A 144,179-nucleotide genomic window follows, 5' to 3' on the forward strand; every position below is an offset into this window, starting at 1 on the left:
GCTGCAACAGTGAGTCTAAAGGTAAAGCTAGGAAAAATACAGAATAACTTGGGGAGAAGAAGAGTTAGATATTTATCGTTTGTCAGGTAACTTTTGCGAACGATGTAGGGCGGGGGTGTATAGAGGTGGGAGTCATTCATTCTAGTTTTTGCTAGGAGTTTTTGCCCTTTTGAAATATGTGAGGTGGTGCTGGCATCTTCTTGCTCTGCTGGATGCTGCTTTGCCACCAGAGTTGATCTGTAATATGTGCTCCCTGGCTTACACATAGCAAATAGGCAGATACAGGAAAGGTACACAAAAACAAAGACATGCACACGTGTGCACACACAAACACGCACATGCATACGCACACACACAGGTTTTGCAGTGGATGCAACCATTACAAGCCTTGTAGGACGTACTTTGCAATTCCTGTTTCTTTTCCTCGGCTAGGTGCACAATTCTTCACCTATCACACACACAAATGCACTTGAGTGAATGAGTGTTTTCACATGCATAAAAATCACTTCATGTCTTATGTCCAGCCAAGCACACACACACTGGCACATGCAGACAGAAAGACACATGCAGACGGGCTCAGTGCTCGCTCTGCTGGCTGCAGAGCCTTGCTCTCCATCACTCCTCACATCCGGCTGTGTTCCAGGACACTGCTCCCCTAATGGAGCCACAGAGGTGGGGGTTAAGATCCCTCTCTCCCCACGTTAACCAACTGGATGGAGAGTTTAACCCCTCACCCACACACGGAGTGACACCCACACATGCACGCACACACACACACACGCACGCACACACGCCCATGCAGTGACACACACACATGCACGTGCACCCACACACACGTAGTGACACACACGCGCACACACCCACACACACACGTACACGCACACACTCACCACACACTCCCACACAGTGACACACGTGCACACACACATACACACACACACACACACACACACACACACACACACACACACATGGCTAGCAAGTCCTGAATGGCATTTAAAGTCCAGGAGTGGTTAGAGAACCTTCCCTGTCTCCTGAGTGTTGAGGTTTGAGCTGATTGGTGCTCATACAGTATCTGCTGCAGTGTTGAGGTTCCTACAGATTGGGCTACATAGCTGCTGCAGTGTTGAGGTAATTTGGTTGGCTGTTTTTACCACTGTGTTGAAACAGGCCATAAGGCACTGAGTCACGGTTTAAAGAACATCAGTCCAAGGGATGACTGCAGAACAGCAGCACAACCTACCCTTCATCCCTGTCCTTTCAACACATTACACCTCTGCACAAACTGCACATTCAAACACTCTGTGCTCAGACACCTCTATGCTGCCAGTTAGAGCAGTAATCGTGTTATGGCTTTGGGGATACTGTATCGCCAGTGTGGGTGAGGTCCTCTCTGGGGTTACCATGCAGAAGAGTCATGGTAAGACAGCGGGGTCCTCGGATACAGGGAATCTGGAATGGGTCACCGCAGGGGGCGGGGCTGCGGGAAGGGACGAATAATAGACGGGGAGTGTTGTGACATGGGGCGCCGGGACGGCATGAATAAAGCAGGAGAACTGGTGAGATGAAGATGAATCATCGGCGCACGCCTTCCCCCCCTCCTGATAAGACAGTCAGGGTTTTCGGTGCCGCACAGACGGGAAAGGGGTTCGGAACAGGGCTGGCACAAGCCCCTTCCCCCCTGATACCAACCCCCCATTCTGCAGACCTTCTTGCTCCCTTTCCAATCTGTCCATAATATAATTATTCTTCATATTCATTCCCTCACTTCCTCTCTCTCTCTCTGTCTTTTGCTTGCTCTCTCTCTTCTCTCTCTGGTTTTCTGTTTGTTCTCTGTGTGAGATGCAGAAGTCTCCCAGGAGAGTGAGGGAGTGCATGTACTGTAGTTGGGGGTAGGTGAAACTGTTCAGTTCACTGCCTCTTCATCTCTCTCTCTCATCATTTTCATTAATGTTGCAGCAGAAAGTATGAATCTAGTCACATTTGTTGCAGAAAACTATAGGGTTGAAACAAGACAGATAACCGCACCCAACATGGAGCATCATCTCCAAGCTCATCCCTGTTTTTCCAGCACACTCTGGAACATTTTGATCATGTTTACCCCTCTGGGCCTCGTTTCCTGTGTGAGTGTGTGCGTGTGTGTATGAGTGTGCATGTATGTGTGTGTTTGTGTGTGTGTCTATTGGCCCTAAATAAAAATAAGCACGTTATAACAAGCTCCACCACAGTGAGACAATGCACAGCAACCACCTTGACATCTGAGAACAGTATAACGAGTGCACACAATTCACTGCCCATTAAATCTGCGCCATAGTCCATGGAAGGGCCTCAGCACTTCAAACGCAGAGGGTGGTTACTGTTACAGGGATGGATGCTATCCACTTCAAACAGTGAAATGCACACCCATGCTGGTCTTTAGACTCACCAACTGAATGGCAGCCATCGTCAGAAGAACACATGGTTTTATGCTTGTAATGAGACGGCTCACACACAGCTTAACCACAATCATTTAGAGCAGTGCTACTCAACTCCTCATTCTGCAGGCCGCAGTGTCTGCAGGTATTTGCTCCGACTGTGCACTACACCACCTGATTTCACTAATTATTTTACCTGCTTGGTTTAGATAATAAGATAATTAGTGAATCGGGTGGTGTACCGCATGGTAGAAGCAAATGCCTGCAGTCACTGCGGCCCGCAGGATGTGGAGTTGAGTAGTGCTGGTTTAGCGCTGCCAAAATGTAACCTCTCAGTTGCATACTGATAATATTTCTGGTGCATTAAACTGAATCTAATTAGAGTTTTCATTGATTAAAACACTGTCAAAATTAGACAAAAGGACATTGTCTTCGCACTTTTGCGAATTTTGGAAAATCAGCAGAAATGAAAGGACTAGAACAAGATCAAACAGTTCACACACAAAGCCAGTGGGTTACTGAAGAAAATGTATAATTTGGAAAAATATTGAATGTAATAATGCAATCTCGATTACAGATGATTTGACACTTGGTGAACTTGAAAATTAAAACATTTAAAAATAAGGCAACAATTATCAGTAATATAGGTCACGACTCCAAAGAAAGAATTCTTTTTTTATTTTTTATTCTTTGCATTTCAACATCCAAACGACCTTCATTACTAATGCATTTCTTATCTTTAATAAGACTTTATTACATGTGTTTCCGTAGTAGGGCTTCACCTCTAGTCCTGCTAATTTGTTATGAAGTTGGTTCTTCTTTATGCTTTTCCTTTGCCTGCCCTCTCCTGTGCCCTGAACTGAAAGGCTCCTCTCTGTGCCCATCCCCTGGTACTGCAGGATGTCACTGGCGAACAGTGCTGTGTTCCGACATTTGGCCCAGAAAAATATATCTGCTGTCTGCTTTTTGTGGCCAAGTAAATGTGAAGCCGCTATAGGTCGTGGTTCAGAAGTCACCTGGATTTACTCATGTTACACTCTGCAGTCTCTCTCCAGAAATATCCATGTAAATGTTGTGATCATTTTTCTGTCATTGTTTCTCTGAAACTGTCACTGTTATAGCTCAATTGTTTTATAGATGATGGGTGACTCAAGTGGGAATGCTTTGCTCTTAAGTTAAGCTCTTAGGTTACAGGAATTGTTAGCTTTCGGCTATATTCAATTAAGAATATCTCTGTTCACAAGCTTTGTTTTTTTCCCACTTTTTTCCAGGATTCTCTCATGTCTGCTTTTTCCAGTAGTCAGGGAATAACCTTCCAGATTTTTGGTTTTCTGAGTCCCTCTGCAATACATACACTCTGAATTGCTTTTTGCGATGAATGGTTACTCTGTGTAACTCTGTGGTTTCCCCAAACTCTTTAGCCCCAGCCCAGCCCAGCCCAGAGGCCCGTTGGGACCATGATGCTCAGCAGTTCGGTGGAGGTGCCCAGCCCAGGGGGCATGAGCGCGGCGGCCGCGCGGAACGTGGTGCGCAGCTCCAGCATCAGCGGGGCCATGTACAGCCTGGAGAAGAGTCCCGGGGGCGCCCCCGACGCTGCTGGCCTGGTGGGAAACAAGAAGCGCCGCTCCAGCCTGGGAGCCAAGATGGTGGCCATCGTGGGGCTGTCCCAGTGGAGCAAGAGCACCCTCCAGCTCAACCAGCAAGGTCAGAGGCCACTTCTTTCCCTCTCTCTTTCTCCCTTCTTGTGTTTCACCAGCCCCTTTGTTCTTTTTCCACCTCTCTCTCTCCCTGCCTCCCTCCATCGCAAGCTCTTTTTTCTTCGCTAGACTCCTTAACCCGGCAGGTCAGGGTGTGAGGGCTCTTAGCACGTTTGTTTAGCTCTTTTCCTCCCTCTCCCTTGCCTCTCTCTCTCCACTTACACCTGTTTTTCTCACCCCTTTCTCTGTACTTTCACATGCTCTTCTCCTCTAAGTGTGCAAGCGGTCAGGTCAGTATGACATGTACCTCTGTCACTCATACTCATGTTTTTCTCTCTCTCCTGCTTATCTGTCCTATCCCCATCACCCTCACATCTTGTGCTGCTTTCAATTAACCGGGGACGATTGGAGAGGATGGCTGCTGCTCTCTCTCATTCATCTCCCTCCATCACCCTATCCTCCTCTTTGTGCAGCTGCTGTTACCAGGTCACTCCGACTCCGTCGTGATCCCTATCTCTGACCTCTCTAAATGACTGCCTGCCACGCTCTCTTCCCTCCTCTCCCTCTGTCTCTTCTCTTCCACCTGCTGTCGCTCTCTCTCGTCACTTTCCTATCCTTTCTACTGATGAAGAGCTTTCTGAAGGATGCTGCAGAGCGATGGTGGTGTGGTCAGAACTGGGTTTGTGGTGTAGGGCTGTGTTCCCAGCGTCCCTGAATCCAGAATGTCCTTAAGCACAGCACTTACTTACTCTCCCACAAAATCAGCATCTCTAATGTGCAGAGTGCAAAACATGAGCTAGTTAAGTCACCATGGATAAGGGTGTGTGCTAAACCAAGGAATACTCCTGTGGAAATGTAGATATTCTGGTTTTATACTGGGGTAGCTGTGTCCCATCTGGCTTTGCAGCCTGATATGAAGCCCATCGATTTTGTTGTTTAGCTAATTGTCAGATAAGGATAATGATGGCTGTGGCTTGCAGTCCTTCACACAGGCCTCTGGTGGGCTGATTCTCTATCTCTGGCTACCAGACATCCGGACACTAAGTGGCATTGGAGCAAGGTAGCATCTGTCTTAGAAGTGCAGCTGAACATGATCATGCTGGTTTGGACTCAACTGTATCATTGTCTGGGGGATGCTATTTACACCTGATACTAGAACTGTGTGGTTATGGCTCTTTTTCGATGATTATGTATGTGTCAATATATGTCAGTTTTGCGGTAGTTCTGGAGGCCAAGGTAACACAAATAGGGTGATTTTGTGGCAATACAATGTTACCGCAGGAGACTGGAAGTTTGAGAAGTTTGCGAGTGAAAATGAGCTTCCCCCATCCTTCAGACACTAGACACAGCCCTGCTAAAATGGCCTGATTCAGTCATCTCCACTTGCCATCCCTTCTCTTACAAATAGCTTGACCTTTTCAGAGAGACGCTGCTGTCCTTCTTCATGACCAGGGATGACTGGGGGCCCAGGCGTGCCAAACCATGGCCCTGTTTAAGGGTGTGTGTGTATTTGTGTGTGTGTGTGTGTGTGTGTGTGTGTGTGTGGGTACGCAAAGAATCATTGAGCAGATTTAGTCATCCTGATTCACTCCCTGTTTTCCCCTCCCCCTATCCACCCCAGCTCCACACACCCGTCAAAGGCAATGTTATATTTTCCAGGTGCTCCTATTCCAGAGCCACTCCATTATTTAATTTTATTGCTATTTAGTTTTGTCTATTGCACAGATTCATCATGAATGGAGCAATGCCAGTACACCGCACTGACTTGCACTCCAGTGGCAGTTAAACTCTCAGCCCATATCCCTCTGTTGATCACCTGTTCTCTCTTTGTCATGGTTAAGTCCTTTAAACACCGCAAACTGAAAACAGCCGTTGACAGCAAACTGCGAACTTCGCTTTGTGAAAGCTGTTGACAAAGGATTTAAAGAGTGAGAGGAAGAGGGCAAAAGACAGAGAGTGAGAGCAGGATAGAGGAATGGAGAGGATGAGAGTGAGAGCAGCATCGAGGAAAGGAGAGGATGAGAGGGTGAAGGAGCAGCTTAGAGGAAAGAACAAGATGGGAGGGTGAAGGAGCAGCTTAGAGGGAAGGGCAGGATGAGAGGGTAAAAGAGCAGCATCGATGGAAAGGGGAGGATGAGAGGGTGAAAGAGAGCAGACGCTTGCCTCACCCCAGTGTCTCTGCCAGCAGTGACATCATGGCCATATGGAGGAGTCGTGTGGCCTCCGCGTGTAGCGGCTTACCGCAGTGGGGCAGGAGCCGCCCCCCCCTTTGGCCGGGGTCTCTGGCATTGACTTTGGGCTCTGCGGAGAGGGCGGGGTCAGCGCGCTACAGGCCGCTGTGCCTGCCTCGTGGGCGCCCGCCACCCCGCCACCCCGCCCGCCTCCCCTGCCACTCTGTTTAGCACACAGAGCCGCCAATATTTTCATTCAAGGCTTTCCCTGTGTAGAGTCGGTAACAAGGGAGGGGGCAGAAAACTAGCCGGCAGGAATGGCTAAATTTAGATGCCCTGACTCAAGGGAGGGACGTGGAGAGGCTGCCAATCAAAGCTGAGCACTGGATAATGGCAGTATGTGTGCTTTATGACTGGCCACCTGCTCACAAACATAATCAGTCAACAGAGTATTCGGCAGAATTACAGTAACAAAAACTAAAAACCCAGCAGAATCACAGTAATTCTACCTTTGCCTCGGTAATTAGAGCATTACTCACATGGAGAGTGAGTGTGCAATTCAGGGCAAGTGTACCTGATATTATCTGAAAGCCATGGAGGCCGCAGAAGTGGCATTTAAATGGGACTTCCATATGGTTTGCAGGTGTACACGGTCTCCACCGGTCAATGTGAATAACAGGACAGAGATAGGCAAGGTCCAAACTAAGGACCTGTGGATTGATTCATGATTGAGAGCTGACAATTTTCTGATCAGGCACTTTTCACTCTGTGTTCCCTGTGTCAAGTAAGCGTACATGAATTTGCCACTGTGGTGTCATAACATCAGGAAAATGTTATTGTGGTGCAAAGTAAAAAGGGTGGGTTCATTCAAGTTGTCTTTAGAAAAAAAGAAGCTATCTTTCTGCCTTATCACCACTCGTTTCTGTTTTTGTTTTTTATTTTCTCTTGCTTTATCACACTTTTCTGAAGGAAGAGATGTGTTCTTCACTGTAAATGGGAATGGGCTACAAGGCCCTCCTGGGCTCCATCTTGGATCATTAGGCTGGGACACGTTTTTCATCCGGCTGAAATGAAGCAGCGTCACGTGTAAAAACAGTGTGGAGCATTCGTTAAAAAGGCACCAGTGGTGCATTTACACATCACTTACACATCACGCAACAGGATTTGCGCCAATTGGGTTTACTTAAATATTTTATTGTAAAAAAGGAAGGTCTACTGCTGTTTTAGTAACCCCTTCATTAGCAACCCAAAAGCTACTGCTTTATTTTCAGCAGTAGCTTTCATTTTGCTGTGGGTAAAGTAAGCCACTAGTAAATTAAAGATGATGCTATTTCACGAGTAGCTCCATGTGTTGTAATTGGTCCTGAAATTGAACTTAAATTGAACTGTCCAAGCTGAATAACTTTTATGGTGACAGAATCTGTTGGCACTACAGTGAGGAAATATATAACTTGGGTATGCTGTTGGAACCTCTTATACAGCATTTCCAAATGTGGTAGAAATTACTTTTTTTCTCTGCAAGAAATGCAAGACTGTAAAATTCAGCGCAAACTTCAGCTAATTTCTCCCATTCTTCTTCTTCTTTTTTATATATTTTATCACAGACGAATTCCCAGTCTGAAAAGATAAATTGAGAGGGTCTTGCCATGGCTTGATGAAAACCTTACTGTTGGTCTTGCCAATTGCCCCATGTCTTTCAGTGTGAGCATAATCTGTGTTTTCTTACAGTTGCTTTAAAGAGAACTTGGGTTCTCCATTGACTCCATAGACCTTATGGACCTGCAATTATTGGAAAACATCTATGTTGTTACATTACTCAGTGAGCATTATGCTGTAGGGCCCATCATCCCCAGGCTAATGATGAACATTTTTTCAAGTGTGTTGCTCAGAGGATCAACATTTCGCTCAACTGAAAACAATGCATGTGTGTACAATGTGTTTCTGCATATATGTGTGTGTGTGTATGCGTGTGTACATAACAGCTTGAGAGTGAGTAATATCATAAAGCATAATCTCTTATGCTTTCTATGATTAGAACAGAACCGTCATGAGTAACAAAAACAACCAATTCCATTTTTAGGCAGCTTTCAATTTTTTCATAACAGGCCTGGAGGTTTGCGCTAGTGAATCATCCTTCTATGTGTGTGTATGTGTGTGTGTGTGAATCCTGTCCAATGGCTTTATGTGCAGGTGATTAGGTGGATGTATTCGCTTGTGTCTGCGCACATGTGTGTGGGAGTGTGTGCACTGGATCATTGTCTCTGTGCCACCGAAGAGGTGACTCAGATTCAAAGTGATCCTTTTTTTACATATGAAGCTTCCAGTGAGTCAGCTATCAACCTTCCCAGATGATTTTGTGCTTTTTACAGCATAGGGAGGGAAGATCAAGGTCAGTCATTATTCTTCAGAAACAGTGAAGGTATTATATTTAGTGCTGAGCTCAGCTGGTCATTTAGTTTGAATAGTAACCGTGGTTAGAAGAGGCCTTCCGTGGTAGTGGTAGAACGCTGCACTCCAGTACAATGTAGTACACTGCGGTGGCTGTCTGGTTTGGAAAGATGAAAATTTAAGGCATGGTAATTAATTAATTTCAGATTCTCGGTTCATGCAAGTAGGATTTTAATAATATCTAGTCTTAGAACAGGACCAATATTGCACACTGCAAAATGGTTTGTATTTAATAAATTCTATTAGAGTGCATTTTGCCCTGACTACATTTTTATCCTTTGTGGTGGATGCTCAACACTAATTGTGTTTATATTATTAGTTGCTGCTGGTTTTCAAAACAGTAAGAACTGCTTTGATGTCGAATCCATCCATGTGGTGCAGGGTGGTTGCATTTCTTTTAAATGTACAGGATCGGATAAACAAACATAACCACAGAGAGCTATCTTTGTCCACTTTGATGCACATTTGATGTTAGATGTGTGAAGAAATGGCATTTTGAAAGTTATGAATATTTAATATGGTGTTAGATAACCAAGTGAGATTGACTCCAGAAAAGATTTTTGTATATAATGGGTTCATTTGGAATTTGTCTATAAATGTCTCAGATTTGCTGAATCTTTCGCTGACTGACTGTCTTTCACATTTTATTGAGGAGGTACAAAACTGGTTGCTCTTTTATTCCTTTACTAATTTAGAATGGCCATCTTTGTTTGCATTATGGCACAAGAGGTCTATTTTACTCTAGGCCACACTAAGGCGTTAATAGAGTCAGCCACAGTAAGGATTTAAGATGCCGTTTGGACAGTCAGTTGTTTTCCTTTTCTCTGGGACTTTAAAAGCTGATGAAGCCAAACTGAAGGAGTCATTTGCTGGCCATTGACCCGGTCGGTGCACTTCCTCACATAAAGACAGCAGCCGGCTTCCGAGGCTCTGCGTCACCGTGGCGACGTGGCTTTGTTGTCTCTGACAGCCCTGTGCCGAAATGCGCAGACAGCGAAGCGTGACGCAACACAAGGCTCTGCAGTGTCTGCAGGTACATTCTCGTATGCCAGATTCTCTGCTCTCCATCAGGACAGGGGTATATTTAGCCTGAGGGGACTGAGGGGTGAGTGAACATAACGCATAATTCCAGCTCCACCGGGATATGGTGTTCCGCAGTGTATGATGCGGATCGTTGTGTGTGTGTGTGCGGTGTTCCTGAGAACCAGGCAGTATGGCAGAAAGAAACATGCCTTAAGGTTGATACACACATACATACACACACACACGTTCACACTAGTTTGTGTGTGTGTGTCTCAAATTCAGCCTGATTTTCTCTGCATAATAGTTTGTAAGTGTATCCAAACCATTGCAGTACAAGAACACACATAAAACCCTCCCTTCCTGCACAGTATCGCCCCTCCCATTCCTAATTTTTCTTTTATAAATGAGAGGGTCAGGAGAGGAATATCTGATTGGTTCAGAGAATTCACTTTGGCGCAAAAGTGTTGCAGTGCCTAAATATAGTCCAGGGGACAACAACAAGATGAAGAAATGAACCAAAACAGAATGAATCACCGACATGAAATGTTCTTGTCTTCAAAGCGTGGAAAATCAAGGAGCATCAAATTCACGGATGGATACAATGCGCCAAGATCTCTGCCGCTCTTATGATGCACATATGATGCGTTGGCGCTTGGATAAACTCTTATCCCTTTCAAGAGAGTTCAAGAGAACTCAGTCAGGGAGAAGAACGGTTCTGGAAATATTTTCTATTAAAATCTATTCAGAATCCTCTACCGAAGATACTGAACCAGAATGCACAAGCAGCTGTTTGTTATACTTTCTCCGTCCTAGGACACAATGGCGAAGTTGTAAAGATGCCTTAAATTTGTGTGCAGCATTTCCTCATATTACTAATACATTTTAGCCAATTGACAAAAAAAAAAAGATTTTAACTAGCTAATTATACAGACAGCATATTTGCCAATTGGCTACTATTGTAAAGTATTTGAATCCTTTTGATAAATACCACAAGATATGATTAATAGCTATACCTTTCTGCTGCTATTGTTTATTTGAAAAAGACGGTCTAAAAACATCATACAGTAAAATATGCCCTAATGTTTCCACCGCAAAATTGTTTATCAAGATAAATAAATTTTAAATTTGGACCAATGATCTGTATTTAAAATGTCTGCCTACTTTTATTTAAAGTTGTGTAGCTCCACTGCTGTGCAAATGCAGCTGAAGCACAGGGATGAGTGGGGAAGCTCTGCCTCTCTGATGTTCCAGCATATCAGTCTCTACATTAAATGAATAAGTAGATGAGGTCACCATGCAGGATTTGCAAACTGCATCTGATGAACTGTGGAAATCTTGCACTGATTGAACTGTCACATTAAGAGGTTCTCTTTTGAGTTGAAAAGGTCACCCAGCTAGACGTTTTACCTCTAACAGATCAATGTTATTGGCTGTTCACCCTTGTTTAACTTGTTTAAATTGCCTGTTTTGTCTATTTTTTACAATGTTTACCAAATGTCTATGTGAGAGGACTGCATGGGACCATTCTTTCAATCCAAACACGTTTTCTACTGCTTAAGCTATTATTATGAGCTAATATGCATTGACTTGAATTGTTTGCCCTGTGAATAGTGATAATGACATGACATTTGATTGAGTGGTTGTTGCATGGAATAGCTACCTTTACTAGCTTAGTTTTAGCAGGTGGTAAGCAGATGTAGATCTGATGTATCCTCTAATACCTTGTCTTCAAAGATGACTCCTCTGAAAATAACATACCAATGGCGACAATTTCCAACTGACTTTTCATTGCTTCACCATGAAGCTTGTAAGCGAAATCTGTTTTCTGCATAACTTAACATAAAACGACTAAATTAACTGAAATACAATTCCATGGTGTATCTCCCTTGCCTTCTGAGACATTCTGTTTGATGAAAGCGTATTGATTTCGGTTCAAACGGTCAAAGGGGCTGCCACGCATACACAATACGGCTAATGGCTGCCACGACAGCATACGGCATAGAAATGACGCAGAATATTCCCCTCTCCCCTATCATAGACAAAGCAGAGCTGTTAGCTAATCTGCAAGCTCCTATTGAAGAGAAAAGAGCTGGACTGTATCACAGAGATGCTTTAAAGCTGCGGAAAATTGCACCGTGTCACATTGCTAGCATGACTAAACCGCTGTTCTCCTCCCCTTCATCAACTTTATGTCAGCGGAGGGCTTGTGGGAATTGTGTACACACGTAGCTGAGCAGGCGTAGGAGTCCGAGCCAAACGGAGGTGGTGAGCTTTGTTTCTGAGCAGCTACACGCTACCGAAACCCTGACCCCAGCAATATCCTCGCAAGCTGGATAGGTCATTCAGTCTCATTCTGATGAAAGATGCACCTGCGCCAGCCCTACTAACAATGACATGGCTTGGCTCTTTCCGTCTGGTTCATCCTCTTGCTGGATAGGTCATTTTGATGAAAGACTATCTGCCTGTATGGTTCATCTGCTTGTGTTCCGTCTCCCTCCCTCCTTCTCTCCCTGTGTTCCTCCGTCATTTGCTCCTGACTCGTACCATAAAAACATGTCCTGCAGCTGCTCATCTATATTAATAGGTGATTCATATATAGCATGTAATTACTGACATGCGTTAAATGCAAGCTTGTTTCATGCCAGGGGAGCTTCATTGATTTCCGCATGATGAGTGAAGATCTCTCTGTGGACCTGGACTAATGTGATTAGTTTGGGCATTAAAACCCCCCTGCATGTCAGGAACACACATGCCAAAGGAGTGATGGCTTCATCGTCCTGCGCATTTGTGTGTGTGTGTGTGTGTGCATGTGTGTGTTTGTGGCAGATCCGTAAAGCAGTTCTACAGATGTGATGCATCCAGTTGTCTGTTTATAGTGAGTGACTCTGACTAGTTTAATCAGACCTTAAACAGCACAGCATTCTCAGAAAAGCATCTCCGCAGAGTACAGCCATTATACTAATATCCCCAATGAGCTTAATGTAAGAATGGATGGAATAGTCACATGCTATCAATGACTCACTGATTTGAACCAATTACAGTGTTTTTCCATGAAGAGCCTTTGGTCTAGGGGGGCCAGTGATTCACGGCACACTGTAGCTCCACCCCTAGGGTGTGCGTGTAGGTGGTTTAATGACACTATTATGACCATAAAGGGCTGTCATGACAGCACAGCAACTCCTCAGGACTGCACAGTCTTGATGCATTGGGTCATCTGCTCCCCTGCAATTGATTCCATGCACACTGCTCCTTGGCAGTTATGTCCCCACACTGCTGTCCTGATGACTGGTCCACACTGCTGCTCTGACCACTGCTCTGCACTGCTTCCCTGTGCTGCCTAGCTAAGTCAGTTCTGCAGGACCAGCGATCTCTCTCTCTCTCTCTCTCTCTCTCTCTCTGCAGTGCTGAGGGGGGAGGGCAGTGGGAGTGGCACACGGGCGCTGTTCGTTCTGCAGCAGAGCGGCACACAGTAAGCCTGGAGAACACAAACACACGCAGGCTGGCATATGTGCCCTGCGCCTGCCGTGGATACCGCCAAAACCAGCACCGGCACAGTCATTCTCGCAGAACAAACCGGGATTTTTACAGCTTATTTTTAATCTGCCGCTTCTGCTGAGCATTTTTTTTACAGTTTTATTTTTATTCGTGCCTTCTAAGTTTAAAAGATGAACAGCTCCAATACCAAGGAACCGCATTTCCTCAGGTTAACTGACAAATTCTACACGCGCCTCCATGCTACCATGTTATTACAGTACATGAATGAAGCTCAAAAAAGATTTTTGTCAAAATGATACCCGTGGAGATTCCTGTTTTACTTAGAAACCACTGAGAGCTATGGCAACCTACTGTACATTCTGTGAAATATCATAATATTTAGAGAGTAGAGAGTGCAGCCATGTGTAATAGGCTGTTTTTATACCCTACATGACTAATATCAGACTGACAATGAAAGCTGGCCAGTAGGGGAAACTGGGAACCAGTAAACCATTACCTTTACCCATCCATAAACATCCATCCATCCATCCATTATCTGAACCCGCTTATCCTGAACAGGGTCGCAGGGGGCTGGAGCCTATCCCAGCATACATTGGGCGAAAGGCAGGAATACACCCTGGACAGGTCGCCAGTCCATCGCAGGGCACACACACCATTCACTCACACACTCATACCTATGGGCAATTTAGACTCTCCAATCAGCCTAACCTGCATGTCTTTGGACTGTGGGAGGAAACCGGAGTACCCGGAGGAAACCCACGCAGACACGGGGAGAACATGCAAACTCCACACAGAGAGGCCCCGGCCGACGGGGATTCGAACCCAGGACCTCCTTGCTGTGAGGCGCATCCATAAACAAACACTTAAAAACACACGTGTACCTTCAGATGTAAACTCACTGAGCACTTTATTAGGTATTTATTGGACTTATTTTTTTGACTTATTGCTCTTCTGCTGCTGTAGCCCATCCAGTTAGAGGTTTGACGCATTGTGTGTTTAGATATTCTCTTCTGCATACCACTGTTGTAATGTGTGGTTATTTGTATTACTGTCACCTTCCTGCCAGCTTTGACCAGTCTGGCCCTTCTCCTCTGATCTCTCTCACTAACAAGGCATTTTTGCCTGCAGAGCTGCTGATCATTGGATGTTTCACATCATTCTCTGCAAACTAGAGACTGTCGTGCATAAAAATCCCAGGAGATACTGAGATACTCAGACTACCCTGTCTGGCAGCAACAATCATTCCACTGTCAAAGTCACTTAAATCACATTTCTCCCCCATTCTGACATTTGATCTGAAAAACAGCTGAAGCTTTTGACTATAGTTGCTGCCACATAATTGGCTGATGTAATATTTGCATTAACAACCTGGTGTACAGGTCTTCCTAATAAAGTGCCCACTGAGTGCACATTCATAGGTCCCTAGATAGACCCCCTCGCTCAATCTCAGCGACGTTACGCAACACCTGCGTAACACGTACGGGCCTCGTGACAATTGTGGCGGTATTAATGAATTATGTGTTCCTCGAGAGGCTTACGTATTTCCATAGCACTCAGTCTTTTAAAAAGAGTGCAGGGCGACCATGATGTTTAGCTAATCTGTTTAGATTCTACAGCCCAGCCCTTGAGTTCAGGGCGATGTTCCCCCGATGTTTTGCACCTGACAATTTAGGGGATTAATGTGCCGAGAGGTTCTCTCTGCTCTTAAAACTCTAATTGGGCGCCTCTGGCAGAGGTAGAAGACGGGCACTTGACCCTCCAGAGGTCTGGCGCCTGGAGCAGAGCTGTTTTTTGGGAGGGGGATGGCGTCCATGCCTGGTTTGGGCTAGCCTGGCCCAGCTTCAGTGCGACGCATTAGAATCGGCGTGTAAACACAGGAATTAGGATGAGGCCCGGGTGGTGATTATCTGATCCCCGCACACTCAAAGACAGCACTCAGGGAGGGAAGGGGGCAGGGTCTGCCAAGCCAAGGCTGACAGGGCCACTCTACATGGTGCTGGATGGAGCCCAGGCTAGCAGCACGCGATGCTCTCACAGCACAGAGTGCTGTGTCCAGTCTGGCCGTACAGGGGCCCATTTTGTGTGGCTTGTCCTTGTACCGCCTTTATCTTTGAAGATGAAAGGGTTTGTGGTGTAAATCAGATGGATGAACGACAGGAAGCTTGGCCCCCCCTGCCCCCTCCAAACACACACACACACATTTGCACACACACACACACACACACACACACACACACCACCACTACAAAGAGCAACAACAACAGCACTGACTCAATCTCAGAAATGGTAAGGGTCTGTTTCCCTCTGTCCAATTTCTCGCTGCCCATAAGGAAGGCTAAAGGGAGGCATCTTTCAGTTGCACCTATTTACAAATTTGGAAGGGCCTGAACTGCTGAGCGATATGAATTGCTGCCACAAGCGCCTGCTTAGTTACTGTTGCTATGCTTGGTAGAATGTTGCGCTGCAGACACAGCCAATAAGCAGGCTTGAAGAGACCTCTAGATTCTTTGCATTTGAAAACTGCACTTAATATCATACCAAATAAGGGGGGGGATTTAATTTATTTTTCTTTGTATTTCAACTGCCTCATTAAAAAAAATCAAAAGCCCAGCATTTCAATTCACAGAACGATTTTAGAGCGATTAAGTACATTACTTCATATGAGTATGTTTTTCTTTTTATTAGACCTGGATTAATATCAGAAGCTTTGCGATTGCCTTTGTTTTATTGTAAAATTATTACAAATTTTCGATTTTTCATGTCCTGGAATTCAGTTCACGTGTACCAAATCCTGGATAAGCACCACTCCATGATGACATTCTGCAATTGTAAGGATACAAATAATAGATATAAAATAGATGTATTTTCACATAATCCTGAATACACATAAATGGCAAAATTGTAGCAACAGAGGTTATGGTGAGGGTTAGGGTTGAGCTGTAACGTTTACAATATTAATTGAGGATAGAGACACAAAAACGTTTTCTATGCACCCGTTCCAGCGACTCAGTTTTGGTTGGGAAATTTGAACGTACTGTTAACTTCAACCGCTAGGGGCGGATGTTCAGATTTCGGAACACAGAGGCCGATTTCAGTGGTCAGAACATTTGGTCACCTGTCGTCGAATTAGTGTGCGACATTGATACATGCACTGTTACACATTGTAGACTCTCTGTAAATATTTCATAAACTGTATACTAATTACTTCTAAGAATGTCAACATTCTTATATGGATGTGGGTGTTTCTTTTAACATTGTTACATAACACACCATAACTGACACACACACGCATGCGCACAGAGGTGCATACTGTATACACTAAATAATTTGTGCAAGCTCATTTTATTTTAGGGCCACGTTGCGCTTCCAGGGAGACTCCACAGGCGTCTGTTTCATTTTTAAACCCCCACCATCCCCTGGGAACCGTATTACTCACTGCAAAGTCAGGGGGGGGAAATTTTAATTAACACCAAGCAATGAGAGAGAGAGAGAGAGAGAGAGAGAGAGAGGAGAGAGAGGAGAGAGAGAGAGAGAGAGAGAGAGAGAGAGAGAGAGAGAGAGAGAGAGAGAGAGAGAGAGAGAGAGAGAGAGAGAGAGAGAGAGAGAGAGAGAGAGAGAGAGAGAGAGAGAGAGAGAGAGAGAGAGAGAGAATATATTTATAGCAATACACTGTGCATAAGTGCTCATAGCCTCCCTGTTATATAATTGTATTATTTTAGGTGCTGCATTAGCATGGTCAATGTGCCTCTTCAGCTAAACTACCTCTTCAATGCAGAGGGTATGAGTGGAATATTTAGCAGACACTACTATATGCCAACGGAGGCTGATTTCGGCCTGATCTGCAAATATGCTCTTCATTAATACACATAAATTGCTGGTGCTGTAATTTGAGATTAATGTGGGTCGGTTCAAAAGGCTTTCTCACCAGTCTGATTAAATGATCAATCATGTCCTTTCTATAGTCTGTGGCATCCAGTGTGTAGATTTCTAAAGACTTTGCTTCATTAAAAACTGCCTGAATTAGGCACAAGCTAAAACTATTGGAGGTCACAGCGATATTCCACAACATCTGTTCTACGAATGTAGCTGTTTGTGCTGATAAACTTATCATTGCAAAAAGGGGACCTTGGATTCTACTTCTTCTTATCGTTATCATTTATTTTTGTTATTTATTTTTATATTCAGCTTTGACTGGGGGAGCATTTATACAGATATGAAGATCAGTGGCATCCAGACAGAACTCCTCTCACCAGATTGCAATAGTACATTAAACCTGTATGGACAGTGCATTTAAACTGCTCTCACATCATTACCTCCTATCAAGTGTATCTCTCGCCTTCCCTGGTAACAGATACCAGACAGTCAAACCAGGCTTCACAATCTGATGACGCGCTGACGATAGGCTTCAAACGGCCAGTGTGCAAACTGACAGGAGAGAGGGGGGGAAATGAATAGATAAAACTGAAGGAGAGAGAGAGAGAGAGAGAGAGAGAGGGAGAGAGAGAGGGAGAGAGAGAGAAAGAGAGAAAGATAGAGAGAGAGAGAGATGGGGAAAGGAATGCTCCGGGAGCCCGTCGGTGGGGGATCTTGGTGCAATGCAGACAGCATTGCCATGGAAACGGGTGTGGAGTAAGCTCTTGGTGGAGCCGGAGGATTATAGAGGAAGTGTGGGGAAGGGACTACTGCAGAGATCCACAGTCCAACTACCCTTTTCCCCCACAAACCCCCCACAAACCCCCACCTGCATCCATACGAGGCTGTCCTTGGAGAATGGGGAATGGGTGTGGGTGGGGCTGGTGTTTGGGGGGGGCTCCTTTTCAGGCCTCAGACTGAAGAACGCATGTGTTAGCGTCTTTATCTGTGGCCAACACTGCTGCAAAAGAATAATGGTGTATTCAATACAATCACAGTGTTCTGTGCAATACACAGTGTTATGTTCTGGTTACACTTTGCAATAAGGTACATGAATTGAAGTACAAATGCATTAAATGAAGCATGAAATCATCTTGGTTAATTTATTTGTTGACTAGTTAACTGAAAATGTATGCATTGCACAAACAAATGATGTACAAATGCATAAACAAAGCTATACAGACTTCTCAGTGGTTAGTTAATTACATTACTTAATGCCAATTCATGTAACCTTATTGTAAAATGTTAGTAATATAGTAGAGAATGTGCATGTCATCTGTGTGTAAACCTAATTTATGCAGTATAGGATGTTGAATATAGTGCAGAGGCTATGTGGCCATCTCTGTGCAATGTGTGGGGTGTTCACACAGCGACAGTGTGGCATTTTGGATTATCAACTGGGTAACACTGTGTGCAGAAGTGGTGGGTTTTTGTGGTCAGAGTGTCAGGTCACAGATCTTTGACTGTGGTCAAAACTCACGGTATTGCGTGGAACATTTATCTGCAAATTGGCAGGCCGGTGGAGAAATGACTATGTAAATTAGTGGTAGTCATTCCAATATATTTATAAATGTAAAATTTCAAACAATGTCCTTACCATTTCTGTCTGAATAAGATCAATAGTTTATGTGATCTGTAAACTGTTCTGGTTCTGGTTATGTCGTTATAGGCAGAGTTACATTCAATCAGAGGCTGCTCTGATTTAGTTACTGTAGAAGGATATTTAAACACCCAAACTATTTACAAATATACACTCAGTGACAGACGTTGTTGTTCAGACCAAACATCAGAATGGGGAAGAAATGTGATTTAAGTGATTTCGACTGTGGAATGATTGTTGGTGGCAGATGGGGCAGTTTGAGTATTTCAGATTTCACTGCTGGTTCTTAGGATTTTCACATACAAATATCTTTAGGTTTTACAAAGAATGGGGTGAAATACAAAAAAGGTGAGAGGCAAAAATGCCTTCTTAATAAGACAGGTCCGACAATGAGAATGGCCAGGTTCAAGGTTACAGGAAGGTGACATGGAAAGAAGGTATGCAGAAGAGCGTCTCTGAACACACAGCATGACAAACCTTGAAGTGGATGAGCTACAGCAGAATAACATTTAAAAAAAAAGTATATATTTGTTCAATAAATATTTTTTTGAAAAAAGACTGAAAAAGACTGCAAATCACACTTTATTTCACTGGTTACTGCATGGGATATTATTGGCATGACATTAACATTGGCAATGATACATCAAATAGTAATGAAGATGAATTCAGCAATAGCTATGCCAATGTTTTTACCTGTGTGAAACACAATTAATAGGCAACATATTGTAGCTGTCACAGTCGTATATGAGATGAATTAGTGCACTGTTTGGAAATCGGATAGATTGGGATTTTGAAATTACCAAAATGAATAAATCCTCATTTGCCAATATAAAGAAAATCAGTCATATACACAGGGGTAGGTCTAGCAGTTATAGCTGTGTGTGTATAGATATTGTTAATGGAGACAACTGCACTGATCTTAAAGTTGCCACTCTGTCAGGCTGTCAATTTCCATTAGAAATTGATGTTAACATTCAAGTGAGGGTGCCATATAGGCCACTTATGTGGGAGGTGGACAGGCAGTTATGCCAGAGTTTACTGTATTCTGTAAACTGAACAAAAAAGCACAAGGTAGGCCTATTTTCAGTCTGAAAACTAAAGAAATAAAGCATAGAGTCTTCTGGTTCACCAAGACAGACATTAGCGTGACAAACGAGACAGTGAAAAATAGGTCTTCTGTCTTCCCCAGAGAATAGATGTGGCTGAGTCATTTACCTGTTCTCTTAAACTTCCACCCAGACCCCAAAAGCACAGTCTTTTCAGTAGAGGATAGTTCATCCTGTTCACTGAACCCACAATGTCAGCTGGTCCACAAGGGTAAACTTTCCCAGAGTTCTCTACAAAGAGGACCTTAATTGCTGTTTAAAGAAGGCAGACATGTGGCAGCATAAAAATGCAGAACAGACCAGTAAATATACTGTAACACACATATAAAACCGTATGCTATGTGAGCTTGGCTTTTAGTTTTTTAGTGTGAACTTTTCAGTTCAATGATGGTTTACAGGAAATTATCTGTAACTGTGGACACCTTTTCAAAAGGTTTTTTTTTAATCTGCAATCATTTATGTGTAATTATCCTTCAGTATAGTTTTGATGTTTTCAATTGTTTGACTCATGGGTCATAATTTCATGGCATTATTCCCATTTATTTCAGTACTGACATGCAAGTAAACACCAAATGTAACTTGTAGCTAGAGCTGTAATAAGTGCAGAAATGTAAATGTATGTGTACTGGAGCAATCAATTTGATAATGTAGAGTTTATAGAGGAATGGTATTACTTCTTCTGCACAATTCACAATTACCCAGTAATTACTGAAGCATCAAATATAAACAAGCAAATCTATGGAAACTGACTTTTTTATTTCATATTTTTTCAGTTTTTATTTGACAAAGCACAAAATACTATGTTTGCTATAGCGATTATGAGCCACAGTTAGACCTCAGTTGCTAACTTGTTCAAGCCAAACTAGCATTAACTATTCTACTACAAACATCACGTCTAAACTGCAGACAATATGAGATACTAAATACAATACTTATTTCTTGAATTGGAAACTTAGTTGCACATGATGTACCAGTATAACTAGGTTCACCAATTAATTTGCCTGCAACTAGGTTGTGAATGTAAAAATATAGTGGGGGATAATGGACTGCAATTTTACATAATGGGGTCATTTTAACTTTAAATTGTTTTACAGCATGATATAGGGGAAGAATACAATTGGAATTACTGTGCAGTGCTAATACTGTATGCTATCTGAAAGAGTCTTGAATGTAGACTAAGCTTTGCTGACAAAGTTTCCCATTTGTAATTACCACAGGGTAATGTATTATTGGGCTACCTTATGTCAATTTTATGGATTTTTATTTAAAATTCAATTAAGCACATGTCTCCCATAGCTAGATGTAAGTGAAACCGGAAACTCAATTCTGGGCACAACACAGAGGTTTAATAGTATGGCTGAAGGGGACTCTTGAATTAATGTTGGGTTCTCTTATAGATAGATCATTTATTTGTATTTTTTTCATACTTGCTGCAAATGTGTCCTGTGGCCAGGATTGTGATGCCTACATAACTAAATAGGAAAACAGTCAATTATAGGAATAATACATGGCTCTGTGCATATTAGATATATAATATACTGACACAAACATACTGTATGTGGGTTTAGCTGTCTGAAGTTTCCTGAGATTAGGTACAGTAATGCTTCAGTTTGCAGATTGCTGAAAATGCTTAAGATTTGGGGTTGCATGTGTGTGTGTGTGTGCTTGTGGGGGCATGTGTATGAGAGTATTTGAGTGTTTGAGTGTCTATGCTCAGATAAAACTGATGGGTTTTAGACAGGAGAGAGAAGACAGTACAGAGGAACCTGTGGCTCTGCCCCCCCCCCCCCCCCACATGCCCCCCCCCCGCGCCCCTGCCTCTGCCTCCTCCCCAACCATGGAGATATTCCTGACTGCAGGCTTAAAAATAGCATCTCGGAGCGCCCTCGCTTGCTCTTGTCTATTGTGCTCATGTCTTCCTATCCTTCTTCCTCCCTCTCTCCCTCCCTCCCTCCCTGTCTCTCGCTCCCTTGCTCTTCAGCTGTAATTCTCATCGTCATGGCAATCCACCAGGCTGTGTAACAGCTCTCTGTGAAATGAGGATTCTAATCAATCCTTGACTCCTGGCAGCTTCAAGAATTCTGGTGATAACAGAGGGCAAACAATACCACAAATACCCCTCAGAGGCTGCAGAACAACATTTATTCTTCTGTTATAATCCAAAAACTTTTTAAATTAAAAACATCTCTCTCTCTCTCTCTCTCTCTCTCTCTCTCTCTCTCTCTCTCTCTCAAACACATAATCAGACACATCAGGCCTTTTCTCTGGAGATTTCATTGTCTAAGTAAGAGCATGATCTTACCTTACACATGTTAAGTAAGAGCATGATCTTACCTTACATCTTGAAAAACAAATTCTTCTAATACACTCAGGTGAACTTTAAATGGCCACTTCATGTTCTTATATATGATATATACTCAATTATATCTTTTCATTTGGAAGTTTTATCTTAAAATAATGTATTTATCCTGGAATAAGAATGTTTCAGGTTCTACATAGGTGGTTGTCTCTCAGCTGACTTTTGTTAATATTTTCTTCAGGTTTTTGTCGTACCCTTTAATTATCACTCCTTTTCTTGACACTTGAGCTTAAATATGTCATCCCCAAAATAAAATAGTTACTATTGTTGAACCATTTTGACTACAGGCATAATCCTGGTCTCTTCTGAAAGGTAATCATTTGGGGTTTGTTTTCCAAGAGACAGAAGCTCAAACATAGTGAAAGTGTGTGAAAAAGGTTTTCTCTCTGAAAAGATTCTCCTTTTTTGACTGGATACTGATTATTGTAGCTGTGGCTGGTGCGCTTAGAAACAGAATGGAGCCAAGTCACAACTCTGGACAAATCCCCTTTCAAATTTGAAGACAATATTACCAAATATGAGCATTGTTTTTTCTAATCTATGTATAGGAAATTTGGAGACTCCAAAAAGACACATGGAAACTAAATGATATTATGTGTCTTATGAGGTGTAAAATTCTGCATTTTGCTTACTAACCTATGCAACACTTTTTATCCTGAATTTGTACTTTTGCAACTGGGGGCGACATTGGCTCAAGCAGTAAGAGCAGTCGTCTGGCGGTCAGAGGATTGCCGGTTCGATCTCACCCTGGGTGTGTCCCTGAGCAAGACACCTAACCCTTAAATGCTCCTGACAAGCTGGTTGGTGCCATGCATGGCAGCCAATCTCCATTGGTGTGTGAGTGAGTGTATGAATGGGTGAAAGCGTTGCAGCTATCCTCTGACAGCAACAGGTCAAATTGATCATAAAAAATAAGTACTATAATCACAATAATACCATCTTGTACGCTAATACATTTAGCTCTATTGATTGAAGTTTTTGTCAAATAGCCAACCCCCAACAAGTCAAGCACATTCCATAATTTGACATGCTATTTATGATTCAAAAGCAGGCTGGCTCCTTATTTATAAGCATACTGTATAACAATAAAATATTTTGAGAATGTATTTAGATGCTCACCTAAATGGTAAATGGTTGGCATTTATATAGCGCCTTTATCCAAAGCGCTGTACAATTGATGCTTCTCATTCACCCATTCATACACACACTCACACACCAATGGCGATTGGCTGCCATGCAAGGCACCGACCAGCTCGTCAGGAGCACTAACAATTGCCACTTAAGGGGGTTTAATCCTCTTCATATTTAAAATAATTGTATGTTTATCATGCCTTACAACTCCTAAATTTATGAACTGCATCTATGGGGAACAGTTTATGGTATCTGTAAACCACCCACGAGCTAGACACCCCAAAAATATCTTCTTCTGATTACCCCAGCCTTGTTCAGTGATAATGGCATCTCGACTGTATTTTTAGACAGAGGTAATCTAAGCTGTCTGCTCGTTGTTGTTTCTGTCTGAGATTTCTCGCCCCTGGACCCTGGACCAAATGATGCGTTTCCTAGTCCTGTGGAGTTTCCCATAAAAAAGTGATTATTGTCATGCAGAAGACAATGTTTACGGCGCAGACAAAATGGCTTATTCCAGAAAATTGCAACCAGTACTCTCATCTAGTCAGCAAACAGAATCGTTTGGGAAAAAAAGGATGTTTTAAATAAATTATTCATTTTCATTGGAAGATAGTGGCTTTCAGTTATACCTGTACTTGTACCACTGTGAAGTGTCTTTGTGACAGTATCTCTGTAAAAAGCAGTATGCAAATATAGTTGAATTGAATTGAATATCTGCTACTTGATAACTACAGTCCTCGAGAAAGCAAGGGTTAATCCTTTTTTGGATGTCACACAGAGGACCTTTTCCTCTGTTGTTTGAAGTGGCATCTGTGGCACAGTGAGATACACCTTTGGTTAGTACAAAAGGATTTGGTTAGTACAAAAGGACCACTTGGGGTCCCTCAAATCAATGGCTTCAGTCGAACCACAAGTCGGTCAGGCAGTGACTGTCGTGTCACCAGTGCTAAGCCACTAATTCCACACGTGCGGTGAACTGGGGCTTGCAAATTTTCAAAACTGTGCAACTTACCATGAGAAAATTTTGAGACTGCTTGGCTGTTCCACTTGACCTCCCCCGGCTGTTCCACTTCACGTCCCCCGCTCTTCGGGGGAAGGAGCAGCTGGAGCAGGTGGACCTGCACTGAGGTGTACTGTCACGTGTGGAGCCGAAGCTCCGCATGCGACAGACAAGGTGACATTTTACTACACCGTGCGCCCTCCCGCTGACCGACCGCCCCCACCCCCCCATCAACCCCAGAGTTTGGGACGCTTTAATATTTTATCAAAGAGTCCCAGAGGACCCGCAGTTATGGTATTTATATTGGTGCCTCCTAGCGGAGGGCCCCACCCCGGCGGAGATCTGAGGGTCTGGGAGCAGCCTTACCCTCTCCTAGACTCCCTGCCGCAACCCCCCGCTCCAACTGCGCAGAGAGATCCTGCTGTCACTGCAACAACAGCGGGTAGGAGGGAAGAAACTGGATTGCTGCAGTGTGCAAAATACAGAGGAAGGGAGGGAGGAAGGGAGGGAGAACGGTGGGAAGAGCTTAAGACCTCCATACCTCATGTGCCGAATCAATGCGTTTGTGCTCAATGGAGTGGCGGTCACTTTATTAATGCGAGCGCACAGCCGCGGTCTTGCCCCGGACCTTCTGCCTCTGCCACGTAGCACATGAAGCACTCTGCCAGCGTTGTGGTAGAAAGCCCGTTAACCTGCAACAGTGCCCACCACCCACCGCACAACTGCTCCTGGTTCGAACTGACTGCAGCTCAAACCCTGCGTGAAAGAAACCCACGACCTCCTGGAGCCGGAATGGCACCTTCACCGTATCCCATAATGCCTCCCTCTGTGAGCTGCCAGGGATGCAGCTCAGGGCAGTAATTTGAAGTGTCTCTCTGTGTTAAAGCACAGCCTACATCACCTTCAGCTTCTTTTGGCAGATGTGTGAACAGCTCTTCCTGGAGTTAGCGGAACGCCATTTCCCTGTTTGTCAGCAGAGCTGCTTTCTCTTGCCCCTCCCCACTGCTGTGGTCAGCAGCCAGGCCACGGTCTCTGTCTGACTGCCCAGTTTCACAGCATCCACACTTCCACAAAGCGCTCTGCAGCATGCACATGACAAAACAATTATTATTTATTTATTTACATTTTGAAAACAAGGTACATACACTCAGTGAGCACTTTATTAGGTATTTATTAGACTTATTATTTTGATTTATGAAGTCTTCTGCTGCTATAGCCTATCCACTTAGAGGTTTGACTTGTTGAGTGTTCAGAGATGCTCTGCATACCACTGTGTGGTTATTTATGCTACTGTCACCTTCCTGTCAGCTTTGACCAGTCTGGCCATTCTCCTCGGACCTCTCTCATTAACAAGGTGCTTCTGCCCGCAGAACTGCTCATTGGAGTTTGATGCGAAAAACAAAGAATAACTTTGTTTTTGCACCATTCTCTGCAAACTCTAGAGACTGTTGTGCATGAAAAGCCCAGGAGATCAGCAGTTTCTGAGTTACTCAAACCACCTTGTCTGGCACCAACAACCATTGCACAGTCAAAGTCACAGAGATCAAATTTTTTCCCCATTCTGATGGTTGAAGTGAGCATTAACTAAAGCTCTTGACTCCTATCTGCACGATTTTATGCATTGCATTGCTGCCACACGATAGGCTGATTAGAGAATTGCATGAATAAGTAGGTGTACTGAGTGCTCGGTTAGTGTATGATAGTCTGTATGAAAAAATACACCACTTATTATATTTAGAACAACAGAAAATACCAGTTTTATACCTAAATGTACATTAGTCTAGCTAGTTAACTGCCAATTTCTGTTGTGTACACAACTTCCTGTGTATGCCACACCCACTACTAGGTTTCTATCCAAATACAAATATAGATGCAGAGAGTTTTGTTTGCTGAACAGATTCAGACACAGATGTTTTTGCTTGCTGAACAGATACAAATAGATTGTTTTGTTTGCTGAATAGATACAGACACTTTTGTTTGCTGAAAAGCTGCAGACACAAATGCACACACAGATATTGCTAACCCCTTTTGTCTACCTGTGTGGCTGTGTGTATGTAATGATGATAGATAAATCAGTACCAATGAACAAAGTAAGCACAGTCCACAGAGTTTAGATAAAGATGACCCTAAACTTGGATTACAGTGTCCATTTTTGGTTGGGTTCAGTAGTCCGTTCTGTTATAATTCTATTTTTATATTCCATGTTTCAGTTTGTCTCCTGGCTTTCAAAACTATCTTGGCCAAACAAAATGATGTGTCCATAAATGAAATTGCTTGTATGAAATGCAGCGTAGTATCACTTAATCTTGTGTATGAAACCAGGATGTTAACGTTAGCCTGTTTATGCAGATACCTAACTATGCTTTCTCTCTTGTCTTTTTCTCTCTCCGGATGACTCTGCCTGGCTTACTCTGTCGGTCAATGTTTGTGTGTGTGTGTGTGTCTGTGTGTACATGTGGTTGTATGTGTGATGTGTGCTCATTTACATATTTGTGCCTCTCCTTCATCTCTCCTGAATATCTGTGTGTGTGTGTGTGTGTGTGTGTGTGTGTGTGTGTGTGTGTGTGTGTGTGTGTGTGCGTGTCTATGTGTACGTCTGCTTGTATGGTACAGACGGTGGGACGAAGAAGCTAAGGAGCACCATTCGGCGTAGCACGGAGACAGGCATCGCCGTGGAGATGAGGAATCGCGTGACGCGGCAAGGTAGCAAGGAATCGACTGACGGAAGCACCAACAGCAACAGCTCAGACGGAACGTGAGTCTCAACAAAAGTAGAAATAGAAAAATAGAGATCGAAGTATTATCCGGTATATCACTCTTTATGTATAAATACACTCAGTGACCACTTTATTAGGTATTTATTAGGCTTATTGTTTGGACTTATTTGTTTTCTGATGCTGTAGACCAGCCACTTCAAGGTTCGACAGAGATTCAGAGATGCTCTTCTGTTGTAACCCGTGGTTATTTCAGTTGCTGTCGCCTTCCTGTCAGCTTGAATCAGTGTGGCCATTCTCCTCTAACCTCTCTCATTAACAAGGTATTTTCAGCCACAGAACTGCCAATCACTGCGTGTTTTTTGTTTTTCGTACAATTCTTTGTGAACTTTAGAGACTGTTGTGCATGAAAATCTCAGGAGATCAGCATATCACATCCCTGCTGAAAAAAACAGCTCAAGCTAGGTTTTGAAACAGTTGGTAGCTGGTTGACCAGTTAGACTAGCTCTATATTCAACATGGTTTGACCAGCTCAAGCTATGTTTTGAAGCAGCTGGATTGCTGGATTTTACAGAAAGGTATAGCCAAGTCTGGTATTTGGTCTGAACAACAACTGAACCGCTTGACCATGTCTAGATGCTTTTATGCATTTTGTTGCTGCTACATGATTGGCTGATTAAATATTTGCATTAATGAGCTGGTGTACAGGTCTACCTAATAAAGTGGCCACTGAGTGTATGTATCGTACACTGCTGCACAACACTGTACAAAATTACAGCATAATAACTATGCATATCGTGCTTGCTGCAGACTCTGGGTATTAACCCTCTTTAGATCAGTGTAAAAATGTTTTGTGTTTACAATGCTGAATAATGTATACAGCAAATTCACACTTTATAACAGCACTGGGGCAACAGTAACAAGTCGAGAAAGCAAACACTGCTGAAAAGTCAAGAGGGGATAGGGTCTAGGTAATAAACAAGTTTTTAATCTAACCACTTGAGAGTAGGGTGCGATACCTCCATAGTCCCACAGAGCTTTGCTCCACTGACTCCAGACATTACCCTGGTGTACATGTTTACTCTCTGTGGTATTGCCTACAGAATACCCTTTTTCTCTCTCCTCCTCCAGGTTCATTTTCCCCACCACGCGCTTGGGAGCCGAGAGCCAGTTTAGCGACTTCCTGGATGGCCTGGGCCCCGCCCAGATCGTAGGTCGACAGACCTTAGCCACACCTCCAATGGGTGAGTAGCCCCCTCACTTGCTCAGGATCCAGGGTGTGAAGACTGAAGAGAGAAATTGGAGAGTGAAGCATTATGGGTCCCAAAGTATGTGTTTTTCAGTCTCTCGCTCATTTGAACCAGTAATGGAGTTATTATAGCTATCGCTTTGATGCATTTATAGCCTTGGTTATGACTGAGTGTGTGAATCAGTAATTGACAGTACATGATAGCTCCATTATGAGATTTGTAAATCCCATCATTAGGTGAGTCATTGAAACGGCTCAGTTAGAAAATGTGTTGATGGAGTATATCGTGGTCTGTTGGGAAGGAAAGAAAGGAGGAATATCTAATAATGACAGAGAATGAAATGCTGTTCCCTCGACATATCATTGTCGTCATTTTTAGAAAAGGTCATTGCAGCTCTCTAGTGTCATCTGCCGTTCAGTTCTGGAACTGCAAAATAGCGCCTCACTTCCACAGTGTTATTTTTGTTTTCCTTGCGCCTAATTCACAGCATACCTATACTGAATACATTTGCACGTTGGGCCAGTAAAAATTTGAATTAATACATTTATTTTTTGTTTTAATCCCTTAAGATTGTCCACACTAAGATTCAAAGCTTTATTTTAAATAATAGACTCTTTCAGTAGCATAAAATGAAAAGAATGTTTGCGGCTACGTAGCAAGTAAGTGTCATAGCATACAGACTCTCTGTGCTGTGGTATGCGGGGCTGTTTTCTGTCACAGACTGCATTAAGTTTCTTAAACCCCTGACTCACCAAGTGCTTCTCCTCCAGGGGATGTCCATGTGGGGATGGTAGACAGAGGAGGTCAGCTAGAGGTGGAGATCATCCAGGCACGAGGACTGACCCCCAAACCCGGGTCAAAGAACATCCCAGGTACAGCACAACGCGATTCGGCAGGACAGGCACGGCAACAACAACACGTATCAAAGCCGCGTTGCCTCTAATTCAATAGAATGTTGATCGAAATAGAGCCTGGTCAAATTGCATTAATAAAGCAGGGTTACTGTGTGTTCGTTTAAATTTCTCTAAAGTTAGTTTTGGTATACATGTAGTATGTTGCTACGTTTGGTCTTTGATGGGGCACCACTTGTCACTGAATGGTACCGTAATGTGGGAAAGAGCACTGAATATCAACATTCTTGAGAGGGACCGTTAAACATCTGCAACAACTGGCAGGGAAGGAAATCTTAATCCCAGCGTGTTCCGAAATTTGTATACATTGTTGCACTTTGTTTTTCCATAAAATGTGTATGCGCACTCAGAAATAAAGTGACAGTGGAGTACATTTTTGTTCTAGAAGGATTTCAAATTTCCCAAATGTACAAAAGTACCGTTATGTTCTTTTTGAGTACAAATGAGTATGTTTTCCGAGCAAAAAGACTATAACTTAATTATATATTGCTGGCTAGAGGTACAATTTTACCTTCATTTCTGAGAGTGTGCCTATACAAGTAAAATTGTATGGTACACTAAGGTCGAGTTATTATCCAAAACTTTTGCAAAGTGACGGAAAGCGCGAAAAATTTAGGAAATTGCGGAAATAGCAAAAAAGGGGGAAAGTCACCGGAACTGGCAACAATTGAGTGAGAAAATATTGAACTGAATAGAAAATAATGGAATCCATGGTACTGTGACAAACACCCAATCGCAATGATAGCCCCTTCCTTGGCCAATGAGTTTTGTCAGCCTTTCTTTGGTTACAGGAAATAAGGAGTCTACTAATGATGTGTAACTGTTCTCTTCACTCTCCCCGGCAGCGTCATATGTGAAGGTGTACGTGCTGGAGAACGGGGCCTGTCTGTCCAAGAAGAAGACAAAAGTGGTGAAGAAGACTCTGGATCCGCTGTACCAGCAAGCCCTGCTCTTCGACGAGAGCCCGCAGGGGAAGGTTCTGCAGGTAGGAAATTAAAATGTCATTAAATCAGTCATTAATTCAGCCAGCCAATCTATGTGTTCTTCCCTGAGTCAGGAAAGCCTCTGGAGAAATGTCTTATTTCCAAGACGGGTTATGATTAAATTGCCATTTAATAGTGACTCAGGTGGTAGGTCAATCCCTTCATAATTGCGCGGCTTTGCCGATCCGGCAGGTGATTGTGTGGGGAGACTACGGTCGCATGGACCACAAGAGCTTCATGGGAATGGCGCAGATCCTGCTGGAGGAGCTGGACCTGTCCTCCACCGTGAGCGGCTGGTACAAGCTGTTCCCCACGTCCTCGCTGGCCGACCCCGCCATCGGCCCCCTGACCCGCCGCCTCTCCCAGTCCTCCCTGGAGAGCGCCACCAGCCCGTCCTGCACCTAGGACCAGCCGGCCCTACTAGAACTGTACAGACACGCCGCCGATCTGCCCCCCCCCCCCCCCCCACCTGGACATGGCCACACGCCCGCACCCTCACCCTCACCTGCACCAGCACCCACATAAACGCAGGTACACGGCCTGTCTCTCCTTACTGTCTGAGACACGTGCCAGCACACACTCACAGACACACACACACACACATATATACTCACACACACAAAAATACACACGTACCCTCACCCGCACCAGCACCCACATAAACGCAGGTACACCTCCTCCTTACTGTCTGAGACACGCACGGGCCGATAAACACCAGCCCGCACACACACGCATATACTCACTCGTATGCAGATATAAGAACACAGTGAGATAAATGAACAGCTCTGACTTGGTGGTTGACACCATGGGAGAGGGTGTGGGAGGGAGGCGTGGCCATCAGGCTGTCTGTCACACTGTAAGCACACCATCATACATGCCCAGCTAGAGAAAGGAGCATTTACCTGAGACGAATTTGGTCAAACATCCCAGCCAATGCTAACAATCTGCTCACAAGCTTAAACGATGCTCCAGCCGACTTCCATCTTTTTTCATTAGTTTTAAACAGAAGATGTAGCATTTTCTCTTCCTGAAATCCCTCCAGGAAACCGCTTGACTTGGCTTTCTGGTTGTGTGACGAATATGCGTCAATTCTTGGGAGGGAGACACAACTACAATAGAAGTTTCAAAGTACTTCTTATTCTAGGTCATTCAAACATTTATAATCTGTCTATGCCAAACCCGATAAAAAAAACAAAAAAAAGAACTTTATTTTTTAAAACCAAAGCAATTATTATTGTTCTTGTTATTATTATGATTACTATTACTAAGAATTGCTATACTCAATAACATATGGAAATGTAGCAGAGTCAATGACTTCAATGAAATGCAAAAAAGGTACAAAATATGAAAGATGAAAGAAACTAGCAACTGAAGGGCCGGCCACCCAAAAAAAAAAAAAAAAAACAGCTTTCACTGGTCAAGTTCTGAAATGCACCTAAATACGGTCGAGTGAAGTACTGTAGCGCAAAACTGACTTCAGAGAACAGAGCGTATAAATATATAGATAGGTAAATAGATTTATTTGTGTTCATGTTCGTATCTGCTGCATTCTGCACGTTTTACTTGCAACCCTTCTTAAACCTTAAAGAAGTGCTATTTCTAGCTTGCCTTTAAAAAAAATGATAGACTATAGATCCTGTTCTATTTATTTTGCTAATGTTAACACTATCAGTCTTGTACAAAGGCCATGAACTGCACTGAGAAAAGAACCACAGGATATAGGCATTCCCTTATGCTCTACAGCTCCAAGAACTCATTAGCTGAGCAAATGCTATTCACACCAATAGCACTGCAAGACAAACAATATGATCCAACCAGCATCCATCACAGACAGCCGCTGTCATAATGAAGACTTTGACTTCAACGTGGGGGCACATGGATACTGTAGATGCATCAGTGCTGGCGAACAAAGACCAGCCCACTAATTCAAGATCTTCTACCATCACAAAGGCCTCTGGGAAATGTACGTTTGACCCCCAACCCCCTCCCCTCCCCACTGAGGACCACTTTAGGTACTGTTTTTGGGAAAGGTTATTTTTGCAACACAGAACCACAGTGGACTTCACTACCCAGGATCCTCCTCTTCTCAGTTTACCCTGTTTTATGGCTGCTTTTCCCTCCTCTTCCTATCTTCTTCAGGACTTTTTTATAGCATAAAGGTCAACATCCTGAGATGTCTCCATTTTCTCTTCCTTAGTCAAGAATAAAGAAATAAATAAAGAATAAAGAATAAATCCATGTGTGAAACTAACCCAAGACCCCCGGAGGGATTTAAGATGGTGTTCAAACATCTTTCACTAAAATGTCAGCTTTTCAGAATGATGAAGCTGATAAGTGGAATGGAAGTTATCAGCAGTGACTCTTTATATCTCAAATACATGTTCTTCTGAGCTTGATTTGTTTTCTTTGAACAAGGTGAAACAAGGTTAAAAAAGAAGAAACTGTTGTTTGAGTGTTTTGAAAGGTCTAGATTAGTGACTAGTGTGCTTAATTCTAGGCTGCTTGGAGAGATGCACAGTACCTCCTAACATTGAAAGAGAACTTCCCCTTTGTTTAGCGAGAACCCAATATGAATCTCTTTTTTTGGTAGCGTTTCTTTGTGAATGAATTTTTTTACCCATGTTGCCATTTGTTCCAAGAACCTTCCTGCTTTCAACCTTATTGACTGGAGCACCTCTGCTTTTGATCACCACTCTAGAACTATTTTGGCAGGCATTATAAATGTACCACAGTTTATACACAAAGAAAGTACTCCTGAGACTAATGCCAACAGACATGCTCATCCTGTCGCTGTTACCTACCCCTTACCCAGTCCAACAATATGCTCTTCTAAGCCAGTTTTTCACTAGCCTGGGGTGAAATACAAAAAGGGGCTCATACAGTTAAGAAATTATTCTAGAGGGAGTTAACTAGGAGAATAGCTTGTCTATAACAGCTGTGCGTATATCTGAAAACGACCCCTCGAAGGATAAAAACGATAACCTAGAAACAGTGTGTAGTTTTATCGGTTTTTTTGATTGCCCAAAGCTATCTGCTCAAGATGTGGACTGTAGCATTCTGAAATGCAGAAGTTGGATTCTGCCACAGACATTTTCTCATGTGAAAGAAGGATATGAGAAGTCCCTCCGTCCACTGTACTGTCTACTGCTCTGTTACACTCAGAGAGCCAGCACCCCCTAACACATACACTTTTTGGAGCATTAACGTCATGATACTGCATTACCAAAACATTGCACCAACAGTGTACAAATTGATTGGCTTCGATTAGGTGTGAGAGGTGCATTCTGGGTGTATCTTCCCATACTGCATCAGCACAGTGAGGAGTGCTTTTTGGTCCCCCAAAAACTCCTGTAGAGATCCATAATACCAAAAGTTTCTGCAATTGTTTACCAGACAAAGCATGTATCTTACTCACTCATTGGTGTTTTTATTTGTCAGTTGCTGTTTTATTTTCTTGGAATTAATTTTTTTTTTTATAAAAGATTACTCTAAATAAGGAAGTTACAACTTTTCTGTTTACATTGTAAACTGCACAATGATGTTCTTTATGCATGCGAATACTGCATCAAATGTAACTTAGAAATATGATTATGAATATTATGTTTATAATTATGATTATTATTGGTAGCACTGTAAACATATTTCTGGAGCTTGAAGTCAAAATATTTTTTGTTTGTTCTTTCTATTTATGACTTTAAAAAATATGTTTTTTTCTACTAAAATTTATTTTATTTTTGAGGTAGACTTGGTTCCCCTAAATTGAAAATAATTGTTAAGAAAGCTCACTCCAGACAAGGTGGTGTCAGTGTTGGGCTTGTTGCACATTCTGTACATTCTGTGCACACTCTCTTCTGATTGGTCTGTATGCTCCATGTGACATCTCAGGGCAAATCATAGGTACATGCATGAGAAGTTGACCAGAACCGCTATACTGGGAGGGTTTGTTTTTCTCCTTCTCTCTCACGCAGATTTCTCTGTTTTATCATGAAAGCCACAGTAACTGACAAGTAAATCTGTTCTGAAAGGATTATTAGTCTGTACCTTTAACTCCCTGCCTAGAGATTTTTTGGACAGGCTCAGAAAAGTGCCACATTCCACACTTACATGTGATCACTCTTAAGAGCCTACTCACATGCTTAAAAACTGATTGCGTCTAGCCTTCCTTAGCCTTAGCCTTAGAAAACCCATGCAGTCCCTTCTCGTCTGCACATCATCCGTTATGCTCTTTTTTCTCATTTCTCACAGTGTTTGCTTGCTGAGCATGAAAGGGCCTCTCCCCCCTGTGAATACGCAGATGGATCAAAAAGCTTTTAACGGGGATGTGTTGTGGACGTAGCTCCGAGGTCAGCGCTTTCTGTCTGGCTCACTGCAGCAGGCAACGCGGTCGCTTCAGTAGCTTCACACCATGCCAGTAATGGGGAGGGTAGGGGAGACAAGAGGGATGGGCAAGCTAACATAGAGAATTCAACTTTTTTTTTTTGGAAATAGTTGAATAAATATTGTGAAGAAAAAACTATTTTCAATGACATACGTACCCTTTTAGCATTAGCATGCTGGCAGTTGTCACAGGCCAGATGACTTTTGAGGTTTGCAAACAGGAAAACGGGTGAGGGAGGGATAATTGCACTCATTTAGAATATCTAGCTTGGCTTCACTTATATATGATTTTAAAAAGTAGTTTTATTTATGGTGTTGATGATGCGTTTCTAAATCACATATTTCAGGGAATGTCACCTAGAGGTGAGCACAGAGGAGAGAAGAGTAGCTTTGGAGCTTCGATGGTTAAGCCTGTTCCTGTGCACATACCCCTGGCTGACACCAACTTCTCTACCTTTGACTCTGGCGTCCCCTGTAGGTTGGGGCTTTGTTTGTGGTTTGTCAGGACAGAAGGGTATGTAATTGTTAATGTCACAACAACAACATAAATGTGATTTATTTGATTCTCAGAAGAGAACTGTAAGCCTTTTTGAAATAAAATATATAATGTAAGGCATGGTAGTATATAACAGGTTGGGTATAACAGCGTATAGCATATCATCAGAGCCATCAGAACTTCTGTGTGTAATCTTACTGGATGTACAGTTGCGAGTTGAGTTTATGTTGTCTGTCATTGTTGAAGCCAAAGTTAAACCACTAACCAAAATGAATTGAACATTTTGGCAACAGAATCCTTTTCAGACACTTTCTTCAGCCTGATGTAATGGGCAGAAACTGAAATAAAGTTAACTTCATGTGACGTCGCTGATGCCTTTTGACAATGCTCCTATCATGGGCAACTTCACAAGGACGACACTTTAAGTTAGCTTGGTGGCAGTTCCCTTGGAGTGTGCTCTTGTGCTGTCTTGGTTTGTACAATGAAGTGATTTGACATCTTTAAGACTTGTGTGCATGGATGTGAAGTTTATGTAGTCTGGACAGGTCCATGTTTCACCCTGTGCTGAGGACAAATTAAGTTCTAGAAGGATCTGTGCTTTGGACTTACAGGGTTGAAGATGAGGCAATGGGGCCCAGTCCTGTAGCGACACACACACTGAGTTTACTTGGACATCCAGCACCCCGCTTTAAAGTCTAAAAGAGTGGTGACCTCATGGGCCTTCAGAAAGCTCTGATGTTCTGCTTGGTTTCCTCTTTCAGCAAAGGAGCAACTAGAAATGAACAGTCATGTTTATTTGGTGTTTTAATCTGTATGGAAGAACAAAGGTGAACAAAAAAAAAAACTAAAACAATATTATTTTCATTTCTTGCACAAGATGGATATGAAAAAAGACTTATACTTATAAAGACTATAATGTTTAAATGGAAACTATATACATGTATTGAAAAGAAATAATCTTATTCGCAGTTGAATGTTTTTTCCTTGGAACACAATGTAAAATGACTATTAGATATTAATATTTTTTAAATGTGGTTTTTACGTATGGGAACTTGAGATTGTTTGTATGTGCATTTCTTTGTACCGTACATGAAGTAGCCACAGAATATTACAGTTCTTGCAGATTAAAAGTGATTGAAAGGGCAGAGAGTGAAATGCCATTACTCCTAAGATTTTAGAGTCAAGAAGGTGTAGAGGACATTGATTTAATTTCTGTTGGGCCTATATGCTAAGCCAAAAAGAAACAGAGTTGTGTCAAGTGTAATGGGCATCTTCAGTGTACAAGGTTGAAGAGTCAGTGGGGGCTAGTCATTAAAGGATTAATGGCATTTCAGAATGGAACCTTGTTTTGAAATCCGTATGGCAACAGTCACTGAGGAGAAATTGAATAAAATGGAATCCAGCTACAGTATATGAACAAATACATCAAGAATGAGTGCTTTATACATATTTTATGTAGTAGCCTAATATTGCATGTACTGTATTGTAGAAAGACCAGGGTTTCTTATTTTTGATGAAGAAATCTACAATTTTTTCATGTGAACAAATACCATATCTGAGACATATTCCCTCTGGCATTTCTCTAGCAATGGCCAATTGAGACCATTTGTATTGTAAAATTTCATTTCTATTCGTTACAATTTTAAGTTAGTGGAGGGACAGCCGTTACCGCCCTGCATGGAAATGTACGCATGGAAACCTCTGGAAGAAATGAGTGTTGTGAGTGCAGAGATGTGTAGTTTGCCTGACACATACTTCCTGTAGTGACGCAGGAAAGTTTGAGCGGCATAAATACAAGAGGAGGAGTTTGATCAAAGTTGTCTTCGGTGGCAGTACAATAAGTGTCTGACATCACTTATTGTCCCTCTTCAGTTATTTTCTTTGTCCTCCCCCCATCATTGTTTTCTCTTCCAGTCTCTGTGTTGTTTTCTTTTTTCTGTTGTTGTCTGTATCTTTGCTCATGAGTGGATTACATTACATTACATTATTGGCATTTGGCAGACGCTCTTATCCAGAGCGACGTACAACAAAGTGCATACCCATAACCAGGGATAAGTTCGCTGAAAGACCCTAGAGGGAAGTACAATTTCAACTGCTACCTGCACAACTGCTACCTGGATGGGCTCATACGCAGCCAAACCATGCTAAATGGGAGTTTATCAAAAGCTTTGGCACAAGCAATGGGAAATGTCCAGGGGTTGAGTAAATGCCTGAGAAAGGCACAGACACAGGTAGCTGACAAATGTGGCCAGTGTGTGGGTTGTGGTTTTGTATGTCCCATAAGAAAATCTACTTCTGAACCTCTGCACAACATAGATGTGGCTCACTGATCCAAACACTTTTCTGCTTATTGACTGTTTGATGGGACCCAAAGGAATGAGTGTGATGAAATGTTGTGTATAGCAGTAGGGATAATCCAGTTTATCTATGTGTGTGTGTGTGTGTGCGTGTTTGTAGTTGTGTAACTGGGTGACATTACAACTGAAGGTTGACTCCAGCTCTCAGAAGAGTTTGAATTGATAAAGAGAGAGGGGAAAACAGTATGTATCCCCACAGCATGTTCCCACAATGTTTTGCAGAATCACAAAATTTAAAAGGTCGCCTGAAGGTTGACAATCAAATGGGTTCAAATTCCCGTTTTGTTTATTGCCTGGCATGCCACAGTGAAGCTTTGTGAGGGATCTTTGACTTTAGTGGATTCCATTATTGTTTGGTCAGAGCTGCAGCTTAGCTTGGTCTGGATGTGAATGTATTCCCATTTGAATACAGAAATGTAGACAATTTGACATGTAAAAACTATTCCTGCTTTAGAATGTTGATAACCATGCCTATATCCTTTATTGATGTCTGCCATTTTAAACCCTCGTTATGAGCCTTTGAATCAAATCCTTTGTCAACGTTACTAATGTCTGCACACACAGCACTTCACCTTTATATAACGTCTTATTTTTGGAAAGAGATTGATATAACTGATTTAAAGGAATGTTGGAAGATGCTTTTCAACATTTCCGAGGTTGGAATTCTGGCTTGGAATTCTCAAAACAAAATGAGGGCTTGATGCATTTTTGATTGCCTTACTTTACTTTGCGAAAATGTGCTTCTGCTTTTGCACATTTGAGAACAAAAGAAAATACTATTTTTCTTAAAGTATTATAGTGTGGTATCTATATCTGTCATGTCCTTGAATGTATTTCTTAAACATCACACAGAAAATGTTGCAGTATTTATTTCCTTCAAGCCGATCTGTATCTTTGTTAGAGCTCCAGCAGGTCATCAGGACATGGTTCAGAGCTGCCCCTTGGGGTTTTCTTATTTTTGCAGACATTTCCACATTGGATCACAACATGTTGCTGTCCCCTTGTAACTCTATCAGCAGATTGAGTCAGATACTTCCATTTCAGAAGTAGTAATGGATTCTGGGAAATTGAGTACTGTTGAGTTTAGGATTTTCTGCGCCTGGCCAGGAGGATGACTGGTCTACATTTTGAAGGTGAAATGTAAACATGCTCAGTCATGAGTATATTTTGTACTTAAAAAAAGAAAATTGTAAAACGGTGTACTTTAAGTCTTTGTTGCATAATTTGTTTATCTTCAACATTGAATTCACTCCTCCAAGCTATTGAACGTTCTGGGAAATCTAAGCATTGAAAGAAATATAAGCAGTATTTCTTTGTAGCATAAATTTAGCCTTCCTTGCTCTCTACTGTCAGGGTACTTATTTGGCAATAAATTACCAAGTTTGCATCAATTGAATGTGGAGTGACCAGACCCTTGCCAGAAAGGAGCCCAGGTTACCTAATATTTCATGCCAGTGTACTCAGAGCACTGACAAAGGCAAATGACAAAAACGTCATTTTTCAAACTTTGTTTTAACTGTGAACATAATTTCTGAATTTATGTGCTGATCGGGATAACCAACCAATATATAAAAAATACTCATCCGCCTTTTAAGAGAGAAGGGTAAAGAGTTTAAAAACGTGCAGGGCGTACCTCTGCGTGTCAATGTAGCAGTGTCCTTGAGAGGGACACGTCTTTTCAGAATTTGCAAGAATCACGCCGAGTCAGCATTTGTTGTCCACATTCTGGTTTCTCGTCTCTGTTGTTAGTTGCAGCACAAGAACTAAGCAAGCATTTGCTTTTTGTCATTTTAAATGTTTGACAAGATTGTAGTGATGTTACGAGAACTTGTACAGCCACGTAGATATGCATCTTCTTTAGTCTCACCACCGTTTGAGGCCTTCTGTACTAATGAGAAAGGAAGGCTTCACAAGCCCCTTCATGGGTAGAGCTAATGTGCTGTCACTCACTGACTTGAACCAATCAACTTTGCTCTCCACAGCATAAAAACAAAAGGATTCCAATGATCTTGAGAACAGATGACAGGCCCATCCATTTAGAGGCTTGTGAAGGCTCACTATTCTGATACAGTGGCTGAAGTGACACACAGCATAGTCTGGTCATCGTAGCCCAATGCTATTCTCTGCAACTGCACTAACCTGTGCACCTGAACCAGGCTGGAAAGGTCAGCCTAGGCCTGTGGGAAAACCATCCATCTAGCATCATATTCATCGCCCAAGCATCTGGGCCTGGAGCTTTCAGCCCGGGTTCTGGACAGCCACAGGGTCTGCCGACTTCTGCTTTCACTTTAAAATCAGCCATCAGCTTAGATCCAAGAAACCAGGTGACGGGAGTCAACTGTGCCACTTTACCTGATCGGTTCAGTGCTGAGTAACAAGGACAACCCTATGGCCCTGCAGGACCAGGGCTGATCTCCCCTGATCTAATCCATGTTCAGTGGACCAGTATGCAGCGTAGAGTTTGACACCCTGCTGTAATCTACAGTACATGGAGGAGTTCTGTCCCAGAATATATTTTGATGTGTAAGATCCCAATAGGAAACTGACTGAATTGCATTGTTCTTTCTGTCATTAACGGTCTTGCCCATTGTAACAAATCCCTGTGTCAATGAAAGCAAACTGGGGGGAACAAAAAGAGCGTGAAAGTGTAAAGTATTAGGGATGCATTAAACAGACAGTGAAGCTGTAATTTTATACCCGTGCTTTGTAAATGTTTTCTATGTGCGGTATTTGATAAATGTAAAACTGGTATTTTTGTGGTTTGTACGCTGCAAAATTGATTACTTAAGGTGCACGTAGTTTTGTAAGAAAAGCAAACCAAACTCGGAAAAAAACGAAACAAAAAAAAACCCCATTACTTTTCAATTCAGAAGCCTGTATCTGCATGCCCTTTGAACAGCTGGAAACAAAGTCAATAAAGATCTATTTGAATCACTCTTCTTTGCGGATATATTGTTTTCATGTGCAATGTCGTCTGGGTATTAATGTCATCAACAATCAACCACCTCACAGCCACAACTGCAAGACTCCAACGGATATCAATAAAACTATCATTTATTTTTTTGTTACCCCACATTGACAAGCCTTTTTACATATTGATAAAACAATATAGAATATATAAAAGAAAAAGGAGGCAAAAATACCAAAGCATATAATTAATACACATTGCAAGTCCACAGATAAATAATTAATAAACACAAGCCCAAAAACATATAAACCCAATGCCACTGAAAATGAAAAATCCAAGTTAATTATAGCATTAGCATGAAAAACCAAAAAAAAAAAAAAAAGTTACATTCATTTTTTGTGCTGATAATTCACAAAGAAAAAAAAGGAGCAGAAAATGGAATCTAAATTTCAAGCATACCTCATCTTTCCTTGAAGCACAAGCAGTAAGCAACAACAGGGCTGATAACGCACAATAGCACCAATGAACCACAAGAGGGTGTTGTTCTTCCAAGTATTTTCTCTTCGCTTTTTAAAGCGGTTAACCTTACAACCAATGGCTTTCAATAGGACCCTGACGAGGGTGACCATGTGTACAGACTAATGGTGGCTCACTATTGATTCCAGGTGCTTTCCGAAACCTTAAAGATGGCCTACACATTACGCTTTCTTAGCCGATCTCACCCACAATCATTATCAGGGAGAATACATTTCCCAGGCTTCCTATGGTCACCTGTGGCCCTCAACTTGAATTGATCCGTAATTTGGCCAATAGGCCACAAGGACCATTTCTGTAAATGAGCCAGTGCTACCAGGTTGGTGCCTTGCATGGCAGCCAATCACTGTTGGTGTGTGAATGGGTGAATGAGAAGCATCAATTGTCCAGCGCTTTGGATAAAGGTGCTATATAAATGCCTACCATTTACCATTTACCAGTGAGCCTAGTTGACAGACAGACCTGCAGGATGGCAGAAGTCAAACTGCTATGAGTGCCCCCAGGGCCCTGTGTCTGACTCACAGCAGAACGTTTCCATGACATCACAGCGGTGTTATGGCAACAGCTTGTTTTAGATGGTCAGTGCACAGCAGCAGTAGAGCTGCAGGGGCCAGGGTGACATCACTAATAAACCCCTCCCAGTTTCCCCTTCTCCAAGCATGAAGTGGTGCTGCGCGCTCTCTCTCTCTCTCTCTCTCTCTCTCTCTCGTTCACTCACTCACTCTCCATCACACACACACCGACAACACTGTGGGATACCTCCTTGGCTAAATCACATCACATTTTTACACATTCACATCAGTAAAGTGCGCCTACATTTGAAGGCTGGTTATGACAAAACCATTCTGCAAATTATCAAAACTATTTACACAATTACCTTCATGCATTGCTTTTAATATCTGAAGCAATAAGAATAATAACAGCAATAATAATAATAATAAACAAGTCTTTAAGAAAAAGAGAATTGAAACTGAAAGCCTTGAGAACAATTACAGAAGGGGTGTGATCATACCATAACTGTTGTTAAGATGGACTGTTCATAGAGAACTGTCCCATTCTGAAAAGTCTTATACTAGTGCACTGTACATGATTATAGAACGGCGCCCTCCAAACCCAGAGCTTATCAGGAATGATACACTTGTGACAACAGAAGCCAGAATAAAATGTAACTGCCTGAGTTAAACACAACAATCCAAATTACAGAGAAAGTGCAAAACAGTGTAGCGCGATGGCTTGTTACATACATTCACCGATTCAGTCTTTCATGGTTTGTGTGTGCGTGTGTACAGAAGCGAGATCCCCAAGAGCCCTTTCTATGTTAGTTTCTGCGCAGTGGGGACCCTGGGGTGCTTCATCTCTGACAAACATGGCGTCAGAGTTTTTCACAGTAAGTCTGCAGTGGTTTCAGGACCTGCGCACACACACAGAAAAACCAAGAACCAGGGCAAAGTTCTAATGCTTTTCTCTTTTTTTTTTTTGTTTTTGCATCAGGGAGTGGCTAAGCCTCAATTCTTGTTTCTCCATGGAAACTCTTAAGTGTCCCCATGGTCTCACCTGATAACAGTGTGACCACTGCAGGAAGAGCAAAAAAGACAAATGCACTCTTAACAGGCATTTTGTTCACACGTACACATACCCTCAAACAAACACACACACGCATGCAAGCACACACATGGGGACGGACACACGGACACAGAGCATACAAACGGACACAGAGCATTCAGGTGTTGATTAGTACAGGCTCAAACACTTAGAGCAGTGGTCTCCAACCCTGATCCTGGAGAGCTGCAGGGTCTACTGGTTTTTGTTGTAACCCTGCACTTAATTAATCAATTACATCAGTTGATTACTGTTCACCCACCTCACCTGGTTACCTGGGATTTTAAGGTGAAAACAAAAACCAGCAGATCCAGTATCTCTCCAGGACCAGGGTTGGAGACCACTGGTTTAGAAAGTACTACGCAGAGTGTTGGGTCCTTCTGTGCAAACAAGTCAAAGGAGGCAGCAGGTATATGCAGAAGTCAACATTCATAGTGTAAAGTGCATTGGCCCCTTTACCCTTAATTAAATCCATCTCTACAACACGAAGACAATCACAACTCTACAGTCAGAGGGGGAATGCCCAGAGAAAAGTTCTCCTTCCTCAGGTTCTCCCCGCATCTCAGTGGAGACTTGAGAGCTCAACAAATTGGAGGGTAAAATCAAAAGCTTCTCTTTAATTACTCCCATAATTTGTATAATTGCTTAATTCATCAACAGCCCATTTCCCTTTTACTGCCAGAATTATGTGGTGTAAAGTCAATACGGATATGCGGGATTCTCTCCCATTACAAATGATGTAAATTACTCCAATCTCTTTCTTACAATTGATAAAAAGCAGTTAATAGTAGTAGCAAATTAGCGCACTTGATAAGCATGCTAACTGCTAATTGTTTAACTGTCCCCAGCATTGAGCTAATAAGCCTCCCCATCACTCCATCTTAGCGCTCCATCTCTTCATCCACAGAGAGCGGAGGAGCACTATCCATGGCCACCTCCATCTCCACCTCGCCGGTCTCCTTTCACGTCCCCTCAGCAGAGCTTGGCCTCGAGCAGCTACTACTCTGGCGGTAATGAAGCCATTTTCTCCTCTACTAGCAAACATTGAAGCATACCGCAGTATCTTCCGGGACTTATTTTCTTTAATATCTGACTAACGGACGCTTATATACGCCTACGTCTGTCACAGTGACAGGTTGAGAAATTTGGTGTGAGGTTTGACTGTTGCGGCTGCACCGACTATGAATCCAAGTGTAAAGCGGCAATAGCAAAATATTACAGGATGACCTGCAATAAGGGGAAAGGACTCGAAGCTCTAAATTACAAACAGCTATGTTGTTGCAAGTCCCCTGGTACTATAGAGGCCTTCAGCATGCAGTGGCTATTCAGTAGCACAAGAATGACTCAAGAGTCCTTCAATTTAAAAGAGCAGTCTTTCAGTTAAAGATGGCAGTCCTTCAATTTGAGAAAGCAGTCCTTTGATTACAGAGATTTAAGGCTGCTGTAAAGCTATTGTACATCTTTGGCTTCCAATCATCAATCATTTTAAATAATATTAATCAAAACCGTGTCTTTCCGAAAACAATCCTTTTCTAAATGAATTTGAATTGAAAAGGTTCAACCTATCCCTGATGCTGAATTACAACAAAGTCTTATGAGAAGAAAGTAAACTGCCTGCTCTTTTTGACAGGGACCTATTCTGTCCTGAAGTATAGTTACAAGTCTGCGGTCTCTGAAAGCCTCACTTTTTTTTTTAACAGGAGATAATGCAAATTATGGCTAAGCAGGAACCATGGTATAGCATCACAGAGATTCTTCCATATTTCCCTCTTGACCAGTTTGTCTCCTTGAAGCAAGATACATTTCAAACAGAGACGTTTATGAACCCAAAATTCTATTAATAATGCGGAATAGTTTCACCAGAGACGCCCAACGAGACTAACATTCCTGGACGGACTTTCACACACAACATAATATTTCATGAGGAATCACATTTGACACACAGAGAGGATTTGGCCCAAAGCAGGAACAGTGCAAAACAGGCCTGTCTCTACTCTCTGTCATGAGGTCAGAGGTCTTACCAAGTCCTCACCCACCCACCAAGTGCATTATTTACTGCATTTTATCACTGTAATCCTGCTTTTTGTCTCGAACTAGTCTGAGTTTGAAAACATTACAAGACAAGAGTGATAATCATGAAATCAACTATTTGAATAGCTGTGAGTTGCAGGAAACCAATGATTGTTGTTGCTTTTTAAAAAAAGGAGAAGCATGGGGTGCTGGGACTGTGTCCTGGCCGTGGTGCGACCAGGAACAGGTTGAAGCACAGCAGACCTCTGACCTCTGACCCCTGTGAGGTCACACGATGTCTGAAGGCAAGCATGGAGAACCGGAAAATGGCTGTGAAGAAGACAGAGAGAGGGAGGTGGGGGAAACCTTCCACCTCGTCTCTCCAGTCTTTAAAATGGCTGATGTTTTCGATGGCAGTTGCCCTTCCCATACCCTGCCCATCTCCTCCCCCCCCCCTGAATCCACAGGTGCAGGATCATTTCCACACATGTGACCCCACAATGTGACCGGAGCCTGGTGCTGCAGCTCCGCCCATGGGCTGACTGTATCCCATCATGCTGTTTGCACCATAGAAGTTCACGCCAGCCATGTGCTGAGTCATCTAAAAGAGACACACAAAAAGCACACTTTCATAGCAAACAGGCCGTTTATGTTTCAAATACGGATGAAGGCTGACTATTTTGACGGCTGCCTCATTTTTCTGAGGTACATTCTCGTCTCTAAACAAAAGTTCACATGAAAAAGCCAGCACAAACTGAAAAACTTCATGAGACTGAAAGCCTACACACATTTACAGCACTTTGAGATCTCACAGAAACATTGTAGACTGTTGTTCCCGGTGAGGATCTTTCGCCAGCGACAGTTGAATCACTGTTAATTTGTCACTCCACAATGTGGTATAAGCAGTACTGTACCACACTAATTGAACATTTGAAATGGACTGGACATTAAAGAACAGCATCGTATTACCATTAATTGTTGTTTTCTGCACAGTAGCCTGGGCTATTAGCTACTTGTCCAAAGCGAATTTCAACTCATCTTATGGATCTCACCTGGGCGATGTTCCACTGTAACTGCTGGGTCTGCTGCAGTCCGTACATCTGCTGAGGTAGGGCCGCCATCCCTCCCATCATGCCGTTCTGCACCCCCATCATCCCTGCCTGCGCTCCGGGCATGTAGGCCGAGGAGGTGGGTACGCCCTGCTGCGGGGCCACGACCTGGTGTCCCAGCATGCCTCCCATCATGCCCCCCTGCACCGCCTGGGCCGGGTAACCGCCATACCCTGTCGGAGCGTAGCCCATCTGAGCCGGGGTCATGTACATGCCACCTGTGAAGTGCGCGCACACACACACACACGCGCACACGCGCACACGCGCACAGAAGAGAGAGAAACATACATGTATGGAGAAGTTATTTGGGAACTCTGAGAAAGGTGCCAGTTGTTTACCATCTGTATGAATACATTCTTTCAGAACAATCTGCTTTCATTTCTTCTGCTTGTTTACCACGTGGTTGCGGTTTTCTTGGGTTCCTTTTATTGTCTTAAGTAAGTCTTTGTCTTAAAGAAGTTAGACCAGTTTCCTCTGAACTTACGTAGCCGTGGCCCTTGAGGGCTGCAGTTTCTAAATGCAATGCACCAGGATTGGACTACTCTCAGGCACTCACTGTATACAGAGCTGGTCTGCAATACTGGTTTTATAGACATGTAAAATGCAAACAGAATGAGGAGCTGCTGGTGCCTGAAGTTTTCCTGCACTTCCCATACGCATAACACAGTGCAGTTAACTGCCCGTGCGTTGTGGTTTCACAACACAACTGTGAGCTCTCACCGTGTGCGGCCATGTTGTGGGCCTGTGGCGTTACTGTGCTGTAAAGCGACAGGATGGAGTCCTTTGACAGCTTCCCGCTCTCCTCGGTCTTGGTCGGTGGGTCCAGGAACAGGCTGAGGTTCTCTGGTACCGAGCTGGCCCCCCGGCCTGTGGGCATGGACCCGGAAGCAGGCTGGAGGGGGACGCAAACCAAGCATTAGTCACGTCGACCGCTTTGCAGTCCACAACTTCTGACACACTAGTGCTTTTGGTTTTAGCTGAGAGGTTTTCAGTACCTTCAACTGTCCATACACATAACTGGAATGTATTTTGTGGTTTTCAAAACCTAGAATATGGTCCCAGCAGTATATAACCATAGGTACGTTTACAGTAAAAACAAAAACATGAATCAATTTGTTGTTTTCCAAGTGTGTGACATGAATCCTCCGTCCAAATTCAGCAGCCAGCAAGTTCATCTGCAATCAGCAGCCATAATACAGAGATTACATATGATTAATATAGTAAAATAAATAAAAATATGAGGTTTGAAATTCCCTCTGATCTTGTGAGTAGCACCAGTAGAGCTATACATTTATTCTACAGGTAGCTTGCCAAAACTGATCCTGCACAAATGAACGCCTAAAACCAGTTTTTTTTTTTTTTAGTTTTCAATCCTACCTCCAAGGGGTTTAAAATGAAAACATTTTCCAAACCACTGATCAAAACCGGTTGAGTGGGGAGCTGAACCCACATCCCTCTGATTCTTATCCAGGTGGTATGAGGCTCACCGTGCTGTTGGCGGAGTTGGAGGCGGGCGTGGCCATGGAGCCGAACAGGTCCATTGAGTGGGACACGGCCGGGCTGGGTCTCCCATTAGGAACAGCAGCCACTGGAGCAGGGGTATCTGGGATAGATCAGCATGAGGAGGAATAATATTACCTAGGGTGTATAACTGTATTACATACATGTAGAGCACAGTGTGTAGTGTACATTGTGGGGATAATGACGATTTAACCTAAAGAACAGCATAGGAGTGGACTGCACAGTAGCATGAAAGAGCATGTTACATGCTCTATAGTGCATTGTGTACATAGTGGCTAACATGCAGTACATAGAGTACATGATGTGCCGTGTAGTACTAAATGCATAGTATATAGTGAGCAGAACACAGAACACAAAACACAATGGATAGTGTTTGGAATGGAAGTGTTACCTAGTCCTAAGAGGTCAGTGACTGGTAGACTTGGTTTCTTTGGGGTGATCCTGATCTGCTGCAACTCCTCCCTCTTCTGCAGAAACATACCAATCACAACCAAAAAATCATTGACCAATGAAACACAAGTTCTAGAGTTAAAAGAGACCAACAGCTCATTGCTATAGGCTGTTGTAACACTCATTCAGCTGGACTGAGAGACATTGCTGGTCAATGCTGACTGCATCAGATACCACAAATGACCACTTTAAGGATAAACTGCAGACATCTTTAACCAGCACTCACCGGTTTCATTTTCTCAAATACAACAGGTGCCTCTTTGGCAACAGAATCACTGCTCTTCTCTTTCTGAAAGGATGGATACTTGGTTAATTTTCTCATAACAGAAATAGCAGAAACAAGTAAAGATGCACTCTTTCTACCAAGAGTGTGGAGGCAAGAAAAATATCCCCCAAAGACTGGAAAAAGTAAACAATCATAAAATGGTGTATCAATACACGCATAGGCGCAATTCCTCAACCATTCTTGAAAGGATTCCTGCGGTGGAAAAGGGGCAGTAGTTCCCATCAGACTCACCCTGAAGGTCTGGATGTTGATGCACTTGTCAATGTACTTCTTCTTCTCATACTTGTCCCTGATGAAGGCCTCTGCAGCTCTGTATAGGTGGTTGTGTTAAAGGTAAACTCCAGCACAGCTGCAATGCAGCCACTTGGCAAGAAAACAGTCAAATGGTGTAATAGGCTAACCATCTGAATTAAAATATGACAACAGAACTACAATAATGGAACAGGCACACGCATACACATGCACACGCACACCAGTGATTCCAGTAAGAGGAGGATACTGGTCTGTTTCTGGCCGCTGGAAGCACTCTGGGAGGAAGGCTTCATATAGGCGACGGGCCTTGCCATTCCCCATCTCCTGGACACACTGAGGGGACAGAGCCAGCACCATTACAGACACTTATACACAATCACCACCAATTCACCCACAGTTTGCCCAAAACACTTAATACTTCGCAACTACTTCTTGGGCAACGATAACAGCTTACAAATGCTTCCTATAACCAGCTAGGAGACTTTCAATTCAACTTTTGGAATTTTTCCCCATTCTTCCTCAGATCTCTCCACAGATTTTGGGGACTGTGGTGGCCATTCCAAAACCTTCATCTGTCTTTCCTGGAGGTACTTCATTGTTGTATTCATGGTATGCCTTAGATCATTGTCTTGCTGGGATACCCAACCTCTCTTCAACTTCAATGTCGGAACTAACCTTCGAACATTAGCCTCAAATTTCTTAGTATTTGGTAATCCATTCTTCCATCCACTAGCAAAATATTTCAGTAATTATTTTTTCAAAAAGAATAATCCAAAAGTGTTCTCAAACTTTTCCACAGGGACCTTTTCTTGATTGCTGAATCTATCAGTCTTCTTAGAAACCATTAATCTGGAAACAAGTCAGCTGAGACATTTTTAAATGGTTTATTTAAAAACGAACAAGAAGCTGCTTGCTTTCTTTAAAACTACAACAACCCAATTTACAACCTGCCAGCAGCCTGCAGGTCACAGCTGCTTTGTTTAATTTGAGACACAGTGCCATTGTGTTTCTCAGACAAGCCAAAGCACGCTTCCGCTAAAATCAAACAGTCAAAACAACTAGATGCTAAAATGTCCTTAGCATCCAGGGTCACGTACAGTACAGTACTGTATCTCTTTAGGATGCACCAGGGCGAGAGCCCCACTGCAGTGCAGAGAGCAGAGTTGTCATGTAAGCATTTGCTGCTCAGCCGTGGAATGCCTGTTATAGCACTTTACCTGCGGTCCTCTGACTGACCTCCTGTCTCCTGAAGCAGCATGTACAATATACACTGCATGAACACCTTATACTAAGTCAGTGTTTCCCAACTCCAGTCCTCACATGCCAGAAGGTTTTTGTTGTAACCAGTAACTCACACACCTGATTTAATGATTGAACCAATCAAACCACAAAAATGCCCTTGATTAGTTAAATCAGGTGTGTGAGCTACTGGTTACAACAAAAACCTTCTGGCAAGTGGGTCCCGAGGACTGGAGTTGGGAAACACTGTACTAAGTACTTATGCTGAGGCCTTGCACGTACACAAGCACTCATACCGAGGCCTTGCATGTACACAAATCCTTATACTGAGAAAAATAACATCAGCCCGGCATCTATTAACATTTTCCTTCATACTGATGAATAATAAATACAAGGGCTGTTTTTTTATTTTTTTATTTTAGCGTTGGCTGAAGTTAATGGAAAACCAGGTCACAGTCTTCTCCATAGCATCGACAGGGTACTGCGTAGACCCTTCCTGATAGGTCGACTGGCAAGGGATTGCAAATCTATTGGTGGACACTCTGCGCAGACATGCAACAGTGCATTTGTGCAGGGACGTGCAGATTGACCTCTGACCTGGATCTGCTCGTGGGTCCACTGGTCCAGGTTGACAGACTTGACCCGGGAGATGTGCACACCCAGATTCCGGTGGATTCCTGCACAGCGGATGCAGATGAATATTCCCAGATTCCAGGAAGCCCATCGGGGACCTGAATAGAAGGAGGGAGAGAGAGAAGGCATATGAAGGGGGACAGACAGAGACAGAGAGAAATGGGGACGTTTTTCCGTTTAAATCCTCAGTTTAATGAGAATTGCATCCAGCAGAACCTGTGAAACTCTTTCAATCCCATACAGGATAGCAGAACACACACAAAAACGTGTACATGCGCGCGCACACACACACACACACACACACACACACACACACGCATGCAATCACACATGCACACACACACACACACACACACACACGCACGATACGCACAGGGAGACATGCAATTAGAGAAAGATAATTAGGCCAGTTCTCCCGCCTGCTCCCAATAGATAAAAGAGGAATCCAATTCTGGGTTAATCTAAACCGGGATCAGCCATGCTCCTAACCAGCACAAGGCACTGAAACCACCAAACTCCATCTACAGAAAGACATCCCAGAATCACTGGTCATGGAACAATGAAGCCAACTCATACAGCTTTAAGCCTTGTTCCTACTGAGCTCCTGGGAGAGATATAGGACAATGCAACACACTGTTTCTGACCATAACTCAGCACAGTCCACATGTTTGTCAGGTGATAAGGAGTTGAGCTATGTTGGGCAATTACACAATTTAGTTTACAAGTTAAATTGCGTAGACAGCTGTGGCCTGTGATGCTTTTTGTGTTTAAAACATTTGTTCTTTTGATGGGGTAATGATATATCATTTCTTTTTTATTAACTCCTCATAATCGATAATCCTTTTAAGCTGCCTATTAGCATGATTGACATACCGTAGCTAGCTAAGCAAGGACAGTTGTTTAAAAGCTGAAATATTCCCACTATATTCCCTGGAGGCTGCATTTGTTCATCCTGTGTTCACATGCGAATAAGCTTCCGCTTGACCATGATGTCATCAAGTCAGCCTCTGTGGGATCTCCTGCAACATCGGGGGCAGAATTCCAGTTTGGGAAAGACGGTGGAAAAACACTGCGGAACCTATTTCTGGCACAATTTCATGGGCACTGAATGGAAAAATAACTGTGCTTTGTGTACGACATACGACAAACATCAACAAGTGAGCCTCTCAACACAAATGAACACTGTACACGGACATGCGCAAACTAAAACAAAGCTAATCACAAATGCACTGATCTCTGAATAGGCTCCAGTCCCTGACAGAATGGCTGTCATGGTGAAAGGTCCAAAACAAACGCACACATTATAAACAATGTTGACTTGGTAACTGCAGCCTTGTCGTGCAATCCTGTGCAATCACTGCAGTGGCAATTATAATGGGCTGTGTGATCACTGCAACAGTGCTTGACAGAGACCCAAGTGAGCAGCATTAGCCAGGGATAAATACAGTCTCTGCATAGTTGATTTGGTTTCACCATCCAACATATTCTGAGGGGGCTAAGTTGTGGGATATTTTTAGTATTTTAGTGAAGGTAAATTATTTGTGCTAATTTGGTCTGCTTTGCATGGACACCTATTCTCAATGCAAGACCCCACCAGAAACAAACAATTCCTTCAGTGTTTCTGATTTTATAACCTTCTGAGGTTACGCACAAGCTAACGTTCACCTCAGGAACTAAAGCAACTGTGGACTCGCTCTTCCGTGTGCGAGACTCTGCGTCAATGCATGCAACACACAATAACAACCACTGGGTGGCAGTAATAATATCTTCTGTATGAGGAAGGTGATATGCACAGGGAATCCCTCTACTCAGCATCATGCTATTGCTGCCTGATTTAACCTCTTGGGTCAGTTGTGTTAATGTAGAATCAGGAAAAAAAAAAAAAAAAGTGTATGCACATAGCTAACGCTGTGATTTCTTGCCCATTTTACAAAACACCGGGTTTACTCCGGAGATATCTAGTGTAGCTGTGGTGATTTACTGAACTCGACATTGTGTGAGATGAGCAGCACCAGAAGGTATACCGAACCGTATACGCTAGCTCTGAAACTAATGACACCCTTTAGGCACAAAAGCATGTGCACCTGACTTATGACATCCCACCTGCCTGTCCTGCATGCGGCACTGGTCAGCACATGCGCTAATTATAGCAGCATAACACAGCAAAGCCTATTTCCTGAAGAACATCAAAATGCAAAATCCATCACCAACACTGGGAGTACAAGCACTGGCCCTTATCCCTACGACTTTCTCCTTTTTATTGGTGGTGAGGGTTAGGGGTCACTGCTGTCCCTCATGCTACATACTGTGCTGGTAAATCTGCACAGCTCCTTTCCTTTCTCTCGGTCTCTCTAATCAGATTGCTGGGTCTTAGTGCAGGGCTGTTTGTGCATTTGGCTCTTCCCTGGTGAGGAAGGATAAAGAGAGGGGGAGGGGGGGCAGAGTTGGGGTCAGACGTGTGCAGGGACACGGCAAACATGTAAAACAGGTTAGTGCACAGAGGTGATATCAACAGGGAAACACAGAAAGTGCTAAATGTTGTGGTTTCTCACAGTAAGAGAGGGAGACAGATGCACATTAGCTACTCTTTCACTATAAAAAAAATCATAATAATATATGAAGTATACTAAAGTACATTTTTCTGAACTTCTTACAGCACAGCTTGTCACAACCTGATGGACTAAGTCCATCAAATTGTTCTTAATTTTTTCTTCATACCTTATTGAGAAGTTAAATGTCGGCTACATTTATTATAGTTTTGTTGTAGTTTATTGTTTTCTATACAGTATCACTTGTAGGTTCCGCTTGGACGATATTTTCCCTCTGTATTTCCTTTTTGCTAAAGGCAAACTGCAATTAATTGTGAGAGAGAGACAACAACCCATTCTCCAGTGAGGTCTCACTGCCTTATCAGAGGGGAAGGCAACTTCAACCACAGTCGCATCAGCCACACAACATGGGCTTCCCCCGTATGACTGTGCATAACCCAGTTACCCGGCTACCACCCTGTTAGCACCCCGCAGGACAATGTCTGCAAGGTAAACGCGGTGAGTGTCGACTGCTGCTGTTGCAGGTGCTGTACCATCCTTCCCCTGCACTGCTTGCTCCCCCATGACCGACCCCTGAGGGATGAGTCGGCTGCCTGCTGTTTTTAGAAAAACACCCTCCCTCGGAGAGTGTGTGTGTGTCAGCCCAGGCTACACAGGTGAAGCCCTGCCCCTCCTCGCCTCAGGCAGCGAACACCCAGCCGCAGAGCCGGGTTTGTGTCGCTGAACGCTGTGAAGAGAATCAGGTTCGTAACCTGAACGTTGCAGGTTTAAATCCTATTTGGGACGCTATGCGTGTGGTGCTTAACCCCAACCGCTTCAGTAAATCCAGTTGTGTAAATGGATAAAATGAAGACCCTGCACGCCAACCTGGCAGCATCTGCTGAGCCAGTAAATACCCCGCGGTAATCCCTGCCACCAGCAGGGCACCAGCTATGCGTCACACGGACAGATCAGGGCAGCAGTGACAGGACACTAGTGTATGATAACCGCCCCCCCCCCGCCCCCCCCCCCCCCGGCCAGCCATTACAACAAGCCCTTCACTGTACTGCGGCTCAAGCCCCTGCTGATCTCAGATTCCCATTCTGCACCTTTTCCTCATGCAGTACCCTGAGTGTAATATTAAATGAAAATCACATCAAAACACTGATATTCATTATCACCCTAAGCCTCCATTTTGACCGCAAGCCTGGGCTATATTTCCCACAAAGGAGAAATGAACTGGGATGGGAACTACAAAGCCCAGCTAGAACTCGGCACCATCTCCCGATTCCCCAATTAGGCCAGACTGCCATCCAAACCACACCTCCTACACAATACAAATATCAAATGTATGAGGAAAAAATTGATGGGAAAAAAAAAAAACAGTTTGGCCATAAAATAAAGAGAGGAAAAGAAGAAAAACTGGATGAACCTAAATGAACTTCAGTTAGAAAGAGAAGTACAGATGTTCATCCTTCCTGTTGGCAAATAAAATGTGAATCAATCAATCCTCACTGTATGCTGTGTTTTTTTGAGAAATTTCTGTGCAACTTCCTGTAAATTTGAAATAATCGTCTATTTCTTCACAATGGAAATTGACAAGAAACAGGAAGGCCTATTATTTTTAAAGATGACTTTACACCATTTTTTTATTTACTTGGAATTTTACCAATGTGTCCACAACCAAGAAAAACAATAAAATGGCTGATTCACAATTCACAACAAACTGCTATAAAAGCATATTAAAATGGTAGCACCTCATAGAACTTCTGTGATTTGGGTGAATAAGTTTGTCATCCTGGATGTAAAAAAACAAAATGGACCCATCTAATCAATGTGTCCAAACACTGTGACTAAGATACGAGTCGTCCAAACCTAATAGAATTCAGGAACAAGAGTTTGCCTGGAAAACAGAAAGACGAGGAGTAAATGTTGAATTCCTGCCTTTTTTATGCGATAACGAACAGCAGCGTTGTTGTTTTTAATAATTATAATGCCATTGTTTCAGCGATTATGCAATTCTGTCGTCATGCCAATAAAGCACATTTACATTTGAAAGGAAACACTCGTCTGAATGTGAAAACAATATTACGGTGGAGAGGAACAGCCTCAGTGGTGCGCTGGTTAAGTTGTGTCAGATATAGATAAATAACTCAATACACAGGACAGAAACAGGCCCACAACTAAAACCCATTCATTCTGGTTTATAAGCCCGACAAGTCTGGTGACAGCTGTTCTATAAACTGAGATAATGTATTCACAATGGCCAAGCAATCAAAACAAGTGGCCGATAGCACTCACTCAATCAGAGCACAGTAGGTGCTTCTCATTGAAATTCAATGCGAGTCCAATTGAATCCTGTTTGGTCACAAATAAAGAACAGCTGGATAACACACAAGACCCTTCCATTTCCTTGTGGTCTGTTCATCTCTCCTGATGTTACTCTGAGGGGCAGGAGTGCCCAGGGATCAGACCACCAAAACAGACACATAGACATATTGCTCTTTGTTACTCAAAGACTCTGAACATTGTCCAAACAATGGCTTCATATATTTATGTCCCAACAATGGCTACAAATTCGGCAGAAATGGAAATAACTTGCCAAAGTAAAACACATTTGCTACAAGCAGGCCTACAGCGCTCTCTCACTCTCACACTCACAGACACAGACACAGATGAGACGGTTTTACTGTACAGCTGACCACTCAATAAACACTACCTCCAGACATTGTGCCCTGCCCTAAAACCACTGCTGGCCCGGTGGAGCCATGAATCATCTCACCAGACCAAACCGCTCGATACCAGCTACGTAAAACAATCACCATCCCTCATCATCTCCGAGCGGTTATTGACAACTCTTCCCGGGTGATGGAGATTAAGTGTGGGCGGGCCATCCAGTTCGCTAGGAGTCTGTGGTGCTGTTGCTCTCTGAGCCCAGCCAATAAGCACACTCAGGACCGGTGCTGCTGCACTCCCATTGGGCCAAGGCCTTGCCTGGCAGTCTGTGTCACCTTCTTGGCTTACTATTGGAAAAAACGAACTCTGAAAGCAGGCTTGCTTTACTGCACGACAGCAAGCCCTCTTAGCTAAGCAGATGGTGCATGATTGATTTATTTGATACAACAACTATTTCTCACTACTCCCACCCCTTCAACAAGGGATTCATTTCACACATTTATCAGTGCAATACCCAATATTTAGCAGGTTCTTTTGTCAATCTCATCTAAATCTTTAAGTAGTAATAATCACAACCATAAAACTAACCACAACGCTTAATAATCATATGCCCCTTCAGAGCATCAGACCCAAATGTGGAAAGCCAGCCATCGGCTCCAGCTTGTGAGGACGTACACTCATGACTCGTCTTAACACGGACACAGCGAGACCGCCTGGATGGAAATAAGGCTGAACAAACTGCCTAACAGGTGCCACGGATCCCACGCAAGCAGACACTAACAGCACCATCAGCAGCAGAAAAATGATTCTACTCACTATACTCTCTGGTCATGTCTCAGAGCCCTGTGCAGGAAGAGAAGGACAACCTTACCTCCACTACTGACAGGACGAACCTGTTTGGGTGACAAACAGCAGCCTAACAGGTTCCAGGACATGCGTTATAAATCAGCTTAGGGTGTTCAGTGTCCAGACATGGATTTGCCGATTGGCAGCAAGAAGACAACCAATATCCTTTTGGGAAATTGGGATTATGGGATCGATAACAACGGAGGGAAGCTGGAACCTTGGTTTATCATCTCAGCAGGGAAATATGATGAAAACCAGTCCAGTCATTGAGTGTTTTACATAACTCTCCATTGCAGGTAACCTCTTCAGCATAGCCTAGATAACCTCGCCCCCAATTAGTCAAAACAGCAATTCAGAGAGGAGCTGTCTTCAAGTGGCAAGACACAGCAGAGACTTTCAGTGTGTCCCCTATCCCCTGTGACCCCTGACCCACGTCCTTCCTTACCATCTAAGAGGTGCTGTCGCCATAGCAACCACAGAAACCAGCCACTGAACCAGGTTGTGGTGCCACACATGGTCACACATATCTCATTTTTTACTAGGTGGACAGATGATTTGACACTTAAGTTGTTTACTGGTGACAGAAATACATGTACTTGCGAGTACTGAAATAACTAAACTCTATTATTCACAAAGAACTGTAATATTAACTGTGAATTAAATCAAGCATGACAGGACACATAGGTATACGTTACAATGTCACAAACGGATAAAATCAACAGCCTGTGAATATAAACAAGAGTAGAACAAGCCTACATCTTCTAGCATGCAAAGCAGGAACTTGGGTGGTGCTCCATGGGTGGTGAGGAAATCTCTCTAGGCCAGGACCACAGAAGAGAAAAATCGCTCACATCATTGTATGGCCTCATGCAAGTTTAAAAGTAACTCATGCCTTCTCTGGAAGATAAACAATATATACGGTTTTATTTGTCATCTAGCCAGTAGAGCAATGTGTTACGAACAGATAATGTGAGTGGATCAGTCAGTCACCAGTCCTTGTTTGAACTCAGAGTACTGCATTAATGCAGGTGACAACAGCTCAGTCAAAGCATTCACATAGTAGGTCACATCTGTTTGTGTGAACAGAACAGGCGAGAGGCGTTTATGTGGTTCAACAGAGCTGTGCTGGAAAGGAGAAGAACAAGTTCACTAATTAAAGGTCAGTGGTGAGGTAGATGACAGTCAAAACCTCTCGTCAAAGCCTCCTGATTGGCCACAGTCTGAGATTACCTCACTCATTTCAGGAACCAAGATCAGCAATGTGACTTGCTGCCTCCAACCTCTGCAGTTCCACCTCCCTCACCCCATCTTCCAGTAGGCCCAACAATGTTAGTCTGGCAACGGTCGCATTCAGGGATACAGCTCACTGGGAAACCAGGAGTATCCTGATACTTTAGCACAAAAAAGTATGGTGTTGGCCAAAGAGATGGTTTACACAAAATCAAGCACACTATTGAGTGTGCATCACCATCGGAGGAGAGGTAAGGCACAGTTCCCGTGAGGACTGCGACAGAACCTGAGGCACAGCACAAACGCAGGGAAAACATCCCACTGTTGACTCGGTTAATGTTTAATGAATGCAGCACATGACCTGCTGACAACACCACACTCTGCCACTTTAGGGTTGGAGGTGCGAAAACACCCCATAGTAAAAGCACATGGAAGTTGTAATTTGAGCGTGAGAGGAAAAACAAGTGAAATTTACTTTTTTGTTTTGACTTTTTTCAAGAACTTAATGCATTTTGGTTGTCTATTCAATATTTTGTTGTTACACACCATGTAATGATTTAGTTTAAGCAGCAAGTTACTTCAATGTGAATCTCAATGGCCCTATTGCTAGTGCCAGTTTTGCCAAAGGAAGACTGGGGAGATTGGTTACTGGCTGAGCAGAGCCAACGGCGTTAGAAACGGTACTCACTGGGACCCTGCTTGACACTCAACATTATAGAGACAACTCAGCACAGGGTGGGTGGGGATTTCTACATGCATTGAAAGTTTGTGTTCTCATTACAGACCCATTGACATAACAGCCCAGTTCTGGAGCGGTGTAGCCGTTCTACAGACACACACATCAGGTCAGCTCACAAAGCCCTACAGGGTGGAAAACAAGCCTGCTGGATCTCTTTCAAGGCCTGCATCTTCAACACCTCAGGGTCTGTTCCCATTTCAAAGTTGGGCACAGGAAACCATCTGTTCCACAGTAAACGGACAGAGGCCATGTATCAAAGGCAAAAGGAGATGGGCATCTGCAAGATGGCTGACACAAAGAGAGAGTGGTGGCCACTGCTAACCACGACCCCAGGCACCCCTAAAGTACCCAGGAAACACCAAAGATCTATGGCACGCGGAGGAGTCCACTGCGCAACCTGGAGCCACAGAACTGTAGCTCTGTACAGACTAAGGTGGCCATTTCCAACCTAATGTAGTGCTAGGCTTCCCATCTTAGGGGAGAACGGAACACTTATTCCACCGTCAAGCCATACAGGCAGGGTGGGGAGGGAAAAGATTACATTGAGCCAATGGACTGGCGGTGTTTTTTACAGAACACAGTTGCTGGCCAAGTCCTCCAGAGGGGTGAAGGTCAAATAGACCCACGGCAATGTGCCAAGCACAGGGTCAAACGAGACCATTAGCCTAGTTCCGAACGCTTTTATTGAGTGGGGTGTGCAAATCTGAGCTGGAGTCAAGAATGAGTAACATCAAACATACACACGCACGTACACACACAAACATTCCAGTCATTAATAAAATTATACAGAAACATATTCATCCATGACATTCACAAAGGCAATGAGTTAACCCTTTGGTTATATACTGCATTCACTACATCGTTGTCAGACTTAACAGGCTTGCAGCAGCATTGCCAAAAGGAAGTCGCACTACAGAAGCAGCTAGTTTCGACACCGTATTATTAAGTGTATCGGGGGCGTTTCTGTCGAGCCTGCGTGCTAATATTACTTAATTATCCACCCCAGTTGTAGAATTGTCTAAATAACTTCAACACATTAGCTGGCGTGAATGAAACGTCCTCTTGTTTTATAGAAAAGAGCTTATCCACGATTGACACATCAATGGCGTCCTTGATAATGGGTGTTGTTTTAAAACGTGTCAAAATACAACATTGTTGGTCGGTGGCTTTGAACTTTTAATGTTGTGAGGATAATGTATAGGCTGCCCATGTCATTATAACATGAAAGACCATTAGGTCTCCATACTTCATAGAATCAATGCTGTAGCCTACGTCTCGCCGCCTCTGAACCAGTCGCATCATCCCAATACTTAATCAAGCAATTCAGCAAGATAGCATACGCATGATCAATGTATCCAGCTCTATAGTCTATGTAAATGTGTCATTCGGAGTAGACAACCCTATTTAAGCATTACAGTTGGAATGCATCTTGCATTGCATCCCCTTCTCGTGTAATTAACTGGGGATATGGACAATGTAATATTCCCGATGCGAGTCAAAGCAACTTTTATCGACAATTGGCAAGAATACTCTTTAGGTTATAAGCATGCATACAATAGCCTAATGATTAATGCAGGGGCGATAGGGTGACTGTATAACATCTTGTCGAGTGGACGCGCTGGAAGAACGGTGTGGTTGAGTCATCGAAGAATCCACGAACACGAATTTGTATCTGGCTTGCATAGTTCGGTGAGACATCATGATGCCTTGAACACTTACCTTTGGCTTTACAGTCAGCGCAGAATTTATTTTCCTCCTGCGAAAGGAGAGAGGTGAGCACAGTCTGATATCTGTCGATGTCTTTCACAGATTTACCCGTCATTTTCGGTTTTTATATTTTTACCACTTTTCCTCCAATGGTCCTTATTTGTACAAAACTTCGTTTTCAAAGATGAAGAAATGGAAACAGTAAAACAAATCAAGAGCAAATGTAGCTGCGTTACTTCCTCCTAAATAAGAGGGAAGTATTTTGAACCAATGAAAAAGGACGGAATAGCCTACACGAACGTGTGAAATACTCTTTTGGTTATTTAGTGTCCTGTCCTTTGTTGCATTTATAAAAGTGTTTGATTCGCGTAAAAAGCTATACAGGCAAAAATGTTCAAATGATCGTGAGAAAGCCGCACGTGTCGTTTTTCGAGGTCCTTGAATTTAATAGAAACGATGGATGAATTTTAAACAGCCTCCGATCGTAGTGCCCGTCTGACCGTTCCCCATTTATGACAAACCTGACTCTGGTTAAACTACCACACATCTCAAATGGATTTCCTGTTTCCGTTGCCCCACCGCCCTTTGCATTTATCATAATTATTTGGAAGGTTTGTTCCCTTTCAATCTTCACAACGTTGTGTTTCATATCCCTCTCAGCCCCTTCTTTAAACATTCGTTTTCTTTATGTGTAACATTCAATCACAAATTTAAGCCAAGAATAGTTATTCTTAAAACACTGCAATGAAGCTTTCACCGTAAAACTCCAAATAAAGGCGCACACAGATAGCTAATAAGCCGAACACGATTGTTTTGTGAAAATGTGCCATCTACCGGTTACATTTTGTTGCGGCATCGATAATTAATCACAGCGATGTTGCGTAACTATATACAAATAAAACACGCAACCATAACAATGGCTAGTTACTTATTTACAATATATCCATTGGTATTTAACTGTAAATGGCAGAAACAGACCAAGGCACCTGTTTGAGCCTCCAATTTCCTCTTTACCAAACAGGTTCCTTAGGCTATAATGATGTGTAGTGTATAGGTCTACAATAATTTGTAGAAGTAGCTTATTAAAACATAGTGAGCTGTGCATTTTGGATGGACGTTGTGGTGTCTACATTAGCTAGACACATAGGGGAGACTGGGGTCAGTTGTAAAAGGGGTCAGCTGTAACACTGCCAATTGCTCCAATCAGCAACAAGCTACAGAGATTACACTCACCGTGGACATGGTCAGAAGGGTCTCCTGCCAAATGTAAAATAAGAACAGAATATTTTTTAGTGGGGTTATCAGTTATCAGTTTTCGTGATTGACATCGGCTTATTGTCAGTCCTAAAGTGTTTTGCTGGTATATCAGATTGAATCATGGCTGAAAGTGTGGGGTCACTTGTAACACTTGTAAAAGTTGAGCGCACTCAGCTTTGCTAAACTGTGCCAAATCACATAAAGAGTAAAATCTTGTCAGTGACAGTAATGTAGGATAATATGTCCATTGTAGACTGAACAGTTCTTTATTTTTGGTTCATATAGGCTATTATAGGCTACAATCTACAATGTTTATAACCACTACTGTTTCAAAGTTTTACAAATAATTGAAATAAACAAATTTGTTCATCTTGTTAAACCACTGAACTGGAATGAAAATAAACATTTCCATTATGACACTATTACATAACTATCTTTTCAATACAATTTTCTGATGAAATTCAGTTCTAAAACTGCTGTTTTATGCTATATATCGTATGGCAAATGGTTGCCATTTATATAACACCTTTATGCAAAGCGCTGTACAATTGATGCTTCTCCATGCAAGGCACCAACCAGCTCGTCAGGAGCATTTAGGGTTTAGGTTTCTTGCTCAGGGATAGACCCAGGGCAGAGATCAAACTAGCAGGGGTCTTACAAACAGGGGACCAGGGATTGACATTTCCCAAGATTTTTTCCTATTAATAATTATAGACAAATGTTGCTGTCACATGTAAAAAAAAATCAGTGCCCAGAATTTGGCACGGAATCAACTTAACATCCATCCATTATCTGAACCCGCTTATCCTGATCAGGGTCACAGGGGGGCTGGAGCCTATCCCAGCATACATTGAACAAAAGGCAGGAATACACCCTGGACAGGTCGCCAGTCTATCACAGGGCACACAATTCACAATTCACTCACACACACACAATTTAGACTAGGCCAATCAGCCTAACGTGCATGTCTTTGGACTGTGGGAGGAAACCGGAGTACCCAGAGGAAACCCACGCAGACACGGGGAGAACATGCAAACTCCGCACAGAGAGGCCCCGGCCGACGGGGATTCGAACCCAGGACCTCCTTGCTGTGAGGCGGCAGGGCTACCCACTGCACCATCCGTGCCGCCCCATTCTCAACTTAACATATAACATTAAATAAATGTTTGCATTTGCTGATAGTATCAAAAGACAGGAAATTGAATTGATCAGCCCTAAGGCTATCATCAGCCTACTCTTTATCAAAGTATTAGCACAAATCTCTGAAAACTGTACAGCCATGTATAATGTCTGTACAGAAGGTAATTGGCTCAGGGGGTAAGAGCAGTCGTCTCACAGTCAGAGGGTTGCTGGTTCGATCCTGCCCTGGGTGTGTCGAAGTGTCCCTGAGCATGACATGTCCCTTGTTGTATGTCGCTCTGGATAAGAGCGTCTGCCAAATGCCATTAATGTAATGTAATGTAATGTAATGACAGCTAATCCCCAATTGCTCCTAGTTGGTGCCTTGCATGGCAGCCATGTGAATGAAAGCATCAATCATACAGTGCTTTGGATAAAGGCGCTATGTACTGTGTGTCAAACAACATGCGCTCGCCACTGGCCAGATTGTTTAAGATTCTAAGTTCTCAAATAATTCATAAACTTAAGAATATTGCACTGTAAAGTATATAGGCAATTTTGCATATTGAAGTTAGAGTTTTGCAATTTTTTTTTGCATGCTTTATTTCCAACATGCCCATGTGCCATATTTGGGACCACATCTTTTGACATGGCTTGCCCACAAACTCTGTGTCTGTGCATAGCATTAGATTTTTAGTGTGATTGATAGATCCTGCATTAAAGTGTGTATTGCTATAATCTCATTAATATAGACTTACTGTATAAGCAGGTATATAGGCTACAGTATGAACGTATATGAGCCTAGACATAATTATTAATATTTGTCCAAAAGTAATTGACCAATTGAAGTCATGGCTAACTACTATGCCTTCACAGGTACTAAATAAAAGTGTCACCCACAAATCATTTTGTCACTGTGGGAATAAATGTTGTATGGAATTGTCACATGCTGTGTGACTCCCCTGGGAGGACAGAAGAGCTGGACACAGGGAGATATGAAAATTCCGGACATGGCCGGACTTTATTCACGATATGGGGTGCTTATGGGAGAGAGAGAGAAAGCCAACAAATGTTGCAATACACAAAAGGTCTTCAGCTGTCACCCTCACAGGATTCAGACTAAAAACAATAAACTAAAATAATAAAGGCAAACTCAACTCGTGTGCAGCTTTTCAGCTGGCTGGCGTCTCGGCTCTCTGCTGTTCTATGGTTTCTCAGTCTCAGCCACCTACAGTGAAAAGAAGCACACTTTTACCTCCTGGTCTGATTCATAACACTGACCAGGTGTGTGTCTACTTAACCAGTAGGCATGGTCCTCGGATTGCTCTTCCTTCCCACATACTGAGCCCAGCAACCACAGGAATTTGTATTCCTTATCACAGGAATGATCTTCTATCTGTTGAATTTTTCTAAATAATTATATGCTGCCATGTTAATGCTATGCAAATAATGGGGTATAAATGAGAAAGTCTTGCTCTGCACAAACTGAATATAAACTACAGGGCTGTAGCATGTTGTTAAAAATCTCTGCTTAATGGAGAGCAGGCTGATATTAGGCTTTTGAGGCTTTCAGCAAATGCAATCATTAACGTAGTATTTTGTGATTAATTTCCTTAGTTATTACATTGGGAGGTTCAATTAATACTTGATAGGTTATTATAAATATTAATTAAAATAAAACCCTTGGTTGAGAACTTCTTACATTAATGAATCAAGGGAGGGAAAGCAGAAGTTTTGGGAACAAAAAAGGTAATGAAAACCCGCATGTCGATCATTTGCTGATGATATGGAGCCTAGTAATATTGTGGTTGCAGAACGATTTAATGCTTCACTTGCTTATTCGAAGTTATCGCTGTTGCCGTCTATGATGAAATGCTAGCAGGGCATTTAGCAGTGTAGCGGAAATGTATTTCATTGAGAAATAGGCTTTACCTCCCCATTTTTTATACGCGGATGCCATTTGGTATTTTGCCATTCGTTGTAAGTTCTTGGTTGAATTTTGTTCTCAACACAATGCGTTGTTCTTATAGCTAGCATGCATCAGTATGCATTATTTAAAAGTATAACTAGCGACATTCTTTCCATTTCACTGATAATTGTGCAATTTGAAATGCATCTATTAAAATCCTAAGGTTATCAAATTGTCTTCCATCAACACAGTATTTGCTTAGTATTACAAACTCATAGGCTAGCGAGATGTTCTCTCATGTGTAATGAGAAAAATCCAATATCAGCCAGTCAGCTATCTGGCTAGTTTTTTTTCTGTTTTGTTTTTGTATGCCGACCAACTTGGTCTCCTTTTGGCCGTCCTCGCTTTATTGTATCGGCACGTGCTGTCATCTACGGCCTGCCCGAGATACCATTGCTGAACATAACGGTCTTATGATTCTCATGTTCGTTTAGCACTTTAGATTAGCTTGATTTAAGTTAGCATTGTGTGTCTCCCCAATGCTATGTCTATGGACAATCCATTGTCGAAATTTATCATTTTGAATCTCATACAAATTTAATATACTATACAGTCAAAGTAAAAGCATGTATGTCATTGAATTGCCCATATTTTTGCACAAAAAAAGACGCAGTTGGCTAGCCCAAGAGCCAACCCATGCAACATACAATAATACAATATTTTGATGTGAGTTGTGTAGTATCCTTTATTTAATTATTTTTGTCATTGATTACATATTACTCCAGGTAATGGCGGGAATGCTCTCTTCCTCTATAGAGATTTTGTAAGCAAAGTTTCCGTTGCATGCTTGTCATTTAAACACATTTTAACACATTCGGGAAACTGCATTAAATGCATTGGTGCATCTGACAGATATTTCGGTCTTTCCAAATATCAACCTGAGGTGTGGGGGGTGACCACTCTAATTTTGCTCAAACTTTGTGTAAATGTTCTTTATATAGTCAATGGAGAACATGCGAAACATTAGCCTCATTGGATATATAGTTCTGGAGGTGTTACTGGGCGATGCCCAAAACGTCACCCGCGAAATTGGGGTTTGTGTCGATTTTGGAGGGTCATATATTTGGCATGAAAACAGGAAAAACCATGAAAACGTGGACTCTTACACAGTTATATTCTATCGTCAATTTCCAGATTGTGAACTCTGTCAACTACATTTTTCATAATGCTGCTCGGACAAAAAGTTATGGTAATTCAAAAATGCTAAATCATGCCACTAAGCGATTCTTTTTTAATATTTGATGGCTTCCTACTACAGCTTCACCTGCAATATTGGTTGAATATCTAACAATGTTTGGTCATTTTCTGCCTAGACCCAACTTTGACATTGCATAAATTCTCTATTTGACTTAATTTTGTTTGTGACTGTTCTTAACCAGAATATTTAGTAGTATTTCAAGTCTGGATACCATACACCAAGTGGCACTAATGTACAAATCCATCAAAGTACGTATGTGAATTAAGTTCCTAATTTTTTATTATAAATTTTGAACTACAATAAGTTTCATTTTTATAGGACTTTCTTATCAACTAATTGGTTGAATATTAAACAGTTTTTGTCATTTTCTGGCCGGACCCAACATTGCTTATTTATTTATTTATTTATTTATTTATTTATCTATCTATCTATCTATCTATCTATCTATCTATCTATCTATCTATTTATCTATTTATTTATTTATTTATTTAATATTTGACTTTCCTTTTGGCTGCCTGGAAGACATACACGTGGTGCGGATGTAGTAAGGCTTTTTGAATGACCATAACTTATTTTCTGAGCAGTATTATGGAAATCAGAGATTATAATCTGAAAGTATATATACATTTGTCAGACTTCACATTTTCAGGTTTTTCCCTGCTTTAATGCCAAAGGTATGATGCTCCAAATTCGATCATTTCTCTAGAATGACAAATCCAATTAGTGGTTACTCCCCACGCCTCCGGTTCATTTTTCACAGAATGACCCATTTGCTCGCAGAACTGATGGCTATGCGGGTTTGACCAATGTTTGATTCTGTAATTATTGTATAGCCTATAGGATTGGTCTACGCCTACAATAGAGCAAAGCAACATAAGAAGGCTGAATATTGTCTAGTCAAAGGTTTTCAGTTAGTTGCAACTATTACAGTATACTACTCAAATCTAAATACAGGCTAATTTGCCTTGCCAGTTAATTAAGGAGTTTGGCTGTGTTGGCGAATTCATTATTTGCCAAATATATCCTTTAAGATCAAATCAAACCAAACAAGACTCTTGCTTGAAATTGTGCAGAAGTTTTGCGGATTTGTCTCTGCAACTTCTTTGTTTGTGAAATGGGAATACAGTAATTGTACCCAGTCATGAAAATCCCCATGAAGAAATTACATCTGCTCTAATCTCAATCTGTTTAGTTTCTTTCTACAGGAAGATGAGACATTATTGTCATGGTCTGTGCTGAACAGCCATTGTGACTTGGATGGGGGTGACAATGCTGTGACATTCTGAATGTCCGCACTGAATGTTTGCACCAAGCAGACAGCCGGCTGGCAGTTTGCTCACATCCCTGGTTCCCTGGGGAATTCAGCAAACTGCAACACCACTGTGTGAATTGATGGATGGCAGAAGTAACAGAGGTGTTACTTCACATAAATAACATGAATGATAAAACCATCAACTTGGCTCTTTATCAGGTGGTCAAATACAAATTAGAATCTGATTCAGGATTAAACAACATCAAAATTTAAGTTGACATTTGTCCGGTTCCTTCTCAATTGGAAGTTATCTGCTCAGGGTGCTGAAATCCCAGAATTCTACATAGGAATGGCCATAGAATAGAATGCAGAATCCAGATAATTCAGAAATTAGTGAAAAGGCGGGGATTGGTTATTGCTGTGGTCCAATGGTTTTCCTCAGAACCGCTTTCAGGCGCATATTCATGAGGCGCCAAGGGCCGGCCCCTCCCCCAGTGCTAGTGAGAAGAGCTTTGGTGTGTTGGGTCTTCAGTGCAGGGGTCTGAGAGCTCCCTGTGTTCTCAGGGGCTGGCTGTAGGGCTGGGTTACACACTCTTTAATCTCTCCCCTGCTCTTTTTGGATAGCGCGCCTCACTGCCCCGGATACGTCCCAGCTCAGAGGCCAGGCGAGGAGAGGAGCAGAGCAGCTTGGAGAGTTTGGAGACTGTTTCTTTAGCCCCCCGGTCATGGCTGGACGCTTCGGGATACTCAGGGGCTTGGTCCTTCTGCCCATGCTGTGCCTGACACTGGCCCAAGTGGTGAGTGAGGACCCTGGGTGTGGGGACCTGTGGGGGTCCTGTGCTGGAAGCACACAGAGTTTGGAGTCTGGAGTGGGATGTGAGGTGCAGGGTTTGGAGTGTGAGATGCTGTGGAAAGGGGCGATGCAGGGGGTTACAGTCAATCCTGGACTGATGGGCAGAAATATTGATCGCCGCGGTTGGGTTTTTGAGTGCAAGAGACTAGGGGTTCTTTCGTCATTTTTAGGGGCTGTGATGCGTTGTGCCCCATGTCGTATGTCATTCCTGTCTTGTATAGGTGAGCAACTTCAGCATCATCCAGAGAGTATTGGACATATTGGCATGCTTTAAATTCTGAATTAAGGGCAATACACATTCAGTGCGGAATGAGAATGAGAATTAGAACTCTGCTATTTTCATTCAAATAAATCGACTGATTTGAAAGGGACAGCTATATGAATTTTGAAGGAGGCAACGAAAAGGAAACAGTAAACAAGTTGGAGAGGGATTTAAGGATCAGAATTCCTGGGTGACCCAGAATGTGGGAGAACAGGGAGGGAAATAGAGAGGGAGTCTAATGTTTGTTTTCGGCATTCTCTGGGTCCAGAGTGTAAACACAGCCAACCTGCAGGTGGTGCAGCTTATTAGGCTGTGATCCTGTGCTTCTAGACAAGATGGCAGATTCCAGTTTTAATTGCAGACAGATGAGTTTAGATCATGCGCAATGTTAAATGGGTTGACATTAAGAGCTTTGTGTTTCCTTTGTTTATGTTTGTTTTTGCTCAAGATTGGCTCAATGTATATCTCTGCTTTGATTTTCCAGAATTGATTATTTAATGACATTTTACAGGACAGTTTATTGGTGAAAGAGGGCCCAAGTCAACATTACTGGCCTTTTGACCCAACCCCCTTTCCCCAACCTACCATTGCTTAGTTTATCCTCTATTGTTTCCTCAATGACCAATCAATAGGCTTTGCAAAATTAAGACATCTTCATATAATTTTCTCTCTAACCATTGAAATTTGGATATCCTCCAATTTTATCAGGTTGTTTCGCATGTATCTACACCCCCAAAATAATGTGTTTTTGCTTAAAGGTGAATCTGCACACAATATGGAACAAAAACAGAGCTGTGCTTTAGGTCTGATTTGTTTGCTGCCTTCTCTGTTGCTTGTGGATAAATAAATGTTAACATTAACAAAACAATAAGCAGTTTGCACAAGATGCAGAATCACTCTGTGCTATGGCTTCTGATAATGACAGCCCCATTTTAAGACGGTAACATTTGCTAAAATATGCAAAAAAATGAACAAAAGAATAAATACACATTGTACTCTTTTACAAATGAGCTTTGAATGCTGTGATTTTTATTTTCTAGAGCTGTGTTTGTGAATTTGGTCACGCATATTTTGGAATAATTATGAAGATTGTCATAGGTAATTCAGAATGAATGGATATTGAGGAAGACTTAAAAAAATAGAAAGTGTTTTTTTTAAAGTGGTTACAGATAAATGAGTAGTTTGTAAGCCTCTACAGTCAGTGGTACAGCGCTACAAAATATAATTACTTTATTAAATAAAAAGTGCTTGAGATTAATAGTTCAGTTTTGCATTTTTAGGGATATTTTCTTTCTTCCCTATCCCTAGAAAACGTTTTATTCTGACAACAAACCCATTACAGTAATATAGAACCAATGAAGTGATACTTTCGGAATGAAAGTATTTTTGATATTAAAGTGATGTTAATTATATTTTGTTTCAGAATGGTCCACCAGGCGGTCAGGGTCCGGTTGGTCCCCCTGGCCCCCCCGGCCCCTCAGGCATGCCTGGGTCCGACGGCATCGATGTGAGTATCACAGTCATTCCAGTGCACTAGTCGCGAAGAGCAGGACAAAGATGAGCATTGTATACACAGGGCTACCAGCGGCTAACTGCTGCAATACTGCAGTCATACCACCAGAGGGTGTTCAAAATGAAATGAAAACATCGAAGCACAAAAAGAGCTCTGTTTCCTGCAGTGAGGTTTTCTTTCAGAAACTCCTCTCCAGGTTCAGACATCCTGAGAGCTTTCATTAATTCAGTATGGCGGTAATTTGAGACCGCTGATATATATTCACACTTTGTGCTGGGAACTTTGTGAAAGAGCTGGTTAAAGCATAAGATTACCATTTCATGTTTCATTTAAATTATTTAAAAGGTTGCATAAAGTTAAAATGCTTGAAATATTCATCCAATGTGCATATTAAAGGATGTCAAGTTTTTCATAGAAACTAATGAGCAGAGTATATTTCATAATTTTCCTCTTCAGCGTTGTGTAAAAAATAGACTTACATTGGCCAAAATTGTGTCTGAAATCCTGAGTTTGGTGGCTGTCACTGAGTGTGGTCAGTGTGCTTCTGTAATGGTGGTGTGGCAGAACAGACATACCTGAGGAGAGAAAATGGAGTCGGGTGGGTTTTTTTGTTTTTTGACGATGGTGTGCTATAATCCCATTTAGGGGTGGAGTTTACAAGCTACTGCTATGCGTTACCTCCACCCCTTCTACCATCAATCTGTAAATCGGAAGTTCCCACGGTAACTGTGTGTCACAACTAAAGCTATTATATCATTACGTACATCTGCACTTTCCCATAGGTGTTGCTTATTTATCCTTCGTACTCACAATATTTTACTAGCCAAATATACACATAATTGGATGAGCTCCAGTAACTGGTCTATTATCACATATCTGTGCAAACACACACACACACACACACACACACACACATCAGTGGAGTCAGGCTGTAATGCCCCATTGCCCAGTTACAGCCGAGATAACAGATATCATTTCTACATACTGCTTCATGATTTTACCCTGCCCTAACCTTGTTGTTGTTGTTCTTCTTCTTCTTTTAGGGAGACCCAGGATCCCCAGGAAACCCTGGAAGTCCAGTAAGTACTGTCTCCTCTGCTGAAGATGACCACCATTTTAATGTTGCTGCTTGCTGTGTTGTTCATAATGTGATTTAAACTTTTGTGTATCACCTCTCACTTTTGTGAAGACAGTCTGTCATTCACTGCTCTGTGTGTCTGTGTGTGTGTGTGTGTGTGTATGTGTGATAGAGAGAGAGAGAGAGAGAGAGGGTAACAGGTCATTTAATTGGACTTTCACTCTGTCTCATTCACTCCCTCCTCTCTGTGTCTCATTCACTCCCTCCCTCACACATTTACAGTGTGTTTTACCGACAACTAGTCGGGCCTTCAGTGCCTCTGCCGTGGTGTGTGTGTGTGTGCAGGTGTGTGTGTGTGTGTGTGCATGTGTGTGTGCGTGTGTATTTGTGCATGTTTGTGTGTGTATGTATGTATGTGTGTGCATGTTTGTGTGTGTTTGTGTGTGTACATGTTTGTGTGTGTGTGTGTGTGTGCCTGTTTGTGTATGTACGTGTGTGTGCATGTTTGTGTGTATGTGTGCATGTTTGTGTGCATGTTTGTGCATGTTTGTGTGTGTTTGTGCTTGTTTGTGTATGTATGTGTGTGCATGTTTGTGCATGTTTGTGTGTGTTTGTGCCTGTTTGTGTGTGTTTGTGTGTGTGTGTGCATGTGTGTGTGTGTGCATGTTTGCGTGTGTTTGTGCATGTGTGCAGGTCTGCACCCTTCACACGTGTGGCTTTTATTTCAGGGGCTCAAAGGAGATCCAGGAGAGCCTGGTCCGGACGGGCCCGCAGGGGAGAATGGCATTGATGTGAGTGTGGTTTTCCAGGGGTCCTGGGCTCAAAGTGCTCAGCTCAGCTGGGCACAGTGTTCAGGGTTCTGTAGAGAGAGCAGAGCATTAAGCTGGTGGGAAAATGATGAACTACAACCCTGCCCTCCCCCATACAAAACTAACATCCATTAATGTGTACAGATCCCATTGTCATGTTTGAATGAATCCAGAAACGGAAATGAAAACAGAAAAAACAAATTTTGTTGCTTGTGTTTTTCATGGCAGTAATACAAGTATTATGTGACATTTAAGGACTATTTTTACAATTCCACAATGCTCAATATAACCGATCTTCCGACATGGCATTGCAGTCCTGTTGTATCTTCAGCTCCTCTTCCTGAGTTCTCTCTAGCTCCCTCATCAACAGTAATTTATTTAACCTTCCGGAGCGTGAAGCAGGGCAGTGCACATAGCATCTGCTCTAATTGTTTGTATCTTGGGGTTTTATTGGGGTGAGTGGTGCATGTTTGGGTGAAGACTGGCTGGTGTGAGTACAGTGTTGGGTTAGGGGAGTGGGGGAGGCTTGGCTGACCTTTGTGCTATGGTTGTGTGCACAGAGAGGGAAGGCTAGCCGGCTCTCAGTCACATGCGAAGGAAAAACACAAATTCCACAGGGATTTGTCGGCTAATCTGATTTGGAATTTCGGTCCAAGTTTTCTCATTACCCCAAAATGTCAGCATGCGTTATGGGCTTTACCCACCCAAATGTTTTTGCTAAAACAGTTACATTTTTGAGGCAATAGGGTAGCTTGTGCATGTATTATGCTGTATTTTAAAAAGTCGCATCCACAGAGAAATAAATGTACGACAGCCATAACTGAACAGTTAAATGTTTCTTGACAAGTTTTACTGCACCGGTTAATTCGTTTTTAATGTACCAAATGGAATATAAGATCAAAAAGAGCAGAAGACGGCATGTAATGAGTGAAGTGAGGGACCATAAATAAATGAAAAATCAATGAGGCAAGGGAAGGGATTGATGGTCCAAAAGTGAATAAGAAAGCCAAGCCACAAAGCTATGGTGTCCTACAGAACAGCCTGGACTGCTACTGAAATAAATACATTTTCTGTAGGACTTTCAGTGTAGGAAATGTTTTATGAGGGCAATGACCTCTCAAGCTGATATATTCTTTCCTTTGCTTCCCTCTGTACTCAGACACAACAGTAAGTGAATCACTACAAGTTTACCCAAAGGAAATTGTTTAGTTTACTGGCCGGTGTCTAAAGTGTTTACAGTGATAAAACATCTTTTTATTTTTGTCTCCTTAGATGAAAACAGTGGCTGTACTAATGCTGATATTTCTCTCTACCTCTCTTTCTATAGGGTTTAATTGGCGCAAAAGGAGACAGGGGAGCCATTGGAAACCCTGGACCTAAGGCAAGAGAACAAGAGAACCCCACTCAACCCCCTTTCTGAATCCCACAATTCTTTGCTGCATGTCACATGATGTAACTAACCAAGGGTACCCCCCAAACAAATGGGGTAAACACACCAAGGACTCCACTGTTTGACATTACAATTCTCACTCATTCACTATTCCCATCCCTTTGCAAAAACTCCCCCCAACAAACAGCACTAAACAAATAACACAATGTCATGTGTAAACAGTACTGTCCTGAAACATCCTCCCATATTCCACCAAGCCACTCCGCCTAAATGGCACTCTTGAGCAGAACAACTCCACCCCGCGCCCTGCACATGGTCTGGGTTTGGTTTGTGTTGTGTGACAACCCACATTTGCCACAACATTGTGATGTGGCTAATTTGATTTGAGAAAGATAGTTTTTGTGTCACTGTTTGGCAGGGTTTGATTGGGAGAGACTTCTGTTTAGCCAAACCACATATTACTTATGAATTTGCAACATAAGCAACATGTTTCTTCCAAATATTTGGACAATATTGTGTTGGCGAATGCTAACATTAAAAATTATATATGTGTGTTTGTGTGTGTGTGCATGCTTGTGTGTGTGTGTGTGTGCAAAAGCCAGAGACCACCCTTTCTTTTATTGACATTTCTTTTTCAATGTCACAAAATAATGCAGCAAACATATATTTAACACAAAATTACACAAAAAGCTCTCAACTATGTACAGTATCAAATATTTTTATATTTAATGAGTCCACCATTTGTCTTTATTACTTTGAGCTTTTCAAAGAGATTTGTGAGTGTAGAGTTTTTCAAAAAGATCTGAGAGCATATACACTGCCTTCTCAGATTTAGACTCATCGCTACATTAATCCTTACTCCACATCTCAGATGTCCAGTTCTTCTTTTCTCTTTGGTCTATATCCGTTTCTCTGTATTGGGTTTTTCACAGAGCTACACGTCCTTTCAGGCCCATAGCATTGAGTTATCTTCTCACAGCGGGAGGATTGACAGGAACACCCGTGGATTGACTCAGATCTGTGTGGAGCTTGATATTTTCAGAGATAAAAGATTAAATCTAAGTACTTCTCTTTGTGACGGTGATATTTTTGGTGGTCTACCAGCATGGTTGTTAGGGGTCTCATGTTCTCTTTATCTGGCAATAATCTTTTGAACTCCAGTTTTGGAAACTCCTGCTTTTTCCAACTTATTTTCCTTTGACGTTCACCTTCCTTATGCAGTTAAATTATCTTTCTTATCTATCTAATCTCATTGGAAACATCTCCTTAACCATTTTAGATGCGCATGACAAAGACAGCTGTAAGGCAGCTTTTTTGTTTTTCATACCATTTTCTGTAAACTCTGTTTACTGTGCATGGAAATCCCAGGAGATCTAAGCCACCCTGTCTGCCACCAACAGTCACTCCATGGTCAAAGTCACTTAGGTCACATTTCTTCCCCATTCTGATGTTTGATCTGAACAACATCTGGACCTTTTGACCATGTCTGAATGCTTTTATGGATTGCTGCCATGCGATTGGCTGATTAGATCTGAGCAGGTGTACAGGTGTACCTCATGAAGTGGTATAGGTTTCCTGCACTATTGTCTGAAGACTTTGAACTGAATTGACTGGAAATTGAATTAACAATAGGGTGGTCTCTGACTTTTGCTGTACACAGTATTTAATCCAATAAATGCTTTCAAAGGAGCCTAATATGTGCAGTCACTATATGTAACAATGCTAATCCTGACCTCTGTGGTCTTGATTTTTAGGGTCAACCTGGACCAACTGGCGAAGCTGGACCTACTGTAAGTATATCTGTAGCCTCTATGCTGAGAACATCTGAATATCTTTTGAATGGCTGTTTCCCTGAAATACCACTACTATGCACCAGAGGGCACTGTCTCACCATGTTTAGCAACATCAATGTCAGGCCGCTGCATACTGCAAGAGCAATGAATACATTTTGGCCCTTTTTTACTGTGTAGCTGATTTATACAGTGTGCGGTGGAGTGATTTTGATAAATATGCATCATTTTCTTCTATTAAGTTTCTTTGTTTTGTTTTTATAACCACCTATGCCTCATTTGCATTGCTGTGATATTTAAATGCATAGAACTACTTGCTTGCGCAATAGCAGTGTTAATAAACAGGTAAAAGGGACTATGTTATTTACAGCATTAACATATTTAGTATTCTATCTTAGAGTTATACCATGATTTTTGTGTGTTAATAGCACATTATAATTGTACTCTCTGTTCTTTTTTAGGGACCTGGTCTTCCTGGACTTGCCGTATGTATAGCCTGAGATTTTGGTTATACTATTTCTATTCTAAGACTTAACCAGGGTGATTGCACCAGTGAACCAGAATTAGACTCAAACAAAACTAGTATGCTTTGATGACCTCAGTTTAGGGACAAAATAGAAATGAATGAACATTAAGTCCATGTCCTAACAGATACAACCACACATCTTGGTTTGCTGTCAATACTCTCAGAAATAAAGGTTCGGTGTGGGTACATTTTTGTGCTTTATGGAACACATTTTCCAAATGTACCTTGAAGCTACAGTAATGTTTGGGTACAAATTACCAATTTCCAAGCAAAAAAAAGGTACAAATTAATTATACATTGCTGGCTAGGGGCACACTTTTATGCACAGCTATAGGGTACCACCCCACTGACAAGCATTTGTACCTGTTTAGGCACTTTCCATACCTCTCTTTCTGAGAGTGAACCCTGAAGTGGGACAAGGACTAATTTTTTTCAACACTTTTCCTCTCTTGCAACAACATGGTTTGTGGGGGTCATCATTTTCAGATTTAATATCTAATCCCCAGACTCAGCACAAACCCACCATGATACAGGAGCTACTGTATTGTCATCCTCATAAAAATTGTTCACAAGGATTTAAGTAACAATACAAATGATAAAAACACTTCCAACTAGCCTCTCATCCAATGCATGCTGGGACAGGGATGACCCCCACCCCCCCTGCAACCCTGACCACGAATACGTGGGTTAGATTATGGATGGGTAGACGGATGAATGAAATATGCTTGAAAATTGTTTTCAAGGTTTGTAAAGCTCTATGAATTGGTGTTTCGACATCTTCTATACTTTATTTGTATGGAAAGATTAGGTTTATTTTCTCATAATTAAATACGTCCACATTTTACGTTAACTCAGGACTTTATGTGAGTCGATTCATGTGGTGTGGCACTACCATTGGTTGTAATAAACATTCACCACACAACGGCATTGTGCTACTTAAGGAGACTTCATAATCCTTTTCGCCTGCAGGGGCCACCAGGTCCCATCGGACTCCCCGGTCAGCTGGGAAGAACCGGACCCAAGGTAGGAGTGTTGTTTCATCCTCAACTGGACTGAGTGTACCTGCCAGCACAGTCTTTCTTCCTCACTGTCTTCTTCCTCTTTACCCCAGGCCATCATGGGACCATCAGGACCTCCAGGACTACCAGGAGTGCCAGGGAAACCAGTAAGCCCAGCCGGCTCAACATTACAAACCATTACAAGCTTCCAGTTCTACTGTAATGAAATGTTCAATTGCAATATACCAAAAAGCAATATTAGTTAACAGTGAACCACTAAATCCAGGCTTCAGGCTTTCTGTAATGAACACGGTCCTATTAACCTGGCAGAGGCAGGTAAGAGAGCTGAATATGTGAGAAAGATATTAACACCATAGAGCAGAGGGCCACTAGGTCAGCACATAGTAGAACTTTACGAGGTCAGAGAACCATGAGTAATAGCACTAGACAGGGTAACAGAACTAAATACAGTCGACCTGTCCTAGGTCACTGAACAGCATGCGGTTAAGCTGAGCTGTACAGAGTCAGAGAACATTAAATAATTGAGCTGCACAAAGTGACAAAACTGAGCATTACAGATTGCTCCGGCATCACAGGACTGTAATTTATACAGCCATTATAGTGCCAGTTCACGGGACTATTAATTCTCAAACATTAGCAGGTCACAGAGCAGACAGAACATTACAGAAGTGTTCTGGGTCAGAGAACAGCATGCACTGCACTAGATATAAAGAGATAAGGCCATCAGCGGTCATGAATGTAATGCACAATACTGTATATACTGCAGCTAGGGGGATCCTATTTCAACATTCCTGAAGGGAATGTCTGGCAAAATAATCTGCTCATGTCATACCTGATGTTGTCTAAACTGGGACATATGGTAACATAATGTGGCCTGCTTTGGGTCCAGGTTCATTTGTTAGTGCTCCAGTTAGACAGAGGCCATATAAATGTGCCATACAGGGCATATCCTCATCTTCATCTCCTTACAATATTGAATCATCCACCCCATTAAATTAGCATGCAGAACACTGCATTTCATATCTGATGACACAAAAGATTTTACAGAATAGACCTCACCTCTTCCTCTCTGCCGAACACCTCAGAGGTCATTTGACCTTTGACCTGTTCTTGTAATGTCAAAATAGAGTATTACAGTGATTCAATCAGACCAACCTGGCAGTTTCTTCCACTGTGAGTTCCCTTGGAAGGTGTCCCATGCTTTTTCTCCATAGGCATTTTGATTTCTGCCGAATATAAGGTCTGTGGTTAATGTGCGCTTAAGAGAGTATCATGTTTTGTTCTACGAGTTAAATTACATCTGTTAATATCTGAAATGTGTATTTCAATGCTGCTATGTGCTTTAACAAAGCAAGGTGCTAATGAGTTGCAACATTGAAACTACAACAATGGTCATATTTTGCCAGCCACCACTCAGGTTTAACACCAGCCCACAACTAACTTTTTTTCGAGCACGTGATATCTTCAAAATTCATAGCTGCAATATTAATAGATGTAACTTATCTCGTAGAACAAAACATGAAAGGTTCTTTATCATATGTAAACCATGGACCTCATATTGGGCAGAAATCTTAATCCCTATGGGAAAAAGTCATGGGATATCTGCCGAGGGAAGCAATGGCTCAAAGATGCTAACTCTCTACTGGGTTTTAGGACTACAAACTGTAGCGCTCTGTAGCCCGGTCCTCGAGAACAGGATGGGTGCTTGCCAACAGCTCCTCCCCTTCATGGAGACTGATCCATATTCATGAACTTTTTCCAGCTCAGAGCAGCTTTACATAAAGCAATGATTGCAACACTGGGGAACACAGTTATTTGCTTGGCTGGTGTTACTAAGGAAATGTGTTTGAACAAAATCCACTGTGCCCGTCTTATCTTACTCCTGGTATGTGCAGTACATTTGGATGTGGAACTTATTTTTTCCATCTCTGTTTGAAGGCAGCAGTGGTTACGCTGGCACACCTCTATCGCACACCCCATCTCCCCCTCATTTCCTCTCTCTTCCTCTTCCCTTTTCTAACTTCCTTTACCAGGGTCCTCCAGGAAAGTTTCTTGGGGAGGAGGGCAGTGCAGATTTCCAGGTAAGTGCACCTAAACACAGAGTGGACAAACCAGCCTTCTTTCGTTTTTATTCAGAGGGGGGAAGAAGAGAGGGTAGCAGATAGAAAATGGTGAGCATACCACAATGTGGGTTTGACTATGGCCTGAGAGTTTGATGAAACCTATTGCCATCAACCACCTAACTACAGCAACTGAGTGCATTTACTGGTCTTTTTGACCTGTTTAACTGAGTTTTACTGATTTATTGCATGGGTTCATTTGATTAATTTAGTGAGATCTGCATTTTTGATTGACAGTACAGAGCACTGATCACTGGTAGCACTGCAAGTAGACTGATGGGCTAGGTTCCGGCCTAATATTTTATTAATTTTGACCCAAAAGGATTTTGTTGAAGCTAACAAGTGTCACCTCAGGTCCTACTGGCAGTTGCAAGCCAGCCGAGTTAGTGAACAGTCTGGTGATGTTTCAGTAATGATGGGTGGAGCAAAATATCACGCACCATTCTGTACAATACATCATTCTGTATTTATACATTTTCTATTGAAATCCTCATGCTTATTGATGCATGCTGACTCAAATTATCCTCCCATTTTGACTACGAAATGAAAGCCTAAACACACCGATTTCACCTGCATTTTAAACAGAAAAACAGTAATAGAATGGTCAACGGATGGTATACATACACAATTTCATTCCATGCCAAAGTGACATACGAAACAGTGCATCTACACGCCAGATAAGGTACAAGCCAACAATGGCTAGGCTATAGGGCTCCAGCTCCTTTGCAGCTCCTTTATGCCAGCTCTTTTACAGGCTGGGAAACTTTGGAGCCCTAGCGAGCTACTTTATTTTATTTTCCAGGAACAGACATCACATAGTGACTTCCTCAGAATTTGAAATTTGCATATATATGAAACGTACATACAAATTTGATTGAAATTTATGTAACCAATGACAGAAATTATTCACAGTGAATATTGCACCCATCCCCTAAGTGACTGTTAATTTAAACTGTTAAATGAAAAATGTCATGTAAGAAGGTCTATGAAACGAACAGAGTAAGGCAGAAACACAACCGTATCCATATTTTTGAGCACTATGAACTTTGACCTTGAACTATGAACTTTGACCTTGAACTATGAACCTGTCCGCTCTCTGTGCAGTGTCCAACTAACTGCCCGGGAGGGATGAAGGGACCCCAGGGTCTGCAGGGAGTGAAGGTGAGCCTTCCTGGCGAAAACAAAACAAGAAAACGCACAACTATATCACAATATATATAATATAATATATCACAGCACAGCCATGTTGAGAAAATGCAGTGTTAATCAGGCTCCGCCTCTACTGTTGATACACAGAATCCACACTCATTCTGTCATATTCATTTTGTCTCATACTTTATATACTAGTACATTGTTTCTATGTATTGTTTCCTGGTGGAATCCTTTGTACCAGCATGCCGTGCTTGTGAAGCACTCAAATGCCATGTGTTGTTGTTGTAAATGAGTCGCTGTGGGTTGATTAATGTATGAACTGGCTTCTTTGTGTCACAGGGACACAAGGGTCGCGCTGGTGTACTGGGAGATTCAGGCAGCCTGGGGAAACTGGTATGTACTGCAGCTCTCCACTAAGTGTCCTTGTAGCGGAGACCCTGTCGTCTCTGTTTTATGACATCACCACTTGTGTTTAGCCAGAGAGCTGTCATACAATTACCATTAACCAATTATCACACAAGACTAAATGACTACCCTCCTCCCCCAATAGCCACACTGCACACATGACACTAAATATATTATATATGCGTTTCAGAATGTGTATCAGAATGTATGTGCATTTTTGCATATTTTCGGTACATTCTAAAGAACTGAACGTGGCTGCAAGTAATTCAGCAGTCCCTTATCATTTAATGTAACTGTCATTTTATATAACCTAATCTATATCAAGATTGTAAGTTATATTTACAAATTGCACATATATCTGGAAATTAGACAAGGTAGGTGTTTACATTCAAAATTTGTTTTTTATATTCACTGCCACTACTTTTACATCCAATGTGGTGAAATCTTTTAGACTCTTTATTCAAGTACTCTTTCCATCCAATTTCAGTTTGTTAAAAGCATTGAATGTTCACTCATAGGAACTTGAAGCTCGTCTGAGTTTTTTTACATACAAAGTCCTAAGGGCCAAAATGGCCTAACACAGATGTCAAAGCAGACACTGCGACATGACAACTAAAAGGTCTGTGCCTTGCGTGTGCCAGTCGGTGGGATTACACATCCTGCTGCATGATGGGACGGATGCAGCATCCTGCTGCAGCCCACCTCCTCCCACTGTGTTCTAATGATGTCAACCAGCAGAACAGGATTAGCGCTTAATGAAGTCCCCCGTGGCATGACTGGCACTAATCTGGGCGCGATTAGTCAGCCCCGAGCCTCGGCCCGGGCGGAACACGGCGACCCACATGAAAGGAGATGAGGATGTGCCAGGTACAGCGGGGGAGAGAGTGATCGCCGCGGCGATGGGAATTAATCAGAGTTAACGAGCGCCGGGCACCGGCTCGAGAGCGAAACTGGGCTGAGGCGTCGCCCGCCGGCACCGCGACTGTCCTCCTGAAAGGGGAAACGCACCCATGTGTCAAAGAAGATAATAGAAGTCATTCCCCCAGAAAAGATCTGTCATGCGCAACCGCAGTCCGACCGATTTAACAGCTTTGTAAAGAATGGTGTATATTTCACGTCTTCTAGCAGCCGCTGCTGCACTAAAAAAACAGCCAGGTACATGCCTTCTCGGTGCGGCAGTCACTGTTTGTTCCTGGGAAGGGCTTTCTTTTATAGAAATGTCCAAGTTTAGCCTAAGGGTAATCCATCATGCGTTCTATTAATGTCTGCGGCGACAACGCTCTGCATTGTCCATCAAATATCTGTCAGTAATTGCCATATAAGTAGGATGTAGCGTGTATTCGCTGTAATATATTTGTGGACTCCCACTGTGTTCTACAATTTGTACAGGGGTAGGTGTACACGCATGCAAAATAGGTGTAATCCAAATCCTTCACCCGTTTTTTTTATTTTACACGTACGTTTGATGTACCCATGCCATATAAAGTTCCTAGGAACACAAAACAAAGCAATTCTGGATTTATTTAACTTATGAAACAAATGTGCACATCTCCCACAGTACAGTGTAGCCATCACTGTGTTGGGACATTGTCATGGTGACATAGATCGTCAGTTATCCCTCTTCCTTTCCTCGCAGGGCATCAAAGGAGAGGTTGGAATCTCCGGGGAGCAAGGCATTCCCGGTCCCCCGGTAAGTTATTATTTTCTGTGTCATTTACGCCTGTCTCTCCCGCCTTCATTTTAATCAATGCAACAGTGACGTCTGTATTGGGTAGCACTGCTTCAGTCGCTGTACACTGCCTGTTGCTATTTTTATAAGGAGTTTTACAAAAATGTTTATATAACTCAGTTAATACACGTAAAATAACATACATTATATTTAACATATACAGTATATAAACGTACAGTATATTTGTTAGTATATACGGTTGCTGTTTTTGACTTCATGAGCATGCTGGGTAATAACGGTCATGGTGACCTTATGGCATTATCTCTCCCTATTATTCCAGGGCCCTGGAGGTTTGAGGGGTTATCCAGGGATGGTGGGGCCCAAAGGGGAAGCCGTAAGTACCGCACCAAGGCACAACCATCCCCCTTTTATCTCCATCTGTACATCTTAGCACCCACTGTTGAGATCAACCTCTAAAACGCGATCCATTACGGACATAAGGAAGACAAACGCAAACACAAATCCTTTTAATGAGCGACGGCTGTTTAAGGCCCGTCTTCACCCCCCCCCACTACACCCTCATACCCCCCCGCCGCATCTGTAGTTAATGATCCTGAAGCGTCATCCATCTTAAAATGAGCATGCACGTAGTGCTCCAAGCTGTCACTGCATAAATGTTATTAGCGCAACTAACATCTTCTAAATCATAGCAGTTAGCAAGCCGCAGTGTTCAGCCCCCTCACCTGTTTGGGTCTGTGAATTGCGGTCACTGCTTTCTGCAGTTGGGTGTACAATTCCACAGTAACCCACATTACAACTACAGGGTATTTGAGTGGTAAAGTCCAATGCAGCTACATAAGAGACTGAAATATGCTTGCATAACCCTCAGGAGTAAATATCACTTATCAGTCTCTATTATGTAGCTGTATTGGGCTTTGCCACCCAAATATCCAGCAGTTGTAACGTCAGTTACCGTGCAATTGCCCTTTAGACTTAGTGAACAGCTGGTACTGATAAGATCACTATATCTGTGTTGTTATGCTATGTGTGTGGATATTATCTATTTGCATTCATGGCCGACGACTTGATCCCAGCGAACTTAATTTCATGTTTCCCTCAGGGTCCCCGTGGCTACAAAGGTATTATTGGGCCTATTGGCATCCCTGGACTACCAGTAAGTACCATCTACGCTTATCTCAAACGCAACCACACAGTCCACTCACAGTGCTTGTTTACAGCGCAAGTCTGCCTCACAATGATCTGCCCTTTCAGTCCAGTCTCATTGGAAGCCACATTAAGCCGCTTTTCATCAGGGCGAAAAGCTCCGGGAGACAGCCTCTTTATCCTCGCGCACATAATGCCGTTTCTGAAAATTGCCTACTGCAAGCGAACCTGGTTAAAAACAGCTGGGGCAATGTTGACACATTACGCTGCTGCGCGGTTAATTTTTTAAGAGCTTTCTCCAGTCCCTGGGCGCTTATGAAACGAAGCTCATGAAAAGTTTAGCGCTAGATTCAGGCTCTTAAGGTATCCGCAAGAACAATTATCACCACTTACAGTGGCTGACAGTCTGAGGAATGAAGCGGAGGTGTGGGTGCAGTACGCACGCACCCGGTTTTTCATCAAGACTCACGGCTCGTAGCAACTCGCAGGGGCCGTGAAGAGAGCTACATTCGTTTAAATTGTAATGCGTACGCTAGGCATTACCAGAATGGTTTTGTCTGAAGAACATTTGTCAACTACTAACGGATAAGCGCAATGTAAATATGAAACTACTGACTAAGGGTGCGTGATACAGGCAGTGGCAAGGTTGTAATGCCGTCGCTGTACATCGGGCTACCTGGACTGTATGTTTTGGTGTTCCTCCGCCGTTGTTCTGATGGAAGATGTGCTTGTCTTTACTGTCCCATAGGGAGAGGAGGGGCCCCAGGGTCCACCAGGCAGTGCAGGCGAGAAAGGGGACGTGGTAAGTATTTTGCACTTTCTCTTTCTCACTCCCTCTGTCTCTCCCTGTTGCAGCATTACCTCTTCTGCGCTTCATGGGCGATGACAAAAGCATTGTGGGAAACTGCTCTGTTTATTCAGACCCAGCTATGAATAAATTTAGGCCTCCCGGAGCTAAGGCAAAAGAGCTCCGTTGTGATATTGTTATGCAGCTTCTTAAAGAGAAAGTGTGGTTTTATATGCAATAAACAGTCTATTAAATGCCCACAGCGTGTTGTTAAAGCTCATTGAGCAGTATTAAGTAATATGGTTTTCATCACATATCAATATAACTTAATCAGGATATCACTGTGCATCTTTTTATTCACAAATAAAGAGCTAGCATGTTGATTTGTCCCAGCACAAAAATCCACACAAATACTAAAATTTGATTACTAGGGATTATAAAGGAACTATAATAAGGAAAATTGCACTAGCTTTGATTACTCTAGTGCAGTATAACGAGGCATGCATGAATGTATGAGCCTGTTCTATTTCCGCAACACGATGGCATGTCTTTTCTCTCGTAATTGGATGGTTGTGAGATTCTCTGACAGGTGATTGGCTTGCTCCCTTTAGGGTGGCCGTGGTATCAGGGGTGCACAGGGCGGTGTTGGCAAGAAGGGAGAGAATGTGAGTACAATTTATTTTTACCTCTGAAATGTAAATTTATATAAGACTTTTGTATGTCATTACAATCTAAGTGGGTATTTTCCTATAAAATAACACCTTTTTTTGAAGGGTTGTTGGGTGGTTTATCCAGCTAAAGCTCTAGTACTGCAGCGATTTGACCTCACTGCAGGATTAGCAGGGATCAGTAACACGAGGGCCGAGAACTTCTGGTTTTCCACCCTCCCTTTACCTGGGAGTCAGATGTGAAGACAGTCTGGCCAATCAGTAGCACTAATTAACTGGGAGAAAAGAAAACCAGGGCTGGATTGGGATTGGAGGGCCAGAGCCTGTGATTCCTGCCCTGTAATCTCAAATGGGATCCAGGGACGGGGCAGTGTGATTTAATTCAGTATGGTGTCTCCCACCTACACAATCACAATTCCTGTGGCCAATCAGGTGCCTGTTTGTCTGTCCCAGCTGCACTCCAGTGCAAGACCAGTCCTCTGGTGCAATGAAAGCACAACTCTGTAGAGGACTGAAAGGCAATGAAGCAGTGGAGGGCTGACTGTGTTTCAGGGAACGTGTGTGCTTGTGCACACTCTTATGCATTGGAGGATGTTATAGCAGTGGGTGGGTTTACATTAGTTACCTAAATTAGGAGGCACGGAAATTGGGAATTAATTATTTGTTTATGTTTTACTGTGTGTTACATTATGTTGTATTGTTTGTGTAATATGACATTGTCACTGTAATAATGTCTCATTGGATTTTCAGGGTCTTCCTGGAATTGACGGGAAAGATGGCACACCCGGCATTCCTGGAATGAAGGTAAGGACCGAATCAAAGATGGAAACGACCACATATGAAACCTGGAATTACACCTGAAACCAGATTTCACCACAGAAACCTGCGTGTTTCTATCAGACTCCTGAAGATACACTTTCCCTCCCTCTCTCTGTAGGGTTCCACAGGGCAGTCCGGCATGCCCGGACTTCCCGGCCACCAGGGGGCAGCGGTGAGTGTCTCCGTCCCGTCACACAACTGTAACTTCCTCATCTGTGTGCCTGTGCTGCGGTGCGCGGCCATTCTCTTCCCGATCACGTAAAGCCAGTGACCCTCACTCCCTTGCGCTTGACCCGCTGAAAACAAAGCGGTAAATTATGTGTGTGTTCTGGGCACGGGTCCAGCACGACCTTCTAACTCTACCTGGATCAAAATTTAAACCACCTTGAAAATTGCTCTTTCTCTCCCTATAAACGATTCTTCATCATCAAAAGTGACTCTTTGTCCTCCTACCTTTGGGTAATGGAGCGTGTGAGGTATGACGCACCATCGCAGCACGAGCATCGAAGCCGTTATTATCAGCATAAACCGAAGATCAGTGAGTTACTAGCCTGAGGTCTCCTAGCCTACGGCAAGCAACCGGACTGGGTCATGGTAGTGACCTGTCTGACATTTTACTTCCTGTGTCTTTCAGGGTTTACCAGGAAGCCCCGGCACCAAGGGAGGATCCGGGCAAAAGGTGAGGCCTCGTACCACAACCGTCGCCCCTCAGTGACGTGTCCTGAATGCCTTGAAATGTCTGCTTTTCAGTCTGGGAAATATGTTTCCGATATTTTCTCGTTTGACAGATTACCTAATTAGCAGCCTACAGTATATTCCTTTATTCATGACAGCGGTCTTTCAGACTGTCAGACCGCCGTGCTTGTCAGTCTTGTTGCCGTCATACTGAGCCGGTTCTACACTCAGCTGTCTCAGAATGCAAATGCGTCTCGTGTTTACAGCAACAGGTGATGTAGAGCCTCATGCACGGAGGGCTAATAGAATAACACGGCAAACTGTGCAAACCTACCTCGTGCAGCTGTGTCATGTCGTGCATGGCGACCGTGTGACACCTTTGACTGTGACAAATCGCACGTTAGCGGCTACGGCGGAGAAAATCTGTCGAAATATGTGTAGCATCTATTACCAGGTTCACACCATAAAACTGTAATGTTTGTATTAATAATTTATAAGCTCCGATTGTGGAACGGAATAGCAATGACGGGACCAGTGCCTGTGTCGTTCAGAATGCAACTTCTTTTCTCTCCAGGGTGAGCCTGGGCCCAGGGGCATGGTGGGAATGTCCGGTCCTCCGGGACCTCAGGTAGGTCCCTTGGCGATATATGCCTGCAGGCATCTTTTAGTTCACCTCTCTGTGTTAGAAAGTGTTGACAATGACAAATGCTTTAAATTTATCTACTTATTTATATGTAAGCACTCACCAGAACACCTTGTTCTCTCTCTTTCTCTCTCCCTCTACCTCGCTCCCCTGCTTCCTTTGTCTCTTTCACTTTTTCTCTCCCTCTCTCGCAGGGCGAGCCTGGTCCTCCTGGCGAGGCAGGAATGGAGGGGGTGCCAGGGCCAAAGGTAACCTTCACACACTCAAGTTTAGTCTTAAATCATAGGAAAGGTGGAATCCCGCTCAAACAAACTGGAAATACAACCCGTGCGAGCCTCGTGACTCCCCAACTACCCTTTTCTCCATGTTTCCCATTCTCTATTTTTCTCTTCTCCAGGGAGACAGGGGTGAGAGAGGGCCTGTTGGTCGCCAGGGAATTGTTGGCGACGCCGTAAGTTGTTCTTATCTTCTATGTTTGTGTTTGCCTGCGACAGCTCTAAATGTCACTGTGAGTGTTTAGTGCTGTGTGAATCTGTCAGTGTAATGCAAAAGGACATTGTTTTGGAATGAAATACGTGATTGGACCATTTGTTTGAATACACTGTGCTCTGTCCCCAGGGTATAAAAGGCGAGAGAGGGCCAATGGGCATTCCTGGGGCTCAGGGCATTTCAGGAACAAAGGGCGATAAGGTGGGTAGTCTGGCAACAGTCTGCGGACGATACTACAATTTGTCAAAATGATGCAGTACTGTGCTTAGTCACCTGATGGCACTGTGTATCTTCAGGACATTAGCATGCATTACTGTAGCGCTGCTGCAGTGTGGATTTCTGTTGCATTCTTAAGGGTAATGCTCTTTCATATTGCTGCTCACATCCATGGTTTTGTATGCGTACTGGTGTGTGTGCGTGTGAGCATGTATGTGGGAGTGTGTGCTCATGAGAGTGTGTGAAAGGTAGTGTTAGTATGTATGGAATTTTGTGCCAAATGGGGATTCAAAAATGAGGTGTACAAGTACACCCAGAGGGTTCCATTTTACAGTTTGAAAAGTGCAAATCATTGACAAAGCATTCCTGGTATTATTCATGTACAATCTTTCTCTTTGACGGTGTTAGAATGCTGCTTTTTTGTTGTGTTACTTTTAAACTATTCCTCTTTTTATCGTGTATTGACATTTTGTAGTGGTATGTGCACATACATTTTACCACACAAGATGTCCTTATTATATAATGGTATTGTTGTTGTGTCATCATCTCTAAATTCAAGTCTATTTTTTTTTACCAGGGATTCCAAGGAAAGGTTGGAATGAAGGGAGACTTTGTGAGTATGCCTGCATTAATGCACTCCTTTATATTCACAACAGCCTCTGTCTACCATTACTAAGCAGTTGTTTTGCTCACCTGTACTCCCACCTGTCCTTTCCAGGGAGATCCAGGTGTGGAGGGCTTGGAAGGGGAGAAAGGAGAGAAGGTAAGAAGTGTTTGGCTGCTTGGGAATTTTCAAAAGCCAAACCAGAAAGAACAGGCATTATAGTATTATGTGACATAGCCCACTGTTCACTGGCATCGCTCAAAGCTAGTGGGGGAAAAGTCAGAAATAGGGAGTGATGTTTTCCGTGTGCTTTAGTAACTCTTAATTGAGTGCTGTGGTGATGTAATTCATGCCTTATTGCCTCAGCGAGTTTTGCCATTAGTTGGAAAGGATGTCAGCAAGTCAAGATGTCCCAAAATGGCTTTATAAACGCAGTCTGTATCTTTGGCTTCTGTTTGCGCCCAGTGGCGGTGAGGGGGTTGTAATTTCAGGAGTTGAACCTGCTGCTGCCTGAAGGTTATGTGTTTACATCCCGGAGGGGACTCTGCTGCCCCAGCGAAGAATTTTAAAATGTACTAATTTTTTTTCTGCTTCCTTTAACAGGGTTTGTCTGGTGAGCCGGGACCAAAAGGACAGGTACAAAACCAGCTGTCGCTCTGGTAACATAAGCCACCGCTCCACTGCCTGTGGTGTTCAGTCCAGTACTGTGTGATGAAAAGTGGGAGTATCAACATTGTTCTGTAGTTTGACAAGAAAGCATAACTTTAATACCAAGACCTTGTGGGTCCATTGTTTGTTGGCTGGTTAGTTTTATGTTGATTTCCCCTGCAGAAGAGACGCAGTGCTAATGATTTGACATGGTGTGCCTTGGTGCCTATGCGGATTCTAAGTAATGGCCAGCTACCACAGCCCAGTGGAAAATTCATAATCTCCTTAAGGCACACTTGTATGCAAAATCACTTCTCAAGAGGGCTACCAAAATAAGATCAGAAAATAGAGCCCTTAAGTAAGGCTGAAAAAAACCTTTTCATTTGACAAACTTAAAATAAATAATAAATAAACTCTTGAACTGTCTGAAGAATGTTATGGTTTTGTTTAGGGCTGAAGATGGATCTTCTTTCTTCCATCTAATTCCCAACCCCCCACCCCCATGCAGCTAGGAGTGAGTGGTGAACCAGGCTTCAACGGGCCTACTGGAGACCCAGGCAAACCAGGAGAGCAGGGCCCCCCAGGACTTCCCGGGCCCCGGGGCCTCTTCGGAGAGCGAGGGGTGCCAGGCATGCCTGGGAGGCAAGGAGCTTCTGTGAGTCTCACACACACACACACACACCGCATGCACACACCACACACTGACACACACAGACACACACACACCGCACACACACACACACACCACACACTGACACACATGTCACCATGCCAAACCTTTACACAGTTCAGTTAAGGGAGAAAGACCAGTAGATGTGCCCCAATTGAGCGCCATAAAGACAAGCCCTAAACCAGCCCTCCCTATGGCACTAAAAGATGGAGATGTGGAGGTTAAGCCTTGCCTCTAGCACACAGTCGCACTGCAGTGAAGTTCAGACCTATATGAGCGAACCTCTGTTTGGCATCCATTTCACCTGCACTTGTTTCATCTTGACTCTTCTGCCTGTTCTCATTTTTCTCCCTCTTCTGTTCCTCCCGTCCCCTTTTTTTCTATCATTCCTCTCCTCCCTCCGCCTCTCTTTACCTCAGGGACGCGATGCTTCGGATCAGCATATTATCGAGGTGGTGTTGAAAATGCTGCAAGGTGAGTTGTGCTGTTTTTCAGCCAGACGCACTGTTGGTGTAACGTTCAGATGCACCGAGGGTGCCTTCCCCAACAATATGAAACCCAGGGAAGTATGTTTTGAAGTACCCGGGATACAGGCCTTGTAAACACCAAAGAACTGGTGAGTTTAGAGCTGAAGAACTTGCTTCCTGACACGTTGCCAAACTATGTTTTGTTTTTGTTTTTTTGGCCCAGAAAACATTTATTCTGTGTATTGCTTTCCATATTCATGTGAAATAACTGTAAACTGTAATATTTTTCTGCCGCTCGCCCTCGGTTGCTCTCTACAACTTGCGAGTCATTATGTCAAGAAAGCAGACGTCGAAGAATGTTTGGCAGACTCGGGCTGAATCAGCTCTTTTTTTTTCCACAAAGCTCTTTAAAGATCCAACCCCTTTCAGTCAATTGTGATGCAGCGCTACATCCAGAGAAACATGCTGGGGAACAGAATATAAACACAAGGCCTACCTTTTCTGCATGCTAAACTACCCCCAGCTGCATCCCCCTCAGGAAAAGATCACATTTTCAAAAGGGGCCCCTACACAGATTCTGTCAAGGAGATACGGAGGGTACAAACATCCGTTTCAACAGAAATGTCTGTGTCCTTCCCGCAGTGTGATTTCAGTCAATAGCTGGAGGACATGTTTTTATACTGACGTTGACATTCTTATGACAGTATAACTGATTGCATTTTTGTGCACATTTCTTTTTTTGTGATGGAAAATCAACTTTTTCTTTGTTAAAATAAGTATAGCTGAAGAAAGTACACTGATTTCAAACTAAGTTAACATCCAGACTAAGTTCAGACTTAAGTTGTGTTCATTCTAGACAAGTGTTTTTAGTCTCGTAATAAGATTAAGTAGAAAATATTAGCTTGTTTTAAAGTTACTGTTTTGTTGACAAGTGAAACTTTCTCACCTCATTGTCTCATTTAGCAAAAAGTAATAGAAATAAGTGTAAATATGACAAGGATACTTGTTAAGCCATGCTTATTTTGAGTTTTTTTGCAAATGAACATAATGATGTTTGTGCTGTTGTCTTCAGAGCGGTTGGCGGCATTGGCGGTGAGCGCTAAGAGGGCCGCTCTGGGTGGGGCTGGGGTCATGGGCCCCCCTGGCCCACCCGGGCCCCCAGGAGCACCGGGGCCACAAGGAGCACACGGCCTCACTGGCACCAGGGGAATTCCGGGCATGATCGGCGCCTCTGGACAGATTGGCAACACTGGACTCAAAGGTAGGCCAGAGATGTGGGAAGGGGATCAGACTGATTCATTCTATCACACACTATCTGTTGTTCACAATTAACATTGTGCACAGTAACATTTTCAGTTCAAACTTTCAGTCAACACCAGACTCAAGTATAGCTTGGATTCAGCCCATGTGAAAAAAAAAGTACACTGAACTATGCTATTATTTAACAAAATAATTAAAGTTCATATCAAGTATGCTTAGTATGGCATTTTCTCACATGGGAGTTCATAACAGCCAAACACTACTAAAAAAACAGAATTTCACTGTACTGAAATTTCAGGCTACACTTGCTGATCAACTCTTGGGCTCAACATACGGTGGCTAATTCTTCACCATTAAACTTAGCTGCTGCTATGCTTGTATTACCGCTGCTCGGTTGGTGATTAGCCATTAGCATTAGCATCACATGCTATGGCATCCATCTGCGCAGGGAGGCATTTTTAGCAGCCAGCCCATCACCAGTCTACATGTAACAATATTTTCCCTTGCATTAAAGGTTTTTTTTTTCAGAGCTTTCACGTTTACGCCAGGAATGCGGTCCATTTTGCCCAGACACGATCGATTCTGTCTGGTTATTCAAATGCACCAGCGACTCCAAAAAATCCAATCATTCTTCTCCTCTTGCGGGACGGGAGATTGGAAAGCCTGATGAGATAATAAGGTGCAGTCGGACTGCGGGCTGGCCTGCTGTCTGGCGATAGCTCTCTCAGCTGTGTCTCTCCTGTGGATATTGAAAACGCTGCCCTGTCCTGTGTGTGGCTAATGTGTTTTTTTCCGGCATTGATAAAGTCGTGCTCATCGCTCCTCCTCATCTCTCCTCCAGGAAAGAAGGGGGTGAAGGGTGTCAGAGGGGATCCAGGCCGCCCGCACGCAGGCCAGCCCGGACCGCCTGGAATCCCAGGTGAGGTCACAGCCCCACGACGGCTTACAGCAAGCGGCTATCTCTAACCAGGCCTGTGTTCCGTTAAGCATACTTGCATATCAGTTAGCAGTGCATATAGCCATGGTCGCCAAATTGTTGTGCGTTCAGAACCGCAAGTATGCAAACATCACGTACATACTAAAATCCCCAGATGTGTACTTCCGTACATGACAGGACGCAGAGTTTCAAGTTTCAGTTACCTAGCTACTACTACTACTAGTACTGGTGAAAATGGAAAGTAACTACCGGCTTACCGAAATTTATCTGAGGAACCTGAAGGTTAACTTGTTACAATTACTGACAGCCCAACCTAAGCTGTGGCAGAACCAGATCATCTCATGCCACCAGTAATACGGAATAGTAAGATACCTTAAATAATAATACAGATGGTAATATATGATTACCTTTATTGATGGTTCTCACGCACATTCTTCTTAATTGATTTTTCCTGTAATGTCAAAGGTAGGCTATTCTTGATGCTGTAACTACATCATCAAGTACATTCCAGATTTAATGAAATTGAAGCATACTTGCATTCTTGCATACTATGAAGTATGTTCTAGCTAGTGTTGTTGGAAGAGCTTATTATTTCGAAAGCAAGTATGCAGAACACAAGTATGCATAGTGGAACATAGCCTAGGATAGACCTCTGAGGTCATACTGTTATTTACTCTAATGGAACTCACAGGAGCGTATTTTCAGTTGGCAACACCTCAGTCATGTAGGCGGAGCCTTTCGGAAGGGGAGAACAAATCTACTACAACTCCCAGCAGACTTTGCAAGCAGCAGTTAGCTACCTGAGCTGGTGGTCACTGCTCTGTTCCCAACTCTTTATCCACAGGTCTACCAGGTCTTGATGGAGTCGCCCGCGACGGGAAGCCAGGCGAGAGGGGACCACGGGGTATCGTGGGAGAAGCAGGGCGTCCTGGGAAAGCAGGTCCTGCTGGCCTCCCAGGGTTCTGTGAACTAGCGGCGTGTCTGGGAGCCTCAGCCTACACCTCCCCCCGGCTGCAGGAGGCTGGAACCATCAAGGGGCCCTCCTTTTAAGGCTAGGGGTTCCTCAACCCCCAGGGAGAGAGTCAGTAAAACGAACAAGAGAGAGAGACTGGTGCACACTCCTTCCCTCTAATGGTCACCACCTACAAGGGAGTGGGGAAGTCCACCGTGACTGACGTCAGACCCTGAAACCAAGGCCTGGTCTGGGGATAGATGCAGCATTGTTTTAACGATTCAGCATGAACATATTACTATACATCTGTTTCCCATGAGACTTCAAGTCAGGGGTGTCAAACTACCTGCCTTGAACTAGGTAACTAGGTGCCACAGTGTCTGTTGGTTTTTGTGGTGTGCTTTCAATCATCTGCCAATTAAGGCCTGGAGAACAAGGTGCGTGGATTCTTTGGCCAGTCAGTGAGTTGAATGAACCACTGGTGCCGAGAGCACCCTGAAAACCAGCAGACACTGCAGCTCTCCAGGACTGGAGTTTGACAACTGTGCTTTAAGGTCTGTGGTTGACGGTTTGCGACGCCAGTCACTGTGAACTTGTCCCCTCCCCCCAATTCAGAAAGACACCATCATCAGTGACATCATTGATGACATCATCAACTGGAACCCTAGACTGTGAGAACTGAAGAGACTATACTTCCAACTATTGATGCTTTTTGTTTATATTGTGGTCACTTTACAATTGTATTTTAGTTTTTGTCTTAAGGATTAAACATGATTTTTATATCAGGAAAGTTGAACTTACCCCAACCTCAAGACAAATCATTTGCATGTATGACAGCAATATGACCAATAAAACTTTAAAGTACGAACCCCTATTCCACACTCCATTGTAAGATCTATGGTTAATTATCCAAGAGGCAATAGACATAGCTCTTGTGGAAAAACTTCTTTATTTTCTTTGGTTTGTACATTGCCACCTATTTTTACAATGTTTAAATTACAAACTAATTAACTCCTTTACTGCGTCCTCTTGTTGCCTAGCAATTACATGTTCTGATGTGTTCTGACATTCTCATTTCTCATAATTCAGTACTGTAAATCTTTGTAAATGTATGTTGATTTTATATTAAATGGGTGAGTTTATAGGCTGAGAAAAATAAACAGAAAAACCTTAGTGTTAATGAACCTAATCAGCTCTCATTCTCCAAGCCTGCAGTACAGAGCAGACTGCTTTTCAACCGATCAGAAACCAAAGCAAAGCCACTGTCATCCCACATTGAAAACCAGAGGAAAACTGATTACTTTCATTAACAGAAACTATTTATTGACCTTTTTTTGGTTCAACTGTAAAGACCTTATTGTTTTTCCGGTTGTTCAGCGCAACCTAATTCAATAAAGAGGATCGTTTTGTAAACGTGAATGTTCTTCTGTATCATCTAGAAAATCTCAGTCAGAAAAAGAATCGTTTCAGGTCTGCACCCATTCACCCTTTCTTTCATCCCTCCCGCTCTCTGTGTAATAAAATTTTCTCCGTGCCTGTATGGATGCCCCATATTTGTTGGATATTTTTTTGATCAGAAAAATACAGAAATCACTTGGACCTGCAGTGGAGGGAACCTAGAACAGCTAGTTTTTTTAACTCCTCCACAGACTCACTGATATTTATATCACAGTAGCTCATCGTGATCGCCGAGTCTACAGCAGTAGTCACATCGAGACACTATAAACATCAGTGAATCTCTGCATCTGGAAGGTTGTAACTGCACAACTACAAGGAAAATTGAACTTTTTGCTTCATTGTAATAATCCATCGCACAGCCTATTTTCTGTGGATATAACTATTGATGGTGGTAATATGGTTGTTATATGGAAAAGCCATACCTTGGAAAATCACCTTCCACTCCCACTCTCCATCTTGCTGTGTCTTATTCATTCATGTTTGGCTATTAAGAGGAATTACCTTTACACAGTCATTGATTGCCTGTCTCCATTTCAATATTTCACATAATTACTGACAACTAATTTTTATGGTTGTGAATTGCAAGTAACTATCACTGCCATGTTTTACTCTACTACATCATTTAGAATATGTGCACAAACACCAGGTGGCTAAACAGTTGCCACAAAACATATACCCAGTGACTTCCAAACCAATACATTTGAGTAGATGACCTGCTTTGTCATTTGCACCTGATTTGATAAACCTGCAGCTAGACTCAACTGGGCCATTTTGTCACAGCCATGGTTAGTGTTGGGAAAGGAATGGTGAAGAGCACGCACTGCTACAACACTGAGGTGATGGAATCTTTTCTCCACACCGAGGAACTGACATACCTGCAAAGCTTACGGGGTGCAGTGACGCTAAGAACAATAGACTGCAGAGGAGAGGCGCTGTGGCACTGACGGCAGTCCTTCCCAACAGCCGTCTTCATCTCCGCACTCCTCCGCCGTCTTCCTCTCCTCTCCGCACGCCTCTCTGCAGCACGGTGGGAGAGCAATGGCAGACCCTTCATCGCATAATGAGACACAGACTCCAAACTGCTTCAAAATGTTTATTTGCTTTTTTGGTTTCCATAAAAAAAAAATCTCTTTGTGCATGATGGCTTTCACGTGACTGACAAACAAAGACACAGTGAAAGGAAAGAGGAAGAGAGGAGTGTGGTTTCTCAGAGATGGTTTCCTGCAACAGCGGGAGCTAGGGAGGTGTGTGGGGGTCCACAGGCATGGTAAAATATACCGGGTTAGGATGGAGGCTGAGGACCAGCCGTACCGCACAAATGAAGAGGACAAATTGCTCCCTTTTGAAAATAGCATGGTGGCGAGATGCATAGATTACAGTGACACAGGGTTACAGTACATCAAAAAAAGCAGCAGCAGGCCTAATAAGAGAATAGATAAAGTGCTGATAAAATACACTGAGCTGCAAAAGCACGGTAATATCGGAATGATCATTAACAACATTGCTGACTCCACAGACAGCATTTCAGGAGATGAAAGCAACAAAGCTCTCTTACAATATTCCTAATGTGGGCAGATAGAAAAGACATAGCGCTTAAGAACCGGTCGCCGAACGGCAAGCTAAGAAACCGCACCGCTGTCAGTTGAAGGAGATGGGAGTGAAGACTTTGCTGATGGAAGTTTGTGTGTTTTGTGTGTGAGAGGCGCATGCCAAACGAAGCATTTCAAGTTTAAATATGCGAACCCGAGGGTTAGGAATACAAGCAGAAAATGAGAGCTTAGCACCAAGATATCGAAGTTCAGATAGAAATCACTGAAATGTCTATCAAAATATCTGTTTGAGCTTGATTTTCAAAAATAAAACCCCCAAAAACAATAAACGACAAGCAGACCAAAAATATTTTCCCTCTCCCTATGGAACTGAAAATTTATATAGCCATACTACAAAATGCACAGATTTTTTCTTCTTATTATTTTTTTTACAGATAAATAATTCAGAATTTTAAATCATTTTCTTGAATGAACCATGGTTGTGGGCTAAAACAAGAAAGACATTAATGAACATAAGGACTGCCATGCTGTTGCTGATTAAAATCATATAAAAAGCAGATATATATAAATATAAATATGTACAACAACAAACCCTAAAATAAATGGGCATATTCAAATATTCAATATGGTTGTATTCAAATCAAACACTTGCATCAAACACTTGTCCTATAACTACTGTGGCCATGACATTCTTTGTGGAATTAAACAGGAAGGAAAATACCTCTACTGTGAGTGGTTCTGAAAAATAGTTATAATTTTGGCTTGCTTTTTAGAAATGGCCAATTCAGTTGGGAGGGGGAGGGGCACCTGAGATTAAAAATCGAGCCCAAGACAATATTGCTAACAGTACAAGGTGAGCTGCCTAATAGAACAGGGAAAGGCCTCAACATTCTCCACCTTTTTACAGCCCTGGAGTGGTAAACCTACAATAAAAATTTTCAAAGGCAAGGTTTTTTTTTCCTTTCTTTTTCTGGGACAGAAATAAGGGCTGTCAAGTCCCGGTGGAAAAATAAACAAAAAAGATCGTAAAAGCAGAGAACACAAAAAACAAGAACTTTTGGGTGGCAGGGGTACTCGGGGTAAAGAAAGTCGGGGAAAGAGAGAGTTCGCTCAGGGAACCAAACCATTTCCCAAGATTTACCACTCCCCCTGCTCCTCCACAGCATCCAGCATAGGGGCTTAGGGGCCAGGGGACTGACCATCTCCAGGAACAAACTTTGTGGGGGAAAAAAAAAAACAGCGTGCGCATCCTTTTTACTCCTCAAGCGGTGTGACTCCAGGTCTTTCACACACTCTGTGTATTATCCAGGAAAAGGGTGGGGATTATAGGATTATGTGGAATGGGAGTGTTTTCTGAGAACATCTACTTCCAACTTTAGTTCCTGTGAGTGTGCCTGTGTGAGTGAGCGTGTCTGAGGGTCAGGTACAGTGGACTATGATATCCGGGGTAAAACAGAGGCCAGGTTTGGTTTAGGTTTTGTCATAAATCGTGCTGCTTCAGCCTTGGAAAGGCGGTGGTCCTTGCGTCTCTCCCTCCCCTTCTCTGCCTCCCTCGCTAGTACATGGGGCCCTTCATTTGGGGCCCCTTGGGGTTGTACTCAGCGGGGATACCACTGAAGCAGTCTGAGGGGTTACAATGACCCTGCTTCCCCGGTGATCCTGAGGATCCAGGAGGGCCTGGGATTCCGGGTACTCCCTGCTGTCCTACCGGACCAGGTGGACCCATCTTCCCATAGCCTGGAGATCCTGGCATACCTGAGGGTGTGGAGAAAGGTAGAGACAATGAGAGAGATGGCGGGATGAAGAGGGGATGGAATTTGAGAGATGGAACCAGGAGTCCGAGAGAAACAGATAAGAGGTAAAAGGGTAAGAACAAAGTATGAGGAGGTGGAAACAAAGCAAAGGATGCACAGATGGAAGAGATGAATGTGGGTAAAAAAAATAAAGGGGAGGAGATTTCCACCATCTTCCTTTCTACATTTTAAGGAAACTAATGGCTGCTCCTCAAAGACTCTTACCTGGAGCTCCGGGTGGGCCGCTGTCACCCATCTCACCAATGCCCTTATCCCCCTTATCTCCCTTTGCACCAGGACCACCTGTGGGGAGAACCATGAGCATTACAGAGGCATCACACAACCCACAACCACTGGAAGTGTTCGCTGGAGATAAGTCAGACCAGTCATTTCCCAGTCCTGGACACAGGCCACAGAGTGGGGATTAGCCTTCTCACCTGTATTTAAACAGGCATTCCCTTCTCTTGGGGGATCAGATGCTGGGATGATGCTGTGAGAGAGAGAGTGATCCAGCTTTGATTACTTACCAGGTGGCCCCATGGGTCCCTGTCGCCCCTCTCTCCCGATCTGTCCTGGCATGCCTGGCATCCCAGCAGGCCCTTGTCTGCCAGGGGTTCCGTCCTTGCCGGGGGGACCGGGCCGGCCGGGAGCCGAAACCTCCACGGGCGTGTGCATGCGGGACATGTAGTACGCCATGCGCTCTGAGGGAGACAAAGTCATGTCATTGGCCCATTTAATATGAGAAGAGCTTAAAAGAAGAAGAGCCACAGGGGCAGTTGGTTTTTAGTTAGTTAGTTAGTGAGAAAGTAAGCAAGTAGGTAAGTAAGTAAAATTTCATTTATATAGTACTTTTCAAAAGATGGAGTGCTTTACATAATAAGAAATATACGCATACATACACATATAACAAAAAGCAAGTATAAAAGTGCTTCACATAATGAATTTTGCATTTGTGTTGACTTGCCTCACCTGGGTGTATTTCACAAAGCAGGATTACTGAGTTAGCCAGATAACTGCGCTGAGTAAAACCCAGAACAGCTTTTTTCTTCAGTCCATGTTCCAGATTTGGACGACGTCCAGGTTTTTCTCAGTGCAATTATCCAGGTAACTCAGTAATCCTGCTTTGTGGAACAGGCCACTGGTCTCCTAGGATCCTGCTCTCATTTAAGCCCTCTATAACATAACCACTAAAAAGGTTTATGAATTTCTTACAGGCCGCTGCTAGCATAAGACCAGCACATCTACTGCAGCATCCAATAGGACAATAAACCCCATAACTCTGTTCTGTTCTGAGGACAGGCAAATCTGTAGAAATATAAACTCATATTGAGTTTATTTTCTGTATGAAAGAAATGTGGAGTGTGGATGTGGTGGTTCAAGCAATACCAACAGATTGAGCGTGGGCTATGCTCACCATCAAAGATCTTTATGACCTGCTGTCGGATGAAGCTCTTGATTTCATCGTAGTTGACCACTGCCTGTTAAGCAAGTGGAATGACAAGATCACAACTGCTGAAATAGACTTGCCAAACAAGTACACGTATCAGAGAGAAGGTTATTCATTAAGGATGTAATGGTTCTGAAACTGAAACATAAAACATAAATTGCTATTTATTAAAAGTCTACTCTCTAAACAGACCCAGCTGCCTTTTCTAAATCAGGCTCCATCTCATAAGCAATGGATATATAATAATGATGAATGGATGAATACAAAATCGATGAGATGTCACTCAAATATACAAATTAACATACGATATCATCGAGCAGCACTGGTATATGATATCTTTCTGTGCAGTGAGGAAAAGTTGGCAATACTGGCACCGTTTCACTAAAATGGCTAATGAAAAATGTCCACAGCTGGAGACGTTGATCACAGAGAGCAACCCTGAGCTGACAAATTTTTGCATTCTCATTTTCTGAAAAAGAACATTAAGCTCAATTGAAGCCATTCATAAATGCACGCTTTGTAACGGAGCACACCAGCTCAGCACAGCACAGCTCCTCAGTGTGAATGTTCTCTTTGTTCTTAATTGCTATTTCATTAGGTTTCTGTTTTCTTTAAATAATACAAAATATAAGAAGCAGCTATTTTTATCAACGTTAAATAAGATCCATAAATGTACTTTATGTTTCAATTATAGCTGATTTCAAAGACACATTAATTCACTTGAATTTGTGAATTGGCCCAATTTGTAAAGAAAATAGCATTTAAAAAGAAAAACGAACCATGGCTTAAAAATTGAGATTTCAATCTATGAATGTGGAGGAGCATTGCGCCCGTGTTATTAATAATATCCCTTTAAAACAACAAAAAAATTTAGAACACAAACACAAATAATTCATGCACACTCATTTTAAAAGGCGTGTGTGGTTCTCAGTTTAAAGCCAATTCCTCCATTATTTAGTCATTGCGCACACCCACACGACTTCCACACTGAGTGAAAATGTCCGCACAGTTTGCTCTGTGGGAGTAATTCCATGCAGCACTCCACCACGTAAGCCTCGGTAAGCGCTGGATTTATGCAGCACTCCTCAGTAAGCGCTCCATTAGCGATGGGAGGGCCACACTCACATCTGTCCCAGGCGTTCCCGGCTGTCCAGAAGTTCCGGCTGGACCGGGCTGTCCCGGAGTCCCCCTCTCCCCACGGGGTCCGGCCGGGCCCATCATGGCCACGCCCGTGTCCTTGGAGGAGTACCCGCCGCCAGAAGGGCCAGGGCGTCCCCGCTCCCCAGCGGGGCCCCTCTGTCCTTGGGCCCCTGCCTCACCCTGTGCGATAACAACACTTTCACAACGTCTTCAAAGGAAACGAGCTGTTTGTTCTACACTATACAACAGTTACAGTAGTTCCGACCATGCGATCTGGCTTGGCGAGACCAAACATCTACGTTTATGTTCTGTTGATTAATTGTATCAGCGTTACATAACCTAGCGACACTACAGAAGAGCTCCAGTCTGTCGTTAATACGGCATAAGTTTGAACCTGAGTTACTGTATCGTTCTTTAAGTTTGAAGGTAAGTTCAAAGTCGTGGCTTACCTTGAGATAATGTCACTGCTGTGCTGATCTACGGCAAATGCAGCACAGCAGTGACAGTATCTCACGGTAAGTCATTCCTTCATATATATTATTGCATAAGCATTAAGCATCATCTGAGGCTGCAACATCTGGCTGTCCTCAGTTCAGGGTTCCATAGCTTTAGGCTACAGCAGGGAATGTTCAGCATTCCTTGAGAGCACATCATCAATCCGTAAGATCCCCATGTTACCTCTCGCCCTTTGTTTTCAAGGTCTGCACCTTGAAGGAGTGCCCAAAATGGGCGACTGGCGAGACTGGTGTTACCCTTAGTTTGAAGAAACGAAGGGCATCTGGTGCCACTTACCTTCTGTCCTTGCTGACCATTGTTTCCTGGAAGTCCAGGAGCTCCCTATACACGGACACGCAGTGGGAAAGAGACAGGTAGAAAAGTGAGAGAAAGAGATATGAGTGAGAGAAAGAGATATTCATTATGTAGGTGAACTCTACACAGTGGTACTAGCAGAACACAGAATACCACATTATATTGTCGGTTTAGTTCAGCACTACCACAGCTGTCATTCACACATTTCCACTTGCTGAGATGTTATTAATCCATTTATGAACAACAGAAGGTCTCACAATAAGCAGCAACTCATAATTTGCCCTCGCTTTTCACCACACTTTTCACAAGGAGCATCACTTCCTCAAATTGTTGGCTGGTGGGAGTGTAGGGTGGGGCTGAGCTGGGCCTCCACACCTGGCAGCGACATGCATATAACCATCCATCCCCACACCCAGACGAGGCCGATACTCACATCTTTCCCCGGGGCTCCATCTGTACCTGGTTCTCCCTAGAAGACAGAGGAGAGAATTCACCCTTGTGTGCTTTATCACCTGCCCACACACTTTGCAGGTTCTAAGGAGGTGCGAGCGTCACCACAGTGACTATTACAATTACCACACCGTCTACACTGAGGCAGAGTCACAATGACCCCACAGGAGAATGTTGAACCGCATATAAATCGCTGAACAGGCTGCCCTTTGGTTGTCCAGAAGCATTATGTATGGTTCTGTGAATCTCCTGTGACAAACCAGAAGTGAATACGATTTTCTGACCCTCTCTAATGTGTTACAGCTGCACACAGCCCTGTTGAAGTGTAGAGGACTTCAGGTTCGGGGACTGACCAGTAGTCCTGGATGCCCTGGAGCTCCAGGAGGGCCACCCATCCCTGGCAGTCCTCTGTCTCCAGCCTGACCCTTGTCCCCCTTCACGCCCTACGGACAGACAGGCAGACTGGCGTTAAGCAGGAGTCAGACAGGCGAGCTGCACTTGTGGCAGTTGTGTGCCGATGGCTACTTCTTACCACTCCCGGGGGTCCTGCAGGGCCTGGAGACCCAGGAGGTCCTGAAGCTCCCTGAAGCAAAAACAACACAGGTGCATTTACAGTGACCATAAGAAAATATTAACACGAAGCTATGATGTGCATGTTGATATGGAGATACCAGGCACATGGATGCTGAGACAGAGGATGTACTCACAAGGTGTCCTGGGGGTCCAGGCCGGCCCTGAGGTCCAGGGGTTCCAGGGTCTCCCTAAAAACATGGGTCAGAGAGTGAGTTGGGTAAAATAATCGAGTGAGTAATCAGCCTATCACAGAGAAGATTCTGCAGGTCCCATCAATGGTGCAACATGTCCACGGCCCATTACCCAATCAGAATGCAAGGACTTACATCCATTCCAGGTCGGCCTATCTTCCCTTGTGGGCCCTGAGGACCAAGGTCTCCCTAGAGGGGTGGATGGGGTGGGGGGGGGACAATAAGATGGACCATAATACTTTTATCAATACATAGATTATTACATATGATTTACAGGACAACTCAGATCTAAATGCCACCTCTGATACAGTACCATGCATTCTTGTTTGTGTGTATTCTGTCTGCATTATTTAAATTGAAGTAGTTTGGTCAATCAACTAACCTTCTGTCCTGGGAAGCCAACATGTCCGGTTTTTCCTTTGAAACCCTAGGGAGACAGTACAACAGGGTTATTCACACTTAAAAGCACTGGGTCAGATCAGAAGGTGGCACACACAGTAGGTACAGTGGAGTCCAAGACCACATTGAAAACCTAGGATGTTTTTTTTCATGTAATCGGTGAAATAAACAGAAATGTTTACGATTTTGAAAAAAATAGGACAAATTTAATCACTTCAAAACTTTGCAAGAACTACTTGAAGACCAAAGAAAAGCAAGGAGTGCTCAACCCCATTGAATATGGGGGCACTTGAAGACTGACAAAAGCGAAGCATTCAGTAAAATAAGACAATGCGCTTTGGAACATTGTCAAAAAATGCTGGGATAACATGAATCATCATGTGCATACAAGTGCATACAAGCCTGAGTGCACATTGCCATTAAAGAAAAAGGTGGAAATACCAAATACTAAGAAATTCTGAAATTAATGTAATCTTTTCAATGATTTGTTTCAACACAAATTGTTATGCTGGTGATATGAAAAATGAAAAATGTTGTATTAAATTATAAAAGAATGCAAAATAGAAGCATTTTCACTCGCGCTCTGAGTCTTTTGGACCCCACTGTACGTGTGCTCAGATGAAGCTGAACAGGAGTGTTGTCTGCATACCGGGATTCCTCTGGGTCCAGCTGGGCCAGGTGGACCAGTTTCTCCCTGAGAGAGAAGATGTGTGTAAGACCAGGTCTGCCCCATATTAAGAACACACATAATGACGGCTGTAAGTTTTCACCAGGCGCTGTTCTTACCCGGACTCCTGGCTTTCCATCTTTTCCATCCAATCCCTCCATCCCAGGAGGTCCCTGTGCACATAAACACACACACATGCACAGACACACACACACACACACACACACACACAAACCAAGAAAATATATATTTGAATGCCAATAACAATCCATTGGTAAACACCACCCAAATTATCCAGAATCTTTCCGACAGAATCAACCATTACTGCAAAAAAATAACCCCAAAGAAATAGCTCCAGGACAATTATGTTGAGGCTCAACTCTTACCGGCATGCCAGGAGAACCAGGTGATCCGGGGGGCCCTGTGGGCCCCTGGGAGCCTCGCTGGCCCTCGCTGCCCTACAGCAGGCCAGAGACAAAGCAGGTCAGAGACACTCCCAGCACATTTAAACCTAACTTAGAGATGGAGTTCAGCACTTCCACACAATCATAGCAACCACAGTATTTTGTCTACTGCAAGTGCTTAATTCTGGAGGACTATTCATGAGCTTTGAACAAAATCCACACTTTTGAGAATTCAAGCAGACAAGCAGATGGTCAGGGTGGACTTGCCTTCTCAGCTTTCGGTCCTGGAGGCCCTGGGGAACCCGCCTTGCCTGCGAAACCAGGGGGACCCTGTAAACACATCCCACTAATTACACAACCCGACAAACAACAAAGTCTGCAAGAAATACCGCCAGCAATACCACAGATGGAAGAAGTACTCGTCTTTGATTACTCACAGGTTGTCCTGGAAATCCTGGTTGTCCTTGGAAACCCTAAATGCACAAGATGACACGTCGCAAGTCAAAAGCATCCTGCCTTGTAACAGCGGGGGGAAATATCAAAGCTCCAGGAAAAGAAAGAGACAAGCAGTCGGGGATTCACAGGTGTACATGCGTGTGATGTCACACATCTTCACATATTCAGCTTGCCATCTTCAGCTTCTGAAGGCTTTGAGGTTACTGTGAACTGTGATCTACTGAATAATTCAGCTGTTTGGTGAACGAGAGATTAAATACACAGATACAGTAGCACATTCAGCCTAATGGTATTAAAGCAAGTATAGAGTAACAAGTAGATGTGAAAGACACTTGTTACAGTATCTTATATCTTTTTGTTCAGGCTTCAGGCTTCAACTAATTATAGCTTGATTGACAGAAATTTAAAGTGACAATTGCAATTAGTTTGACTGCTCTTACCGGCTCTCCCTTTTGTCCAGTGGGTCCTGCCACGCCTGCTTCACCTTTGAGTCCCTGGGTACAGACGAAGAAACGTCTTTAACCAGGAACTTGTTGAACAACACCAGTGCGGGGGCATGGAAAGAGACACACTTATGGCTGTGTGACACCAACGAAAAGTACCAAATTCCCACTGAGGATGGTTGGTGGTGAAATTGAATACTGATAATGACCGTGGAGACTGACTTCTTCAGATGCCAAGAGAATTACCCTGCGTGCAATAGCGAGAATGTGATTGTATTGAATGCAAGCGGAAAGGCACACTCACTGCAGGACCTGAAGAGCCCGGATACCCAGGGGCTCCCGCGGGTCCCTGTAGACCATAAAGGAAGAAAGAGTTCAACAGTATGGCCAGGTGCCTTCAGCATACTGATGGCCCACAAAGGCACAGACAAATACCTACAGTAATGTAACAAAAACAGCATTGATGCCGATTTGTAACATAACTATTACTAGAGCTGTAGCACAACACAACATGTTTTGTCATAGTCCGTTTTGCTAACTCTGAGGTACTTTGAGGTTCTGTGGTTGTTCGAATACGGTCCTTACCGACTCTCCTTTCTGTCCAGCATTGCCCGGGTTACCTCTCTCACCCTTCAGTCCCTGTTAGAGGAAATCAATCAATTAATCAACCAACCAAACAGTCAACAAATCAAACAATTCAGCAAGCATCAAATTGGTCAATGGTCATCTATAAACAGTGAATCAACTGAACAGAAGTTACAGCACTGCATCCAAACGTACCTTCCTTTAATATCTAATATTTCTTGTGTCTTCTATTGTTGTTTTTATTGTTGTTGTAATTAATGTTTTTATATTGCACTGTGGTTTCCAGGGGTACTGCATTTTGTTATTTTCCTCTACTTGTAATGAGAAGAATGACAATAAACTTGAACTTGAACCCTCTTCATCCAAATCTTAGAAAACACTGACAATCAGTCAGTGAAGGAGGCTGAATTCAAACTGTGTATCAAATGGTGCAGAAGTAAACAGAAAGTGGCAGGTACTCACAAGAAGTCCAGGGGGTCCCATGGATCCGGGGTACCCAGGTGTTCCTGGAGGACCCTGGGAAAGAAATATGGAGGAGTGAGAGTTTGACGAATCACAGACAAAATGAGGAACAGAAGGAAAATATAAACAGGGTGACTATAAATCATATCAATCAATAATTGTTAATTCCTTTCTACATGAAATTGACTATTTCACTAGGAGATGCACTGCGCGTAACAATGTTTACAGTGCTGCTGGTGTCGCTGGTGTGAATATGGTGTCATTACACAAAATGATAATGAATGGACGCTTTATTGACTCAGATTTAATTATAAAAAATCATGGATCAAAACATCATTTGCTTATAAATTCACCAAATTATAAGCAAATATGGCAGCGATAATTTGCAGTGAATGAAATTAATAGAAAGCCCTCAGCGTAGGATAATAAACAATCTGTCGTGACAATGTTAAAAGACCCACTAACAGGGGTTTCTGGCTGCAGCAGCAGACGGGGCAGTTAAGGATGGATGAACACAACTCACATTTTCCCCCTTCAATCCTGGTGGCCCAGGCTGCCCCCTCTCCCCCTGTTGACCCTAGAGAGAGAGGGGGAAAGAGAGAGAGAGGGAAGGGGAGAAAGAGTGAGAGAGAGAAAGAGAGAGAGAGCAGGAGGTGTGGGGATATTAATGTTGCCTGGTGAATCAACAGCGCGATCACTCATCTGGTCTGTATCTGATTCCCTATTACCTTGTTATTCCTGAGCAGCTCTGTGGTGTTCGTCTCCAGACTGTTTTGAGTTTGATTGGGATTGTGCTGCGGATATTATCTCTCGAGTGTGAAAAGGTGAGAAAGCAATGCACCCCGGAGTAAGCCCATCGCTGTTCTATTGTTTAGCAGAGAACGATTACGCCACATAGACACTTTCTGGTAATTGACTTCCTTGGTGAGGAGGATTTTAAGGTAAACTATTGATTCCCCATCCCCTCGTCCATATTCACAGTAAATAAAGACCGGATACAATAACAGATAATGCCTCTATCGTCTTGGGATGAAAAAACACTACAATCGGCTATTCGATATAAATGATTAAAATAACACCACACGCTGTGAATCTAAACACAAACTCAATGCAATTAGTATCTTTCCCTGTAAAAATCGATTAGATTATTAAATATCGCTTCATCATAATCCTTGCATTTACGAGCTATCTTCATGAAATCAATATGTCTCCATTTAAGGTTGTTTATAAAATACACACTAATTAAATAAGAGAAGTCAACATACCATTTGTTAATTGGAAATCACAAATAACCTACACCCACATTTCAACAAGAAAGCAATACTCACTGAAAGTTTTTGTTGGAAACTAACACAAATAATAATTTAACAACCTTGTAAATACCTTTGATTAATGTGTATAGTAAGACCATTGTCTGGGAGTCACTTTAAAATATACATCGCGCTTAAAATCGATCTAAAGCTCCAATTAGAAAGTAATATAAAGAGACAATATTTAGATTAGATTAGATTCAACTTTATTGTAAACGCATCCTCTGCATTTAACCCATCCTATTTACCGAGGACCAGTGAGCAGCCATAGTACAGCACCCGGGGACCAACTCCAGTTCTGAGGCCAGTGCCTTGGTGAAGGGCAACAGCAGGAGTACACCAAAGGGCAATTTGGACTCACCAATGAACCTAACCCGCATGTATCGGAGTACCCAGAGAAGAACATGCAATTTCCACACAGAATGGTCCAGGCAGGGCTCAAACCCAGGACCCTCCTGAGGCAATGGTACTACCCATGAACTAACACTTTTTCATAATGCTTCCAGAAATACCCGGAATATATTACAGCTCACAGACTTACACAAAGACAAATAAAGCACAGCCATGGCAGCCCCCCCCCCCCCCCCAAAAAAAAAACAAAAAAAAAAACACACACTTCTAATAATTATGGGTAACAGACCGGCTACTGGGTTACTTATGAAAATTATTGACACTGTTATTGAACCCTTTCATGCATGATTGGCACTGATTCTCTCAGTATATGAGTTTATTGACTGCAGCAATGCTTCAGATGGGTTGTATATCTTGGTAATTATCGGATCAATGCTAAATTTCAGCTGAGAAGACTCAGTTGATCTGACATTCCTGTGCAGTGATTCTATTAGGCTATGGAAAATTAAACAAAACAAAACAAAACATATATATATATATATATATACATAAGCAGTGATATTCAAAAGGAGCGAACAAGAACAATGCTGTGCATCAAACTTAAACTGCGGCCAATTTCAAAATAATCCATACAGAGTCGTTGTGAATTTATTATTGGATCAGAATCTGCTGAAACTGTGAATTAATGCCAGCAAGGTAGATTTTGTCTGCGCAGCAAATTAAACATTCTCTGTCACTTTGATAAATGCAAAGGAATAATATAATTGGTTGGCAAATGGATTCATTTCTTGCCGTGAAAGGTTTTTCATTAAAGGGGCCAGTAAGACAGAGATTGCAGAGACAAGGTTCTGCCTTTCGTAATGTGTCTAACTGGCAAGTCGGAAAAATAATAATACAATTTTCAGAAAAATATGAAACCTCAATGTTTCAGAGCGAGACAAGGGCATTCTGCCGGTTAAGGCTTCTGGTTAAGGTTTATGTGCATACAACCTGTAAAGTCCTGAAATACAATTGCCTGCCAGATTTTTGCAGGATTATCACCATTGGAAAATCTTCAACAATGCTATGTGAAGGTCGCCTATTAGCTCTCAGGCACTGATTCCATCATACTTTTTGATCCATCAAACTGCAGCGGTAAAGGAGCTTGGCTTACACCCAGATGGCAGACAATGGCAATACTGCATATTAATATTCATATACATACTGTATATCCAGTACATGCCACACTATGAAATAATACTGTATAGCAGATATGTATGGATATGTTTCTGGTATGTCAACTAATAATGCCATACTAATATAATTTAGCATTATTAATTGGAGACTTACAGCTAATCCAGGTGGGCCTGCAGGGCCTGGAAATCCTGGAGGACCCTGTAAAACGAAGCAGGGAGTGTGATGGACAACCCAAGAAATCACAGATACCAGCAGGCAAAATATCAATAACCAAACAACATACAGGAACTGCCTGCATTTTCCCTTTCCTATGTAAAGGCTTGAGAATGGGAACATAATAAAACAAGGCAGCCACCTGTACAAAACAATATAAATTACGATTGTACACAGCATAGCACACATGCAAGTATTTTTGGAGGGACTCAATAAATCACATTGAGAAGTTAATAAGCCCGTAAGCTCCTCTTGAAATTGTACATCAACATAAATCACATCAAGCATCAGAGAGTACTATAGTTCTGAATCATTACACTAGAGGGCTCTATGGCTTCACTCAGAGTGCGTTTTTCCTCCGCAGTCCCTCTACTGATCCATGCTAATTGAAAACACTGATCATGGCGAGAAACAGGCCACGTATTCACATTCAAACAAACCAACTCATCAACCACCCTGGTGTAAAATCCAGCTATGACCAGCGTGAAATTACCACCTATCAGCTGTTTCAAAACATAGCTTGAGTTGATCAAACCATGTTGAGTATGGAGCTGGTCTGAACTGGTCAACCAGCTACCAGCTGTTTCAAAACCTAGCTTGAGTGGTTATTTTCAGCAGGGCAACTATGCAGACAAGTATGGTGAAGCAGAGAGTCTAACCTGTGGTCAACTTCAGCAACTCATTTGCATTTGCACAAAACACAATGGTGTACAGCACCATGCAGTTGGCATTGAGTACTGAAGACAGGAATATAGATCTGGGGTAGATAGGAACTGAACATTTCAAGGCCTCAACAATAATTATGCGATGCAAAATACTATATCCTGTGGTTATTTGATTTGAAGGTCTGTAAAAACACAACCCTATTTAAGAATACCCAAAAGTGTGGAAGATGTTTGAACAACTTACTATGTTCCCAGGAGGGCCAGCGAATCCCCTTTGACCTGGAGGACCCTAGAGCAAAGAACACATTATACTTCCTGTTAGAGAGGAGGTGGAGCTACCAGCAGGATTACAGCCAATCACAGTTAGATAAGTGAGATAAAGCACTGTTCTACTGGCTACTGCATAAACTCTAGAGAATTGTGTAAATTACAATTAATTAGAGTTATTTAGCTAAGGCTAAATATGTGTAGTTAAAAATATGTAGACCCTCAAAGGAAAACAAGACCAAATTGGCAACACCACTGGATTTCACTGCTTCCATGTGCAAAATGACATTCAGATGGCAAAACATCTAAAAAGAAACCAGATCTCTCCAAAGGCCAGAGGCTACAGAGATGTAAGAAGACCCGTCAAGGCCTGGTCATGTCAAGGACACACATATGCCCAGCATATTCCCAATGGCTGTTTTCTCAAGCTTTCCACCACTCACCTGCTCGCCTTTGAGTCCTGCTTCGCCTGGGGTCCCTGGTAGCCCTGGTATACCATGTCCAGTACTGGCACTGTCAGCACTCTAAAAGGCAGGGGTTACAAGGATATATAGCATTATTGCATTAATGTCGAGGCAGCAGGTAGCAGGCGGCCATTACAACAATTCAAACAACAGGAAAGACCGGCATGGTGCCAACAAACAAAGTAGCTTCAAAGTTAGTGAATGCATCACAGTTTAAGAGCTGAAAGTCAAAGCACAAAAATGAAACACTGCCCAAAATTCCCCTGACCGTGGACAGCCTTCAGGGATTTGAACTACAGAATACACTCAGGAGCGATAAACAACATGGGGCTGTGGACCACTTCCTCTGCCTTTTTAAAATTGTGAACATCCTGCAACAGTGCTCTGGAAAAATCATTTGAATCACAATGAGCTTTGGTCTTGGAATGTTCTACAAAAACACTTCAAGTGAGAATTACTTTTAATGTCTGCTTATGACTTATTATGCCTTTGAAAAGCATACAGTATTACAGCAAAGCATGCTTTTAATATGCAAATATTAAATTATGTTCCACTCTCTTTTCATGTTCTTTAATGTTTCTTTTTATGTTTTTTTATTGCAGAGTTAATAGGGTACTAGCTCTGACACTGCAGTCTGTTGTATATGAAAGCTGAATCTGTGCCATTTCTGTACTCAAGGCACGCTCTGTTGTGGAGAAGAGGTTTTGAGCCTTGGTGAATAAAAGATGTTGGTGGTTCGGTCAGGTTGGTGGGAAGTTGGTGGGAAGACATGAAACCTGCCGAGAGCCTGGTGTGCAAAAACCAGGGGTGTTCGGCTCTGAGTGACATCACTACAGATCAAACAGCCTTCCCCTCATCCGCAGAGCACTTCAGAGGAAGTCCGCTCCGTCTCCGCCGAACTGCGTAGGTTCACTCACCTCCTGCTTGTTCAGCCTCTGGAAGCACTGCAAGAGCACAGAACCCCGTAAATTTAACGCACATTAAATCCGTGTAACCACATCCCTGCTATTGTAACGGCTCACTCGTCTAATGGAACCCTGAGGTATCGTTCGCTGCTGCAACTGAAACCCAATCCTCTCCTCGCAAAATGTTCTGATCTTTCAAATGTCCTTCCTCAAGCCTGAGCCATAAACACTTCATCCACATCCAGCCCCCCTTCACCATTTACCCCCCTCTCTTCCCACACCATTAACCCCACACTGTTAACCCTCCCCCCAAACCCTACCCGTCACATGACTCTCCCTACACTCCTGCTCCAAATCCCCAATCTTCTTACCTTCTCACAGCCCCCACTGCTGGTTCCTGCCCCAGGTGTGCCCTGCTCTCCCTTCTCGCCCTTGACGCCTGTATTGCCGGGAACGCCTGGGAGACCCTTTGAGCAGTCCCCACAGATAACCTCCTGCAGGTGAAGAAAAACATGTTTCAGAGACGTAGAGGAATGCTGCATTAATACGGCTCTCCTGCGTCTTTTCGAAGGGCTCACCTTTTCATCTTCCTGAAGTGGACGGGGCATCTGTTGGGTGGGGGGGGGAAGGGGAAGAGAGTCAGTGTGGATTGGGAAGAAAGAGGAAAACACACTCACTGCTTCATACTTACTGCAAAAGCTTTGACTTCCTTGGTGGAACTAGCCTCACACAGATAAACTAGATTAATTCTCAACAGTAAACATCACACAAATTCTGGGACCCAGGAAATATAGTTTAACAGGCTGCGCTAACACAATTTGTATTTTATTCCTGCATCAAGAAAGCAAACTAAACACTGTATTTCACTGATGTTAATAATAATGGTCAGTCAAATAAGTGAATAAAGACGAGAAAAGACTTTAAAGTGAGTGAATGCTTTTTTTATTCCAGCCTTTACCCTGCCATCTACAAATAGACTAAATAAGCCACATTGATCACCCAGGGAATAAATGGCAAGAGAAAAGTGTGTTTAAAGTAAAGCCTCTTTTTGCAGGGTGAACTACAAACAACATGTCCGGATGTCAAATACTGCTGGAATAGAGGGGACCCATGAGGAGGTTTGAAGCACCATTAAATAAATATTATAAACAAATCAAAACATACCTTAACTCAAAACGGTGTTTCGGGATGTTTAAACAATGTTTTGAGCAAACTATCTTCACTTGCATACGTAATTAAATAGTGCAATCAGTCCTTGGTTATCTGCATGCAAGTACAGCATGATGAGGAAGAATTGCATTTCATTTCAGGATGCTAATGCTAATCATGTTTTGTCCTACTGCATATTAATGTATCTGTCCCAGCGTCTCATTAAGCTTTCTTCAGCCTTACAGGGAACTTCACAGAGGAGGCAGAAATTCCTCTCCAAATCTCAACTTTCAACCAGGTGACTACAGCTTTGGTTAACTGCACTTATTGGCTGAGACATTGGGCACCCAATCATTTGGTCTGAGAGAGTCTGTAAATCAATTGGTTGGAAAGGACAGAACACTTCCTTGGTATGACAGGGTCAGCGAACACACACTCTCTTTTGACACTCACTCTTAATGGCTAAAAGGCACAGTTGGCGAATGCCCTTATTGATTGAGATGGACATAAATGTGTGCCCCTACTTGTTGACAGGCTTGAATTGACAGAGATAAACACTGAGTGCCTATTCCCCTTGGATGAGTTCAAACTAAAACAGGACTGGCTGACACAGATATGGAGGGTTTGGCTGAAAGGATTTGATACTTTGATGATGCAGGCTGAACATGGTGTTTGGAAACAGGGAACACAGAAACATGCTCTCACGCAGACACACACACACATACACAGACCTGTGTGCACACACACACCAAACAATGAATGCGGTGAGCAGCTCTCCAAGTACCAAGGTATTCTATAACATCTAGTTCTCAGTAGACAGCAAAAGATTTAAGTTGCAAGACCATTCACTTAGAGAAAACCTATGCATTTTAAGTCGGGTGAATTTCAATCTGGTGAAATACACAATATATATATATATATATATATATATATATATATATATATATATATATATATATATTGTTTCCATTATTGAATATCATATTGAATATCATATCATACTGTATATATATATATATATATATATTTTTGTCATGGGAGAAACATAACTTCTGCTTATCTGTTTGTACTAAACAACCAGAGGAACTCTCAAAGGGAATGGTCTCTACGTCTCTATGTAGAATCATCAGTTTAAATTTAACTCTACAGTATTTAGTACATTTCTGATTTTACATTGAAAAAGCTTATTTTACATAAAAACTGTTTTCATAAACATCTGCTACTTTTGTAATACATATTTGGCTATAATTTCAGAATTAGTTTGAGATATTAAGCTATGAAGCTACTTAAAGTAACATGCTCTGAGGGTTGTATCCACTGACATATAGCAGATGCAGTGGTTGTTTGTTGTTGCAGAGGAGCTAGTCTGCTGACGTTGGGAGTGGAGCACTAGGGCCTATGAATGTGTTGGAGTGCTTACTGTACTGAACAGCTGGGCCAACTTTCCGCTTCAGGAAAAGCTCCTGTTCAGAACCTTGCAGGCCTAGGCAGTTCGCCAAGGATGGAAAACAACATAGGGCACTCAGAGACGAGCCACACAGATCGTTTGCCAAAGTGCCGCCTTAAACTCGAAAGCTAATGGATCTTGTTCTGCGCGCTGTTAAATAAAAACGATCTAAAAGCGAATCAGAAGACATATTACAGACACTTATGGCTTTCCACGAAACGCACTCGCCGCTTTTAAGAGATTACGCCTGATAGCGAGTGCTCAAACGTTCATTTGAAATGCGCTCGCTCGTCTTTACGCAGCTGGAGATAAGAGGCGTACATTTTCATGGGGTTCCCTCTTAGGATGCGGAAAGTTTAACCAACAGCCACCATTTTCCAAACTTGCTCCACTCCTAACACAGACTCCCGGCTGACTCCCGTCTCGCTTCACCGTCCGATCGGAAAGCTGCACCGCTCCACTAACTATCACTGGTTACTTACTAAGTTCCCGGGCAGACCCGGTTTCCCTGGTACGCCATCATTGCCAGGGAGGCCCTGAAAGAAGGAACTGAGGTTGAATTGGTTTATCCTGCAAGTCCAGCCTATGTACAGCCTTCTCCGATTGGGATGGGGGTGAAGACTGCCCTATTTTGTGTCTCTCCTGGTATTTGTTGGGGATTTTGAAAGCTTTTATTCTTAGGGTTACTTTATGTTTTAAATCTGCTTCTATTATAATTCAATATGAACACAATACCAGGTTAAAGATATCAGACAGTGCTCATTGTGCAAGAAGCACTACTATAGAACAGCTCACCTTTTGCTTTTTTTTCCATTTTGTTCAAATTATTGCAAATTGATATTCTCATTTTACAGTAATATTGATTCAATAATCGCCATGTCTTACTTCAAATCCAAATAATGTACTGCAAGTTACCTCATTATGTTGACCTCCTATATGGTTGTGAGGCTGCGACAGTATAGTACATTATATGAATACTGAAGAGAATGCAGGCTCCAAGCTTAGGAGGTGGTTTTTTTTTTTTTCAGAGTGCACTGCATCTTTGCAACAGCGAGCTCTGTCTGTTCTTTAAAGACAGAAATATCAGAGTCTTTCCCCCAACATGGAGCCTCATGATACTCTAAATTCTCTAGGGGCAATATTTTACACTGGGTTTTATGATCTCAACTGAGAGCTTTCATTTCATGCCTTACTTTTTTTTGTTGTGAAAAAACAAAAAACATCTTAATATGTATTTTCTCCTTGTGTCACAGCAATGAATAATCTCAGACTAAATTCAAAACAGTGTGTTAAGATTCCTTTTTTCCAAAGTCCATAAATATTTTATGTTCGGGTTTTGTTTAGGCCTTTTTTTAGTGAAGGAACACAGTGATGTGAAGGGCTCATACAAGAGTAAACTGCTGCAGTTTCAGAAAACCACAGCACTGGAAAATGGTTGCATCATATGTAATGGTAACATTCGGACAGGAATTGCACTGCCTGTCGACAACTTCCATTCCTGATGACCAAAACAAGACGTAAAACCGGGGTGAAAATTTCAGAATAGGAACACAAATGAGAACTCTGGAGGTGGAGGCGGTTATCTCAAGGGGGATTTTCGAGCGAAGCTTCAGTCTGAATTAGCACCAGGTGTGACAGCCTGGTCGAGAAAGATACCAACTGCCGGAAAATTCCATGAAATGGGGCAGTCCCCTGAAATGTGTCTGTTCACAGCAACGTTTACCTTCATGTTCCCGCCTTCCCATCACTGAGTCCTTCTGGCATATTCTACACTCCCAAGAGCGCCCCACACGGGTTAGTGCCATTTTGTAAGCAGCGGTATTATTTTAAAAGATCCCCATTAATTGATGAAATCAGCAAACCTGCCATTACACTGCAAGCTACTTAAAACAATCGATATATATATTGTTTTGTATATGTTCTTTTTTTGAGGCTACATTTGGTTTTCTTTTTGTAGGCGGTATTATGTGTTACATATGAAGATATAATTGACATGCTACATATTATTTTGAGAATATTACTTGATAGTACGTTTAGTTTGGCTTCAGTGAGAACCGACTGCTGCCCATGCAGACACAACAAGAAGCTGGAGAATGGCGGGGTGAGGGAGAAAAAGGGAAGGAGGGATGGTGCAAGGCAAGCCAAAAGAGGAGAAGAGAGAATGGGAGCAGAAGGACCAATGGGGGTTGACAGTCTCCGAGCCCTTTTAATTGAGGGAAGCATAGGTATGGCCCAGCCCCCAGTGCCGCGCCCAGCCAGAGCAGGACTTACCTGCGGTCCTGTCACCCCTGTGGACCCCTGGGGCCCTGGTGGGCCTGGGGGTCCTGGAGGTCCAGGGGGGCCCTGAAAGAGAAACAGTAAACAGTCAGGCAGAAGGACTGCATATCACTACAACTCAGTGATAACTTCAATAGCCAGCCGATTAGCAGTCCATATTGTCGGTTTGAGTGTACGTGCATTTTGTGTTCCAGTTGGCAGTAGGAACTATAAGGCACTGTGCATATTGTTATGCAAGATAAATTGCCTTTGATGACACTCTGTCATGAATATTTCATATTGCCACTGCAAATTAGCACACTTTTAGCAAGCTGCGTTGAATAACTTCGGGAAATATTAATGCGTCAACAAAAAACAAGAGAGGTCACAGATGAAAGGTCAAAATGTATAATCTTGCTATAATGGTCTTTGGTAAAACAAAACTTGGTAATTTAGACACCTGTTAGAATGAGATGAAGAAAAGAAGAGTCAGTGAGACCATAATAAACAATCACAGAGAAAACAGATGGGCAAACTTGTACAGGTACAGAATAGTTATTGGAAGGTAAATTATTTCCAGTAGTTTCAGCATTCATTCATTTTATAGCCTACACATTTAACTCAAATGGCACTCAGAAATACACACTCAGATACAAGAGCAGGCAGTTGCAGAGCTGAGGGAAAAGAGTAAAAAAGAGAAAAAATCAAGCGAGAGAGACCAAAAAATTGGAAAACACAAAAGGGGGAGAGACAGATACAAGTTTGCTGAAGTCAGACCTGTGGACCAGGCTGCCATGAGGAAATGCCAACAGTTCCTGGAGCTCCCTGAAAGGGGAGAGCAATCAACTTCAGAGCAATCAATCGCACACCTTTGAGCGTCGAGTGAGAGGGATAGCAGCTGTGCAACCTGGAATACATACTAAGCCCTCTGCAGTCGAAGAGCCCAGAAGATAAAGCCAAAGCCTCTAAGGAAAGCCCCTCAATCCCACAAGATGCCCTGGGGAGGGAATGCACACCTCCAGGCTAACACACACAATTCCCCCCAATGTTGCATGTTTGTTGCAGAAACGTTATAGAATCGTTGAAAGCCGCACGTCACGCTGTTGTTGGCTTTGTCTGTGGTTAGGGGTGGTTAGGGAACAAGCCTCGCTAAACCCTCTCTGGAGGAATGGCTCTTACAGCTCCAAGATGAGCAAAGTTTATCCTTCACTCGGAATTCTGCTGGCGCCTATCCAAGTCACAGAATTTCACTGATTTGTGTGTACTGCAGGTGTGTACCCATATACACTCACCAAGCACTTTATTAGGTATTTATTAGACTTATTTTTTAGACTTCTATTGCTGTAGCCTATCCACTTAAGGGTTATGATGTGTTGTGTGTTCAGAGGTGCTCTCCTACATACCACTGTTGTAATGTGTTACTGTCACCATCCTGTCAGCTTTGACCATTCTGGCCATTCTCCTCTGACCTCTCATTAACATGGCATTTCGGTGCGCAGAACTGCTGCTCACTGGATAGTTTTTTGTTCTTTTAGTTTTTTGCACCGTTCTTTTCAAACTGTAGAGACTAGTGTGCATGAAAATCCCAGGAGATCAGCAGTTTCTGAGATGCTCAAACCACCCTGTCTGCCACCAACAATCATTCCACGGTCAAAGTGTCTTCGATCACATTATTACAGGTGTAATAAAGCAAAAATATTCCTAATAAAGTGCTTGTGAGTGTATGTGAGTATTGTACTGTGTGTACATAAATGTGTGTTAGTGAGGGTTTGTGTGTGTGCGTGGGTGTGTGTCTGAGAGAGACAGAGACTCTGCAGCAGATTGTACAGCTTATGTAAAACTCACAGGTCCTCCAGTTCCAGTGAAGGGCGTAGCCGGACAACTACACTCCCCTGGGTCACCCTGCGAAATCACAGAAATATCATGAAGTCACTTCATGCCGTCATGCTAAACCCTCAAAACTGACAACATTCGCCTGAGGGAATGTAGCTCATTCACTGCAAAACTGCAGACATGTACAATGTTTGCCAAGGGCAAAATGATGCACAAAAAGCTTAGAGAGGCCAATTTTCTATAAGTGTAATGCAGACGAGAACCTCCAGGAAAAGTCTACACAGTGCATCAGTGGGATTCTAAGAGCACTTCATCATACTTAATGAGCATTTACACCACTAGCTATTACGCTCTGTTTACCCCCAACTTCCACTTGTGCACGGCTAAATTAGCCAAAGAGAGAATTACTCAGATATTCAGCACTTCAGAGCCCAAAACTCTCTCACGGAGAAGTTTAAAGCTGACAGGCAGAGGTACACAAACCAATTTATAGGCCTTCCTCTTCCTCTTAAGGCCGTTATAACTCCGGCACTTCACTGTCAAACCGCTCCCCGCCATCTGTTCCCCCCCCACTTTTAAACTCCTCTGTGCCTCTTCTTCCCTTTAGAGGGCAGGCTTACCTTGTCCCCCTTGGTGCCAGTGGGTCCCTGAAACACAGAAGACATGCTTGGTGAGCATCGTGGCGTCGGCGAGGATATGGAAACTGGCTGCTGTGCCCGGGAGGAGAGGAGATGAGACGAGAGCAGACAGCGTTCTGCCATTTTGGATCTAGATGGGGTTTCGTTAGAGAGCACCTCACTTCCTAAATCGTTTCTGGGGTCTTCCGTAGGCTCCTCCAACAAAGAGGGGCGCCTAATTTCAGGGGAAACATGCTGGATGTTGCCTTCTTGGCCAAAATGTGATGTTCTGATTTTTCTTTTACATCTTCAGTTGGTTTACCATGTTAATGCTACTGACAATACTGTCAGAATATTGCACATCGGTATTGGATAATGAGTATTTGACAAATCTGGGGGGCAGAGTCAACAAGCTTGCTTTTCAGGAGGTTAAAACGGTGGCATGCTGTCAGGAGGTCAAAATTTGCCTTGGCCAAATCCGGTCATTAGACTAATCGGGCTCTGTCGATCTGTAGCTCCCAGTATCAGCATAGATGGAGATAGTGTTATTTCATTAACGGTCAATTGATGAAAGAAAGCCCAAAATGGAGAATACGCTCAGGATAATCATTATCTTCCAGCAATCCCCGACAGAGTCATTAAAGCAGGGTGCAAAAGCCTCCGCTTCAAACAGTAATCAGGCTTTGTTCATGTGGGTCTGTGTTTCTACGTTTATTTCATTAACAGCCCGTCGATGAAAAGGGAACAGGGTGGAATCTGCTGAAGGTGGGCTGAAGATGGGCTGTTCGGCTGCCTTCACCAGAGTGAGCGCACTGTTGATCATGAATCGGACACTAGCGTCACCACAGAAAGGCACGCTCACTAAGTCACAAGGACACTTTGAGTGATTAAGGTTTCTTTTTGCACAAAATTATATGCTGGAGTAGTTCAATTAGTCATTCAGCATCGTCATTTTCCCTCTTTGTGTCTTTGTTCAGTGAAAGAGTAATGATTTTTAAAGGAAACTGAAAGTTCTTGATTTAAGAAAGATTAAGCCGGGGAAAGTGTCACAATGGATGTTCTGACTGACAATCAATCCGTCGTCTATGAGCTGCTGGCTCAGTCTGCATTGTAGGCCTCTGAGAGGACAGTGGAGAGAGGGAGGAGGATAGAAGAAGAGGAGGAGAAAACAGGAACAGGAAGTGACCATGTTCACTCACAGGATGCCCGTCCTCGCCTGGAATCCCGTGCCGTCCAGGGGCGCCGTCCTTCCCCTACAAAACCCGGGAAGCGTATAGCAACGGTGAGGAACACTTAGCAACACATCCCAAACCACAGTGAAAAGCTCTCGATTTAAAGTGTTGAGCTTGAGTCATTTACACACGACTCAAAAGCTCAATCACCATCTGTATGCGTGAGTTTGGGTATACAGCTGTGAACTGTGGGCTTGTCAACCCATGGATTCGATTTTATGTACTATAAAAAATACTACAGTTTTACAATCTATTCCAGTTTGATGTGGACTGGACTGATTGGGATCAAATTCATCTGTAGTTTTTCATTGATCTTCTTTGTGGCAATGGTTGGGCCACATCAGCTGTGGAAAATCTATAATAGTGCAGCAGGTTTTGTTTAAAAAAAAAAAAAGTTTTTATTGGGGACCAAACACAGCTGGACAGGAATCATATGAGGAATGGAACCGGTGACTTCAGGTGAATTTAAATGAATATTTTCAAATTTCACACAGAAATGTAATTTAAAGATCACTCTGCCCCAGCTTTTCATTTTTCAAAGTCTAGAGGCCTGGGTAAGTGTGGATTTGGGCCATAGTATAATTAATATTATCTGACGTGCAACGGTATTGGCATGCATTCTATTAACAAACACAACACTGTGCTGGACCCCTAGGCGCACACTCAGTCACACACTGTTTTAAACAAAAATATGCAGACACAATCAATGCCTACAATAAACCCATACACAAACACAGCCTGCACATACCGGGGCCCCTGGCACTCCTTCCACTGCGGGCCCCTGTGGCCCCGGAGGGCCCCTCTCCCCTGTAGAGCCCTGTGCAGACATAGAGGACACGATGAGAAGAGTCATGCAGATTAAGATAAAATAATGAATAAATGAATTGGAATGAGATGATAAGATGAACAATGAGGTACCAGCCAATTTGGCACATTTTCAGTCATTACTTTCCCAGTGTTTTACAAAAGCATGAGACTATGATGACTATGAGACAAGCGTGAGAATATGCACAATAATTCCTCCATACAACCCTCATTTTGAATCAGTAGTTGTGCTAAATGAGCCAACACTGTTAGCAACTCCAGTGCAAGGCACACTGTACCTGAAGCCTGTTACACTTTAACAGCCGACAGGCCACACAGTACAGTGCTCGAGGGAGAAACACTCTCTCTCTTTCTCTCTCTTTCTCTCTGTCTCTCTCTCTCGACAGCTGGTAGCCTGAGGTGTCCTGACAGGAAGTGGTATGGAACTAGTTCAATGTCAACCTGAGAAACTTTGACCATTAAAAGTCCCCCCGTCCCGACTCTGGAAGGACAAGCCCGGGTATGTCCAACCGCACCAGACTGGGATTATGACACAGAAATTATGACACATTATAACTGCAGAGGCTGTGCTGCTGGTGAACGCCTTCACATGCTGAGTCACCTGAATCTTTATTCACACAACTAAGCTAAAATGTAAAACCTGCAACCTTTTAACACCACAATAAAGTACAATTTCATACTAAAACACAAAAAAGTGAAAAGTTCGTTTTTAATTCACCTGCCGTCTTCTCTGACGTTCACGTTTTTGCATTTTACAATGTCTACCTCATTTTTAAAACATAACTATAAACATTACTATGAAGAATAGTTTCTGTATCCTCGGCAATTCATTCCTGAAGCCTTCTGGTCAGCCTGGCTTTTTAAACCATGGGGCACATTTTACAATGTGCTAATTTATTTATCTCCCAAACTGTCTGTTGTGTGTACCTTGCTTCTGAAGATATATACAAATGGTTCTGCTGAGGTTGCTTCTTTTTTGTAAGCTCTTCCATGGATATATATTTCGCGGCTGTGAAGACTGTTTACTCTGCTTATTTTTTATTTGAAAATAAAGTTTTTTATGTTGTTTTATATTTTTCACTTTTTATAGCAAAGAGGCGATTTTTTAATGCGGATAAATGTCATGTTTATTCTGTCTTACCTGCTCCCCAGTCTGTCCTGCAGGCCCTGGAACACCGTCTTTCCCTGGAGATCCCTACCATTCAACAAAAGATCAATACACAGTCAATACATACTCATTACGTAGCTCTCAGACTGGGAATCTTTGGTTGATTAACCATTCGATTACATTACCACAGTGGGACAGTGGCAATCACTATGCTACATAACTCTGTGAAATGGTGGACAGAGACAGGATGGCTTACAGCTGCTCCAGGCTTGCCCCTGGGTCCTTGCTCGCCCTGTGAGAGAGAGAATGAGAGAGAGATAGAGAGATAGAGAGAGCCAAGCCTCACTTTAGAACACTTCTTTCCTCTGTGAGAGCAAAAAGTATTTGCATTAAAATTCATATAAAGTTGGATTATTCAAGAAAACACAAAATCAATGTAAAATCATAAATTATTAAATACAATGTGGAATGAGAGTGGAGAGGCAATGTAAAGACACACTTCAGCACTGACTTTGAGAAATTATGCGATAGCAAAGGAGAGCCCATATCAAACAGATGCTTACCTTGGGTCCTGGAAGACCAACGCCTGTAATTCCAGGTTCACCCTACAGGGAGCACCACAACACCGACAAAAACTCAGTAACAGTAAAGATGGGTCATCATCAGTCATTTTCCATTAACATAATACATAGAGATTAATTACATGGATCTAATTACGGTCCATGTAATCCCTTATGCCAAGGATCTCATCATAACAATGTAGTCTTTTGTAAATCCCAGGAAGTTACATAAAAAAACCCCAAAGGTCTTATTAATATGCACATAGTGTCAAAGACAAATCATGTATACCCACGCAGTCTACTGTAGATGGTACAATAATGCCTGAGAAAAGGTAATCCGCTGTTGACCTTTTTCAAACAAGATATGATGAAAACTGTTCTTCTGAGCAGCTAACTGGCACTAGCTCATCCACTCTCTCAATGAGCCGTGCAAATAAAGGGCACCAATCCTGCCTCTCCTGGGGTTTAAGGCTGCCTTGAAAAGGGTAATTCTGGGCATTTTCCTGAATTTAATTTTAAAGATTAAATGTACATAGATGATGTCACCGCAAATAATGTGTCTTCGATGCCATATTTATGACTGCCTTTGCGTGATATGGAGACCTTTAGAAAACCTTTTTAGAGTGATACATATGTGTAGGAATATATCAGTTCCCAGCTACTAAAAAATACATATTTGTGTGTATTTATTTCAATTACTTATCCAGGGGAAACCAATTGAGAACATGTTTCGGGTTTTCAAGGACATGCTGGGAGAAATGCAAGATGCAAATGGGAAGATGCACCTCACTGCAGGTGTCATCGAGTAAAAAACTCCCCAAAACCACCTCACCTGACTCCCTTTGGGTCCTTGAGGTCCTTGGACACCTGGGAGACCAGGTTTACCCTATGAGGGAGGGAGAGAGGAGAGAGGTCACAGACGTATAATAACCTGTACCCCGGAGCACGGATTTGCGTCAACGACAGCATGAAATATTTCAGAAATTGGAAAGTGGAAAGGTTAGCAACAGTATCTTGGGTAGCAGACATCTGCCCGTTAGGTCATCATACTCATAGGTCACTGTTAGTGATGGCAGATGTTTGGGGAGCATTGCGCAGATAGACTCACATGTTTTCCTGGTTGACCGAGTCCTGGGGGGCCAGGGTCCCCTCTCTCGCCCTTTGGCCCCGCCAATCCCCCTGTCCCCGGCAGTCCGTCTGGGAGAGGCGGACAGCTGTCACAGGCATCTCCCTTAAAACAGGCAGACAAACAGACACAACATAAAAAGGTCAGATGGGAACAATATAAGCCTGAGAAATGGTTGAAATGTGAAGACACAGGCAGAAAGGCATTTAGAAACGGCAGACCAAGACAGAGATACACAGAAGTACACTATTCGGACAGACAAGCATTGATTCTCACACCTTCTCGCCCTTGTGTCCTGGTAAGCCATCTCTCCCCAACTCTCCGGGTAGTCCTGGGGTTCCGGGGATTCCCCCTGTACCTGGGTCACCCTGTGCACCTGGGTCACCCTGTAAAGAGATGCCTATCACTCATATATCCGTACACAGCCTCCCTCTCTCAAATACAAGCTCAATCTCTCTCTCTCTCTCTCTCTCACTATCTCTCTCTCTTTCACTCCCTCTCTGTCTCTCATTACCCCACACACGCAAATTAAGAGCACCGAAACCAATTGTGTCTGATGCTTCAGTTTTTAAAGGGCTCTAAATGGCAAAATTAATTACCTCAATCATTAACAGCAAGGGTTCCTTCTTCACTTAAATCAGTTTTTAATTGCGCACACTTAATTTCAAATTAAGTCCAAATTGTCTTTTATTTAATTTTATATTTCCTTTTCAAGTATAACACGGCACTCAATTCAATTCATTTTCCGCTCCAAACGCAATTGTCTGTTCAAGTTCCTGTTTACCTCGGTCTGTGTACTTCAGCCAGAGGCAACAAATCCTCCACGCCGCGACTGCAAAGCTTTCATGTTACTTCATTAACAACAGGCTTCGTGCACGGACGCGCTAGCCTGGCAGCAAAACAGCTCACAGCGCTTACCTTTTCTCCCTTCGCGCCCACCACACCTGGCTCCCCCTGAACAGGCGGAAAAGACAGACAGAGAGACACAGACAGAGTGAGACGCAGGTACAGACACGGCCCTAGCGCTCAGACCTTCGCGCTCGACCTCGCCAGGTGGCCGTGTCTGCATTCCTTTCCGCATCGGTAATCTCCCATCTGCAGGCCAGGATCCGTCTCAACCAGACCCCATTAAACGCCGCTCGCTAACGTGCCTACGAACACCCGGCTCCAAGCTGGTCCTCATATAAACCCTCTGTTGACTTAGCCAATGTCACATTTCATGTTTATTAGGGGATGTAGTTGAAATTCATACACTGGTCATAACTAGTGGGCTCATATGTTTGAAAAACATGCAGCAAATAAGATTTTCCCAGATTTACTGTTTGCCTAGCAATGTCTGTCAATAAGAAGCAATTCTTGGAGGGCATTTGTTGAGCTGTCAAAACAACATCCTCATAATAATGATTGACAGGCACTGAAACACATCTGTGATGGAGGTCTACTTGCTCACCTTGACGATATATATATCTTTTTTTTTGTTGCAAACTACCTATATACCTCTATCCCTGTGTTTCTGTGCCATCTATACATGAATGTCTTCTGATCACCATGACAACCCCATACTGTAAATACACACAATAAAAACAATCTCACCTGTTTTCCCACCACTTCCGAGCCTGGAGGTCCGGGAGGCCCTGGAGGTCCTGGTTCCCCAGTCGGATTTGGCAATTTGACAGTGATCGTTCCACTGCCCACCTCAGAGGGGTGCTGGCATAGCCCACATGACTCGCCCTACAGGGGCCACAATATCATGCATTTCAGACACGTGTATACACACAAGCATGCAGGTACATAGAGGCACACACACATACACAATACACACAAACATGTACACATTGTACTTAGAGGCACACACATACACAACACACCCACACATGCACATACACCCAACATGTACATACAAAGAGGCACACAATACAAAAACATACACACACAAACATGTACATACATAAATGCACACAAACACAATATACACTCACACACACACATGCACGCACACATGCATGTGCACACATAGAGGCACACACACACACACAAATACACACACATGCACACACACACACACAAACACACACACATGTACGCACACACACAAACACACACACATGCACGCACACACACACAAACACACACAGATACACACACATGCAGTGCATACTGTATATCTGTTACCTTCTCCCCCTTTGCGCCTTCATTCCCGGCCAGTCCAGGAAGCCCAGATTTGCCCTGAAAAACACATTTACCCAGACTCAGCAGAACCCACAACAACCTGGAACCGGTTAGCACAAAGGGAAACAGCCTTCAGTACGATGGCATCAGAATGTGGCCCCCTCTCTCTCACCATCGGTCCTTTTGGCCCATCGCGACCCTGCGGCCCCCTCTGTCCAGTCTTGCCCTACAAAGATGCAAAACCAAAATAATGACATTACTCCTATGCCTTAATTGTGTCACATTCGTCACACCCAAAATGAAAACATCAGCCCCGGACCATTCTACACCATTAAAAGCACTGTCAATGATAAAATCAACTCACAACTTTTCCGTCAGATCCCTTGTCACCGTGGCTACCCTGGAGATAACAGAAGGGAGGTGTCAACACAGACAGTTTGGGTGTCCCTCCCCCGTCCCCCCCGTCCCCACCTCAGTGCTGCCAGACTCAACGTCCCAGCTGACGTGGCTACCGCGTGACAGGCCACATTAGTGCTTCATGTTGTTCCATGAACAGAAAGTGCAAACAAGACACACTTCCTGGCACCAGGGTTGCTGACTGCGCTGAAACGAGGTCTGAGAGGTTCACCCCTCAGGCTGCTGTTGCACAGCTGGTCCAGGTCTGGTTACTGTGACGCCTAGAGGACTTTTAGGCTTTTAAGTTTGAGTGAGCTCAACCGTCTTCTGTAACGTGCCTCTTCATCCACCCCCATTTCAGATCACATCGTTTCTCTCAGTTCCACTTTCATGCACCCTGCCCAGGTCTCTTGACTGTATTCAGGGAATTCAGTCCAAAGAACCAATTCTAATAATAGTTTCTATCATAAGCGAAGCCATCTGTGCAGGTAACAGTTCTATTTTAGCGTTAGTTGATGAGGCCGAGGTCATTATTTACTGCACTAGCTATAATCATGTCTTAATTTCCACTTGACGTCAATCCCTCTGACTGACATTTTCTATCAAACACGTATTCAGAGTCTCCATCTCTAAAATAAACCATATGTTTAGTATCTTTGAAGACAACAAGTTTAGTGTCTAGACAGATCTGGGCAACATCTTTAAGGTAGTGTAATAGGTAGAGTGCATTTTAAACTCAAAGGTTGTAGGCTCAATCCGTAAGCGGAGCACTGCTGTAAGGTAGTTGCAAGGCAGTTCACCTGAATTGCTTAATTGGGTAAATATACAGTATATTAAGCAGGACTGTATGAATGTAAAATAATAAATGCAATTCTTCCAACATATTCAGTAATAATACATTACAATGTGTGAGCATTGCTTTGACTCAGTCAACAACAAAAAAATTCAAATGAACAACAAAACTAAAAGCTAAAATATGTTGTGAAAATAGCAACACTTGCATTTATTTGGAAGTCAAACTAAAGGACATGAATATCACACAAATATTTGTCGAAGAAGAACCGCTTGTGCTTGGTGCATAGAAAGGCCTCACCTTCTCTCCTGGTAATCCAGTAGGTCCAACAGCCCCTACTTCCCCCTGCGTTAGAAGAGTTTATAGGGTCACTTTTATCAGACCAGGCTTGGATAAACCATACACACGCATGCCACCAAAAGTCAAAGCCATAGCTTTCCATAACTGAGCCCAAAGGGGTTCAGAGTGCCACAGTCCAGGTCACAATTCCCAGAATGGGCAGGGAAACTCACCTGTTCCCCCTTGTCTCCTCTTCCGGGCTCTCCCTTCTCCCCCTTTGTCCCAAACGTCCCTTTGGACACGATCGGGGCAGCGGGCAATTCTCCCAACGTGGGGCAGACGGCGCAGGGCTCCCCCTGCAGGGCACGAGGATGAGTGTGCATAAACACCATCGTGAAGTCATCGGCCCTGATTTACTAAGCGTGTAGTTTAGTGTGTAAAAAAACCTTTTAATGCACGCAAAACTAATAATATAACCAATTGTTGCCGCAAAACTAATACCGTGACCAATCATTGGTCATGTTACTGGTTTTGGCCGTGTAAAAAGGCTTAAATCAGACCCATCGAGGTGTAAAAATAAGCCTCACACTTTCCTGAGTCTTAGGATGAACAAAGCTGACCAGTGCAATAGCATAGCAACTTAACCATCTATCTTCCTACATCCTCAAATGCCCTTCATTTCATCATACAGGAAATCAATCTTACCTTTTCCCCTTTCACCCCTACATCACCCTGTAAATCATGAAAAAAGAAGCCAGAGGTAAATACGAGATTTAAACGGTGTGCCAAAGGATTCTTCTTGGTACATGTCCAGCTTGGCAAGCTCTCTCTAACGTTCTGTCGCAGAAGGATCTAGTCTCCTTGTGCGACGGCTCCCGAACTCATTCGACGCGTTGCAAAAGCTGGGGGCGTATGCCTCTCTGTCACTGACTCCGTCTGGGAGAAGGAGAGCGATGCGAACGCGAGGCGGACCCACGTACCTGCTCGCCAGCCTTCCCGTCGGAGCCAGCCAGGCCCTGAGGAAAGGAGAAGCACAGCATTAGTCTTTCCGGGTCCCTGTGTTCGGACGCTTTTATGACCCGGTGAAGCATATTTCCTTTCTCGCCGATCCCCTACCCCCTCGGTCTTCTGTAACCAGGTATGACGGATGGACTGTGACATTATTGGAAATCGTTACGGAGAAAAGCACACAGGCACTTTATGGAGCGCCCGAGACAGCCTTATTCTGTAGAATTTATTCTTTTCGCGAGGAAAAGGGACAATGTAATTCTAAATGGATGAAATGATCAGGGAGTGAAATGCGCAGATTATGCCGTGACGATTCCGCTTGTGCCTTTCGGGAGAGAGAGGGGAAAATCAGCCGATAATGACAGAGGAAAAGGGACCTCAGTCAGATATGGTAACATAGGAATCTCAGAGATAATGGAATTTCCCTGTTCAGGCTAATGTGGGAGGTGGAACAGGGTGATAAAGAGGGTGTGAACACAGAAAAATGTCAGACAGAAAACTGTCCAGAGCAAAAGTACAGGGACCAACAGAGGTTTAGCAGCAACAATTTTCAGTCGGCCATTTTGTAACCAGGATGTGAGAACCTGTTGGATCTGATGCTGAATCGGCAAAGATTACGACAACTAAAGTGTGAAGATAAGGGACAAATGCTGATTGCTATTGACAGTGTACTTTGAAAATTCAAATGTGGTGTTCCTGATAAAATTCCTAATTTTGGGAATGCTCACCGGCAGACCTATTTCCCCTATTCCTGGGACCCCGGGTTCTCCTCTAGGCCCTGGCTTTCCTTGGAGGGTTATGATATCCTGCCCGTCTGTGGGCACAGGGCAGAACTCGCAGGGGTCGCCCTGGCACAGAGAGAAAGAGCATTAAATTCTTCAATGCAATTCAATTCAGTTATTTGTATAGCACTTTTCAAACAAGACTGTCACTAAATCACTTTACAGAGTAACAGAAGGAAAGAAAAAGAGGAAATACCAGCCCAGAGCCCCCAGATAGCACATGAAGTTCAGAAAAGCTCCCTGATGGGAAGAAATCTAAGGCCATCCTCGGCTGGCTGGTGAGGTGAAACGGTAGAATGGGGATAACAGAAATGTAATAAGAACCTATCAATCAAATCCAATAGGTTGGTAACCGTGAAGTATGCAGTTCAGAGGAGCGGGGTGATGCATCTGTGTCTGAGTACAACAGACCGTACTGAACACATCTGTGGAAATTAGCCTTCGGCCCCAGCCAAGGAACAAAATGAACAGGACATACTTCTTAACAATACTGTACATTGTTAAGAACTGGGACAGCCTGCCCTCCCCCGTAGGACACATAAGCAGTGTGGATCACCGTGTGTGTGGGCATGCATGCGTGCGTGTATGTGTGAGTGCGAGCATGCGTCTTTTTTATGAAACTTTATAGAACTGAGATGCCCTTTTGTGTGGGCATGTGTGTGAGTATCTATGTGTGTATATGTGTGTGTGTGTGTGTGTGTTTGGCAGGGTTTTGGGGGGCGCGGGGGGGGGGTGTAGATTCACTCCAGCAGGGCTATGCTGTGGCTAATAAGACATCACTTTCATTTCTATGTAAAGGTTGAACTCAGACGCCCCTTTGTGTGGGCATGCATGCGTGTGTGTATGTGTGTGTGTGTGTGTGTGTGCATTTGTGTGTATGTGTATGGGGGAGGGTGTAGATTCACTCCAGCAGGGCTATGCTGTGGCTAATAAGACATCACTTTCATTTCTATCCGAAGGTTGAACTCAGACGCCCTTTTGTGTGGGCATGCATGCGTGTGTGTATGTGTGTGTGTGTGTGTGTGCATTTGTGTGTATGTGTATGGGGGGGGCGGGGGGGGGTAGATTCACTCCAACAGGGCTGTGCTGTGGCTAATAAGACATCACTTTCATTTATATCTAAAGGTTTAACTCAGACCCACTTTTGTATGGGGATCTACGCTGTTAAATGAAACTCCTGGAGAGACTCCTGAGCAAAACTTTTCAAACGAGTCCAACTTGCTTAAGAACTGAAATCAAAAACGCTGGATTCTGGAAACCTTTGACAGAGAGAAAAGTGTGGGATTAGGTTGGTTGGTGGTTGAGGGGGTGGGTAAAGGTATTTCAACAGCCCGTAAGCTTCTGGTCTTCCAGAGGAAATAGAAAAGAGCAGAAGAAAAGCGTATTAACTTATTAAAGCATTGATTGGTTTGGCTTATTGTATGCACATTCCAAGGAATACAGTGACTCAGGGTTAGGACCCCACGACACACGTTTTGAGAAGACTAAAACCCACCTTTTCTCCACTCGGCCCTCTTGGACCTCTGGGTCCCTGTGAAGACAAAACAAAATGAAGCATTCATGCAGGTATTTGAATAGCCAAATTGGTTTTATGATAATGACGGTCATGTTTTTCAAGGCATAAAATGAGTGAAGAAACTACTTAGCAGGAGGATGGCAGCTAACATAAAAAGCACAATTTATTGAGGATAACTTATTGAGGTAGTAAGAGTGAGGTCAGCTGATCAGTGACACTCACAGGATCTCCAGGCTCGCCATCCGTGCCAGGTATCCCAGAATCCCCCTGGGGAAACAACACTGTGAATCCAGTACGAAACAACTTTGGCTGCACTTACAGTATGACCCCACAATCTCGTCACTTAACAGATCTTTGAAGAAAAGTTAAATATAGTTAACTGACAGTAATAATGTTAACTTACCTAAAATTACAGATAGTAATTACAGTGCAAAAAAATGCAGTCTTGAAAATACGAGCGTGTCGGGTACACTTGCTGACACAGCTATGATTGCAATGTACAGAAGTATAAAAAAGTACCCAAGAAGAACAGCAAAAGAACATCAGACAGCATTACAAATATATTTGCAAAAAACAATGAACACAGACACAAAGTTCTGGGAGGTCTCAACTCGAGCAGCTAACTTTGTCCATTAACCCAGATACTGAACCATGTTCTCAGCATTTTTAACAAAGTGTATGAACTGGCCATTGGTCTGTTCTGTCACTGCTGCAGTTGAAAAAGCCCCCTCCCTCTCACCTTGTCCCCCTTCGATCCTGGAGGTCCGCCTGGCCTCCCCTGGGAACACAGCGTGCCTTAGTTAATAAGGTATCTCATTACACAGCGACAAGGGAAATATCACTCCCTATCCCACTGGGAAATGAAAATCGCTTTCTCTCTCGCTCGTTCTGTCTCTCTCACACACATACACACACATACACAGAGCTAAATCCAGTTTGATTCTTCTTGGCTTGTGTGAAAGGCAAAAATAAATAAATAAAATGAGACCGCAAGCTCATTAATTCCCTCATTGTCTGCCAAGCCCCACCCACCCATCAGACCACAGATGAAGACTATACAGCAGTAAGCCAGGCTAGGTAATTCTGGGGTATTCTGTTCTCCCTACAGTAACAACAGCAGCATAGGCAACTTATTAAGGAATCTAACTTTAGTTATACATAAATTAGGGGGGTTTCCAGGCAGGAAATGATTAATATGAAGCATACTTTTGCTTCTAGAACTATAATGGTTTTCTCAAACACATTTGTGTAAGTTACAAAACAATGAGCTTATGGACTTTTGTGAGGGTTGAGACACATTTTCACAAGTTTAACGTACCTGGGTCAAATAATTAGTTGTTAAACTTTGAAGCTATGTGAACCAGGTGAACCCGGCTGCAGATGGACATTGAGTAAAACCTCAATGCAAATTAAAACAAATAAGTTTGTGATCACAAGTAAACAACCACAAGTTAAAGGGAGGCTAATGCATCTATTTCCATGTCCTTACACACAGGAGTATTTCAAACTATTGAATCACTCATTTAATCAGAAAATAGGTTTTGAGGCACCATGGCCAGCACCAAAAAGCTGGAATATTCAAATAGCCTTCTGTGTACTGGCTGCTTAGTCTACTTTGAAATTTGGTGTTACTCCTACTAAAGAAAATGAAGCTCAAGCCTGACCCTACTGGTCCATGGGACCCGTACTCACCGGCAGTCCAGGTTTCCCAGCACCCGGCTGCCCAGGGAGCCCTGGGAGACCCGGTTCTCCTGCCAGACCCTCTGGCCCAACCAGCCCCGGGATGCCCTGAGAGAACCAATGAGGTCATTGAAAGACGATGATTACGGAGCTATAGACACCTTAGATACCAGAGCAGAGGCAGTCACACACATACATAGAGACCCTGAATACAGGCTTGGACACAGTCACAGGACATGGCACCTTAGATACAGGCATGGATACAGTCATAGATAAGGACACATTAGATAGAGGCTTGGATGTAGTCACACCCACACCCACACCCACGGTGAAGGTATACAGTCACACAGACAGGCACTTTAAACAAACTAGGATACAGAGGTAAAGATACCTTGGATACAGGCATGAATTCAGTCACACACAGCAAGGTATCTGACTAAAAGTCACACAGGGCTTTCCAGCTAAACAGGTAAAGACTCATACAAAGCAAACAGGAAAGCTTCTGACAGATGTTCTATCCAGTTTTCCTTGAGCTGAACCTCGCTGTTCACTACTTTACCAACGGTGCAGTATTTTCCAATTAATTTCATCTTCATTATTTAAAGAGACTCACCTTCTGTCCTTTGGGGCCAACCACACATATCGACCCAGCTCTACCCTGCAGCGAGAGAGAGAAAAAGAGAGAGTGACAGAGAGAGAGAGAGAAAGAGAAAGACAGACATGCACCCACACATGAGGGGGTTGGTTCCAGAATCAATCCGCACCCAACAGAACACTGAATGCTTCACAAACTCAGGGACACAACCCTTGTAAAATGACTCAGCTTTAATTACCAACTTTAAAGAACCAATCCTGGAAAGAAAATTAATGTGGAAACGAGTTAATTAGACAACTTAACAACCGTTTTGGAAGCGCAATCAATAAAAGTCAGGTCTTTGACAATAAAGCGAGCAAAGAAAAGGGTGAAGCTTTTCAAAAAACCGTTACCCATGAAGAAACAGCGCATACATTTCAGACAGGTTATAATGCTGTAATGCTGCACTCCTTTGCTAACCTTGTTATCACCACTTGCTGTGAGGGGGCGATTAAAGGGCTGAAATGTGCTTTAATAAGCTCTCTTCTTTCCATTTGAAGTAATCAATGTGGTCTCATCGATTCCCAGTGCATTGTTAGTCTACCATAATCCATAGGGCATTAAGCAGACTTAGAGACTTGAGAGATAACTTTCAAAGAATAGGCATCAATGACTATCTAGGCGAGAGACTTATTATAATTCATTTTAAAAGCTTCTGTCATCGGGGACCGGTGCTATCTATCATCTGCGTGTGTGCGTGTGTGTGTGTGCGTGTGTGTGAGACACACACTCACTTCTCACTCACATCTTTTCCAGGGAACCCGGACAGACCCTGCAAACCATCCTCGCCCTTTTGACCCTTCTCCCCCTACCAAGCGAGAGAGAGAGGCAGAGAGGGAGAGGGAGAGAGAGGGCAAGACAGAGAGAGCGTGCGAGACAGAGAGTGAGGGAGAGAGAATAAAAAAATGACAGTGTGATCTCAAGTGGCAAATTCCTGTTCCCAGGTAGATGGATAGGCAGATAACCTCTCGCTCCCCACCTTCTGCCTGGATCCGTCCCCCCAGTTTCCCGAGCCCCCCTGAAACGAAAGAGACAAGATAGCAGAAATCAATGGGATATTCTATTAAGATGTTCATTCTGCTCCATCGGAGCGGGTTAAACAATGCATTGATCCGAGCAGGCCGACTCGGCCATCGATCACAGCCCCGCGCATTAGCGCTGGGGGTAGACACTCACCGGCTCACCCTTCACCCCCTTCTCTCCCTTGGGCCCCGTCGAGCACTGAAACACAGACGTCTGTCAGGGCACCGCTCGACAGAGACGCCCCACCAACCAACGCTAAGGCGAGCTGCACTAGTCTAGCACCTTCCACTGGTCTTTCACAGATTCTTTTCAGTTTACTGCAGCAATAAATCTAAACGCACTTGCTCTCACTACACGTCTCCGGAGACCATCGTGTCAGTAGAGTTAATTGGCTGTTTATCTGAGCGAAAACACTGCAGACCAGATACCGGCTTGTGCAACCAATGAAAAATTATTCTTACAGAAGTCAGATGGCCATGATCACACTCATCTTACATGATAGCATATAACCTTCAATTTGGCTTTGAAAGAGTTCAAAGCCAAATTGCACTTTACTGGTCAATTTTAATATAAAGTAGATTAAATAAATGACAGAAATAATTATGGCTGTGTTATTCATACAATTTATACAATTATGTATCATTTCGCTCAGCCTAGATTTATCCCTACGACACTACAAAACCTTTCCACTGCAGATGTTGCAGTTTCCTAAATGCATGGACTGAACCAGACACTTACCGGGCCGGAAGAACCAGAGCAGTCAAAACCCTGGAAGAAGTGTTCCAAATGTTGTCATCGACATACAGCACAATTTCCTCAACAGCTGTTCATATTACAACATTAAGACATTATAAGATACAATGTCACCATAACAGATTGGAGTCTGCTTCCCTTCAATGATTCTATTTTTATTTTTAGTTTGTTTGGCTCTTTGTGCCCGAGAAGCACAATGAGCCATTCTAAATTGGAGTCGGTTGTGTAAGAATAGCAGAACAGGAGCATAACAATGCTAGTATGTGCAGCGTATAATGGCTTCCAGTGTCTTCATTTTTATTGGCAAGGACACAGTCCAATAGTAGCTCCACAGGTGTTGGGACAGAGGGTGATGTGCTCCTCACTGCTACGAGCACACCCTTATTACACCTCCACCACAGGGAGTGACTACTGCTGTGTGCCTGGAGTAGCTACAAAGGGATCCACACTGCCGCCCTGCTGCTGTTCTGCACAGCTGTGTGTTTGTAATGTGTTTTCAGGCTGAAATACTACCTGTGGTCATACCCCCCACCTCCTCAGTGGTCATCACCTACAGTAGCCCCTCACCCGACTCAACCCTTGTCCCCTCTTCCTTACCCGATCTCCCTTCGCTCCTTTTATTCCGTGCAGCAAGCCGTCAATCATTTGTCCTCTCTCAACCTGAAACACGCACACACACATGCACACGCACGCACACAAGCACGCACACAGGCAAGCACACACACACACACACACATGCACACACACACACCCACATAATTTTAGTTTAGTTGCTGCACATCATTAATTTTACTTATTTGTAAATGGACACAATAACAAAAACGTATTATTGGGCTTGGGTAAAGCTGGGGGGGTGTCAGTTGTACATAAGATAGACTTTGAATACAGACACAACAATTTCATCACACAAGTAAAATAAATAAATGAATAAATGTTACGCAGAGTGACATGTCTCCATAGCGACAACTCATACCTGCTTCTACTATTAGAATGTGTCACATTCTACCAGGGAGGAAGGACCAAAGAGTTGTGGGAACTGTACACAATGCACTCAAAATCCGAGTGCTTCCAATCTTCCATGAAGTATAATTTACATTAAAAGAATGGATATTTGTATTCAGCCATGGTTGGGGTGTGTTTTGGGCAAATTGAAGCTATTGGCATTAGCCAAGATACTTATCTAATCCATTTGTTATTTTACAATTTCTAAGTCAGAACACTAAGGCGCATCCCTAAAGCCGACAAACTAACTATTATGTAAATGGTCCCATTGTTGCCTTCGACAATTCACTAAATTAGCCACACAAATTCATGCTAAAGGCAATGCAGCAACTGTATGCCAGCACATACAAAAAGATAACGATGTTGGCCTCGGTGACTTAAAATATTAATTCAAGTTCTTCAGTATTTCACAAAAATCTGAAAAAAATAAAACAACTCACAAGTTGTTCCTCGTTGAGCAGGGCACACCCAGCGCACTAAACGGAAAGGGGGAGGGACAATCACTGTACAAACAGGGGAATGGAAACATTCATTCCTGTGTTTACAGTTTATTAGCAAACTTTGCTACACAGCCAAGCCAGTGCATGCTGTAGGATTTGGATTTTTGATGTCAGATTCCTTTGCAATGAAGGTTGACTACAGCAATGCAACAGTAAAGCGATTAAACAATAGCTATATTGACGTTTGCTGTCCACAGATAATGACATATTTTAGCACACGCTGTGACAGGTGGTCCTCTAGAATGAGCTTAAAAAGATGAAATTCACAAAAAGGAAAACCACAAATATGCCCCAATATGTTCTGGCAGATACTTCCATTCCACACCGTAGCCAGCGGGTGGCGGTAAGACACAAGGTCGAGTTGGCAGCAGAACTGAAGAACTGGCCGGAGGGAAGGGTGTGAAACGGTAAAAGCGTTGAGGTTGAGTCACGAACCATGATTCTCTCTCCTTAGCGAGCAGCATCTCTTGATCTCGAAGATCGATAAGAACAGGAATAATAAGAACGCTGCACTCGGGCCGAACTGCATTTGGTAGCATGGAGGCTGGGAATTTGGAATAACTAGTAAATAACTGATTATTTGAAATAAGTTTGTAATTAAAAGAGACTCCAACACCCACTTTGTCAGTAAGCCTACCTTAATAGCCAGACAGTTATATAACATATCTACGGGGGGAGAAAACGGAATTGGGCAAAAAATATCCATTGACGGTTTGCGTTCTGGTGTGCCTCATCAACGGCTGGCGCAAATGCGCAGCTTGCTCGTTGTTTCCTACAGAGCCAGAATGGACGGAGTTGTAGGCGCAGCCGGAAGAATGAAATAATTGTTCTCTCACTGTTTGTCTCCCGCGACCGAATTTTACTTTAATCAGCAGTTTTGTTTCTTGGAATTCTATTAACAGCCGATGCGACAGAGCTATTCTCCAGGGCCGTACACGTTTGAACAAGTTCTGATTTGCATCCGCGCCATTTTGGCGATTAGTTACTGAAGACATGCCAAAAGAAAAGAGGACCTTCCAAGGGTCAGTGGTGCAGACACGCTGAAAGCGCACAGCACATCTGGACCATGGCAACACCGCATGTGTTATTTATAACTGCATACTATTTGCATACACTGAAAAACGAAGCCAGAAGAAATCTCGTCCTCTTCCCCAAACATTCAGTCATGTCATATGCTCAGTTGTACCTTTAAAATTACATAGGCAACTGATTCTGCTCAAAAAGTGAGACACAAGCAAGCTGCTCCCACTCAGATATTCTACTCTAGGGAAGATGGTAAAAGATGAGGAGAATGATTTCATGGATGAACAAACATGTACAAAAAATGACTTTTCAAGACTCCAGAGCATCAAGGAATTCAATTTCACTTGGCATGTCATTTCAACTCCTGAGTGGAAACATCCCGGGATCTTGAACACACTGCAAATCAACATAAACTGTATGGCGGCATCCCAACAAAAAACACTCTTCCCTGAGTTATCATGTTTCTGCAATGTCAGCTGTAATTTTCACTTGAGGTGAATACACGGATACAGTATATTACTGTGAACATAATTGTTTTTGCAGCTGTGGGATTGTTCGATTGCTATTAATGTTTTCAGCAAACATAATAAAAAGCTAACACTTGAACTGAGTGCATCTATGTGCCATATTCCCTTTATGTATGTGAACAGCACAGATAGCTGAGAAGGACAATATGGAAACTGACTTGCTGAGAGATAAATCAATCAGCAAAGGCAAAGGAAAACCACAATTTAATTTAATCGTCACAAAAACTAGTGGCAAAATGAAAACGAACACCTCATTGATAGCCTCTGCACAAAAACCATAGGTTTCTCTAAATTTGTCCATTTCTATTCAATAGTTAAATGTCTGGAGACTTCTGATTGAGTGGTGGTTTACTTACTTTGTCTGCTCGGTCTTGAGATCCCAGGATTCCCTGTAAATGAGATACAATTCGAGGTGATATAAATGCAGAGACAGTTTTGTTTGAACTGAACTCTCAGGAACTGTTGTAATTTAATCTCATGTAAACCCTTTTCTAAAGCAGTGGTGTTGTCTATTCCATGTATTTCATACTGTATGTCCCCTTGGGGTAGTTATACGAGTGAAGCTTACCGCATTTTACAATTCATTTATATTGGTCCAGGAAGGTAGCTTAGCAACATATCAATTAATTGTAGTCATTTCTGTTATTAATTTGTTTAAGGGGCAATAGTGAACAAAAATTAATTAAAGATAAACTTCACTTCAATCTCTCTGCTTGCAGAAACACCCATAGCACAACAACTCATTTATTTCACAATGGGCCAACAGTAGATGCCAAAGCAAGATACACATTCAATTAAAGGCTCAATCAAACCTGACTAATTAAGAGCTTAGCCGTAAAGTCAAGTCAAAAGCAACATTGCAGTCTTGGCCTTCGGAGCAGAGCAAAAAAACAGGTACAGGATGAATAAACAAATCCCAGAGACTGCATGGGAACAACCTTCATTCCCTCTTCACATATCGACACCGTTACAGGAGATTGCATCAGCATACGAGACCTTCTGTCTGATATACAGTAAGAGTACCGGTGTGCTGAAAGCACGGAGGAAGGAGAGAGGAAGAATGGAAGAAAAACAGACAAGGAAAGAGGAGGGGAATGCAGAAATGCAGAAGAGGAGAGTCAGAGATGTTGGGTTTGGATGTGCGTGGGGGGAAGAGAAAAAAGTTTATAAACTTCCATTTTTTTTCCTCGAAAAGCTGCTGTATTCACTAATCAATTCAGAGCACTTCCTCTCCTCTATCGACTAAAAGTCTTTCAAATACGTGTGCCTTATGGGAGCTTTACACAAGGCATAAAAAAGCCTAAAAAAGCAATCAAGCATAAGAAATCGTGCACATCAAAACAACATGCTGAAATATTCAATGCCAATTGCCCTTCACACATGGAACACGAGGCTCTTGTTTATGCACCACCTACATCAAAGGCTCAGAGAGTCATTTGTCAGGGAACAAAAACAAAAATCCATTTTAATCCGGGAAATAATCAGAAAGCGTAGCAACACTGCTATGCCTATCAGACATTTCCCATTCATTTAGCGCTTGCACGCTGTGTGGCCACTCGGTCCTAACCCAGCACAGATAAGCAGAAACCAGGCATAGACCACGATGCACACATTCTGAGAAACATACACAAATCTCAAACACAACATTAAACTGTGCTAGAAAATCGAGTACGAATCAGTCTGTCAAAGCTTAAGAAAACACGATCATCACAGACTTTCCCCTATCTAAAAAAAACACTGTGGATGTTTGGACTGGCCCCGGTGTAGCAGACCTCCAGTGGGGGTCATGGCATTTCAGGTCTTCCCACCTTTTCAGCAGCAGAGGCCTGAGAATTGTTCTCTGCATAGGGACCAGTTTAGCTGCTCTGCTAAAATGTCTCCTACACCCAGGTCTCTGCAGTCATCCACACGCATCACCTTCAAAGCAGTACAGTAGCTTCTCCCCCTTCTTAATCATAGAGCATTAACTGGGGGTCCCGGCCCATAAGGCAGGGGTCAGCAACCCTGGTCCTGGACTCACAGGGTGTGCTGGTTTTTGTTTTCACCTTAAAATCAGCAACAAATTTGACCTATCAAACAAGGTGAGGTTAGTTAACAGTGGAATCAACTGCCTTCACTGATCAATTAAGTGCTGAGTAACAACAAAAGCCGGCAGACCCTATGGTTCTCTTGGACCAGGGTTGCTGACCCCTGTCATAAGGAACAATCTGGAGGGCCAGGACAGCAGGGCTCATTGTAATGCAGAGACACACAGTGCCCTGAGCGGTACCCCACCCCCCTGTCCTTAGTCAGTCATCTCCAGTGCATGATGGGGAGGGGGAGGGCTGTCAGGCGTAACTGGTGTAACTACATCATATTGGGAAAGCAAACTTTTGTGTTTTCCCAACAGAATGATCTGTCAGAATCCTGGCTCAGATTAGACTGAGGCAGAGAGATAAATCGAAAATGATCATTGAAATTAAATAAAGTTTCGGAAAGGCAAACACGACTGGGAGAATAGCGACCTTGTGTGGCGAGGATGGGGATGGTGACCGGAGAAGGCGTGAATGAAGTCATCGTGCTGTGGGAAGTTACTGGAGAGAATTTGTATTCGATTTCACTGGTCACATAGTTGCAGAAATCACAAATCAGAAAGACTAGTAGCTCGTACTCCTCCAGCCCTGATAGAAAGCAGGAGGCCACAGCGAGAAGGAGAATGTGAAATGAGACAGGCAGAGAGGGGAAGAGGAACATTTCTGAGAGAAGTCTGCGATGTGTGACTGCAGAGGGACAGAGAGACAGAGGCGGTGATGGAAGGGACTTCAAAACCACACCAGTACACACACACACACACACACACACACACACACGCACACACACACACAGACATTATTTTCCTACATCCAACATATTTGTTGAAGATATTACTCAGTGAAGGGTATAAGACACAGAGGCATTCCAATCCATGAATTAAAGCAGCAGAATTGAGAGGGTCTTGGTGCTGTTAATGTGACGTGGCTCTTGGGAAGGACGCTTTTAATAGCCAGTACTGCTATCACCAGAATGAACCTGGGTCTCATTAGAGGGTTACTGCTGAATGATAAAAAGAAAAACAATTCTGGAACTGGTGAGTGTTTTCGAGGTCTGTGTGTCAGAGTGATGTGTGTGTCTATTCCTATTTGAAGAAGGTGTCAGTTTAGTTGCCCCACTAAAATTGTCATAATTACAGCACAACTACACAAACCTCCTTATCCCCCTACCCCACATACACATAGCCGCGTGCATGCAAGCACACACACACACACACACACATACACACACACACACCACCTCAGGCCACTTCTATCTTGTTGGACTAACCGAGCGATTTACTGGAATTGATTTCTTCTCTCTGCAGTCTGCCAAAGCCAGACTCAGTTGGCAAATCCACTGGCAAACAGCACATTTAATTAATGGATAATTGAAAACATTAATGAATTAATATAAATCATCAAATTGAAAATCCGGGGATATGTTTTTTCTACTTAATAAGAGACCACTTAGCACTATAATTTAGCCTTGTGGCTATTCAGTAGCAACATAAAAAACAAAAACAGCAACAAGGGCTTATTGCTTAATTTCGACAGCAGGGTTACACACTTTTTGAAATGTGTCACAAGAATGTACATTAGCAATTACAACAATTGCTTCCCAAATGAAGAGAAACATATGACTTTTATGCTACATGGTCCTGAAGCTTAACCTGCAGTATACAGTCTATGGCACAGCTATGTAATCAGCAATTAAGTATTAAGCATACAGAACCAAAATTGCAACAGTAGTAAAGATGAATCACTAGGGCTGGAATGATTCCAGAAATTTCCCCAGAGCTCTGTGGATCCATGACTCCACGCGCTCATGGGCGAGAAACAAAGCCTCATCTTCTGGATGAGATTAGGCTGCAGCTCATCTGAGTGTGAGTGTGCCAAAGGTATTCAGTGCACAGAATAAACAGCATGGCATCTGGTCAACTGCACACACAGCCAAGGCTATTGCCACGGTGGCTGAGCAGAGAGCGCAAGTGCACATGCACACACGCGCACACACACACACACATACACACATGTGCACACACACATATACAAACACACACACAAACACACATGCGCGCACACACACACACGTACACGCACACACAAATACACACACATGCACACACATACATACAAACACACACATACACACACACACACACAAGCACACCGGCCTCCACACACGCATGCACACACACACACACACATACACACACACACAGACATATATATAAACACACACATGCGCAAACACACATACAAACACACACAAACACACACGCGCGCACACACACACGTACACGCACACACAAATACACACACATACATACACACGCACACACATACATACAAACACACACATGCACACACACAAGCACACACGCACACCGGCCCCCACACACGCATGCACACACACACACACATACACATACACATACACACACACACAGACATATATATAAACACACACATGCGCACACACACAAGCACACACGCACACACATACACACACACATACATGCACACGTGCACACGCGCATAGACATGCACATGCACACATAAATAGGCGCACACACACGAGCATACACACGCAGATACACACACTAGAACACACACACATGCACACACACACAAAATGCACACACACACGCACACACACACACACACACAAACATACATGCATGTGTACAGACAGACGCAAGAACGCACAGATACGCACAAACACACACATGCACATAAACCAGTTCAGAGCAGTTCCAGGAAAGCTATTGTTAATGGAGCTATTGAGTCACTGCCATTTAAAATTATGGAAACCTTTGAGGGTGCGAGAAAGATTGGCTCTGTGCCGCACTGCAGTTATTATTGGAGAAGCAGAGAAGGTGGAGTGGGGAGAGATCTGGGTTACAGCCGTGATGATAATCTGAATTGAAATTGATGGATCCGCCTGGTTAGCTGCTTTTGGAAATTTTCAATCAAGCAAAAGCACAAGATTAATAAACAGTCAATACCACACCTTGACCGTCTGGGCTTTGTTGAACAATTAAACTTGGGTAAGGGGGGTGACAAAAGGTTCAGGTTGTGTCCGTTTGACATTCCTTGCCAAAAAAACAGAAAGAGCCAAGCGACTAATCCTCAAAGAAAGACAGAACGAAGCGGAAATGTCGGGGCGAGAGGTCAGAACCTCCAGGAAGCCACGGAGAAAAGATGGCTCATTTCACGGGAAGCCAATCCCAGATGCCGAACGGGATATCTCTCTGTGACAGATGTAGGGCAGCCCTGAGCGGCGAAGCCTGGGGAGAACTGCCAGATGTGCGGCCGTCAACACGTCCCATCAAACACGGCGCATGAACCTCCACGCACTGACAAGCGCATCACTCATAAAACCCCCCATAATACCCCCCACCCCCACCCCATCAAACACAGGCAACACAACGCTAATGTGCTGCAGTGTGGTCCACAACTCCCAGCCCAGACTAAGGAAACCGATGTTTTTATTTTTTTTGTTAGCCGCATGTACCCTACGGATGATTCAGCTAGGCACCAAACGTACCGAAACAGGCCAGAGCACAATAACCAGTTCAGCTCTATTTGAGCCCAAAGCACTCAAAATCCCTGTTCCTAATTTATGCTGTTGAAATAAACACTGCTGCAGTGTTGCATTTTCATTTCCAGGTGAGATTCTGCACCACTTTTCAATAAGAGGAATACGTTGCTTTCCTTATACCTTCACTTAAATACAGGTCTACTGTATTTATACCCCTATAGGGTTCCCCATTGGCAGACCTCCCACTGCGCAAGATGGAAGCGTGAGAAACTTAACAAAGAGCAGATTTAAAGTCCAACTTTAAGAGTAAGCAATGAATTGTGGGTAATGCTAATGTTGGATGTGGGTGTAATTCCGAGAGGAACGCTAATATGAGAATAAAACATGTCTAAAGATGTTTCTTGCTGTGAAAAACATTCTCAGAAACACATCTAGAGTTGGGGCTGCTGCGTCCCCTGGGGTTTCGTGTATCATCTGTGGGTTATGAGGGCGGGCACTTCACCCCTTTCTCCACAGATGCGGGATCGAGGAACACGTGGGTGCAAGCGTATTCGAGTCATATTCAGCATCTTCAAAACCAAAATTCCTTTACTCCTCTGCCTGGTCCTTCGCTCGGTTTCCGTTTCTGGTCTGTTCTCTTCCTCCTGTCTACAGCTAATGTGGTTAACTGGGCATCAAGTATGCCATGCACATCTCCAGTTTGTGCAGCTAAGTGATACTGAGATGTACTACAGCAAAATAATCTGTGTGCTACTGGAGATATCTCACCATGAATAATAACAAAGTTACCGCAATATTGCTAATTTAATACAATACACATGCAGACTAACAACAGTTAATGTAGAATATACATGATAAATAAAACGTTGTTGATAAATATGCAGCGCAGGGAGTACATTTGTAAAGGGTTCCCGGCAATTATCAGAGTCTTTGAGAAGATTTAATCATGCAAAAATCAGTGTTTAATTAGCTTCCCGTCGACGGTTAACACGACCTTCGCTGCATCGACATGCCCGTGAAAGGAATGCACACCGGCTCCAATTTGCATCACAAAGGTGAAAATCACTTCGAACGCGCAACGATGCTGCTAATGCTGAATGCTAACAATGCTAACAGTTCTGAAACGCTGTGGTTGTTGAACGTGTGGAGGTGTAGCGTGCTCGGCCACCTGTGTGCGGGTGTGATGGGCACGCTGCGTTACCTGGCCCTCAGGGCGTGGCAACAGCTCCACCAGGTTGGTGCGAGGGCTGCTTTCCGCGGCGCGGCGGCTCTTAGGCGCATCGGGAGGGCACTGCGTCGAAGAGTTAGAGTTAAAGTCACTTCATTCGTCATGATTATCTTCCTGGTGTAGTATCATAAAACATTAACAGCAGCTGCAGCCACAACAACAAACACTGCGTCAACAACAAAAACATAACAGGGGCATGGGCATGACATGCTTCGCAATAGAGTAGGGGGTTCCTTAGTGACCTAGCTAAAGCTGGCTCTTCATCCTTCCACTTAAACATCCCCTGATTTAATTGGCTAAAAAATGGTTGTTTCCCTCTCCACCTCAGCTGATGTGTGGTGAGCATTCGGGCACAAAATGGCTGCCGGTGCATAACCCAGGTGGGTGCTACACATTGGTGGTGGTTGAGGTGAGTCATTTGAGTCACACAAGACCTATATAAACGCATCTATCTATGTTTTCCTGGATGTTCTGGTTGGTCGATAAACTCAATTTCTGAAATACCGGCTGCTCGGATGTGAAAAACCGTCACATCAGACTGTCACACAAACTGAAATACCCTGGTAAAACAACTTTTTTAAAGGCTGAAACTAGAGTATTTTAAGGGCTAGTATTGATGTGCAATACATTATCTGTCAAAAGAGGAGCCGTATAAACAAAAATGAGTCCCGTGCTTGTAGTACATCACTTTAGGATGCACCCTGTGTTCCAAAGTTGGACCTCTAAAACCATAAAGCAATCAGAAATGTCTGAATATCCCCTAGCTCAATTGTCTTGTTTTGACAGCAATGCCACTGCACTGTCCTAAAATGTGTCCCCAAACCCCTGCAGGACACTCATAGCAGAAT

At 43.2% G+C, this 144,179-nt stretch overlaps 4 protein-coding genes across 4 annotated transcripts in view; 2 read left to right on the top strand and 2 right to left on the bottom strand.

Annotated features, from left to right (window-relative positions):
- Positions 1–3,871: 3,871 nt before the first annotated feature.
- rims3 (regulating synaptic membrane exocytosis 3) lies at positions 3,872–30,619 on the top strand. The gene is made up of 6 exons (XM_061256324.1): positions 3,872–4,118; positions 26,970–27,111; positions 28,202–28,314; positions 29,091–29,192; positions 30,077–30,216; positions 30,407–30,619. Exons 1-6 carry the CDS (start codon positions 3,872–3,874, stop codon positions 30,617–30,619), a joined length of 957 nt encoding a protein of 318 aa, XP_061112308.1.
- Positions 30,620–40,480: 9,861 nt separating this feature from the next.
- Positions 40,481–60,217, bottom strand: smap2 (small ArfGAP2). The gene is made up of 10 exons (XM_061256143.1): positions 59,724–60,217; positions 49,950–50,083; positions 48,361–48,446; positions 48,093–48,171; positions 47,802–47,864; positions 47,517–47,592; positions 47,092–47,207; positions 46,325–46,496; positions 45,548–45,822; positions 40,481–45,096 (listed from the first exon to the last, which is right to left on the bottom strand). The coding sequence occupies exons 1-10, from the start codon at positions 59,824–59,826 to the stop codon at positions 44,971–44,973; spliced, it is 1,230 nt and encodes a 409-aa protein (XP_061112127.1). The 5' UTR covers positions 59,827–60,217; the 3' UTR covers positions 40,481–44,970.
- A 2,721-nt stretch (positions 60,218–62,938) lies between these two features.
- col9a2 (procollagen, type IX, alpha 2) lies at positions 62,939–92,189 on the top strand. Its single transcript, XM_061255938.1, has 30 exons — positions 62,939–62,963; positions 67,131–67,303; positions 69,045–69,128; positions 70,178–70,213; positions 70,941–71,003; positions 75,697–75,750; positions 75,839–75,892; positions 77,780–77,827; positions 78,971–79,027; positions 79,358–79,411; positions 81,060–81,113; positions 81,433–81,486; positions 82,213–82,266; positions 83,005–83,058; positions 83,655–83,708; positions 84,462–84,515; positions 84,649–84,702; positions 85,165–85,209; positions 85,780–85,833; positions 86,043–86,096; positions 86,246–86,299; positions 86,467–86,538; positions 87,131–87,166; positions 87,272–87,316; positions 87,761–87,793; positions 88,314–88,460; positions 88,895–88,949; positions 90,015–90,203; positions 91,044–91,121; positions 91,984–92,189. The coding sequence occupies exons 1-30, from the start codon at positions 62,939–62,941 to the stop codon at positions 92,187–92,189; spliced, it is 2,094 nt and encodes a 697-aa protein (XP_061111922.1).
- Positions 92,190–94,629: 2,440 nt separating this feature from the next.
- The window catches only part of col16a1 (collagen, type XVI, alpha 1), a 71,640-nt gene continuing 22,090 nt past the window's right edge, over positions 94,630–144,179 (bottom strand). Inside the window, exons 8-71 of the mRNA XM_061255940.1 lie at positions 143,305–143,394; positions 136,865–136,897; positions 134,899–134,934; positions 134,054–134,116; positions 133,442–133,471; positions 132,857–132,901; positions 132,660–132,698; positions 132,426–132,488; positions 131,660–131,704; positions 131,059–131,154; positions 130,106–130,144; positions 129,589–129,633; positions 129,346–129,381; positions 127,797–127,916; positions 127,041–127,076; positions 126,766–126,792; positions 126,294–126,416; positions 126,082–126,126; positions 124,957–124,992; positions 124,765–124,818; positions 124,596–124,649; positions 124,017–124,154; positions 123,342–123,377; positions 122,702–122,809; positions 122,406–122,528; positions 122,130–122,183; positions 121,301–121,342; positions 120,994–121,029; positions 120,771–120,824; positions 119,553–119,621; positions 118,772–118,825; positions 117,576–117,602; positions 116,968–117,024; positions 115,900–115,947; positions 115,138–115,209; positions 113,349–113,402; positions 110,849–110,878; positions 110,642–110,764; positions 110,283–110,309; positions 109,345–109,425; positions 108,879–108,923; positions 107,910–107,954; positions 105,443–105,496; positions 104,920–104,973; positions 104,458–104,511; positions 104,177–104,221; positions 103,870–103,923; positions 103,411–103,446; positions 103,241–103,303; positions 102,956–103,027; positions 102,689–102,742; positions 102,552–102,596; positions 101,886–101,930; positions 101,639–101,692; positions 101,447–101,500; positions 101,272–101,322; positions 101,093–101,182; positions 100,723–100,758; positions 100,272–100,316; positions 99,465–99,659; positions 98,307–98,370; positions 97,420–97,593; positions 97,118–97,195; positions 94,630–96,854 (exon numbers count right to left, since the gene is read on the bottom strand). Coding sequence (XP_061111924.1) covers positions 96,655–96,854; positions 97,118–97,195; positions 97,420–97,593; positions 98,307–98,370; positions 99,465–99,659; positions 100,272–100,316; positions 100,723–100,758; positions 101,093–101,182; positions 101,272–101,322; positions 101,447–101,500; positions 101,639–101,692; positions 101,886–101,930; positions 102,552–102,596; positions 102,689–102,742; positions 102,956–103,027; positions 103,241–103,303; positions 103,411–103,446; positions 103,870–103,923; positions 104,177–104,221; positions 104,458–104,511; positions 104,920–104,973; positions 105,443–105,496; positions 107,910–107,954; positions 108,879–108,923; positions 109,345–109,425; positions 110,283–110,309; positions 110,642–110,764; positions 110,849–110,878; positions 113,349–113,402; positions 115,138–115,209; positions 115,900–115,947; positions 116,968–117,024; positions 117,576–117,602; positions 118,772–118,825; positions 119,553–119,621; positions 120,771–120,824; positions 120,994–121,029; positions 121,301–121,342; positions 122,130–122,183; positions 122,406–122,528; positions 122,702–122,809; positions 123,342–123,377; positions 124,017–124,154; positions 124,596–124,649; positions 124,765–124,818; positions 124,957–124,992; positions 126,082–126,126; positions 126,294–126,416; positions 126,766–126,792; positions 127,041–127,076; positions 127,797–127,916; positions 129,346–129,381; positions 129,589–129,633; positions 130,106–130,144; positions 131,059–131,154; positions 131,660–131,704; positions 132,426–132,488; positions 132,660–132,698; positions 132,857–132,901; positions 133,442–133,471; positions 134,054–134,116; positions 134,899–134,934; positions 136,865–136,897; positions 143,305–143,394 — 4,095 coding nt within the window. The 3' untranslated portion in view covers positions 94,630–96,654. The remainder of the gene's footprint in view (positions 96,855–97,117; positions 97,196–97,419; positions 97,594–98,306; positions 98,371–99,464; positions 99,660–100,271; positions 100,317–100,722; positions 100,759–101,092; positions 101,183–101,271; positions 101,323–101,446; positions 101,501–101,638; positions 101,693–101,885; positions 101,931–102,551; positions 102,597–102,688; positions 102,743–102,955; positions 103,028–103,240; positions 103,304–103,410; positions 103,447–103,869; positions 103,924–104,176; positions 104,222–104,457; positions 104,512–104,919; positions 104,974–105,442; positions 105,497–107,909; positions 107,955–108,878; positions 108,924–109,344; positions 109,426–110,282; positions 110,310–110,641; positions 110,765–110,848; positions 110,879–113,348; positions 113,403–115,137; positions 115,210–115,899; positions 115,948–116,967; positions 117,025–117,575; positions 117,603–118,771; positions 118,826–119,552; positions 119,622–120,770; positions 120,825–120,993; positions 121,030–121,300; positions 121,343–122,129; positions 122,184–122,405; positions 122,529–122,701; positions 122,810–123,341; positions 123,378–124,016; positions 124,155–124,595; positions 124,650–124,764; positions 124,819–124,956; positions 124,993–126,081; positions 126,127–126,293; positions 126,417–126,765; positions 126,793–127,040; positions 127,077–127,796; positions 127,917–129,345; positions 129,382–129,588; positions 129,634–130,105; positions 130,145–131,058; positions 131,155–131,659; positions 131,705–132,425; positions 132,489–132,659; positions 132,699–132,856; positions 132,902–133,441; positions 133,472–134,053; positions 134,117–134,898; positions 134,935–136,864; positions 136,898–143,304; positions 143,395–144,179) is intronic.

The sequence above is a fragment of the Conger conger genome, chromosome 9 (assembly GCF_963514075.1).
Source record: "Conger conger chromosome 9, fConCon1.1, whole genome shotgun sequence".
In the NCBI taxonomy this organism is placed as follows: Eukaryota; Metazoa; Chordata; class Actinopteri; order Anguilliformes; family Congridae; genus Conger; species Conger conger.

Bases quoted from the DNA above. Each gene is read 5' to 3' on its own strand.
- rims3 (XM_061256324.1), top strand. From the start codon at position 3,872: ATGATGCTCAGCAGTTCGGTGGAGGTGCCCAGCCCAGGGGGCATGAGC. The intron at 4,119-26,969 runs GTCAGAGGCCAC...TGTATGGTACAG, and splicing joins CCTCCAGCTCAACCAGCAAG to ACGGTGGGACGAAGAAGCTA. The intron at 27,112-28,201 runs GTGAGTCTCAAC...CTCCTCCTCCAG, and splicing joins AGCAACAGCTCAGACGGAAC to GTTCATTTTCCCCACCACGC.
- smap2 (XM_061256143.1), bottom strand. From the start codon at position 59,826: ATGACGGGTAAATCTGTGAAAGACATCGACAGATATCAGACTGTGCTC. The intron at 47,865-48,092 runs GTGAGTCTGATG...CCATCCTTTCAG, and splicing joins TCAACATCCAGACCTTCAGG to AAAGAGAAGAGCAGTGATTC. The intron at 47,593-47,801 runs GTGAGTGCTGGT...ATGTTTCTGCAG, and splicing joins TATTTGAGAAAATGAAACCG to AAGAGGGAGGAGTTGCAGCA.
- col9a2 (XM_061255938.1), top strand. From the start codon at position 62,939: ATGGCTAACTACTATGCCTTCACAG. The intron at 77,828-78,970 runs GTAAGTGCACCT...CTCTCTGTGCAG, and splicing joins AGGGCAGTGCAGATTTCCAG to TGTCCAACTAACTGCCCGGG. The intron at 88,461-88,894 runs GTGAGTCTCACA...TCTTTACCTCAG, and splicing joins CTGGGAGGCAAGGAGCTTCT to GGACGCGATGCTTCGGATCA.